The 144,179-nt window shown below is 45.8% G+C and overlaps 1 protein-coding gene across 1 annotated transcript; it reads right to left on the reverse strand.

The window, feature by feature from the left end:
• Positions 1-18,794: 18,794 nt before the first annotated feature.
• On the reverse strand, positions 18,795-86,765 carry LOC147663429 (matrix metalloproteinase-17-like; the record flags this gene model as incomplete). The annotated part of the gene is made up of 6 exons (XM_086950459.1): positions 86,705-86,765; positions 81,215-82,930; positions 29,358-29,490; positions 27,643-27,799; positions 26,518-26,801; positions 18,795-18,971 (listed from the first exon to the last, which is right to left on the reverse strand). Coding segments are annotated over exons 2-6 (907 nt in total), but the record flags the coding sequence as incomplete, so codon positions are not given.
• Between the last annotated feature and the right edge of the window lie 57,414 nt (positions 86,766-144,179).

Genomic DNA, 144,179 nt, shown 5'->3' on the forward strand with positions numbered 1-144,179 from the left:
CTTTTAAAAAATACAGCTAACATTTGGACCTATACATTTTATTTTGTATAAATTAATTAAATGTGTGTAAAATTTAACAATGCCCAGGGAATTCTAGTAAAGGGAGCACCCATTGGCGAATCACTAGCATGTGTGATTGCTGCATTATTTATTACTAACTTTGACGTTGTGCTTTAACTTTGGATAAAATTTATTGTGACTTCTAGCACCAAGAAGCCAATATTGGTGAATATGTGTGCTACAAATAATCCCTAACACACTGTGCATACAGTATATTTAATCTGGTGCTTTAATCATAGGCTGTTTTAAAGTATTCTGATAAAAATCGAATTGGGCTGAAGACAGCCGTTTTCCCTACAGCTGTTGTTTGTTGGCCTGTAACAGGGGTCAGTAACATGTCCTGGATTCCTGGTATTTAATGGAGTCTATTCTAGTTCTGCGCCCCAGTGTTTCTTGTGCCCCACCTGGCACACATCATGAGGATGGTGATGACGTTAACATTTTGCCCCCCCCTGGCAAAATTTCTGCGGACGCCCATGGGCTAAAAAGGTTTATTGGTTTGGATAGGAGCATAATCGAAAATTGGTATTTTTGTGTTAAAGAGGAACAGATAATTGACGTTTAACCCAATGTATAACAGAACTTTCTATTGCTGTGACGTCACCTTTTGTGAAAAACATATGCGCTTCCTTTCACAGTGCACCGGAGGGATACTGTGTCTGGGTTTTGAGGCACACACTCTGCTGGCAGAACATCCAGTTACAGCACCTTGTAATTCCATGTTCCAAGCTGGATCAGAGTGGTTCTGGCAGCGCCTGATATTTAGATGCTTTCATAACTCATTAGCTCTCTCTCTCTCATGCACACACTATCGCCCTCTCGGTCTCTCTTTCTCTCTCTCTCTCTCTCTCTCTCTCTCTCTCTCTCTCTCACTCTCTCTCTCTCATGCCCATACACTTCACCTCTTTCTCTCTCTTTATCATGTCTCTCATGTAAACACTCTTTATCTCCCTCTCAGTATCTATCTCTCGCCCTCTCTCGGGGCCCGATTCACAGAAGTAACTTAAGACAAAATTCTACACTTACTACTTTTGGTATTCACAGAAGTTAGGATTTTGTCTTAAGTTTGTCTTAAGTTTGGCTTAAGACAGACTTAAGACAGACTTAAGACAGAATCCTAACTTAAGTCTGTCTTAAGTCTGTCTTAAGACAAAATCCTAACTTCTGTGAATTCCGAAAGTAGTAAGTTTAGGATTTTGTCTTAAGTTAGTTCTGTGAATCGGGCCCTCTGTTTCTCTCTCTCTCTCTCTCTCTCTCTCTCTCTCTCTCTCTCTCTCTCTCTCTCTCTCTCTCTCTCTCTCTCTCTCTCTCTCTCTCTCCCTCATGCACACACTCTCTATCTCCCTCTCAGTCCTTCTCTCCCTCTCTCTCCCTCTCAGTCTCTCTCTCTCTCTCTCTCTCTCTCTCTCTCTCTCTCTCTCTCTGTCTCTCTCTCTCGCTCTGTCTCTCTTTCTCTCTCTCTCTCACTGTCTCTCTCTCTCCCGCTCTGTCTCTCTTTCTCTTTGTCTCTCTCTCCCTCTCTCTCCCTCTCTCTGTCTCTCTCTCTCAGTCTCTCTATCTCTCGCTCTGTTCCTCTCTCTCTCTCTCTCTCTCTCTCTCTGTCTCTCTCTCTCACTCTCTCACTATGTCTCTCTTTCTCTCTCTCTCTGTCTCTCCCTCTCTCTCTGTATCTCTCTGTCTCTCTCTCGCTCTCTCTTTCTCTCTTGCTCTGTCTCTCTTTCTCTCTCTCTCTCTTTCATCTTCTCTCATGCACACTCTCCAGCTCCCTCTCAGTGTTTCTCTCTCTCTACCTCTCTCTCTCTCAGTATCTCTCTGTCTCTCTCTCTCCCTCTCCCTCGCTCTGTCTCTTTTTCTCTCTCTCTCTCAGTCACTCTTTTGTCTTCTCTCATGCACACTTTCTTTCTCCCTCTCGGTCTCTCTCCCTCACACACACACTCTAACTCTCTTTCTTTCTTTTTCTCTCTCTGTCGGACTTGCTCTCTCATAACCGGCTTTTAACGTGGAGCTCTCTGAAATCTTGCTGTTAGGTTATTTTATTACTGAACATACTCTGTATTCCCTTATGTTCCAATTGGCCATAGCCTGTATCATAGGATTACCAAAATGGCGGCAAAAATGCAGGTTTGAGACCTATACTTCCTTAAATTCAATCAATGAGCAAAAGGCAAAATCTGTGAATTCTCCTCAGTATGAAAAGGCACAACAGAACTTTGCCCAGTGGAAAACAGTTCCTCCTCCTTTCAGTTCTTTCAAATCATGAAGCTAACAATGTTGGAAATTTGCACATCTGTTCTGTAAAATTAAGGGTCAGCGCCTCCAAAAACCAAGCTGTGAAATGGCTGCCGCTTGGGAGAGCAGAGCAGAAGACGCTGTTCCACATGCGTGAACGTACCGGTGTGAGCATGAGTGATGGTCCCTGGTGAAGTTGCTGCAACCTTCTCCAGCCTCGTTGGGCTTCAAGCCCAGAACTCTGTGCCGTGTTACTGGATTAGGTATTTGGGCACCCGGCCATGCAGTTGTTCAACGCAGAAGAGACGCGGCTATATGTCAACAAAGTGAAAGGCGAATAGTGCTAGCGTTACCTTGAGCGCCCTGTGTGGGTCCTCCTGGAGTTGAGAGGGAGGACCAGTGGAAGGGGCTTCCATGGATTGATGTGCATAGCAGAGAAGGAACCAGAGGGTCAGATCTTTATAACAGCTTACTGCAGAAGTGTGGCCCCACATTCAATGTCAGGGACCTGGAGGCAGTCTGCACTCAACACATTTTGTTTCTTAGCCAGAATTCAACATCAGCAAGAATGTGAGTAACGTTTCGTAGTGTGCTGTGCGACCGCAGGCTAGTTTTCGGATCCTGTCAGGTGTTCACATGTTCACTATGAAAACAAGTCAGCTGGGTGCTGCAGCTGGATTGAAATTTGTCATCTGAAAGGAGTCTGCTCTCTGCAAGACTTGAGACAAACACCTGGGTGTAAAACACGTCCATTTATTCCCACATGTCTTTGTTTCCTGGACCTTTATGAATTGCTCAAACACACTTTTGTACTATTGCACCTCTGATGGATATTTCTGAACAAGCATTTTTCAAAGTCGATAGTTCTAGTTTGGCTGCCAACATTTTGGCTTTGTCATTGCTTGTTTTGTTTTGTCAAGGGTTTATAAGCATTATTGTTTGGGTGCTGCTGAAACCAAAAAAAATATTATTATGCCTAAAAGCATGCATTGCCACTGAAATCCATGGCATTGAAGGGAACTACTTTGAGTGCAGATGACTGATGGTGGTAGACCCATTGCACATGCTGTAAGCTGCAGAAGTTAGATGATAATGTGAACGACACAACAATAGACAATTCTGCAGTTTTGGCCTGTAAGATGGCTGTTTTACATTTGCCCTCTAGAGAAAGAGATATGAAGTTGATTTGTTTGCCTGCACTCTCTTGTCCTTTTTAGGTTGAGCCCGGCCGTGCATGCGCTGCTCTGCGGCATGCTGTATTGGAGTATGGAATAGAACACCCCCCACTTTCCGCCCACATTTGTCATTGGTTTGTGTCATTGTCCTTCGTAAATGCTGGATTCTGATTCGTTAAGAGGCTTGTTGGTCCCTCCTTAGGACCGCTTTGTCTTCATTTGCAACCTCCCATGAGGACTAGCCCTTTTACTTTGGTTATAACTCTGTACGTCTTTTTTAGTCTGTAAGCACTATTTTCTTTAATGAGTTTTTCCTACTGCAGGCACGACATGCTTTCCTGCAACATTCAGCGGCCCGTGCGTGCTTTCACGTGCCGAGAAGCCAGGACAATGGCGGCTGCTTCTTTGACTATGTCTCACATTTACAAGAGTTTCAGCTATTGACATTGTAAATGACAATTCCTTAAATGTATGCGTTAATTAGCAAAACAGATAAATAAAAGGCATTGTCATTTACAATGCCAATAGCTTAAATTTTCACAAATGTAAGGCGTATTGCACTGCAAATGCTTGTTATAATAATGTCTCTGGTCTGTAACTCAAAATGTAGCACCTAGAAGTGAACTTCTTTGTCTTTCCTGCCTTTATTGTATTGCATATATATGTCAAATCTTTTTGTACTCCGTTCCAAAATGTAGATAAGGCTCCGTGGGCCCGATTCACAGAATGAACTTAAGACTCAATCCTAAACTTACTACTTTTGCTATTCACAGAATGAACTTACTACTTTTGGTATTCACAGAAGTTAGGATTTTGTCTTAAGTCTGTCTTAAGTCTGTCTTAAGACAAACTTAAGACAAAATCCTTACTTCTGTGAATACCAAAAGTAGTAAGTGCATTCTGTGAATACCAAAATAGTAGTAAGTTTAGGATTGAGTCTTAAATTCATTCTGTGAATCGGGCCATATGTGAGGATTTCACCAGCTACTTTGCCATTAACTGACTTTTGGCTGTGAGTTTTGACGCTGCAGCTATTGACAGGCCTTTTGTTAACAATATATATAGAATGGGCTTTGGGCCGCTCATTTCAGCCACTGGCTGTCGCCAATCAGCCTCTTTCAGCTATTGGCTGTAGACTTCAATTGCGCCTTAACTCAACCCAGTGCAGTATTCTTCTCTTACCTAATGCTATTTGCTGTTTGGATGTATCTCTTTACACCGGTGTTTACGCTAGTGTTTGCATTGAACTGCATTAGGAAGTGCTTTACAACTTCAGCCCTCTCTGCCCTCTTTTGCTGACACTTTCCCAAGTGTTTCTCTAAAATTACTTATTGGATTTAACAATGCTTGTACCTTCTATCCGTCTAGAGAATGCTAAATTGGACCTGAAAAAGGGCACTTTACCTCAGGAAATAAGAACCACCATCTCTAGTTCTCAGGGTACATTGATACCTAAACACTCTGCTAACCAGTAGTTGCTCCTCCGATAAGCAGGGCTTAATTTGAGCCGGGGCTCTCCGGTGCTGAGCACCAGCACTTAATTAGTTTCCGGTGCTCGGCACCTGCACCAGTTGTTTAGGAAAACATTATACATTAAAAAACTGCTAATACCTGCCTCCTAAGCCATTCCTTTAGCTTTGGGGACCTGGAATAATCTGAACTGTCGCATTTACATGCACAAGAGATGGTTAGTAGTTGTTTTGGCAGCGATGACAGGGGCGATGGGTGGTGCAAGCTGCAGTGGCCTCCTGGTCAGAGCCCTGGCACTTAATATTTTACAAAGTAAGCACTGCCGCTAAGGCGGAGGAGCGTCACCACACTGCTGTTAAGCACTGTAAATAAAGGAAACATAAATTTTTCATAACAAAGTTATTATCATTTCATAACAAATTTAGTATCATTTTATGTTTCTGTGCTGCTTTGCGGGTGGGGTGCTTTGCTCTCAGGGCAGGGGAGGAGTTGTTTGCTCACTCCAAGTGCGCAATGACTGCCCTCTGGTGCCGGCCAAAACAGTCATGCGCACTTCGCACATTCTCCTTACAGTCTGCATTATAGCCAGCCTACATGGAGAACATGCCCAGGCCCCCATTCCCTGGTTGAGTAACGATCCGTGGAGCTCAGGCCAATCACAACGCTGCATTGCAGCATGGTGATTGGTCAGGGAAGCCTGTCGTCTTCCTGGTTCCTGTTGGGCTCCATCAGAGTCCTGATGTATAAGAGAGACACTGCGATGATACAGTAAGTTGCTGTTATTTTTTTTTCTTTATAATACCTGCCCTACCCTCCCCTGCAACCTCCACCTCTGATCGGTGCCGGCTGCCATTGCTGCTAACTTCTTAGCAGTGCCCACCCAAATCTGCATCACTTCCCAAGGTACATAACTTGTCCATCCTTTGTTTATTTATAGTTAGGAGCATATCAGTGACGTAACATTAGCCTCAGAGCTTCCTCTGGGCAGGTAACTGGTTGGCTTGCACTATGCATGGGAGGCGGGCCCCTGTCCTGAAAGCTCCTGACTGCTTCCCGGGTACCTTCCATGTGCTTTTCCAGGTGGGCATCCCCTCAAGTTTACCACTGGAGCATATGTTTATTTGTTTGTTATATTTCATTGGTGCAAATTACATTTATATTCGTATTGGGTTTAGCTGTCCATTCAATGCATTTCCCACCTGGCCCTCCTGAGACGCTAAAGACTCAAATCTTCAGGAAATAGTTTGTTTCTGTGCCATCGTCTTTAGATCTTTGTGTGCGTCACTGCGCAGATCGAAAGACAGGGAGGAGCTAAGACTAGCCCAGCAGGTGCATTGGAGCCCTGGCCCAGGGGCCTGAGGGGCCCAATGCACCCCAACTACCTGTTTTTTTTAACAAAAAAAACTGCTGATGGGACAATTTTCCTTGCTTGCATTAGAACCCACTAACATTAACGCAGTCAGCACGTGTTTCACCCACTCAGCTTGCTAAGGGCTTATTTAAGAAAAAGGGATGATTTTATCTAAGATATTCACACATTTGTAAATAGGCCCAAAATGATAAACTCCCTATTAGTAAAAGTGCAATCAATGCACCTCTCTGGCTGCACTGATTATCATGAATGTTCCCATTTTAGATGTTAAGGGGCCAATTCACAAAGGCATTTGAGAGGATGTGAAGTAATGCACTAATTCAAGTGCTCGCCCATGCTTCTGTGATTCGGCCCCTTTGTCTTTATTAAGCTCTGAGCAATAGAAAATTCACAAAGTCTTTTATAATCTGGCCCCAAAATGAATTAATCCTCAGGTAAAGAGCTGCATTTGGCGATAAGAACAGCTTTTTGAGATTTTTTTTTAAAAGGGTCGATTTATTGTTTCTTTTGAAGTCAATTCAATTCAGCTTCTGCTGTGCAAACATGCACTCAGGAAACAAGCCTTGGTCTGGAGGATGTCTGTGAGGAAAGGTAATGCGTAAGAGTGATCATGGACTGGAGTTTGTCAAACTAATTGTGCCTCATTTAATGGGATTTTCTGTGTTGTAGGCTAAATGAGCCTTGGTGGTTAAGAAAACAACCAACTATGTCTTGGAAAGACTGCATTTGTTTAAAGGAGAAAAAAAAGTATAATTTCTGGCTAACACTGCATTCCTCTTAGTGTCGTGAAAATGGTTTCAGTAAAACAACTGTTCCTTGGAAAAGGTGCCAAAACTTTCCATTTATTATACTGAACTTAACATACAATTGCAGAAGGAGACTTAACAAGACAATATACAAACCTAAAACTCCTAAAAACTGTTTGGTCCTGAAAGTTTGAGGGGAAGGTGCTTGTAGGAAGAAATGAATTAACTATTTTGTATTGAATATTAACTCCCTTTATCGAATGTTGGGAGCAGGCCAGCCAATCGGAATGCTCCTTTCGTTGCCATAGTAACAAATAGAGTATTGCCTCTTGGCCAGCTCCTTGCCCCCTTGTGTGCTCTGCTTCACTGCCTTTCCCCCGTCCCCTGTGGTGAATTCACTATCCTCTGGCCGAGGGGATACACGGGAAACAACCTTTACAACACAGTTATTACATCACACTACCTTTACAACGCAGTCATTACATTGCAACATCCTTTGCTTCGCATGTCACTACAACGCAGCCATTACATCGCATGTCACTACAACGCATGTCATTACAACACATGTCACTATAATGCAGGCAGTACATCGCAAGTCGTTACAACGCATACCATTACAACGCATAGTACCCTTAGACTATCTGACACTTACCCTACTGTGGCACTCACTGTGGTTAGAATAGTAATTTTTACCCATACACTATCAACGCTCACCCTACTGTTGCACTAACTGGAGTTAGAATAGTCATTTTTACCCCTACACTATCCAAAACGTACCCTACTGTTGCACTCGCTGGAGTTAGAATAGTAATTATTACCCCTACACTATCCAATACTTACCTTAAATGTGATGTAATGGTATGAGTTGTAAAAGAATGCGTTGTAAAAGATGTTGTGATGTAAAAACTGCGTTGTAAAGGCATGTGTTGTAAATGTATGCGTTGTAACGTCATACATTCGGTATACACAGCTCCGGCGCAGCTCTGTCTCTTCTGTCGCAAGCTGTACTCTATGGTGCGCTGTGCCAGCCCCTTACCTTCCTTCGCTTAATGGCCAGTACTGTTTGTACTGTATTTTCTGCTGCACTTACATTACTCTTAAGTGGTGGAAGGGAAAGAGCGGACGATACAAGCTCTGGAGCTGTGCAGGAGGGGTTTACCCCCTTGCCCACAGCAAGCTGAATCCACTGCTGGGTAGGGGCAACTAGGTGCCAGAAGCGTCACTGCTCTTACCTGCAGGCCAGGAATGGCTCTTATCGTCCCCTCATTCTATGTAAATGTAAATGTAAAGGCATTTATATAGCGCACTACTTACCCGTAGGGTCCCAAGGCGCTTCGACCGCTGCGAAACCCTTCCTGGCTTCCCTGAGAGATGGTCCCTTAATGGGTATCTCCAGGGTGAGACCAGGCATCCCCGGCGGTCTGGTGGGGCCGTTAGTGAAGATGAGGCAAGCTAATGCCCAGAGTTGCCGAGTGTGATCGCTGATCAGAGTGGGCACCGAGGCGAGAGAATTATCGAGTCCGCTGACCCTGGTCCAGAAACCTGCCGCGCCGGGAATCGAACCCTGGTCCCGGGCCGTCCTCTGCTCTCGGGTCTGCCGCCTCTAACCAGTGAGCCACACTACTTCACTATGGGAGGGAATATCAGCCATATTGACCATAGGTGAGGGCAATAATGCTTAATTATGAACAGATCACGAGGAGTTTATAAGAATTTCAGCTGAAGACCCTTTAAGATTTGAGAAAGAGAAGGACTTAGAGGACTGGGTCAGCAAGATCCTTGTAGAGGTACAACCCAGATTCGATTAAGGTCGGTCTGATTAATACTAGATCCCTCTCTATCTCGCGAAGCATGCGATTGACATTTGGGCCTTTTAAATGACGATAAATGGAGTGTGGTATTCTTTACTGAGACACGTTCGGTGCATCTTTGGGTCTGGACATTACCCTCGTCAAACCGGATGGGTATGCTATTCTCCACTTAGATTGGGAGAATAGAGAGGGGGGACGAGTGGCAGTGATTTGCCAATCATGCTTTACCTGCACAATGAAGATTTTAGAGGTGTTGGGTGAGTCAGACGGGCTAATTCTCTATCAAAATTATCATTGTAATTTTTCTTTTTCAGTAACCCTTATTTATTGGCTGCCAACATATGGGGCAAATTTTGGTGCGGCATTGGCTAATGTTGGCTCATCCTTTCTGTTGCAGTTTCCTAATTTCCTGTTATTGGGCGATCTAAATGTCCATATAGATGATCCTGCCTGCAACGAGTGCTTTCTTGAAGGCAATGACAGATCTAAATCTTCAACAAAAGGTAAGTGGTCCCACGCATAAGTTAGGCCATTCACTTGAACAGTTTTCCTCCAATCGCCTCTTCCTAACAGTGGACAAGCTGCAACCTCTGGTAGGATCTGATCACTTCTTGGTGCTGTTTTCGATGTTTTTTACAGAAGCTCAGTTGAGAGAGATTTTTTAGATTGTTCCACCCTTTCTATCCACAGCAGCCAATCTTTGTGGGAGAATCTCTCTCAGGATTTCCACAAGAAGGAGGCGTCCATTTACTACCATTTTGAGAGAAGAAGGTTTGCATTTCTGACTATGACCCTAATGGTCGGTCCTTGAGGGATGGCCTGTTACTGAACACCTTTGAGCCTATTTCTTTGAGTGATTCCAAATCAGCTATTTCTAATGAGGGTTCTTGGGCGTGTGTCCCTCCTGTGTTCTTAAATTGGTGGTTTCAATTGTCACTGCAGTAATTAATAAGCTGTTTAATCGATCAATGGAATCAGGATCTGTTCCTTGTGATTGGAAAGCAGTGCAGGTCCCACCTCGCTTGAAGAAGTCAAATGCTGATCTTCCATCTGGAGCAATTTTAGACCAATTTTTCTGCTCCCAGCTTTGAGGGCAAAGCTGTGAACACTGCTGAACAAACAGCCTCCCAGTTTATCGAGTAAAGCAACATATTGCATACTACACAATCGACTTTTTGCCCCGGGTTCAGCAGTGAGCTAGCCCTTCTGGAGGTCTCAGAATTTATCAAATCAAATCTCTATCTGGGGAAGAAAGGCGTTGTAATTCTTTTAGATTTATCAGCATCTTTTGAAACCATTTCCCACGGTAATCTGTTTTAATGTTTGGAGCTAGCAGGTGAGGTCGGCAGAGACAAACAAGGGCTTCAATCCTTTTTTGGTGGATAGGGTGCAGGTCGTCCATCTCCAGGGGTTCCACAAGGCTCGGCACTCAGTCCCACCTTATTTAATATTTACGTGGCACCTTTGGCCAAGGTGGTAAAACACTGACATTTCAATATAGTGTCCTATGCAGGCGACATTCAGTCAATGCTGTCTTTTCAGCAGATCGACGATTCTTTGGTGGAAATTGTTCCAGGGATGTCTTTCTAATGAGGCAAATTGGATGAAATGGAGCTGCCTAAAGCTGAACTCTAGAAAATCTGCGCTACTTTTTTGGGCGACTATTGGCCATCCAACCTATACCACGGGTGGTCCCATCTACAGTGGTAAGAAACGTAGGAGTAAAGTTCGCTCCAATTCTCTCATTTAAGCCACAGATTCGAGCAACCACAGCGACCTGTTTAGGCACATTGACATTTCTAAAAACAAGCATTTGCAATGCAATAGGTCTCGCATTAGGAAAGTTTGAGCTATTGGTATTGTAAATGACAAATGTTTTATTTATGTGTTGGTTTTGAAAATTGCGAAATTAATAGCTTTGTCATTTGCAATGCCAATAGTTTTAACTTTCGCAAACGTGACACCTATAGCATTTGTAATGCATTATGTATTGTATTTACATGACTTAGATGTATTAATATTACAAATAACAATGACTTTTATTTTTTTTAAATAATTAATACTTAAATAAAAGTTATTGAAATTTATAATGGCAATAGCTTAAACTTTTGTAAATAACTTTTGGGAAGATTATGTTCAGTGTATTTTATTGTGATGAAAATCCAAGAACAGCAGTGAAATATTAACAATTTTTTGTGACATTTGTAAGAAAGCTTTGAAACATTGACAGAAAACATATTAGCACCAGTTGTTGTTGAATGGTTGCACAGAGTGATGCTGTGGCGTTCAGTGGTGCTGTGTGATGCTGTGGTGTTCAAAGGTGCTGAGTGATGCTGTGGTCTTCAGTGGTGCTGAGTGATGCTGTGGCCTTCAGTGGTGCTGAGTGACGCTGTGGCGTTCAGTGGTGCTGATTGATACTGTGGCAATCAGTGGTGCTGAGGGATGCCGTGGCATTCAGTGGTGCTGAGTGATGCTGTGGCATTCAGTAGTGCTGTGGCATTGAGTGGTGCTGAGTGATGCTATGGCATTGAGTGATGCTGTCGCGTTGAGTGATGCTGTGGCATTGAGTGATGCTGTGATGTTGAGTGATGCTGTGATGTTGAGTGATGCTGTTGCATTGAGAGATGCTGTGGCGTTGAGTGGTGCTGTGGCGTTGAGTGGTGCTGTGGCGTTGAGTGGTGCTGTGGCGTTGAGTGGTGCTGTGGCATTGAGTGGTGCTGTGGCATTGAATGGTGCTGTGGTGTTGAGGGGTGATGTGGCCTTCAGTGGTGCTGAGTGATGCTGTGGCGCTGAGTGATGCTGTGGCGTTGAGTGATGCTGTGGCGTTGAGTGATGCTGTGGCGTTGAGTGATGCTGTGGCGTTGAGTGGTGCTGTGGCATTGAGTGGTGCTGTGGCATTGAGGGGTGCTGTGGAGTTGTGCTGTAGTGTTTGGTGGTGCTGTGGTGTTGAGTGGTGCTGTGGTGTTGAGTGGTACTGTGGTGTTGAGTGGTGCTGTGGTATTGAGTGGTGCTGTGGTGTCGAGTGGTGCTGTGGTGTCGAATGGTACTGTGGTATCGAGTGGTGCTGTGGTGTCAAGTGGTGCTGTGGTGTCGAGTGGTGCTGTGGCATTGAGGGGTGCTGTGGAGTGGTGCCTTGGTGTTGAGTGATGCTGTGGTGTTAAGTGGTGCTGTAGTGTTGAGTGGTGCTGTGGTGTTGAGTGGTGCTGTGGTGTTGAGTGGTGCTGTGGCGTTGAGTGGTGCTGAGTGATGCTGTGGCATTGAGTGATGCTGTGACGTTGAGTGATGCTGTGGCGTTGAGTAATGCTGTGGCATTTAGTAATGCTGTGGCGTTGAGTGATGCTGTGGTGTTGAGGGATGCTGTGGCGTTGAAGTGGTGCTGTGGCATTGAGTGATGCTGTGATGGTGAGGGATGCTGTAGCGTTGAGCAATGCTGTGGCCTTGAGTAATGCTGTGGTTGAGAAATTCTGTAGCATAGAGTGGTGCTGTGGCATAGAGTGGTGCTATGACGTTGAGGGGTGCTGTGGCATTTAGTGGTGCTGAGTGATGCTGTGGCATTGAGTGATGCTGTGGCGTTGAGTGATGCTGTGGTGTTCAGTGATGCTGTGGCGTTCAGTGATGCTTTGGCATTCAGTAATGCAGTGGCGTTAAGTGATGCTGTGGCGTTGAGTGATGCAGGTAGGCATCGTGGGCAGACGTCTGGGTTTGTGGTGCACACGCAATAAGCCTGGCGAGGATACAACCTGACATTAAAACTGCTCGTTTTATGCACAGGGTGGAATTATAACCCGGGAGGCAGCCTGCCTTGGAAGAAGGCACAGCTGCTACCTCCGGATTATGCAAACAAACACATGTAACATGACATTCTGAGGCCAGAGACAAACCGCTGCCTGTGAAGGAAGCACATGTACTTAACGAATTCCACCCCAAGTGTGTTTGTTTTCCAACATGCCTGTGAGCTCGTGACACAAAGCTGCTGAAACCCGGGCATCCCAACCACTTGGCCAAACTCTCGCACCTCTTCATTATTTTTCCGTCGGCGTAGCCTTTTGGTAACACAAATGCAGAGGGTTTCAAAATGCGCTTATGTATCCAAGGGGTAAGAAAACAATCTAGGGTGTGAGAAATCATACATCACAGGAGCTGCAATCAATACGAGTGACTGGCAGTTTTTGTCGGCCATCCATCAGGAGAGTCACACGCAGTCTCTATAACATGCAAACTCATCTTGAAACAAACTTACACTGCTAGGCTAAACAGGGACTTACAGGACAACTTTCACATAATGCAATCGCAGGTCCAAATGCAATTCTGACTCAGTAGCGTCAAGAAGGAAACGCTGGAAAAAAATCTGATAGTTTCGCTGACAATTACTGCAGGCAGAAAGAGTGCAAGATATGACACGCAACAGTTGATTCCGCACTGTCAGGATGGGGCGGGTCTGATGCGCTGATGATGGGGAATAAAAAAACATGTATCAACCGGGCTTGTTCTTTTACAAAATATTATTTCTCAAGAAATATAGTTTGATAACTAGTTTTAAATGCGTGCATGCTGTTTGCGAGGAATGCAGCTAGAGAAAGCAAATTTAAAATACAAAACACGTGTGCAATGTTATCAAGTGGATTCTTGACGTAAAAACAGTGTTCAGTAAGTGTCAAATACTGACCAAAGACAAATACTGCAGCTTTCACATAGGACATGCAAAAGAATTTTCAATGGCAACGGGCGCCGGCTAGCAGGAAACGCAGCAGGAGGTGGTGCGGGACAGCACGCAGCGTCCAAAAAAAAAGTCTTCAGAGTGAGTTTTCCATCGGCGGAGCCTTTTGGTAACACAAATGCAGAGGGTTTCAAAATGCGCATATGTATCCAAGGGGTGAGAAAACAATCTAGGGTGTGAGAAATCACACATCACAAGAGCTGCAATCAATACGAGTGATGCCAGTTTTTGTCGGCCATCCATCAGGAGAGTCACACGCAGTCTCTATAACATGGAAACTCATCTTGAAACAAATGTACACTGCTAGGCTAAACAGGGACTTACAGGACAACTTTCACATAACGTAATCGCAGGTCCAAATGCAATTCTGACTCAGTAGCGTCAAGAAGGCAACGCTGGAACAAAATCCAATAGTTTCACTGACAATTACTGCAGGCAGAAAGAGTGCAAGATAAGACATGCAACAGTTGATTCCGCACTGTCAGGATGGGGCGGGTGAGTGACACAAATGTGAGTGTTCCTGTGATCGTCTGGCAGAAACAACTTTCAATGAGTATGGCAGAAAATCTTGGCAGTTGCTGAAGAGTCAGATATACATTAAACTGTAGGTGAGTTTAATGAACTAGGCTATTGTTAATATGAGCAATTTAACATACTGTATGTTTCTACTGAAATACCTTCGGGACGTGTTTGCGCTGTAAAAAAATGCAAATCAACCCAGCAAATAATGCAGCTGCTTCAGCCGCTCCATTTCGCCTTTTTATTCTTTTGCCCGTGCTGCACAGCTGATGTCATGGAGTCAACATGATTGCTTTTTTAGTCAGCCCCACTGTGTCCCCAAATAAATTATCACCGCCGACGGGCCCGGGATTCCAGAGGAAACGCTGTGCCCGCCTCCCTGCTCGGTGCCGCGCTGCCATTGGCAGACCCCTGAGGCAGGAAGCCAGGCAACGGGAGAGAAGACGTAGGCCGGGCCACAAGAAAGAAGGAAGTCCCGCCTGCTGCTGGGCTATGATTGGCTGCCCGCCGGAATTGAGCAAAGAAGCCGAGTCCTGTGTATGCGTGTGGCTGTGATGTGCGCATGCGTGAGTGTGGGTGCGCGTGCACGCAGCTGAATCCAGCCGGGGAGAAGCGCGTGGCAGTTTCTTGTCCGTCATTCCCCCGCGTCAGCTAGCTATAGTTCTGCACCTGGACCGCATCCTTCGGATGCGTGTTCCCAGGCTCAACCAAAAAAGATTCAAAAGGTTTTACCAGCACAGACTCAGAAGTAGATTGTGCTATCTCTAGAGTAACTTCTCGATTAGATCATATCCCCTCACCTTACCTTGAAGCCTCAGTATATTTGATAAATAAATTACAGCTGGTTTAAAATGCGGCTGCACAGCTGATTTTCAACTGTCCGCAGACTGTCCAAAGAAGCAATCCGTTTGTGCTGGTTTGAAACAACTACATTGACTTCAGCTAAAGGAACAATTTAAATTCAAGACCCTTTTGATTACCCTTTTGATTACCTTTCTGATGGTTCAGAAAAATTGACCCTTTTATCTTAGAATAGTATTTTATTTATTTCCAATTATTTTATTACATTTTATACATACAGTTATCATTGTTTTACCATTAAAGGGTAACAGCCCAAACTGGTTGTCCTTGTCAAGGATACAGGTAAGTGGTATATATGTTTGACTGTCCCCTTTTCCACTGTCTTGCTAGAAGAATAAGAATGGATGAAAAGGGGAAAGATAGAGAATAAAAGAAAGAAAGGAGTAGATAGTATACAAGAAGATTAGCTCAGTCGTGGGTCTGTTCTGGCCTGTGGGGATATGCTTGTGGGCAAGCGCCCTTCTCCAGCTGAGTTCACGGGGGTTCATATCGACTTTCGCTCATCTAATCAGGGACTACTTCACGTACCTAGAGTCTTTAAGTCCTTAAGGTGCAGCCTCTCCTTCAGGCTTCTAGCAGCTAAGCTGTGGCATGGACTCCCAGTTGATTTAAGAATGGTAAAATCGGAAGCGCTTTTCAAAAACAGGCTACAAATCACCTGCTGGTCAGCCCGGGCACTTCCTCCGAAGCAGCTGTTGTGCTATAAAAAAGGCTATTCAATTCAAATAAATTTAATTTAGTTATTAACAGCCGGGTCACAGTCCAGCAGTGGAAATGTACTTCCTCGCCTGAGAATTTTGAGATTGAACCTTGTCTTGTCTCTTCAGGCACTCTGTCAGCAGTCTGTGAGTGACAACCACAGGAAAGGGGAGGTGAGGCACAAAGTAGCTGCATTATGTGAAAAAGGAAAGCCTCCTCTGCTCACCATTTCTCTACCACAATGATGGTGTGATTTACAACCACTGTCTTATGATGACACATTGAAATAAATGCCACCTTAATGTGAACTGTCCTATTGAAGCTGGTTTATATTTTAATTGAAGTGTGCCTCTCCTTCCTGCCAGCATTACTTACAGCTTTATAATGATGATGTGCAAACGGAAATGATTTAGGCAAGACAAGCAGTGGTGATAAAGAAATGAAAGAAGCCAATGTTAAAAAAAAGTCCTTCTTGACTTCCAGAACTGCTTTACACTCCAGAGGCGCGATGACCTCAGACTGGAGGCAGCGCCGGTTTCCAGGAACAGCCGTCAAGATGATCTGCTATTCCAATGTCACATGGAAAATATGAAGCAAAGCGACAAGCCACCTTAATTCGTAGCTGCGGAATCTTCCTGATCTCAGGGACAGACATCCACACTCACAGCCAGCATCTTCTGTCCATACTCAATCCCCTACTTCTCTTTCTCTCTCATCCATTGATTGTTTTTCCTTGCCTTTCCTCAATGCTTCCTTTTCCCAAAACAGATGTAGGCTGGCATTATATGCAGACGATCTACTGGTTTATACCAGCAATCCAGTAGAGGTTTTTCCCAGAGTCGAGGAGATAATGGCAGACTATGGTCGATACTCCGCTTATTTAATCAATAATACAAAAACAGAAATAATGTGCTGGGGTGTAGACCAGAGGGAGGAAGCAACAAGCAGCCAGTTCAGGTATTTAGGCATATTAATTGCATTTGATCTTAATAATATAGTCAAAATAAATCTGAAACAGGTGACTAAAGATATTGACCATCTATTTTCGAGTTGGCAAAACCTTCCATTAACAATATATGGCCGCGTTAATTTGGTCAAAATGGTCATCTTGCCCAAAATAACCTATCTATTTAACGCGATCCTCTTAACATTCCAGGATAAAATCTTAAGGAAGATCCAGGGGAAGATAGGCAGTTTTATCTGGGCAAGTAAGAACGCCCAGATGTCCTGGGAAAAACTGAAAAGAAGACTGATAAAGAGGGGGTTGGCACTCCCGGACATTGCGTGGTATGCTTTTGCTTTCCAGCTAAAAAACGTCCGCACACTTTTAAGTAGTCCAGACAACTCTCATTGGGGTCAGAGTTTGAACACAATGTTAGATCAGGAAGGGGGTGGCCCTGGTTTTTTATATAAGTTTGGTGCGCCAAGATTTTATAAGAAGGTTCGCCTAAAGGTACTGAAATTGGCCTTGATTCTTTGGAACATAGTTAAGGGGTATAAAATATTACTCAGATCTTGCCCCTATATGGGACTCCCCGGGTACTCCGCAATGTCTTCAGGATAGCCTCTCTCTACCAGTCAGGAGAGCGGGAATAACAATCTGGTCAGACCTAATTTCATCAGAGGGAGTACATCCTTGGGAGGTGTTGCGGTCTAGGATTGGGGACTCCTTTTCAAAATTTAAATATATTCAACTCTGTTCGTGGTATTCCTCTGAGAAAAATAACACTGGTGGAAACTGGGACATTGAGTTTGCACTCTCGGCCCCAACTCAGAGGAAGAAAGAAGTGGGTTTTTTGTATAGGAAACTGATTGAGGCAGAGGAAAATCGAGCTCCACCATTAGATCAAGTATGGAGACTTTCTGTCTTGGAGGTACCCTCAGCTGATCTATATAATTTCTCCCTTCAATATTTATATCGATTTGTTAAATCCGCTCCCCTTAAAAAGACCCACCCCCTGTATGCCACAGATGTGACACGCCAGAGGCCGATGATATCCATGTTTTTTATGAGTGTCCTAGGGTTGGCTCTTTTTGGGCCAATATTGAGAAGACATTGGAGAGTGTCTTCAGGATGAAACTTAGTTTTAATGTTGCAAGGGTCTTCTTTGGTCTGGACATTGATCTCTTAAATGGGCTAAGGGAGACACAGGTGGCTTTATTTTTCACGCTTATTCTAATTGCACGTAGGGAAATCTGTAAAGTCTGGAAGGATGTCACCCCCCCCCCCTTCACATGAAAAATGGCTTCAATCTGTACTAAGAATAGCATGCTTAGAAACCAGCACAGCACACAATAGGAATAGCGCAGTATGGCAACCTTTGATGGAATGGGTCAAGGAAATGAGGCTGGTAAGAAATGCGGAAATTGTCCAATGATTACACCTGGCCCCGGGATCAAGGGGTAGCCGGGTCGGCTCTGGGTACAGCAAGAACTTCAACCCGGGGTGCCCAGGATGGATAGCGGGTTGCGATTGTTCATTTGTACGTGCCAAGGTGAGATGAGGACAAAACAAACATAAAAAACAAAAAAACAAAAAAAAAACATTATAACAATTTTGAGGGACGAAATATTGAAAAGGTAGGTTTCTAAACATTTCCTATACCTAACTCCACATATACGTACTCTGGAGTATATATACATCAAGTTATATAGATTTGGAGTTAAGGATAGTCAATTCTTTACTCCCTCTGTGCACTTGTCAATATTTTGTTCCTCAATATTGTTGTAACAATATTGTGTCCCGTCGATATTTAAGATCCGAAATTCCCTGCTACAAGCCCCCAAACAGCTTCTTTGCCTACTGCCACCTCTTAAAAGTATAACATAACATGTGTATTTGATAAAGCGCACGTTCATCCAGAAGTATCTTGGCGCTGAATAACAGATGCGTATTGTTATCCAACTCAATGGTACTCTTTTTATCGACCTCAGATGTATCAAACGCTGAGTGGACCCGCCGGGATTTGAACCTGTGACAATAAGGTAGAACGCAGGCAGCTGCAATGGACACATTAGTCCACTGAGCCACCAGACCCAGCGTAATACCAATTCCCGTATTTAAATCATTGCGTCCCTGGATAAATGTAACCTCAATGAACGCTTGCAGTTCTACACATGTCAGGTTCTACTCACCGTAGAGCTTCTGGATCTCAGTCCTGTCATCGGAGCTCAGTTGGAACTGCAGAGGGTCTCCCACCGGACCCTGGTAGTAGGGGCGCATGATGGAGCGCTTCAGAGAGGAGTGCGCCAAGCCGAGGGAGTGCCCAAACTCATGGACCGCCACCGCAAACAGGTCTGTCCCTAGGTCATCTGCAAGAGAAAAGTGAAACAGAGACCAATGGGAGACAGAAACATGTCACGCGAATCTGAAATTTGCTGCTGAAGCCAGCAAATCCTAGGGAGAGAAGCTATTATTAGCTGCAAAAAGTAGAGGATTAGAAGGACAGACTGAAGCAAGGTGAAGAAAAGTTTATTGTGGTAAGTGCCAGCATAGCAGCCCAGGCAGCAGCAATTGGCTAAAATTGATTATTACTATATCTTCAACAGCGATAGATCATGGATCATGGAATGTCATGCAGTTCCAACACAAATCTGACATATCTCCCCCTTAAAAGATTATCAACCATACCACAAAGAAGCAAACCCATAACACAAGACAGGAACGATGATACCCACTGTGAACAATTGAAACAATAGGTATAAAATCTAAAGGAAGTACACAAGTACAATCAAACTATGTGCAACATGATAGCCAAAAGGAATGACAACTCAAAGAGAGTTACAAACATTGGAACAGTAACAAGAAGCTCAGGATAAAGCAAACTCCTTGTGGCACTCGGGAACCCGCCTAACTTTGGATTTCCGCTAGACAACATCTCCATCTCCAATGTTTTCTGACATTCTTTCCAACACGTGCCAGACATTTTACCAGGCAAACTGAAATACGATTCTTGTTCCATATGTTCCCATCATGCAACAGTAACTCACTATCTTTCACTTCCTGGGGGAAAAGAACCAAGATAAACCCTTCTTCATCCAAATGGGTTCTTTGAGCCTCACCCAATCTCCACATATCAATTTAAACATAGTGCAGCATCTATTCCTGCACATCATCTCTCACATAAACAACTCCACTCAACTACTCAATGCCAACTTGCTTCTATCCATTCCCTGTTCAACCTGCAACTCTTCCCCTAAGTAATAAGAATGGAGACATTCCAGTGCTTAAAAGGTGTGTAGTTCTCATTGACTATAGCATGTTCCTTAAAACCAATTTCCAACGTATCCTATTCTTTATAACCAATTACAACTGGTCTTACGCAACTCGATTAACACTTGCGCCCAAACCATCAATCCTCGGGTGATAAATTGACATCCACACATGTCTGAGTCTAGCCGAATAGCCTCATTTCAATCGAGATAGCTGTGTCCCATTTGTCAGTCACAGGTACACTGGGGTAACTTTCACTCATAATAACCTCCTGCATGAAATCAGTTATGGTTTCAGTACACACATCTCTACAAACTTGGGCTCACCTTTACTGAGGACTTGTGTTGAGCTTTCATCACGCACTCAATGCAACTCCTTAAGTAATATTTAGTAAGCAATGTAAATGGCAATTTACACCACCTTACGTGCCTTTGTAATGAAATGCAATGCAGTCTCAGCTCGTGCAGGTAAGCGCAATGAGGCGGGGGTGGGAGGGGTGGAAGTGACAAACGACGGAATAGGGAAAGTAATATAAATAAATAAATAAAACCACTTACGTTGCGCCTGCCGCATTACTTTATCTATTCCGTTGTTTGTCACTTCCACCCCTCCCACCCCCTTACCCCACCCAACCGCGCTTACCTGCACAAGCCACAATTGATGCTGTGCTGCTTTACATTTCGTAATGGTAAGCATTCCACGGAAGGAGCATGGACATTCCTGAGCATCCACCCATGGAATGAGATGCATTCCAAGATTTAGTAAACCTTGGATTGTGCCATAATAGTGTGCCTATCCGAGGCTGGCGTAACAAGGAGAAATATTTTTATTTCTCCTCTTTACCTCCTCTTTCTATGTGTGATGCATTCTACATCACAAGGTATCCCTTCTTGTTCAAAAACGATCCTGCCTCTAACATACTTGCCAGCGCAAGGACGGAGCAGAGCTGTGCCATATATTAGTAGATTTGCATCATTGCTGCTCGCTCCATTTCAAGTGGTACAAAAGGGGGTGGCGATGGACTGAGCATCTGAATCAATCAAACACTCCCACCCAGTCAAAAGATCTGGGTTTAATCCATCACCGTTCTTTAGCCCACTCTGCCACCCCAGTTCAGACATGGCTATATGCAAATCAGTCTGACCCTGTGCCTCATGGGAACAGTCCAGCCCGAACTGCCAAGCCATGTCTTCCCTGGACCGGAAACAAGCTTCCGAGGACCGGTTTCTGGCATTCCAGCCTTCTTCAGCCCGGCTTGCTTGAATCTAGTCTTAAGTTTGTCTTAAGTCAAACTTAAGACAAAATCATAACTTTACTACTACTAAGTGCCTTCTGTGAATACCAAAAGTAGTAAGTTTAGGATTTTGTCTTAAGTTAGTTCTGTAAATCGGTCCCATAATTCATATAAAGTTAATCAATCTCTCATACGAGACACAGTGGAATTATTTTAGGGAGTATGCCAAAGGTGTAATTAAATCTCTGCATCACACTTTTTTTTAATAATATGCCCTCTGCCCGAGAGGGACATTTGGAGTTTTCCAATGCGAAAGAAATGACCTAGTGTTAACACACAAGAAGTGAGGGAAAATGTATGAAAAGCACACAACTAAAGTAATTAAAAAGTAGGATTACATTTATTGTAAATATAAACTCATTCATATTAAAAACATTGAATAAAAATGATTCATAATACACCAACAATTCTATGAGTAACTTGTTAACACAATAATCCTATACATATATCACAGTTACAAAAGGCAATTTATAAGTTAAAAAACAGACAAAATTAAACAGTGAATCACAATTATTGGGAGAATTTCATGAAAAAATATGGTGGCAGACAATGTGAGTCGACGCGCATTTCGGCGTTGTAGAAAACGCCTTCATCAGGAGCCACAGAAAAAGCTGAAAAACATATTTAAAGACAAAATTTAAAACCAAATGGTTACATTCATAAGTTAAAATTTAACAGTAGGAGAAGTGTCATCAAACTGCTTTCAATTGTGCTTTCATAACAATAAACCCTACTCGTGTAGCTAAAACATACACCTACACAAGGTACAAACTAATGGTTTAATATTTGAGCAGTGGTTAAAGGGCGAAGTGCCCTAGGGGCGCAACAGGGCTTGCAACAGGATGAGAATTGAGGTTCATACAATCACCTCCAAAAGATGGTTCAGTCATATATATAGAGAGAACTCAACTCTAATCAGTCACCCGTAGGAATTGGGGCGTCTGAGAACGGCCTCCATGGTTAGCCAGAGTACTATTTGTGGGTCTCACTGTGAAAATCAATATCCATCTAAATAAGTGGTTAAAGGGATGAAAAAAATTCCTGAAAGATGCAGTTCTACATACCATATATATTTTCAAATCATTAGTATATGATTATAGTACATTGTATTTTAATAATCCATTGAATAATGGGAATTACAGGTCTGCATTGTAGTCTAGATTTAAGTTAGATTGTTGAGATTAGTTCGATTTTGATAAAGGGATAATATCCGTGAGAGCACTAGCTAAAGCCCTTCACTTTATTGGCCTTACTTAAATGCAGGGTTTAACAAAGGTCCCACATCTCCAAATTAATTCATAATAACCGGTAGATGGATATTGATTTTCACAGTGAGACCCACAAATAGTACTCTGGCTAACCATGGAGGCCGTTCTCAGATGCCCCAATTCCTACGGGTGACTGATTAGAGTTGAGTTCTCTCTATATATATGACTGAACCATCTTTTGGAGGTGATTGTATGAACCTCAATTCTCATCCTGTTGCAAGCCCTGTTGCGCCCCTAGGGCACTTCGCCCTTTAACCACTGCTCAAATATTAAACCATTAGTTTGTACTTTGTGTAGGTGTATGTTTTAGCTACACGAGTAGGGTTTATTGTTATGAAAGCACAATTGAAAGCAGTTTGATGATACTTCTCCTACTGTTAAATTTAAACTTATGAATGTAACCATTTGGTTTTAAATTTTGTCTTTAAATATGTCTTTCAGCTTTTTCTGTGGCTCCTGATGAAGGCGTTTTCTACAACGCCGAAACGCGCGTCGACTCACATTGTCTGCCACCATATTTTTTCATGAAATTCTCCCAATAATTGTGATTCACTGTTTAATTTTGTCTGTTTTTTAACTTATAAATTGCCTTTTGTAACTGTGATATATGTATAGGATTATTGTGTTAACAAGTTACTCATAGAATTGTTGGTGTATTATGAATCATTTTTATTCAATGTTTTTAATATGAATGAGTTTATATTTACAATAAATGTAATCCTACTTTTTAATTACTTTAGTTGTGTGCTTTTCATACATTTTCCCTCACTCCTTGTGTGTTAACACTAGGTCATTTCTTTCGCATTGGTTATTTCCCTGTATTACAGATTATTTTTCTAAACAGGGGGTCCTTGATTGTTACATTAACATTTGGAGTTTTCACCTTGTCAATGATGGAAATCAGCTTTTCCCACACTATCCTGGTTAAGTCACCATTCAGGTACATACCAAGGTTTTATAGTCTGGTGAGCTACCAAGTGAATGGTGAGGCCCCTAGAGATGCTTTTGTGGTTGTCGGTGTCACCGGCATAGCCTCATACTTTGACCAATTTTTTCTGCACACCCAAAAGCTGGAGAAAGTCTCAGACACATTTATTTTGGCCTGTATTGACTGAGATGGGTTGGAGAGGGCCACCAATATGTCATCTGCATAATAGACCGCTTTTCGATCGCCCACCACCATTGGGATCCCATGGATATTCAATGTACTGAAGATAAGGGCCACCAGTGGTTCCAGTCCCATCAAAAAATAATAGGGGGGAGAGCGGTCAACCAGGTCTTGTTCCCCGTCCAGTAGCAAAGAAGTGTATGGAAAAGCCTCAGCACAACGCCAAAGTCGCGGGACAGCTGTAATGCCAGCAGACTTTGTCAATTAATGTGTTCCCTAGATCCATTGCCTCCATCATTCTAAACAAATATGACCACTCCACATGGTCCAACGCCTTCTCAGCGTTGAGTGAAATAAGAATCTTTTCATATTTGTCCTGTCTTGCCTGCCTGAGGAGGTGGGAAAACATTCTCAAGTGGTTCGCTGAAGAGCGACCCCGCACAAACCCCACCTGTTAAGGGTGGAGTTAAAGGGAATGTAAGTCTTCAACCTAGTGGCCAAGGCCTTCGCTAGGATCTTCATAGCTGTATTTTTAAGGGATATCGGTAATTGGCACAGTTGAGAAAGACCCTGCCTGGTTTTGGTTTAAGAGAGATCACTGCCCTATGAAATTCCGTTTCTTGTATGAGATTTCTTGGAACACTCTACCCAGTGACGTTATCATCAAAGGTTTGGTTATTTTGTAAAATTCTATTGGGATACCATCATCTTCCAGCGCTTTCACCATTGAAATGCAGTCTATTGCCTGTGCTATTTCTTCATGACTTATATTGTTCCAAGTATAGTTGCTTGGTCTTGTGTAAGTGTTGCTAAAGGGAGTCTGCACGCAAACTCCTATTCCCCTTGTGCGCATTCCAAGTTCTCGAGGAATATAGGCGTTCATAGAAAGCATTGAATTCTCAGAGAATGTCATCTGGGTCAGTGAGTAGTATTCTATGAGCAGTTCTAATAACTGCTATCATGGAGCAAGAGTGTGCCTGCTCCAATTGCACCCCCAGCAGCCATTCAGCCTTTTCACCCCTCTCACAGTGCCTCTCTTTCAGTCTAAAGAGTCCCAATTCTGCTTGCGCTGTGCAATGTAACAGTATGGCTGCCATCAGCAAGGATAATCATGAAATCCTCTTTCTTTGGTTAGTGGTTGCCAGCAGTAATTGTTGCTAAGGAGTCCTGATGCCCACATTCAAAATGGCCGGTGTTGGCTCCTGGATTATAGTCCTATATTTTTTTGTTTAAGGGGCTAGAGCGTCGGTCTCAGTGTACCTGGTACTAGGATGTGGGAGATGGGAATAGGTATAGCTCAGGATGCCCACTTCATGCCATGCACCCATGCATGTTGTTATCGTCCCAGTGAAGGGGAGGCCCCCCGGGTCCCGGCCCTCAAGTACCAATTCTCAGCAGAGGTGAAGCATACATGCCAAAAGGGAAAGCGGGAGAGTTTAAAAAAAGATTTGGGAGAATGTTTTCCCCGCCCCATTGACTTCTATTGAAGCAGGAGCAATTCCAGATAGGTGATAGCCAAAATAAAGTAATTTTTAGCTTCAGAAATCAGGAGTCTCCCTCCTGAATCGGGTCTCTGTGCATGTAGGCTGCTCAGGGGTGACTGCTGAAAGCTCCACCGTCCATCGCGGGGGCACCGGCAGGCCGAGGCAACAGGGTGGTGCTCCCATCAGGTATGTGCGAGGTGCTCAGCACTGCTCCTTGCTGGTTTTCGCTTCTCAACATCCAGGTCCCCCATAGGTGGCTCCCCACCTTCGTCCAGGTGGTCTCCGGCTACACACCCAGACTACATGGGTATGGGACAAATATAGCATAATCTATCCTCATTAAGTTCCATAACCTAAAATTTGGTATTTTGTTCTGCCTTTAGGAATTATTATTATTTTTTTAATTGTAAGTAAAAATGACTTCATTGACCTACAAATGGAAATCGAGCCTCGTTCCTACCTGCCATTGGAGGTGACAGTAGAAATCCTAATACTTTACAACTTTTTCTTATCTAGATGTAAAGCAGGATGCCGAGCAGCCAGTGGATATTTGTTAGAGTAAGTAGGGTGGGACACTGGAAATGATGAAGGGAAAATATAAACGGATTCAAAGTTAGTAGTAAGCATGCAACCAGTAGGAAGCTTTGATTTATTGGCTCATAATTCTGAATATTCGAGTTTCTGTGCTTACCAGTGTCCATTTTGGGATTAACTGAAGCCCTGATAGTAAAAATGTCTGAGATACTGACATATATCATCTCCTCATAACGTGTACACCTTTTACCCTTTGCTCTTTCCTTTCCTCTTCCACAGCATTTTTATAGTGCGATGATGTATTTACCCCCAATTTTATTTATTTTCCAACACCATAAAATGCTATAAATAAATGAAATTCATATACATAAGTAAGTTATGGAGAGATGTATGATAGGAGTAACAGAGAGGAAAAAAATGGAAATATCATGAGTACGCAAATAAATGGACATGGAGGGAGGCAGAATGTGTTAAAATGAGAAAGATGGAGTGCTAAAGAGAGAGACAGAGTGACAGAGAGTGTGAGGGCGAGAATATTACATTAGAAACAAGAGTATCACTGAAAGGTGTGGACATACGAGTCCTTTAACCCCTTGGCCGCGGCGGTAATTCCGCCTCAGCGCTAGGGGGAGGGGGGGCCGTGCGGCGCCGCCATGCTCATGATGGAACCACTCCGTCACGAGACACGGGCGCGCTGTGCTTGTGATGGAGTGGTTCCGCCACGGCCCCGCCCGGTCAATAGAACGCTCAGCGCAGGCGCGAAATCGCTGCCGCGCAGGCGTGGCGGGCGGGCCATGACGGAACCACTCATTAGAACAGCGCGTCCGTGGCTGGTGACGGAGTGGTTCCGTCCCCAGCATACCAGAGGTTAAAGAGGCAAAGAGCTAAGCCGAGACAGTGAAAGCAAGAGAAAGAGAAAGAGAAATAGAGAGGTAGACAGAAAGCAAGAACTCTAACCTGGAGATCTGAAAGTCCAGTTTTCCTCGCTGTCAAAGTGGACATTTCCTGCCCTCTGGGGATCCCCCGGGAAAAAGGCATGAGCCACCATGCCCCCAGCCCCATCAAAGGGGTATCCATCCTGGTGATCTGATTTGATGAACTCCACGGAGATATCTGGGCTGCGAGCCCCAACCTCATGGAAGGTCAAGGGGACCACCTCGCTCCACACCTTCAGTGCATAATACATCAGCACTCGCATTGTTTCGCGGCTCAGCTGGGCGTGGCGGGGGTATGTCTTTACCCTATGAGGAGGTCAAGAAAGGTATAATGACAAACAAAAAGTACCCTATTAAACATGGAGGTGTAATTCTGGGCAAGGAAACTGATCATATTAAAAAACATTAAACAATAAAGAATAACTTGTGCCTATAGTGAGTTCAGGAAGAAGGCAGGGTTGAAAAGCAGAGGAAACCAGCACTTACAAATTGGTGCAAGGACAGACACACTGAGGGGGAATGGAGGGCATATATGACGTTACAATGCAAACAATTACAACGCATGCCTTTGCAACGTGGTTTTTACATCGCAATTACCATTACAACGCATGATTTTACAACACATGCCATTATAACGCATTTTTAGAAACTACCATTACAACGCATATCATTACAACGCATACCATTACAATGCATAATACTTTTGGGGCAACAGTGGGATAAGTGATGGCTAGTGTAGGTGTAAAAATTACTATTCCCACTCCAGAGAGTGCAATAGTAGGGTAAGTGTTGGATAGTGTAGTGGTAAAAATACTATACCCATTTGCCCCAAAACCCATACCCACCCTAAACCTAAGAAAATCCCCATTACTTACCTTATAATGCGTTGTAATGGCATGTGTTGGAATGGTATGCATTGTAATGGCATGCGTTGTAGTGATATGCATTGTAATGGCATGCGTTGTAATGACATGTGATGTAAAGGTAGTTGCGTTGTAACAGCTCTGTTGTAAAGGTAGTACATTGTGATGACTGAGTTGTAATGGTTGTTTCCCGAAGAGAGGTGCTAGCAGGGGAAATGCACAAATCAGAGATGATGAAAAGGGTTAGAAAAGGGGCTGACAGCCTCCTGGGATGAGTCACCTACTTCCATGATAAGTTCTTCTTGGTCCATGCGGATCCAACACTTCTTCCTGCTCTCGCAACACCTGAGCGCCTTATGCGGACCTTCTCCTCTGAGACCGCATCGTGCAGGTCTGGCAGCGAGCAGCGAGGCATCCGTATCAGTGCTAGCGTGGCATCATCTGTGTTGGAGAGGTAAGCAATGAGGATCTTACTCAAGATTCTGCTGTGTGGACCACTCCTCCCAAGTATATCTGAGTTGATGAATTAAACCTCTCATTTGTGCTACTGTCGACTACGCCACAATATTTGGCTGAACCCCAGATCCACTGCACCAGTACAATGTAGACTGGAACACAGCTGTTTTTCTATGTAATTTACAGTCCAAAGCTCTAAAGCCCTCTCTCAGAATTGTCTAATCTCCCCTTGAACCTCCAGTTCCATCAACCCCTCTCCCAGCTTGCTTCACCTGCCTTCAGCCGGTGCGTCACTTTTTTGATGCTCCAGTGGCGCAATGTGCCAGAATATATTTACAAGGCTTAATTTACACGCCTTGTAAATATGTGCACCTTTCACGCAGAGCAATGTGTGAAAGGCGCATTACATGGGTGTTGCTGTGGGTGTTCCCGAGCAAAACCCATGGAATCTGAAGCATTCCCAGATTTACAAATAATCGTAAACCTGAGAATGCATCAGATTCGAACACCACCCCAGGGGTGGCTTTAGAGAGGCTCAACGACAAGAAATGTTTTCGTTTATCTTCGTATTTTCTTCTTTCTGTGTGTTCTGCATTCTGCAGCATACATGGAAAGAAGAAATCGCCTCAATTGATTGATTTTTTGCAGAAAGGTGTACCTTCCTACCCTTTTCTTTTGACGTAGCGCAGCCCTTCGCCAAAATCTCATAAATGAGGCCCACAGTTTACAACTATTCTTACTGTTTGGTGGTTTGTCTAAAGTACTTTAAATTCATAATCAAACCATGATAGTTTAAGACTGTCTCCCAACTAAGCTAAAGTGTCAATATAGCTTGCATCTGGTCCAAATGTCTGCATACACCTAACTTGTGCCATAATGTCAAGTATATTTGAGTTGATTAATTAAACCACCCACCAATTGTGCTAGGTGTCAGCACAATTCTTATCCGAACCATAGTGCCAGCATACTTTGCAACTGTTCCAGAATGTTACGATACCTCCCAGCTGTGCTAAAGTGTCATTATATAGCCTACCTCAACCACAGTATCAGCAAACTTTCCAACTGTGCCAGAGTGGCAGCATGCCTCATAACGGTGCCCCAGAATTAGAACCAAAGCATTCTTTTCAGCTGTGATAGAGGCCCGATTCACAGAACTAACTTAAGACAAAATCCTAAACTTACTACTTTTGGTATTCACAGAAGTTACGATTTTGTCTTAAGAGTGTCTTAAGACAAACTTAAGACAGACTTAAGACAAAATCCTAACTTAAGTCTGTCTTAAGACAAACTTAAGACAAAATCCTAACTACTGTCAATACCAAAAGTAGTAAGTTTAGGATTCTGTCTTAAGTTAGTTCTGTAAATCGGGCCCAGAGTGTCTGAAGCTCTAATACAGCAAGAGTTATAAGTCTTGCTGTATCAGAGCTGCACAGTCTAGCTGGATGGAGGGAGTGATTGCCCATCCAGTGTTCTTCAGTGATTGTTCTCTTGGCGTCAGGGCCTAAATTGAATTTTATTCCTTGATTGCATACAGTTTGCTTACCCGCTATTCCAGTCTCATTGATTCCAGCAAAGAGTTGCATGCTGCGGATAGCTCCTGCGACTGCTTCCCAGGTCTGCAGTTTGCCAGTTGCTGGATCTGGTGGGGGCAAGTAACCGTAGCGTGTCAGCCAATCCTGGGTAGAAGAGGAGAAAGAGAACAGGATGATGAGACCCATAACGAATATTCTTTTACTCAACCACCAAAATGTCTTACAAACTGAGGTGAATCTGCAGTAGGTATTGCCCTAGACTGTGGCACGTGATTTCTACACAACTGCAAATTAAAAAAAAAAAATACACAATGTTTTTTAATTCAGTGCTCTGCCGAGTTAGGAATCCCACTAAGCAGTGCCACCCCTGATCCCTTTCCTCTCCGCAACCCATTCTCTACTCTGGAACATATTATCGGCCGACAACATCATTATCCTGGAACTTGCTCCCCTGAGATGACATGTCTACCTTGATACAAAACCCCATCTTACACCTTTGAATACTCGAATAACCATTGTCCGGCACCCATGCTCCTAAACAGCTGAAATGTTTGTCCGCTGCAGACACCTCCTTTCTTTGCCTTTCCACTCCCCTTCCTTCCTTCTTCAGCTTGAGCTGCAGATACTCCATGAATGTCTTAATTCAGAACCTCAAGCACTACCATCTCCACAACAGAAGACCCTAAAGCCCACCAAGGCTTACATCTGACACTTGATCTCCTGTCCTGACTCTAAGCTTTGTCTAGTCTAAACTGTGGTCTTCTCAGCTTTAAATCTGCAGCTTCTAACTGTGCCACAATATCTGCTCTCAGCCTTGATCTCAGCCTTGATATCTTCCTTTCAACTGAGTACATGACTGAGGGAAGCGAGTTTTGTAGAGTGTGATTCTAGGCAGGAACTGAGCATCCTGGCACTAACACTTAGACAATACAACTGAGACGTGACTAACCCACACCTCTCAACCCATTACAGACATTCATGTCCTCCTCAACTAATATATCATCAAGTAGGGCTATTTGGGAAAATGGGGTGAGGTTGCAATAATCCATAACAGTAATCTATCCTGCTCACTCATTTCTGTTCCTATTTTTTCCTTCTCTGAACTCATTCTTGCTGGTCTCTTCCAGACATACACAAACAGAATAAGTCTCATCTCTATCTACTATCTTCCTGAGAACAACTCCAATTTCCTAAAGAACTCATTGACCTCATAAACTCCTTCTCCTCTATGACACACCTACCTATCAGCAGGCATGGTTTCTATGAGCTAATGACCTACTTCAACTTTGCAGTAAACCTACTCATGGGAAAGGTTCAATCCTCAACATCATCATGCAAGATCGTGTCTAAATCCTGGACTCGTCTGAACATTTCCTGATACTCTTCTTCACACCTGTTATATGCATACTAGCGCGTAAACCAAAGGAGAGTGTATGTGGGGTCGTGGGGAGCTTCAGGTGCAGATAATCGGACTACGCATAAATACCTGCCTCCTACAACGCGAATGATGATTTCATCCCTCTCTCCAGAAAAACACTGAAAAAGCAAAGGTTTCTAAGTGGGTCTCCTCCTGATTCAGCCTTAAAAAAAACTCTAGTAGAAAAGCTGAAACATTGGGGAGAGTCGTTCAGATTCTGTCACTTACACAACTCAAAAGTAAAAGAAAACCAGACACATTTTGTATTTTACCCGTACAAGCAGAATGGCTGAATCCTCAAATACACCTTTATTAGAAGAGACTAAAGAAACTATTTAAAAGTATCAAAGTTTGGTTACCACCTCTCCTCACAGGGTGGCATCTTATTTACAACAATGTGGTGCAGCCCTGCGTTTCCCCCTGTGCTGGCTTTAAATTTAGCTGCCTAGTGCCAATGCAGGTACCCTTGCACCATAGTGCAAGGGTGTCGGAGTGCAGGGGTGTCCTTTCCTACACAGAAACAATCTTTAAGTGGCGTTTTGTAACTTCTATGTGTGCTGCTTATTGCAACAAACATAGAAGTTGCAAAAAGTATTTTTTTTTAACAATTGTTTATATGTCGGAAGGGTCACCTTCCTGCTCATAAACAATCAATGGCCTTTTGCTGTTTTCATGTGTGCTGCACAACGCAGCACACATGGTAACAGCAAAAACAGGGAGAAATTGACTATTCTCCTCATTTTGCTTTGTTAAGACCAGGTTTTCCTGGTCTTAATTTTAGCGCTGTCTCCTATTTACGCCACTCTCGTAAATAGGAGGCAGTGTCAAAATTAATGGGTGTTGTGGTGGAACGCATACCGCTATACCCATTGCCCTCCCCTTTCATGCTAAGTATAGCATGAAAGGGCGTCTTCTTTACAAGGCAGCATTAAGCCACATTAAGTGGCTTAATGTTGCCTCGTAAAGAAGGTGAGGCCCCTATCGCCACTACAATGTCAATGTTTATTGACATTGTGGTTGCAATAGGGGCTTGTAAATATGCCCTTAATTCCGTAAGTGCATTCTGTGAATACCAAAATAGTAGTAAGTTTAGGATTGAGTCTTAAGTTCATTCTGTGAATCGGGCCCTATGTATGCTTACTCCAGGCAGGTATAAGGTTTGAGAAAAGTTTTCTTTTCTGAAAATGTTTCAAACTTTGCATGTATGCTGTACTCTACATCACACATACAAAGTGGAAAATGCAATAAAGTAGGTAAAAACATGGTGTTTGTACTGGAAGGGTGCCCGTCCATTACAAAACCTCCTTGTGACATACAGCACACACCCTTGCCCTATTGTGCAGTATGTGCATCGACACAAGGTAGCGATAAGTGCACCAATGCATTTATAGTAGCGATGGTGGAACTTTGATGCACCTTTGATTGCTGGACTGCGTTGGATCAAATCTTATCAAACTCCGTCAAAGCAAAGCATTTTTAGGTCTCGCGACCTATCGATGCGCGCAAGCGCATCGAGCGGAGCGAGAATTCAAGTGGCGAAAATCATCGTCAAAACAAGGGCTTTCAGCCCCGCGGTCTTCATGTAGTTCACGTGAATCACGTGATTAAACATGCACGCGCATCGGCAGCATTTCTCCTGCAGGCTCGCAAAAGGCTCTCCTCCCTCCCCACATCAAAGTCATCAATCACCCTTTCCCAGTCCTGAGGTGGAAGCCGGGAGCTGGCGGTACTTGTTTACTTACGCAAAGCATTTTAAAACTGTATTTCACTGTGTGGTGTCACTTACTGTGTTTTTAAACGCAGAGGGCATCTCGCCTGATATTCTGTTCGTAGCGCACAGCTGATCACTATCTGGCGCGCTTTCTCCTTTATTCCAAAGCGGCCGCCATCAGAGCCGGCGTGCGCGCTGACCACGCCCCTTAGAGGCCACGCCCCCTCCTCTGACTATTTAACCGCCGATCCTAGCAGCTGTCAGACAAATCCTTTCCCAGTCCTGAGGCGGAAGCCGGGAGCTGGCGGTACTTGTTTACTTACGCAAAGCATTTTAAAACTGTATTTCACTGTGTGGTGTCATTTACTGTGTTTTTAAACGCAGAGGGCATCTCGCCTGATATTCTGTTCGTAGCGCACAGCTGATCACTAGCTGGCGCGCTTTCTCCTTTATTCCAAAGCGGCCGCCATCAGAGCCGGCGTGCGCGCTGACCACGCCCCCTAGAGGCCACGCCCCCTCCTCTGACTATTTAACCGCCGATCCTACTAGCTGTCAGACAAATCCTTTCCCAGTCCTGAGGCGGAAGCCGGGAGCTGGCGGTACTTGTTTACTTACGCAAAGCATTTTAAAACTGTATTTCACTGTGTGGTGTCACTTACTGTGTTTTTAAAACGCAGAGGGCATCTCGCCTGATATTCTGTTCGTAGCGCACAGCTGATCACTAGCTGGCGCGCTTTCTCCTTTATTCCAAAGCGGCCGCCATCAGAGCCGGCGTGCGCGCTGACCACGCCCCCTAGAGGCCACGCCCCCTCCTCTGACTATTTAACCGCCGATCCTAGCAGCTGTCAGACAAATCCTTTCCCAGTCCTGAGGCGGAAGCCGGGAGCTGGCGGTACTTGTTTACTTACGCAAAGCATTTTAAAACTGTATTTCACTGTGTGGTGTCACTTACTGTGTTTTTAAACGCAGAGGGCATCTCGCCTGATATTCTGTTCGTAGCGCACAGCTGATCACTAGCTGGCGCGCTTTCTCCTTTATTCCAAAGCGGCCGCCATCAGAGCCGGCGTGCGCGCTGACCACGCCCCCTAGAGGCCACACCCCCTTTCTTTCCGGGATAAATGTGCATCTGGAGGAAGCGCAGCGGACGAGCGCAGCGGGAGCGCCGTTTGCGCGCCGAAGGCGCGCCTAAGGCAAGCCCGTCTGCGCCCGTCATCGCCAGGACATCGCCTCTCGCCAGACCCCCTGCACCAAATTCACAGCTTAGAGTCTGCTATGACAGAGAACATCTTCTCGCACTAAATACCAGCACCAGATGCGACAAGCAGGGAGGATGTCTCGGGCAAACAGCACTTCTCTGTGAGTCCTGTAAATTTACCACTCCTAAGCCGTGCCTAGCTAGCTGTATAGCGACTACACCTAAGCTTTCTCCCCTTCGGATTCTTCAACTGAATGTTAGATCTCTCGCAAAGCATCATGCGGAAGTCCACACTCTCATTACGGATGAAAACCCCGACATTCTGTTCATATGCGAAACCTGGCTTCATGACGACCAGACTAGCATTTTGAACCTTACGCTGCCCAATGGTTTCTCCGTAAAACTATTTAACAGAGACTCTAGGGGCGGGGGAATAGCCGTTATATACCGAACCACGTATAACTGCTCCTTCACGAAAGAAGACATCTGGGGTTGCGAATGTGCTCGATTCAAGATCTCCATTGGCCCTCAATTCACCCTCTCTGGTCTTTACATCTATCGGCCACCAGGCCCCTCTGCCAGATTTATTGATGAACTCCTAGAACTATCCCACACTCTGGCAGTCTCCTCTCCCAACTTCACCATACTGGGTGATCTTAATCTCCACTTGGACTCCGTCAATGAACCCACCATTAAAAACTTGCTGGCCGACCTTACGGCCCTGCAGCTGAACTCCCTGGTCCACTCCCCTACTCATATTGCCGGGCACATATTAGACCCTATTTTTACCAACATTTTGGAAGCCAGTGCTGAGTCCCCTGAACCCATGGGTTGGACCGACCACTTCCTCGTCAAACTTACTATTACGGCAAAAAAAACGCACGCTAAAGCTGCGGCTAACCCCTAGCACAAACGACCATGGCACAAACTGTCCTCAGAAAATCTCATTCAAAACCTAGGAGAATTCCATCTCCCCGACAATAACAGAGATATTAACACAGCCTACGCTGCTTTTCATGACTGGATTGTGACAGGGCTTGACGCCGTTATTCCTGCAAAATGGACTAAAACCCGCAGTTCCCCCTCCAACCCATGGTACAACGATACGCTTAAAACCTTACGGAAGGACTGCAAGAAAACGGAACGAGAATGGAGGAAAAACTACCTAGATAGCGACAAAGCCCTCTACCTGTCAAAATTGCGTATATATCACAAGACGATACGTACCACCCGAGCCTCCTTTTACGCAAAGGAAATTAAACAAAGCACCAACCCCACCAAAACGATCTTTAAATTGGTGCAAAGCCTCCAAAAAGTCTCCAACACTGGCTCCTATATCACTTCCTCGAAACAGTGCGAAGACCTTGCCACTTTTTTCATTGAGAAAGTGAGGAAAATGTATACTTCTTTTCCTCAAAATGAGCCAGTGCCCATTAACACTTCCAACTTTGCAGTGGACACGTCGAAACTGTCAAGAATACCTGACATATCCCCCGACGACCTTGCAAAACTGTGCAGACAGGTTAAGTCTGGCTCCCCCACAGACCCCATGAGACCATCCAAATTCCTGGACTCATTGGAATTTTTTCTTCCCTCGCTTTCTAGCTTACTCAATCTCTCTTTTTCCTCAGCTGTGGTTCCCACCCGCTGGAAATCCGCTTGGGTCTCTCCTATTATTAAAAAGCCCACATTAGACCCCACAAAACCTGAAAACTACAGACCCATCTCGCTGCTCCCCTGGACGTCTAAACTGGCCGAAGCTCATGTCAATAAAGTGCTATCCCATCATATGCTGTCAAACCACGTCCTTGATCCTTCCCAAAATGGCTTCAGGCCAGGACATAGCACCGAGTCGGCCCTGCTGACCACCACGGAACACATTCGGGACGCCCTGGACGCGCTGATCCTGTTGGATCTTAGCGCGGCCTTTGACACGGTCTCACACAGCATATTGCTGACTCGACTTGAGGCCATAGGGATCAACGAACTCGCCCTTGAGTGGTTCCGGTCCTTCCTCAAAGACAGGTCCTTTCAAGTTTCAGCCCCACCTTACATCTCCCAACCCCATTCCATCGAACAGGGAGTCCCCCAAGGATCGGCGCTCAGCCCATCACTTTTCAACCTATACGTCCAGCCTCTTGCAGCAGTGGCAAAAGAGTGGGACCTTACGCTTGTATCGTATGCCGACGACACACAGCTGGTCATCACACTCTCTGAAGGCCCTTCTACCTCGGCCACTAAATTCAAGGATGGGCTAGCGGCAGTTGCACAGTGGATGACACACAACTGTTTGCAGCTGAACGCCGGGAAAACGGAGGTGCTTCTCCTTGGCAAAAACCCTAGCCATTGGAGTGACCATTGGTGGCCCTCTTTACTTGGTCCCACCCCGTGCCGAAAGATGTGGTGAAGAACCTAGGTGTTTGGCTCGACTCCTCTCTTAACTTCCAGTCCCACACAAAGAAAGTGGCAGCTACGTGTGTGGGCCTAATGAGGAGTCTTAGCCCGATACTCGGTTTCTTCGACTCTAGAACCCGCCAACTCATCATCCAGTCCATGATTCTCGCCCGGCTGGACTATGCCAATGTGCTATTCTTGGGGGCAAATAGAGCAGAATTAGCACGGATGCAGCGTATTCAGAACTCGGCCGCCAGAGCAGTGGTTGGCCTCCCACGCAGGTGCTCGGCCAGAGCTACCATCCGCAATCTGCACTGGCTGCCAATTGAATCCCGCATCCATTTTAAAACCCTCACCACTGCATTCAAAATTCTTAACTCGGACTGCCCTGAACTCCTACGCCCGCTCCTTGTTCCCTACACCCCTCAGCGTACTTTACGCTCTTTAGGACAACACCTTGTGACAGTCCCCCGTTCCAGGCTGTGTAGAATGGGTGGACGTTCCTTCAAGGTCTTGGGGGCAAGACTGTGGAACTCCCTGCCTCTACACATCCGCACCCTAACCAACTTAACTGCCTTTCGGAAAGAATTAAAAACGCATCTCTTTTCCCTTATCTAGTCCTCTGTTGGTCATCCTCCTTCACCCCTCAGGTACTGGTTGGGTTGGCGCCGGGACGCCCCGTTGCTGGGGCAGCTGTTTGCGCTTTAACAACTGGATAACATAACATAACATAACAGGCTTCCCCAGCGCTGCCCCGCCCCCTGCTTCACGGCCAGGCTATCTGTTCCCTGCCAGACCTCTCACACCTCCGTCACAGCATGCCTGTGTACTACAAAGGCTTTCAGTTTCGTCTCCTTTTAAAACTTGTTTAACTAGTTCCCTGCTTGCCTCTCCCCCGCCCCCCCTCCCCCACCACAGCAATGCCGAGGGCTGGTTTCCCTTTCAGCACGGAAGACTTGCCTGCTTTGCCAATGCTTGTTATATATTTTTTTTGTTTACCTTTTCCAGATTGATGTTCACCATCGTTGAACAGTTTTATTATTATTATTTTTTAAATAGCTGTCCCTATGTCATGAGGCATAGCTGCCCATGTGGGAGGATGAATGTGCGTGTATACACAATAACGTCGGGGCCGCTACAGCATCATGACGCATGTATGTAGATATGTTGTTACTCATGCTTTCATTTACATCATTGAGTTGGGGCCGTCTTCGTTATTTGTCTGTGTGGCACAGCACCAGCAAAAGGCATTAACAAAGTCAGAAGACCGGCTAACACCTTTTAAAGGCGATATTTATTGGCTTTGCCGTGCTTGCTAATCAGAGGTCTGCAGTTTTAGATGTGTGATGGTTTAGCTTTCACATTTTGGTGGAGGATGTTTTTCATGGTTTACATTCCTTACACACCTCTATTTACCCCGTTCTTCAGGGCAATGCTCAGGAAGGACGCCTCCAGTCGGTGCTTGTGAGGCCTGGGCAAGTTCTAACTTGCTCTGTTAGTAAGAGTTGACGACCAAACGGAACAATGAACAACGCTGCGAAGCGATGCGACCCCTCCGAGTCTTATCTTCAGTCGGTCCTAATGAGTACCGGTCTTGTCAGATCGTACAGTTATAATATTGTGCCTACAAAATTATGAACTGACGACTTTAGTTTGCAAGTCCCTCCACGATTTTACAAAAGGACTGTGCAGTCGACGTTTTACATTCAGAGTTGGTAGAAGGTGTGGTGTAAAGGTTGCATAGTTTCCTGAGGAACCAGCAGGCCTTCAAAAAGACATTTTCGCCTCTCCCACACGACCAAGTTCTCCTTGACACAGTAGTCGAAGTGGGGGAAAAATAGTAGGGGAACTGTGGGCAGAGAATCGGAGGGTGGGAATAACCAGAGTGTTTGGTCAGTAGGTGGAGTCAGGGTTGTGGCTAAAATGCACAAAACATCCCAGTTCCCACGCAACGCCACTCATCCACGCAACGCCACTCATCCACGCAACGCCGCTCACACACGCAACGCCGCTCACACACGCAACGCCGCTCACACACGCGACGCCGCTCACACATGCAACGCCGCTCACACATGCAACGCCGCTCACACATGCAGCGCCGCTCACACATGCAACGCCGGTCACACACGCAACGCCACTCACCCACGCAACGCCACTCACCCACGCAACGCCACTCACCCACGCAACGCCACTCACCCACGCAACGCCACTCACCCACGCAAATCCACTCACACACGCAACGCCACTTTTACCCACACAGCACCACTTTTACCCACACAGCACCACTTTTACCCACACAGCACCACTTTTACCCACACAGCACCACTTTTACCCACACAGCACCACTTTCAGACACACAACGCCACTCACACCCACGCAAGCCCACTCTCACACATGCAACGCCACTCTCACCCATGCAATGCCACTCACACATGCAACGCCACTCACACATGCAACGCCACTCACACACGCAACGCCACTCACACCCACGCAATGCCACTTTTACCCACACAGCACCACTTTCAGACACACAATGCCACTCACACCCACGCAAGCCCACTCTCACACACGCAACGCCACTCTCACCCACGCAACGCCACTCACCCACGCAACGCCACTCACCCACGCAACGCCACTCACCCACGCAACGCCACTCACACATGCAATGCCACTCACCCACGCAACGCAACTCACTCAAAGCCACTCACACACACGCAGTGCCACTTTCACCCACACTGTGCAGTGCACAATAGGTCTCGCAGTAGGAAAGTTGGAGCTATTGGTTTTGTAAATGACAAAGCCCTTTATGTTTTTAAAATGAAAACAAAAATAAAAGGCATTGTTATTTGCAATTGTAATAGCTCCAACTTTCCTACTGCGAGACCTATTGGCAACGCCAGTGCTTGTTTAGATGTGTTTGCTCCATCTGTTTGTGAATGCCATGTAATGATACAATTATATTGGAAATGAATTCAGCAGCGTCCCATTTGAGGTAAACAGGTGTTGTTTGATTACTGATGAAATAAGAGTCCACCATCTTTAAGAAGTTCCCCTGAAGGTTCGACAATGACAGTGAGTAGGGGAGGTGCTTATATGAAATCCTGAAAATAGTGAGGGATAGGAAAACATTATTTCCAGTTTTAAACAGTTGAGAACACTATCAGAGATGAGAGTGAAATCATTTCAAGATGGCTGCCTCCAGACCCATTTGATGGTGTGCGTTATGTAATGCCACAGATAAATCCAGTAGGATGAATCATTAAAGACAGCAAATGTCACATCTAAATTGGCTAACCCTGCTCAAGCCTTGGGTTGCTTTTCTGACTGAAAAGGGTACATCCAAGCTATTACTGTTATCCAGATTCTATCTTCTTGGACTTAAGATTTTAAAAGATGTCTTCTCCAAGATTTTAAACTAGCAGTTAAGCCTATAGTAATCTCTTAACTTGTTTATAGCTATGTCCACCTCGCCTCACCAGCCTCTTAAGTAACATAGTGGCCCCATCAACAGCTGTTCTTCATCCTGCTGTAGGATTTCTCAGAACCACTACGAAATGGTACCACATCAACTTAACAATTGCCTATGTTAAATAACCCCTGATTGAGACTTGCCGCTCCTTGAGAACTGCCTCTCTAAAAGCAAATGCTTTGAACCTCCAAACTCTCAAATATCTCTCCTACAAGCTATCCATGTATGTTTGAATGAAGAGTTCGGGTTTGAATTGAGAGGACAGGAAGAAGTGGCGCTCAAGGCTGTGTGATCATTGAGCATGTTTGAAAGTGTCAAAATTCGCGGTGCAAGACAGGTCAGGGGAAAAACAAACCCAGACGGCAAACAACCCTTGTACTGGTGTAGGAAGGCTATACCAAACAGAAAAGAAACAAGTCCTGTGCACACGCTAATGGAATAAGTGGTCCTGGAGTCAGGACTCGACAGGAAGTAGCAAAACTCTCTTGATGTAGAAATGAGGTCAAACACAAAGTTTATGAATGTGAAGAAGATTTATAGATTCATAGATTTATAGGTCAGTACAAATAATAATATCCAGCCGACACGTGTTTCGTCACACCGTGAAGGAGATGTGACTCCTGAGATGCTTGTCAAAAAGTCAGAGTTCGGGGTGGCGGAAAACTCTATCGCCAGCCACCTAAGTCCCCGGCTACTAACACGATCACTGAATCTGGACAGGTGCGTCTCAGATTCAAAACCAGGGACCTGAACGGGAGCACACTGGTCGGTGCGCGCGGGAAACGTTGTACATCCGGGTAGTGGAGCCAACGTGTGTGTCCATGTATGGAGGATTTTGCAACCTACGCTGCAAAGGAGAAGATCTCTTGCTACTCTAAGTAGAAATCTGCACTTTGTCGATCTTTCCCCAGTATGTTTGAAGAATATGCAACACCCTCATTCCTCATATCAAGAGTATTCCTTCTTTTCAACATTTTAGATTCCTTAAGAACATGCTTCTTGGGAAACATCTGTATCTGGCTGACTCTAGTCCTGGGTTAGTTTAGTCTCTGGTCACTCTCCTCTCCCTCTCTTAGTGTACTTCCTCCCTCTCTTAGTGTACTTCCTCCCTCTAGATATATCAGTTTGTCTTCAAAGGTGTACTGTGTATTACCTAATATGTTAAGACTCTTTCCTTTGTGTATTTTACCTTTAACCCTACTAGACTCTCCCTACTTGTATTTAACTCGATAATACGTCTCTGTGTGGATAATTCCCAGATGTGTTTCTTTTTGCTGCTGATTGCCTGCATGGCAGACTTGCCACTTTTTACCCTCACTGTGCAAAGTACTTGTAACGTTCCTGCACTTATCCGATTGTAACCACAATGTGATTTTCGATGCTGCTTTTCAAATTGTTGTCAATGTATTTCCATGTATCTTGTACTGTATAATTCTTTCACACTGTGCTTTCTCTCATTGTCAAATAAATTCTCCTTTAGTTACCCTATATACCTTCGTGTTACTACATCCTATTGTCTATCCAGCTCTGCATCCTGCTGACTTTTTATTTTTGTCTGAACAGCGCACTGAAATTAGGTTGGATGGAATCCATGATATATAAGACAATGAACAATACACACATGATTATGTCTCCTGCACTCAGGACTGTACCTCGACAGGGCATTTGAGGGCCGGGCCAGCTCATATTAATCTTTGCCCCCCACCTCCCAAAACTAACTTAGGACAAAATCCTAAACTTACTACTTTTGGTATTCATAGAAGTTAGGATTTTGTCTTATGACAGACTTAAGACAGACTTAAGACAGAGTCCTAACTTAAGTCTGTCTTAAGACAAAATCCTAACTTCTGTGAATACCAAATGTAGTAAGTTTAGGTTTTTGTCTTAAGTTAGTTCTGTGAATGGGGCCCAGAGAATTTTGTAAAGTGAACTATTTGGCAATCTCACTAGCGTACAGGGAGCGTGAAAAGAAAGTCTGTAGGCTGTAATTCTTTTCCAATCACAACTAAATGTAAATAATTTTACATGAACTGTACAAATACATCAGCAGTTATGAAAGCACAAATTTAGTGCATTTTGTTATGTCATTCTAAAGCGAAATGGAAAAAAGAATTTAATAGGATCAAAACAAATCGTGGTGATGCACAAATGATAAATATTGTATTGCAGCATTTTGGGCACTGGAGTGCTTACCTACAAGGACAGCAAGCTTTGCAATATAGGGTGTGTAGTTGGAAGGGTGTTGTTTTTGCTTTCTGACCATAAGAGGAAAGTGTTTCCATGTCATGTGTGACATGTTTGGTATCTGAGTTATGGGACCAAGTGCACAGCAGTCCGGTGGACAATGCGGTATGAGAGATACAGATGCACAGTTTATGGTTTTGAAGCATGCTGGCAGCTTTGTACAGCTCTGCAGTTCCCTCTATGGAATTTCCTACCCCTAGCTGGTTACGGCACTTTGATGTCCAATCAGAAATGTTACGTATAGAAGTGGGCCTGATCTGACATGAATGGGGGAGTGAGAAGTGGAGAGATCCGCTGGGGTGAGCATTGTTTCTATCATCCCTTATTTGTGCGCTTTAAAGATGTAGCCATAGTGTATGGATATTTTGGACCTACAGTGGTGGCCTAGATTAAAGTCTCTTGGCTGCCAACCACTGAGTGTTATGTCATTAGTATTAGTGGGACCAGAAATGTTATATATGAAATTGCATACTTATATAATATCCCGCTGAACCATAGGTCATCTCTCCTTATCTTATCTTCCTATAAAAAGTAGTTTGCTGTTTGTGTTGTTTTCAATTTGTGGATTGTAAAGTGAAGATTGAGCTTGAGGGTGCCACTGTCTTTCCAGGATCTGTTGCAGGGATGTGTGGTGTCGTAGTTGTCTAGGAAATAGTCATGTTTTCAACTGTCTTCTGAAGTATATATGCTGATGGATGCTCCAAATGCTGGCTAGTAGTAAATTCCAAAACTTGTTGGCTTGTACTGAAAAAGCTGTGCCTCCTTCTTATGGTAATGTGGAGTGATAAGGGGTGCAAGCCTGCAGCGAAGTGTTCTGTTTTGTATGTATTGCTTGTATTTAACTTGTAAGTAAAGCCGTCCTTTTCCTTGAGAGGCTCTGTGGACAATGCAAAGTACCATAAACATTGCCCTTCCGGCTAAAGGTAGCCAGTTACTGCAAGACTCAAGCCATATGTTCTCTTGGGTGAAAGCAGAGAAGGAGTCTTGCAGCAGCAATTTGGACGAGCTGTATTTAGCATATGATGAATAAGGGTGGATCAAGATAGAGGCTGTTAGCATAGTCAAGTTTGGAGTGTGTGGATGTCGTTCAGCTTCTTTCATTGTTCAAGGTATGGGAAGATGCAATGCTATGTCTTCGTTGGGCATATGAGGCTGAAAGCATTAGTATTATAGTTGACCTCTCTAGACAAATAACTGCTGCTATGCATTACACTTGGTGAACATTTAGGGTACTGTTTTATTGGGAGAAGTATTGGAATGCTAGGTGGTACGAATGTTATGGATTCTCACAGATTCCAGAATTTTCTTTCACAGAAATATGAGGAATATCTGTGATTTGGCCAACGTTTGGAGTCGGAGGGGAATTCTGGGTATGAATAGGTATTTGGATCCACACAAGCCACAATACCCAGACTACCTTAGGTATATTGTTTTTAGAAATGTCTGGGCCTGGCAGGTTTTGCAGAGTGTGGACCATGCCCTAGCCTTAATTTGCAAGGCAAAATCTTGATGTTTCCTTCTTGCGTTTTGGGTTCTTTCCTTCCACAGGTGACAGCCCAGCCACACAAGTGGGGTAATATTGTCTTGAGGAGAAGTACAGGAATGCTGTGTCATAGGATATATGTGGATCCCCATAGATTATGTTAGTGCAGTGTGCTTTCCATTTTGTTTTGCTGTGACATAAGTGCTCAAAGCATGCTACGTAATAAAGAAAAACAAAAATAAATCACACTGGGAACTCATGGAAAGCATATCATGTCCCTTCATTGATATTGGAAAAGAAAATGTTTCTGGTGTTTGAACCGGAAACTTCTTTTTTCCAGAACTGTGAATGGCCTGTTAAGGTCCACCACACTGTAAAAGTAGTGCATTTGACATCACCAGGTCGTTCTCTGTTCTAAAGCAGTTAAACCCCACCAAATCCATGCAGCCAGATGTCCTGTCCAACAAGAATGGCCAACAAGCTCCATGGATATGATGGCCTCATTGCACTAATGTCTTTGTTCCACAATCGCAGGGGACTGCTTCAGTTCTAGAAGGCCCCCAAGATGGTAGGCTTCTTGGACTGAGGAACAGCGAAAAACACGATGGCCAAAGAAAGGTGGCAGTGGCTGCTCATGGCCATCACAGCCAAAAGAAAGTTTCAGTTGCCATCAATGGTCCATGGAGAAGGCTAGGGAAAGAATAAAAACTTATTGAGAAGTACCGAGAAGATAGATAGAAGAGGTTCTAGAAAAGGCTAGTAGAAGATGAGAAAGAAAGGGGAGTAAATAGAAAAAGCAAGTGAGAGCAGGAGAGACAGGAAGGGGAATGTAGACAGTAGCAGCAGCAAAAAGAAAGATGTGGTGGGGAAGATGGTGTGAGAGGTAGGTGGACAGAGATAGGGAGATGAGGAGAGAAAAGAGAAAGTAGACTAGAGCCTCCATATGAGACCTGGATACACATGGAGAAAAATGATTGGAGATGTGAAGTGGAATTAAAAGCTTATTGCGTTTTGGCCAACACACCTGTCCCAATGTGATTCAAACGTATCTTGTGCACTTTTCTAAAAGGAATATTAGTGTCAGATCAAAATATCGATTTTTTATAGTGATCTTTGAAGTCCTATTATGGTCTAACCATTGTTACTTGATGCACATTGCTTTTTATAAATTTCTAAGACACGGCACCCCCTGGGATGAATGTTACTACAACCTCTTGGTGAGACGTGCTGACCTCTTCCCTTTGAATGCATTTTATGTTATTTATTTATTTATTTTGAAGGTTTTATATAGTGCGAACATGACCCTTGCGGGTATCAGAGCACTTTACAAGGGAAGAAAGATGAACAAAAGAACACTGTATGCCACAATTATGTCTTGCTATACAAACATCCGTTATGATGGTTAGATACATTGTTCATGTGAGTTTACTCATGAGTAGAGACTTTGATTCTTTCTTGAAAGAAGCAGTAGAGGGATTCAGTCTGTTTTCTGGGGGCAGTGCATTCCATATCCTAGGAGCGATTCCAAGAAGACCCCGGTATGTTTTCTTTTTGGCAAATCGTTGCGGTTTCAGAAGAAGATTGCTGGAACTTCTATAGGATCTGTTACCACATGAAAGCACAGTGTTTCTGGGCTAGATAACTCGAGGTATTGTGATGCAGGGCTTTGTGAGTCATGCAAACGATTTTAGTTGAATTCTTGCTTCGAGTGGTAGCCAGTTAAGAGCTCTAAGGTCAGGGGAAATGTGGCAGTTTCTTTTGGAACCCATGATGAGATTGGCCACTGCATTGAGTGAGGCTCTTAGAGGGGCTGTTGTAGATCTGGGAAATCCACAAAGATTTGTACTCCTATAGTCTAGTCTGGGGATTACTAGTGCTTGTACTGCCAATTTGAAGTAATTTGCTGGAAGGAAGGGTTATAATTTTCTCATAATATTCATCTGTATGTTTGCTCCTTTTGTTGCGGCACTGAAATGTTTCTGCATGTTTAGATTCCTGTCAAGTGTTAATCCCAGCAATTTCCCTGAGTCGATAATTAGAGGTTGGCAGTTGAGCGCTGTTAATTGTTTAAGCCATTCTTGTATGATGGTTGTTTGGTTGGGTGGCGCGATTAGGAGGAATTCTGTCTTGATGGTGTTTAGTTTCAGGTGGTTTTCATCCGCTGAGCCTCTGAGTTTTTGTAGAGCTGAATTGAGAGATTGGATGTCCTCCAGAGAAGTGACCTTTAACCCCTTCCATGCTAATGACAAGGTCAGCTCGTCATGGGTGTTACCTGCGCTGTGCTTATGACGAGCTGATCTTGTCATGAACAATGGGAAATTAGTATCTGCAGCACAGAGGAGGAAAACCCCCTAGCAGCCAAGGTGTTAAGTATAGTTGTGTATCGTCTGCGTACATGTGATGGGAAACATCCTTTATAACGCAACTTTTACCACGCAGTGCCTTTACAACACAACTTTTACAACGCAAACCATTACAACGCATTGCGCTGGGGGGCGCTCTAGGATAGGGAATAGGTTTAATTTACAATCCAACACCTTCCCTACTATCCACGGGGACTGGAGTTGGAATAGTAAATTCAACTATTCACTATCCAGCGCCCCAAAGCACTATGCGTTGTAAAGGCATGCGTTGTAAAAACCGCGTTGTAAAGGCATGCGTGGTAAAAGCATGCGTTGTAATGTCATACATCCCATGTGATAGTGGATGTTTGAGGAGCGGCGAATATTGGTGAGTGGTTCCATTAATAGGTTGGAAAGTGTAGGTGAGAGGAATCAGCCCTGCTGGACTCCTAATGTGACTGGAACGGCCATTAATAATGATTGATTGGTCTTGAATCTTTGGGATCTATTTTGAAGGTAAGAGGTGAACCAATTTAGTACAGATCCAGATAAGCCCATTTTATATTTCAGGAGGTCCAGAAGATAGTCATGTTTGACGCTGTCTTATGCTGAAGATAGGTCGAGCAGTATTAGCAGACAGGCTTCGTTTTGGTCTATGATTTTTAGTGCATCATCCACTATGTGGATCATAGCACACTCAGTACTGTGCCCTCCACGAAAGCTGGAGTAATTTGCGAGAAGAGAATCTATGAAGTGGTTAGAGGGGTTCAATGGCGTGAGCGCTTTTAAGATTGCGTCTTCACTGGATATTTTGAGTTAGGACAAAACCGCCTTATTTTTTAGGGCAAACTTTGGTGTGCATATGTTAAGGGTTGCTAGACAGGAATATGTGGTGTCTTTGTGGGTGTCAGTGTGATTTACTAAGGCCTTATGTAGGTCCATCTTCATGTTTTCTGTCTTCTCAATGAAGAAAGAGGCAAGTTCTTTGCAGCTGTGTAGTGTGCTCGGTCCAACTTGAGGGGTGTATGGTAGGCCATTTGATTGGCCATTTGATTGTGCTTTGACTAATTCAAATAGTTTTTTGGGTCGATTTTTGCTTTGGTCTAACTGGTTCCTTTGAAGATTTGCTTTTGACCTTCTGATATTTTTATAGTAGGAGTTTCTGGTAGCTCTTAACAGCTTAAGGTGGTCAGCTGACGGTAATGATCTCCCTCGACGTTATATTAATCTTAAGGGACGTCTGTCCTCATTGAGTCTGTCGTCGTACCATGGCTTGGAATCTTTTGTGGAGAGCCTCTTCAGTTGTAGCGAAGCAACTATTTCTATTACCGTGGTCATAGAATTAAAGTAGTGGTTAGTCAGAGCTTGAACATCAGATATGCCTTCAGGGGGGAAGCGAGAGGTTGAAATAAGAGAATGTGAGTAAATCTGCGGTGGCCTTATTTAGGTTCCTTTTCCACATTTTAGGTTGTAGGATTGGGCTGAATATAATTTTACTGCTTCATTAATGAAGACTATGATGGAATGTGGTCAGACCAATCACTGGAGAGGATCGTTTCGAGTTGAGTCAGCATTGGAAATGACCAAGTCTAGGATTGAACCCTTGTCATGTGTGGGGCTGTTGCCGATTTGGGTACGGTCGATGTCCGTGAGGAATGCTTTGAGGCTATTAACCGCAGAGTCGTTAGGGCAGTTCCGATGAAGATTGAGATCTCTGAAGAATATTTGTGTACTTTGCTGTCCTGTATTTGTAGTCACGATATCCATGAATTGTTCAATGAAAGGAGGTTGTCAACTGGAGGATGGTAGAATGTGTGCACTGAACAAACTGGCTTGTTGCTGCTTGTGATATCAATTCAAAGGTATTCACATGAGGATGATACCAGTGAATGAGATCAGTTCACTGAGAGACTGCTTCCATGTATGCAGGTAATGCTTCCCCCTGGTCTGTCAGTTCTGTCTAATTTGGTGATGTCATGGTTTGGGGGGACCAGAATATTGAGGATAGGCGTAGATGATTCATTTAACCAGGTTTCTGTAAAAATTAAGAGGTCAGGTTCATGAGTGAGTATAAGATCAGCTATATCAGCAGCATGTCTTGAGGCTCATCTACAGTTTAGTAGTATACATTTGGAGATGGAACTTGATGGGAGCTAGAGGTTCTTGTGTGAGGGGGACTCGCGTAAGATTGTCATTCGTTATTCCTCTAATGTTGGGCTTTGGAGCTCTGTGTGGATTAGAAGGTTTGGTTTATATTAGGGAATATTTATTTGTGTTGTCTGAGCACTCTGTGTTATGGGTGGGATGTGGGAGATCACAGGAGCAGACTAGGGAGTGAATATCTTTGGTCGATAGAGGATCCTTCCTTCAGACTGGTCGGGTTGTGGCATTGGGGTAAGGTACTGTTCTCCATCTTGTGGGCAAATGCTTCGGGATGGTGATTGTATCTTGTGGGGGTATGGAAAGAGGTTAATTTTAATCCTTATCATGCCATCTAATCTTAGGTGGATGTAAAATCAGGTCCCATAGAATTTGGAGGTCATCTTTAACTTTTTGCAATGAAAGCAAAATGTCATCAAGTCTGGGATCTAGTGATGGTTGTGTGCTTATTGTTTGGTCTGGGGGTAGGCGAGGGATGGGTGGGTCAGGGATGGGGGTTTACAATAGCCGACATAGTGAGACTAGCAGGGAGGGAGGGGGGAATAGAGGGAGGCGGAGAGGCATGTACCGAGTGGATGTGAGGAGCGGCTAGGACTGTGGTGTTGTTCAAGGTTATTGGGGTCAGATTGGATAAAATGCTACTTATTCGGGGATTAGGTATAAGCTGTGTACTGTTGGAGTTAGGGGGGTGGTCTTATGTATACTTATTTATATACAACAACTGTCACATACACTGTATTTTATTTTTCTAGCTTGTTGGACATGTACCATTGAGAGATACATTTGCTCATCACCACACCCATAAAGATAGTCACTCACCCAAACAACTGTTTTAACATGTAATCTTAACGTCATATACCTATTAAATATACTATTAACACATCTTTGGGCAGTCACACACCCCCACTGAACCACACACACATTCACTCTCCCATACAAATACTCAGTTAACTAACCAATAACTAATATAGATTTTCACGTAGCTAGTAGCCAACTGGTGCAGCAGTTTACACAACAACTGACAAAGTTATACAGATATTCACACAGTTTAGTCACTATCCAATATATTTAGTGAGACACTATAAATTAGTCACGTAAACAGTCAATCACACTGGGCCCGATTCACAGAATGAACTTAAGACTCAATCCTAAACTTACTACTATTTTGGTATTCACAGAATGCACTTACTACTTTTGGTATTCACAAAAGTTAGGATTTTGTCTTAAGTCTGTCTTAAGTCTGTCTTAAGACAGACTTAAGACAAAATCCTAACTTCTGTGAATACCAAAAGTAGTAAGTGCATTCTGTGAATACCAAAATAGTAGTAAGTTTAGGATTTTGTCTTAAGTTAGTTCTGTGAATCGGTCCCACTGCTACTAAATCCTCCAACCAGATATTTATGTATCCACTCATTCTTCAATGCAGATTGCTATATATATAATACATATTTACATAACGAACCAAACCACATTCACTGGATGATGTCATCAGTGATGTCATTTGAGATGTCATCAGTGATGTCCTCAGTGATGTCACTGACCATGTCATGAATGATGTAATATGTGACATCATCATCAGTGGATTGCGGGCGCACGAGTTATAGTTAGTAGAACTAACTATAACAGTGGAGTTTCAATGGTTTTGTACGAGTGAAATCTCCAGCTAACTATAACACCCCTGAAACCTATGGTTTTTTCAGTGAATTTCTAAGGTTTTTTAAATGCTAATTCCTAACTATAACATGTATGAAACCTATGGTTATTTCAGTGAATTTCAAAGGTTTTTGTAAATGCTAATTCCTAACTATAACATGTTTGAAACCTATGTTTCTTTCAGTGCATTTCAAAGGCTTTGTAAATGACATTTTTTACATGTATTAATTGTTATATTTATTTTATTGATACTGATTTACTACATTTTGTTAACTATTTATTTTTAGATATTTTATTTTTTAAATTACATTATAATTGCATTATACATAACATTACAAAATATACTTTCTCAGAATAAATTACTTTAGTTTAAATACTTTGCAAATAGGCAATAGACTTTTAAGTACAGTAGTTACAATGGGCAACACAATTTCAACCACAATGCAACATTGAACTCAATGTGAATTTCTGGTTAAATGCAATTAGTTACTTTATGGATTACTTTTCTAACCACAGGACTGGATCCTAGATTCAGTCTTGTGACATCTCCTGTAAACAGTTGAGTAAAAGTGTTTTGGTTACAGTAGTGATTTATAAGGAATATTATTGTATTTTAAAAGTTGACACTTAGAAAGAAATGTTTTCACATAGAATCACCATTGTTATCCTATGGGAGGAAATTCACTTAGCAGGTATGTAGTGTTATCGTTACTTTTTCTTACTCAGTGGTGCATCTCCTGTAAACAGTTGAAAGAATGCGTTAAATCATACAGGCGATTCTTAAGGAATATTTTTAGTTTGGGAAAATAGACACTTAGAAGCTTCTCTAGTGAAAACCAGACAATGAATTCCTATGGAAGATAATGCAAGTTACTGGTAAATACGGTTAGAAATACTTTTCAGGGTCAGTGCTGAGCTAAAAGATGCAGCACTGGGTTCTCTCCTGAACAGGTGAGTACATCGGAATTCGTTGTTAGGATGATTTTAGGTCAACATTATAAAGTCTAAAAACTCCACACTTAGAAGAATTTCCAAGTGAAACCAGTCAATGCTAGCCTATGGAATGAGATTCAAGTTACTGGTAATTATGGTAAGAATTACTTTTCAGGATCAGTACCGGGCTCAAAGATGCAGCACTGAGGTCTCTCCTGATAACAGGTGAGTAAATGGGAATTCGTAGTTCGGCTGATTTTAGAGGAATATTTGTAAGTTTCAAAAATCAACTCAGAAACTTTTTCAGCAAAAAGCAGGCAATGATATCCTATGGAAGTAAATTCAAGTTACTGGTAAGTACGGTTAGAATTACTTTTCAGGATCAGTACTGGGCTCAAAGATGCAGCACTGAGGTCTCTCCTGATAGCAGGTGAGTAAATCGGAATTCGTAGTTCGGCTGATTTTATAGGAATATTTTAAAGTTCCAAAACTCCACGCACAAAAGAATTTCCAAGTGAAACCAGTCAATGTTAGCCTACGGAAGGAAATTCACTTAGCAGGTAAGTAGTGTTATCATTACTTTTTCTTACTCAGTGGTAGATCCTGGACCCAGCACTGGTGCATCTCCTGTAAACAGCTGAAAGAATGCGTTAAATCATACAGGCGATTCTTAAGGAATATTTTTAGTTTGGGAAAATAGACACTTAGAAGCTTCTCTAGTGAAAACCAGACAATGAATTCCTATGGAAGATAATGCAAGTTACTGGTAAATACGGTTAGAAATACTTTTCAGGGTCAGTGCTGAGCTAAAAGATGCAGCACTGGGTTCTCTCCTGAACAGGTGAGTACATCGGAATTCGTTGTTAGGATGATTTTAGGTCAACATTATAAAGTCTAAAAACTCCACACTTAGAAGAATTTCCAAGTGAAACCAGTCAATGCTAGCCTATGGAATGAGATTCAAGTTACTGGTAATTATGGTAAGAATTACTTTTCAGGATCAGTACCGGGCTCAAAGATGCAGCACTGAGGTCTCTCCTGATAACAGGTGAGTAAATGGGAATTCGTAGTTCGGCTGATTTTAGAGGAATATTTGTAAGTTTCAAAAATCGACTCAGAAACTTTTTCAGCAAAAAGCAGGCAATGATATCCTATGGAAGTAAATTCAAGTTACTGGTAAGTACGGTTAGAATTACTTTTCAGGATCAGTACTGGGCTCAAAGATGCAGCACTGAGGTCTCTCCTGATAACAGGTGAGTAAATCGGAATTCGTAGTTCGGCTGATTTTATAGGAATATTTTAAAGTTCCAAAACTCCACGCACAAAAGAATTTCCAAGTGAAACCAGTCAATGTTAGCCTACGGAAGGAAATTCACTTAGCAGGTAAGTAGTGTTATCATTACTTTTTCTTACTCAGTGGTAGATCCTGGACCCAGCACTGGTGCATCTCCTGTAAACAGCTGAAAGAATGCGTTCAAGTCATACAGGTGATTTTTAAGGAATATTTGTAGTTTGTGAAAATAGGCACTTAGAAACTTTTCTGGTGAAAACCAGACAATGGATTCCTATGGAAGGAAATTCAAGTTACTGTTAAGTACGGTTAGAATTACTTTTCAGGGTCAGTGCTGGGCTAAAAGATGCAGCACCTAAGTCTCTCCTGATAACAGGTGAGTAAACGGGAATTCGTAGTTCGGCTGTTTTTAGGTGAATATTTTTAACTTTCTTACATCAACACTTAGAAACTTTTTCAGAAAAAAAGCAGGCAATGATATCCTATGTAAAGAAATTCAAGTTACTGGTAAGTACGGTTAAAATTACTTTTCAGGATCAGTACTGGGCTCAAAAATGCAGCACTGAAGTATCTCCTGATAACAGGTGAGTAAATCGGAATTCGTAATTCGGCTGATTTCACTTCAGTCCAGTATATATAGAGCTACTTTCGTACACCATTACCTCCCTTTACCACTGTGCAAATACGCCTTCTATCACGTTTTAATTTGGGCAAATAATTCCCCTTCAATCTTGAGGGGCCCTAGAGTCCAACTAGCCCACTATGTACATCCAGTAAGCGTCACAGAGCTGCGCAGCAGAGAGATGTAAAAAGGGGCACGGCCTGCACCACCTCTCTGCAATACAGCGCAGTGACGCTTCCTGGAAGCACCTGGTGGGCTACTTGGCCCCCATGGTCCCTCAGGATTGAAGGGGAATTTTTTTCCCAACTTAAAACGCGCCACAGGGCGTGTTGCACACATCACCTCAGACACCGTCCCCTCCCTTCACCACTGTGTAAAAGCGCCCTGTGGCCCTTCTAAGTTGAGAGATTAAGTCCCCTTTAATCCTAAGTGTCCCTAAGGTCAAACTAGCCCACTAAGTACCTCCAATAAGTGCCACAGAGCTGCGTTGCAGAGAGGTGTAAAAAGGGGCGTGGCCTCTGAACATCTGTCTGCAACGCAGCTCCCTGGCGCATACTGGAGGTACCTGTTCGGCTATTTGGCCCTCAGGAACCCTCAGTATGTAAAGAGAATTAATTCCTCAACTTAAAATGCGGCACGGGCGCGTTTGCACAGTGGTGAAGGAAGGGGGCGTGGCCTGAAGTGACATGTTAGCTAACACGCCCTGTGGCGCGTTGTAAGTTAGAGAATTAATTTCTCCTCAATCCTGTGGGTCCCTAGGGGCCAACTAGCCCACCAGGTCCTTCCAGCATGTGCCAGGAGACTGCGTTGCAGAGAGGTGTTCAGAGGCCATGCCCCTTTTTGCAACACTCTGCAACGCAGCTCTGTGGTGCTTACTGGAGGTACCTGGTGGGGTAGTTGGCCCCCAGGGACCCTCAGGATTGACAAGGAATTAATTCCCCAACTTAAACCGTGCCACAGGGGGTGTTTGCACACATGTGAGCTCAGGCCCCGCCCCCTCCCTTCACCACTGTGCAAACGCGTCCCATGGTGCGTTTTAAGTTGGGGGATTAACTCCGCTTGAATACTGAGGGTCCCTGGGGTGCAACTAGCCCACCAGCTACCTACACTAAGCCCCACAGAGTTGCGTTTTAGAGAGGTGTAAAAAGGGGCGTGGCCTCAGAACACCTCTCTGCAACGCAGCCCCCTGGTGCATACTGGAGGATCTTGGTGGGCTAGTTGGCCCCCAGGGACCCCCATTATTCAAGGGGAATTCGTTCCCCATATGCAATTACGCCAGGGGGCGTGTTTGCAGAGTGCAGCAGGGAGGGGGCGTGGCCTCTGGCGCGATACCGGTATTTCTTGTACTGTTTTTTTAAGAAGGGGGCTGCATAGTCCCCCTTCTTTTTCTCATTTTTGGGCCCCGGGGACCCCATTCCCCGGGTCCGGCCTTTGTTTTTTTTGTTGTTTTTTTATGATTTGAGGGGGGGGGGCGCGTGGCCCGCCCTCCCCGGCCACTAATAGCCCCGGGGACCCATCCCCTGGGGGGTCCCCAATCTTCCCACGGTCCCGCCAGCTCCCCGCCTCCTGCGGGAGCCGGCATTGCTTTTCCACACAGGGTGCAGCTAACATGCTGCTCCCCATGTGGAAAAGCAATCTGTTTTGCTATTTGGAAGAGAGATCAGGTTTCCCTGCTCTCTCTTCCAAATAGCAAAGCAGTTTGCTATGGCAGGGTGGGAACTACGAGGCTCCCACCCTGCCATAGCAAACTACAGTGTCCCGGGGGTGGGCACCCCGGGACACTGCAGGAACCGGCCCTGGCGGGTGGCGGTCCCCAGGGCCCTTGAGGGCTCCAGGAGGGGGGCCGCGTGGCCTCCCTCCCACCTTCTTCAATGCCCCAGGGGGTGGTCGTCCCCCGGGGCTGGGGGTATGACATGGACCCCCCAATTTACATAATTAGAGCCCCAGGGAGGTGGCAGTCCCCAGGGCGTGTGGGGGGGGGGGGGTTTCAAGCCCCCCGCCCCCACAAAGCAAAGGTCCCCGCTGCTGCGGGAGGGGCAGTGTGACCCCTGCAATGGCAATTACATTGAGCCCTGGGGGGTGGCTGTGTGCCCCCACATATATTATGTTAAAGCCCCGGGAGTGGCGTTCCCCGGAAAGTGGGGGGGGGGGTTTGGCCCCCCCACACTATTTTTCATCATCCCCCCCCAGGATTTGGCCCCCCCGGGGCTAATTAGCCTTGAAGCGCGCGCTTCTTTTTTTTTTTTTGATTGTCAGGATCCGTGCATCCTGCGCGGATTTTGCAGATTTATAAAAAAATTTCTTTACAACATTTTGACCTTGGGGGTCCTTGTGGGACCCCCTGAACAGGCCTAGGGGTTCAGGGTGTTTCTACCCTGCCCCCTTTTCGCGTTTTGCGTGTTTTTTTATTGGTTTCTTGTGCCTCGGTTCTACCTGGCTGTCAACACTTCCTGATTTGGAGTGTTGACAGCCAATTAGAATACAGCTCGTGCACGACAGGGTGCGCTTTGGGTGCGCTGATCCTGCGCGGCCATAGATATATATGTACTTTTAAATGTCATTTTCTCAGGAACTTCTTAACAGATTTATACCATTTAAGTAAAAGGCACAAGTCTGAACCAAGGACTACCTTTTTGCCAAATTTGGTGTCATTCCGTTCAGCAGTTCGGGCTGTAGCCGCGATGAACAGTTCCTATGGAAAACTGCATGGGGAAAACATGTTTTGGGACCCCCTTTTTTCTCAGCCCCTGCTTGATGAATCACCCCGAGACTTTCAGGATAGGAGCGGACAGGAATTGGCCATTAGTTGTGAGAATTTTGCGAAGATTCATCAACCGGCGCCAAAGTTTTTCCAAATAGAATGTTGCGGATTTCCTATGGAAAATAGGTCCTAACTATAACTATCTACTGGTGACCGCCAGTAGATTATACATATTACATATATTTCTATTCATGGTGCGTAAATGTGGAGTTAGGAATAGTAAATCCAAACTTCCCTATATGCATTAACCTTTCTAAATTCTATCCTCGATATTCTTTTACCACAATATTCTGGGAGTTGACATTTAGTAGTACCACTAATCATAGCAATAATACAAAAAAAATCAATAAGCAGTGTGTGATTCAAAATGATGCATGCTGTACCTTTTTCCCTCCATTTGAGAGAGAATGCAGATAGAGTGCACAGCTTTAATGTTTGATGATAGCTAAGGGCCATGCCATCCTAACAATATACCTCTGGCTACGGCTCTGCCTGCATGGTTTAACAACCATTGGTAATGCATCGCTTTCGCCTATGTAATGAATAGCTGTTTTCATCAATCGTCGTCCGGGAGAAGGAAAGAGCTTTCTGGAGCAGTGGCCAGTGCTGCTGATTCAAGAGCTGGGGATCCAGGTTTGATTCTTGGCAGCGCCGTGCAGCATCCTGTGATTCTATGTAAATCACTTAGGGCCAGATGTACAACGCTTGCATTTTGCGACTCGCAATTTGCGACTCGCAAAATGCAATGTAAAACAGTGTCTCAGGTGCTTTTTGTGATTCCTCATTGGGTCCCAAATTGCATGCCTCATTAATATTAATGAGGCAGGCACAAATTGCAACCCCATTATAAATGGCTAGCACTCACAGGGATGGTGGCCTGCTGGGGTCAACAGACTACTTTGTCTGTGACTGCTTTTGAATAAAGCAGTTTTTTTAATGCATCCCGTTTTCCTTAAAGAAAAATGGGATGCATTGAAAAAAAAGAAAAATGAAACTTCAGTTTCATATTATAAGGGCAGGCAGTGGTCCCTGGGACCACTGCCTTCCCTTAGAAAATATTTTTTGACCCATTCACAAAGGGGAGGGGGTCCCCTGGGGACCTCTTCCTGTTTGCAAATGGTTTACCACCTACTCGAAATAGGTGGTAAATTGTGAGTGTTTTGTGACCGCAATTGCAAAACATTCATACATACAAATGCGAGTCGCTATTAGGAAGGGACGCCCTTGGCACGCCCCTTCCTAATAGCGAGTCGCAACCATCATTTTGCGAATCGGTAAAATTTACTGATTCGCAAAATGAGGTTTGTACATGGCCATGCCCATAAATTGCGGTTTGCAAACAGGTCGATTTGCAACTGCAATTTAGGGTCGTACATGTGGCCCTAAATTTTTTCAGGTGATAAATTGTTATATAAATATGCTGCAATAGAAAAGTCAAAGCTTTATGAAAATATAGTTCCACTAAAGTTGATGTTAACAGTATTGCGGCGGCAGGAAACTGTTAAAGAGAAACAGATGAGGAACAAGAAGGAAAATATGCTACAGCCAATAGAAATGAAGGAAAGGCAAGTGGCACACACAGGAACCAATGAAAAGCCAGTAAAGAGCGGAGGCAGGATGTAAGTCCCTTTTAAGTTTACATTAAAAACAATAGATTTCTCAAGCACAGCACAAGTGCTGTGCAGGCAAAACCTAAAAACCACCCTCAGAATGACTAACTTTCTTTCACTTCTGGATCTCACTTGTATGCAGCCCTTGGACCATCAATATCACCAGGATGGAAGGTGGTCTAATTGAAGCCACAGGGGCAGTAATGGCAGCTATAAATATAAGCTAAAGCAGCACAGCTGGCATTAATGGAGGTACCATTTCATGTAATGGAAGCTTAGCTCAGCTTCATGCTGGGTTGAGCAGTAGGCTACTGCAGGATGAATCTGTGCAGGGAAGCCGCCTACTCTGAGTCACTTGGTCGCCCATTTGAGGTTCTCTGCGGGAGAGCTTCCAGATCAATTTGCCATTCATTTAATTAAATGCAGTGAAGATCCATGAAGCAGGAAAGTATGTGTATGTAGGACCTCTAGTATCACTAAACTCAGGATGTGTGTAAGGGGGAAATGTGAGTGAGGTCCAAAGCCTGGTATCAGTGCTCACGGAGGATGAGGAGAGATGTGTGAGTGGGAGGCGGACATGGCCTTAGGATACATGGACGACAAAATTATACATAGGAATAAGGCCCGGAGTCTGTTAACAGGTCCCTTGGAGACTGAGGAGACAGTTTTGTGAGTAAGATACACATTCTAGTATCAGGTCACAATGAGGCTGAAAGTAATTGTACAAAACACATCATACTAACATAAAGCCATCCTGGAGCCCTTCAGGCTATGACCCCCAAGTGCTTGTCTGATTGTATTGTATTGGCCACCCCCCAGTTCCATATGTGGCCTTTGTAGACAAAGTGTTCCTTATGTGCTACCTTTTGCTGCAGGTACTGGAACCTCCTCTCAGCCCTAATGGGAAGGTTGTTGTAGAGTAATACATTTATGGTTATTATCCCATCCTATATTGACTGCATCTCGTACCCAGTGACAAAGCAATGGCTTGTCTTATAGGAGAAGGCGCCAAGAAACAATGAATACCTGGGTAAAGCACCAGCATGAAGCGCATGTATTGTATACATCACCGTAAAGCCATGTGTCCAATCCAAGAACCAGTGACCACCCCAGTGGATGTATTTTAATAAACAGATAAACCTTCATGCTTCCCCTTATGTGTGACACAGACATGGCATGCACAGTGAGAGAGCGCAATTTGAATAAAAAGTATATCCGAACCATAATCATAAGCATATCGCATAAACGTAGAAGTTGTAACGTGAAGTAGCACTTGTAGAGTAAAATTAGCCGATGTAACCAATGTAATAGGAAATGTATTTTTATTCACTTTAGATTAGAAGGCCCGTATACGTAGTGGGCTAATATAGAAATGTATAGAAATGCTTACGAACAGCAGAACGTGCAAAACAGAATTCATGTACGTGTATAATTATAAAGAGGAGAAACGTTACGAAATGTAAAGTGAAGAAATGTGCAGGGAGCATATATAACGATGTAATGAATGAGAATACAACATTTTATTCTATGTAAGATGTATTCTATGTAAGATGCATTCGCTTATAATCAAGGGATTTGCTAAATTCGATTATATATAAATGTGTGTTAAAGGTTATACTGTGTAGAAGAGTTTGTAGGAATGTTAGAAGAGTTTAGTCATGTGTGATTTTAACCTGACTGACCAAGGGTTCGCAGGAGTGTAGTCCGCTGTATGTAATTTAGTGGGCTCACAGGAATCGTGGATAGCTTTGATCTGTACGTGCGAGCCAAGAGTCAAAGGTCTTGTTAAATTTAAGGTGACAATGCTAGACGAAGTTTATGGCCTAAGTGAGATAAGAGACGTTTGGAATTTGGGTCTTGTTTAGAAATGACTATTCACAGGACCAAGTGAGGTTAAGAACATAGTCGTAAAGAATGAAGTTCTGATGAGGTGATAGACTTTGCTCTGAAAGTGTCAACTGGAATGTCAATGAAGTCACCAGCACGAAGACGAAGATGGCGCCTAAGAAGAAAGGTCAACTTAACGGACGACGCGAAGAGACGAAGCTATGGAAAGACCTAGAGAATGACATCATATGTATGTGCATGTGGTGGGCGTCAAAGGGGCGTTCCATCTATACGGTGATTGTGTATTTAGGGACAGCACCCAGGGGAGAAGAGTAGCACAAGAGCTCAGCGCAGATGGCTTAAGGAGTCATAGAGAAAGAACAGAGCGCAAGAGAGCAGTAGGCCGAGGACCCTTAGAGAGCGGATGGGTAGGCAGAAAGGGTACTGCTTCTCGACATAAGTTACCATTAGAGGCTAAGAGAGTTTGAACTTCTTAGGAAGTCAAACTGCTGACACCTTTTTTTAGGGTAATAGAAACTTGCTAGTAGGGATGTCACCTAGCATAGAGTAGGGACAGATTTAACTTGTATTCTTTTCTTTTATAGATGACGCAACGGAACCACTTAGTATCTATGCTTTTTAATCTGTTGATTCTGGAATTGACTTTAATTGTATTCTTTTGTAGACTTAGGTTCTTTAGGGAATTTATGTTCCTTCTAGTTCCTGTGTATTTGTTGAATCTTATCCTGAGAGGATTGTATATGCACTTAATTCTGATTTTATATTAAACTTTTAAAATTTTATCAGTTGTAAGTGGTTCTTCAGAGTTGCGTCAGTCTATGGGGTTGATTTAACCTATGTGGGGTTTGCCTTTTACTCAATGACAGAAAATAATCGATCCAAATAGATGAATGAGATAGGTATCTAAGTAATCAGAAAAGATATTAAAATCTCATTCCCCGCAGTTGGTAGCAGAGAAAGATGGTTTTCTTCTTGAGGAAGGCAACCTAGGTCAGGTCTAGATTACCCCAAGGTCCCTGGTCATCGGCGACCAGAAGAAGAATCCCTGCCGAAGAAGGTGCTGACGGTGCGTCGAGAGAAAAGCAGCAGAGTCGGTCGAGAGTGAGTATAAGGGTCATGCGTTGCCAGATTGCGGTGTTTTGTGTTGTACCTGTGTTGTAATGTCAAGCGGAGTTGAATGCCTGTAGTGTGATTGAGGGAAGGTTGTGAGCGCGCGCAACCGGATAAAATCTTAAGATCCAGAGAGGGCTTAAGTGGTTCGGGTGTATCGAACACCCAGAGTAATTGCCTACCATTTTAAAGGGGGTCATGAGGTACCATTGATCGCCCGCAGACCGATGATAGGGGGAGTGTTTGAGTGAGTGTATGAGTAATGGACGCTGGTCGTACGTTTACTGTGTGTAAGTAACCTATCAGCTAAGGCGAGCGTCTGAAGTGAGAGGAAGACGTTTTGTCAGTTGAGGTGACAATTACAGTTAGACTGTGGCCGTACAGTCAGAGAAAAGTGATCGCTTGGACGGAAGTAGTCATTTTTCGGCGTATGAATGAGACGTATGCAAGACCGCGAGGCAAGCTGAGAAAGGAGGGGAACTGCTGCAGAGGGGACGAGTGACGTCAGCGTAGAGCCGCGCTGAGATTGGCCGGTTGGTGTAGAACCGCGCTGGGATAGGCTGGTTAGTGAGAGCCGCACAGGGATTGGTGGTTGACATCGGGAAGTAAACAAGGAAGAGAATTAATAAGGAAAATCGTAGATTACTGAAAATGAAGTGTTTTAAGCGTTTAAGGGCGATCTTTAAGAGAGATAGAGGAAACTAGTATGCAGGAGAAGAAGCTCCACCAGAAGGCACACCAGCTTATCATATGGCTGTGAATGTAGGCTTACACTTGATACTATGGATCTCCGAGTGGAATAAGCTAACAGAAGGGAATAAGGAACTAACGTTTCCGAGATACGGGACGTTTAAGCTAGAAGTATTGAACCAATTGAAAGCAGTAATGCTCGCAACGAGACCTCTACCGAGGCCAACACAGTTCGAAGCCCTTAGTGCATGGTTTAGAGCAGCACACGAAAAAAGCGTGAGTAGACGCCAAGAAAGAGTGAGACGATCGGTAAAGGCAGTGCAGGATGCAAAATGGGACGGTGAAGCTAAAAAGTGGAGAGTGCAAAAGATAGAAGCAGATAAACTGTTCACAATGTTAGAGACTACGGGAGAAAAGAAACCTCTAGAAGAAGATGAGGATAGCGAGCCAGATGAGGATCTGATAGAGAGACTATTAACAGATAGACCACCTCCGTACAACAGAGAAGCCGAAAGTCCCGAACTACAGCAAGGGGACTGAGCTAGATGGGGGGAATATAAACCGCTCCCAGTAACAGAGTGGGATACCAGGAAAGGTGAGGAAGTACCTCAATCTAGTCCCGAACAGAGAGTAGTGGGAAGATTTGTGGTCCAGAAGGTGCCAGAAACGGAGCATGCAAGGTCGTATCAATTGCCGGATGCTCTGCAAGTACCTGTTACCATAGGTCCTATAGTGTCAATCTACAACCCAGAGGGAGCCCAGCAGGAGGAACAGGCACGATGGGACAGGGAAAGGGCAGAGATGGAAAGCAGGAATAATACGATCAATTCCCAAAGGCAGTTGCTAGCACCAAAGAGTCGGAGTACCCCATTGGATTCAGCAACAGGTCCCTGGATAGAACAGGGGGGTCAAAGAGGACAGATGGATTTGAGGGGACCGAAACCGAAATCCTATAAGGAATTAAGGGAGTATTTGAAAGAATGGGATGCTGCCGAAGAGGCTCAGAATAAAAGATTAGAAACAGGAGCAGAATGGAGAGACCAGGATAACAGGATCCTCTCTCACTGCGGAGCTGGCGAAAGCAGCCCGGAGTGGGAAAGAGGAAGTCAAGGAAGCAAAGGAGATACTTGCCATACCACCAGTGGCAGCAGACAAATGTGCGATGACAGGAGCGCAGGGTGTGGGGGAGTGCCTCGCCCCATCCTTAGTGAGGGGGAACGAAGGACGCAGGAATACCGAGATAGTTTCAGGTGCACTCACCATGCCCCGGGCGAAAATGTGCGACATTGGAATCACGAGAATATAGGGAGTCGCGAAGGGTCTCGCCATGCATCCGGCGATCACGGACGAGATCGCGGGAACATGGAGGACCGTGAGGGATCTTATCGTTTATTGAGCGACACCAGACAGCAAGGGAGTTGCAGTGCTTTAGAACAGAACGGGGGATCCTATCTCGCAACTAAAGAGTCCGATCCGAAAAGACAGGATGCAGTGATGGGGAATAGATCCTTGTTCCACCATACCCCAAGGGAGGATGGAAAAGCTTGGGATCTAGAGAGGTGGGAACAAAGAGAAGCAAGAAGAACTCCTCATAACTCACCTGTGCTCAGACGTAGGACTCGTAGTGGGGGTGAGAGGGATGTAAAAGAACCACCTAGGAGTGAGCTACTGAGAGCTGAGATAAAAGCAAAACGGCTTGATGTAATGAGTTTATAATCAGACTTGGATGAAATCATAGACGGCACATTGCCGATGGAAAGGATAGAGCTGTATGATCATGATGAAATACTGTTTATGTCTAAGGACGTTACTCGGAAAGCAAGGTCAGCTCATGAAAAATTATCTGAATTGGCAGACAGGTATATGATAGACATGTCACGGACTAAAGCTTTGCAGGGTAACCATAGGCTAACTTGCACGGATCAGGATCTAGATGAGCGTAGAACGATCGCGCTGAAAGTACACATAAAGGAACTGATCCTGAGTATCAGAGTATGGAGGGATTTGGATAAATGGGAGGAAAGATGGTCTAAGAGGGGATCCGTCAGAAGGAGTACACTTACGAGGTCCCCGGATGGAGAGCTAATGCGAATGGAAGCTTTCCCTTTGCGAGAAATCGCGAACGGAAACTACGTCCATGTGCCCTGGAGTAGGGGGGATTTAGCGGCATTTACCAATTCCTTTCCAAAGCTAAGAGAGAACCCTGTCGAGTGGTATAAACAGGTAGAGAGGTTCGTGAAGATCTCTAAGGTACTGTGGATCGATTTGAACACTCTGTTTGATATCGTAGTACCCGGAGATTTGTGGACGGCATGTAAACTTAGTATCGAATGGCCCGCTTGTGAGCCTCCGAGGGATGCCCGGACAAACGGTCCATCAGAAAGAGTCATGGAAAAATACGAGAGAGTAATAGCATGGCTAAAAGAGAAAGTGCCGGTGCAGGACATAGACTGGGTTAAGATAGATCGAACAACTCAGGAACCTAAAGAGACAGTTCACGAGTTCTATGAAAGATTGCTGAAAGCATTCAAACAGTACAGTGGGTTGGATGTGATGGACCCCAAAGACATAGGACAGTTTGTGTCGAAGTTCGTCCTAGGATTGAGACCAGACATAAGCCTGATGATTCAACAGCATTTGATCTGTTGGCAAAACAAACCTTTAGATGAGATTCTGAGGTATGCGAGGTACTGTAGCGATGAAATAGATTCGAAGGCAAAGAAACTTAAGGAGAAGCTGATGCTAGTGCAGATGCAATCAGCTGGAAAGGGTGGACAGCGACAACAGGGAACAGGAACCCTAGGAAAGAAACAGAATAATCAAAGCAGAGATGAGGAAGAAAGACCGAGACCGAGAATAGATATCGCGACACTGAAAAAGACAACGAGGTGTCATCAGTGTAACGAGGTGGGACATTGGAGACGCGAGTGTCCTTATAATGTCGAGACGGGCGAATTAGAACAGGAGGAGGATGAGATTCAGAACAACGTGGTTAAGGGAGCTGTAGTCCCGAAGGGAAAGTTTGTCAAAGGGGGGACTCAGACTCCTCGAGCCCCGTTTCCTCAACCGCCTCGTATCGCAAACGGAGGAAAAACCTATAGACAAATGCCACTGTTCGTAGGAGGAGAAGAATGCTACTACGTTGATCCTCTTACTGGACAACGAGTGAATAGGGATGAAGACTTTACTCTAGGAGCAGCCCTGGAGGTAGATCAGAGAGGACCATACGTAGAAGCTGAAGTAGCTGGATGTCCTACGACCTTTTTGGTGGATACGGGGGCCACTCGATCCACTTTGAGATCAGCGGTAGTCCCAGGTCTGCCAATGTCGGGAGAGACGATTCAGGTGGTAGGAGTCGAAAATAGGAGAATGACAAATCCTCTGACCGAACCAGTGTCAGTGAAGATAGGGAACTCTAGTGATGAACATCAGTTTGTGATTTGTGATTCTAGTCCTGTGTGTTTGCTAGGAAGAGATTTGTTGTGTAAACTAAATTGCACAATATATTGCACACCTGAAGGAGTAGAAGTGCAGACTAACGATGATGATGCAGATTTTAAGGTTGTAAACTCGCAGGAATGCGTGGAACTATATCCTACCTTAACGGTGGAGGAGCTTCCACAGGATTTGAAGGAGACTGTGTCAGCTGAGGTGTGGGATTTTACTGGAGAAGAAATAGGACTGATCAAAGGAGTAGAACCGGTAAAGATCATGGTAAAGCCCAATGCCGAGTATCCAAGAACACCACAATATAAGTTGACACCGGAGACGATTGCAGGAATAAAGCCTGTGATCGAGTCCATGATTAAACAGGGAATACTGAAGGAAATCGTGGGAAGTCCATGTAACTCCCCGATTATGGGTTTGCAGAAGCCTAGTGGAAAATACAGAATAGTGCAGGACCTTCGAAAGATTAATAATATCGTTGTTTCATGTTGTCCAGTGGTACCGAATCCATCAGTGATATTGTTTCAGATACCGTTCCAAGCTGAATGGTTCACAGTGATAGACTTGTGCCAGGCTTTCTTTTCGATTCCTTTAGATGAGGAGAGCCAATATCTGTTCGCTTTTAAGCTGGAAAATCGCGTTTTAACATGGTGTCGTATTCCCCAGGGGTATACAGAAAGCCCCTCGATTTTTAACCAGCTGCTGAAGAAAAATCTTGAAAGTCTAGTGCTGCCCAAGAACTCAGTTCTGGTCCAGTACATAGACGACCTCCTAGTTGCGTCAGAAACTGAGGAAGCTTGCAAAACAGACACCATCACCTTATTAAATCACTTGGCCGAGAACGGACACAAGGTGTCTCCAAGTAAATTGCAGTATTGTCTGACCGAAGTGCAATACTTGGGCCATAGGATTGAAAAGGGAAAACGGAAGGTGTCTCCAGACAGAATAGAGGCGATCATGAAAATGAATGCGCCTAAAACACAAAGAGAAGTCAGGATGTTTCTAGGCATGGTTGGTTATTGTCGGCAGTGGATAGCTAACTTTTCACTGAAGGCAAAACCGTTACTACAACTGACGCACAAAGGAGTGAGTGATCCGGTACCATGGGACAAAGATTGTTTGATGGCATTTTTGCAGCTGAGGGAGGACTTGTGTCGTGCCCCGGCTTTGGGAATGCCTGACTATGAGAAGCCATTCTTGCTTTACTGCTGCGAGAGAGAAGGTTGCGCTTTAGCAGTTTTGGCCCAGATACACGGCAATGCTCGTAGGCCAGTTGCTTACTTTTCGGCTACATTAGATCCAGTAGCCGCAGCGTTGCCCGGATGTCTCAAATCCGTAGCTGCAACGGGTGTCAGCATTGAAAGATGTGAAAATGTGGTAATGGGACATCAGTTAGTGGTGTACGTACCACATTCTGTGGAATTGTTAATGACCAGGACTAAAACTCAGCATCTGACGAATAACAGGCTCACACGCTACGAGCAAGTCATATTGGCTGCTGAGAATGTGACCCTGAAGAGATGCTCTGTTTTGAATCCTGCTACTTTGATGCCACTTCCAAGTGAGATTGATGATGAAATTTGTACAGATCATGACTGCCTTGATGTGACTGAACTATGCACCAAACCGAGACCGGATATCGTAGATGAACCATTGACTGACCCCGATGAAATATTCTTTGTTGATGGTTCATGCGTAAGAGACGATATTGGTCAGCTGAGAGCAGCATATGCAGTTTGTACAATTACCAGAGTTGTGGAAGCCGCCTGCCTGGAAGGAGTACATTCCGCTCAGGTAGCTGAAATCATTGCTTTGACGCGTGCCTGTTTAGCAGGTAACAAAATTCGAGTCACCATATACACCGATAGCCAGTATGGTTTCGGGGTAGTTCACGATTACGGGCAGTTATGGTCTCAAAGAGGTTACATGACCTCCTCGGGTTCTCCTATTAGGAATGGAGAATTCGTGAGATTATTGTTAGAAGCCTTACAAGGACCAACAGCTATCGCGGTTGTCAAATGTGCCGCGCACACAAAGAATGTAGACTTTGTGTCGCAGGGCAACCGATACGCAGATGAAGTTGCACGTTATTGTGCAGAACAGGGATATTCTCACACCAATGTAAAAGTGGGGGGAATACAGGAAAGAACTGATTTGACTATGTTGTTAGACACTGTAGATACGTGGGATGAACTGAAATGTGTTCAGGAAAATGCACCAGATGATGAGAAAAAGGGCTGGGAAACAGCTGGATGTACTAAAAGTGAAATGAATTTTTGGATTTCTGCAGATGGGAGAGCAGTTTTACCAAACGAACTTGTTAGTCCAATGGCAAGGAAATTGCATGGATCGGCACACATAGGTAGAGATGCCATGGTGAGAGTATTCAGACAAACGTGGTTTAATCCGAAGTTTAGAGTAGCGGCAGAAGCAGTATGTCAGCGTTGTGCGATCTGTCAGCAACTAAACGTAGGAAAGAGAACACCAGTCACATTGAGTCACATAGGGAGGTCTGGGGGGCCTTTCAATAGAATGCAGCTGGATTTCATTGAAATGCCCAAATGTAATCGACTCAGATACGTTTTAGTGATTGTCTGTATATTTTCTAGATGGGTTGAGGCTTATCCTACACGTAGATGCGATACACTTACAGTAGCAAAATTGTTGCTTAGAGAGTTAATACCGAGGTTTGGGGTGCCATCCTCTTTGGAATCGGACAGAGGAACTCATTTCAACAGCGAAATAGTGAAGATGCTATGTTCAGCTTTGAGTATCGATCAGAAGCTCCATTGCAGTTATCGACCAGAAGCTTCAGGGATTGTAGAACAAATCAACAGTACAATCAAATCCAGACTTGCCAAAGTTTGTTCATCGACATCCCTGAGTTGGCCAGATGCACTTCCATTGGTTCTTATGAGCATACGTAGCACACCAGATAGAAGGACAGGTCTCTCTCCACACGAGTTGCTAATGGGGAGAGCTATGAGACTGCCATCGGTTCCGACTGCAGCGTTGTTGAACATCACAGACGATTTGAACTTGGACTACTGCAAGGCACTATCTGATGCCATTCATTCTGTGTCCCTCCAGGTCCAGGCTGCAGAGGTTCCGTCAGCTCAAGACCTGTGCCATGACCTGTGTCCAGGGGACTGGGTCCTGGTGAAGAAGCATGTCAGGAAGAACTGTCTAGACGTGCGCTGGCGAGGACCATTTCAAGTCATACTAGTTACGAACACTGCAGTAAAGTGTGGAGGCTTGCCCAACTGGATACACGCCTCACACACCCGAAGAGTGCCAACACCTCTAGAAGAAACAGCTCCTCTCTCGGATGAAAATCCAGTAGAAAGCGGAGAAGCCACAGAGGGGGAAAGCCAAGCTGTAGAGGTGATTGAAGAGGCTGAACCTGTGTCGGAGCAGGCTGATGATGGTCAAGACACCAGTGAGACCGAAGCTGTCTCAGAAGAGGAAAGTAGCTGGGAGTTCGACTCAGACATCGAACAAGCCGTAAGTGATCAAGAGACGAGCCCAGGAACAAGGAGCAGGAGGACAAGGAATGGAGAAGCTAGTTGGACAGAAAGAAGGAGAGGGTCAACCTTGAGAGCAAATCCACAGAGCACCCTTGTCCCGATCGCTGAAGATTCAGATCAAGAAGAAGAAACTACGGATTCAGGCTCTGAGAGTCCGCGAAGATCAAGAAGGGTACGTGTGCCCTGCAGAAGGTACGCCACCCCAGAGTGGACTTATCTAGCAGATGTCTTGGGGACAGAAATCTGGGAGAGTGAGAGACGTGAAGGTGATCAATCTCGATCCATTTGTGGCAGTGGAGATATGGATGTTGACGCCTGGAATCGAGACTGAGGGGCTACTGACTTTCACACTTCCCATTCCCCTTTACCTAAGTCGGATCAAAGATCTAGTGCTAAATCGATTAGAGTTTCCGACTTTTGGTCATCAAATACCAGCACAAGAAGAAAAAGTTATTCGTTTGGAACTATTGGAACATGTTATTAAAGCTGCAGGTACGAGAATTATTGTAGATGCATAAAGACTTTTGTGTTTAAGCTATAAAGAAGAAGATAACCTAGCGCCGAGTGGAAAGAAGAATAAAATTAGGGATTACATTTAGAGAACGGAGAAGGGTTAGGGTTGTCTGTTGCTAAAGATAAAAAGACATTGTTGTGAAAAAGAGACTTTTGTTGATTAAGAGCGCTTCACAGACTGAGAAATCAAACAAAGAAAATAAAGACTTGAAAAAGAAAACTTTTCTTCGAGAAAGAAAGAGCTACGCTGTTTGATGACATGGAGAACGGCAACCCAAACCGAAAATCCAAATGCATAATAGGTACACTAATAGCAGTAGTAATTTTTCTTATTATTACAGTAGTGACCATATCATACATAGTAGGACATGCAAGTGTAAAGGAAACAGAAGATGTAAGGCCTGTAACAACTTTGAAACCAGCTCTTGTTGGGAAGAAGGAGGAGAGCAATGTTATTCGTGAAAAGGCGTTACTGGCAAATGAAGCTCGTAGGTTACACGTAGACGAGTCACAGGGAAATTTCAGGTCAAACGCATATGCTAAACTATTGTACGAGTATATCGATGCCATGGAAGCCAAAGATTGCTATGTTTGTATGCAATTGCCGGCTTCTGTAGATGAAGGCATCAGATATCATCATCTCCCACTGACATATGGGATAACATGTAGTTTACTGCTCAGTATATTCTACGGTAGAGAAGGGTTTGAGTACTACTTTTCAAATTATGATTCGGTACTGCCTGAAGTCCCGAATTATAAACAAATGAATAAGTGGGACTATTATAAAAAGGAGGATAGACTAGCAAAGTTCTTTCTTCCTTGGGATACGCTAGATACTTCATATGCACGCAGAAATAATCTGACTTGCAAGGTGTCAGAGGTAGAGAAGAAATGCATTGGACAAGTAGATGACAGATACAGGAGGCAGAAGATTCTAAAAATGTCAGGACAGTGGAAAACTGATTGGACCGAAGAAGAAAAAGCACACAAAAAGAAAGGGAGCAATGGTCCAATTGCTTTGGATGGAACGCAGAAAGGAAAGTTATGTTTAACTCGAAGCAAGACATATTATGAGAATGTATTTGTAGGTGAAGTAAATTGCGAACATGCTTTTAGGTTAGAGTACTATACGAAAGATTTTATGAAAGAGATGCAAGCTATTCCTAATGTATATTTTGTATGTGGAAGAAATGCGTATGTAAGACTGCCTGACAATTGGTATGGTTCGTGTTACTTGGCAATTGTCTTCCCCAAAATATATCATGCAAAGGATTTAGCGATTATAGAAGGAAAGGCTTCGATAAGAACGAAAAGAGAAGTAAGAGATGCTGAAGTAGTTGGAGACATATTTGGAGCAATGTTTCCTATGTTAGGTTTAATACTTAACGATGTTAAGATCAGGAGACTAGCTACAGTTGTAGATAGATTATCTGCAAGTACTGCAAGGTCTTTGATGCTAGTAGAAGGAGAGATGCAGTCGATTAATGCAATGGTTCTTCAGAACCGTCTTGCTTTAGATGTTCTGCTAGCAAAAGAGGGCGGAGTCTGCAAGGCTCTGAAGGTCCAAGAATGTTGTACTTACATTCCAGATAATTCAAAACCACTTGAGAAAGTCATACATAACATTACAGAGATACATCAAGAAATCGAAGATTTAACAAAAATAAATGTTTGGGAAAAAGTAGGTCATGGAGTAGGAAAGGTTGGAAGTTGGTTTGCCAACCTTGGTAAAAGCATTGTATGGTATATATTAAAACCTGTTTTAATAATATTGATTTGTATAATTACATTGTTGGGGTTAGTGAAATTGTATAAATGGTATAGGACGAACCGGTTACAAAGATCCATGAGAGAGCAAGAAAGGAGATTAGCTGCTTTACAAGATCAACAGTATAAAAGTTTAAGAGCTCTCGAAACGATAAAAAGAGGGAATCTTGTAACTAGTTCTGTGTAAAGGTGTTATTCAAATTGCATTTAGTGATGACCACTAGAGGTCATCAAAGGGGGGAACTGAGAGAGCGCAATTTGAATAAAAAGTATATCCGAACCATAATCATAAGCATATCGCATAAACGTAGAAGTTGTAACGTGAAGTAGCACTTGTAGAGTAAAATTAGCCGATGTAACCAATGTAATAGGAAATGTATTTGTATTCACTTTAGATTAGAAGGCCCGTATACGTAGTGGGCTAATATAGAAATGTATAGAAATGCTTACGAACAGCAGAACGTGCAAAACAGAATTCATGTACGTGTATAATTATAAAGAGGAGAAACGTTACGAAATGTAAAGTGAAGAAATGTGCAGGGAGCATATATAACGATGTAATGAATGAGAATACAACATTTTATTCTATGTAAGATGTATTCTATGTAAGATGCATTCGCTTATAATCAAGGGATTTGCTAAATTCGATTATATATAAATGTGTGTTAAAGGTTATACTGTGTAGAAGAGTTTGTAGGAATGTTAGAAGAGTTTAGTCATGTGTGATTTTAACCTGACTGACCAAGGGTTCGCAGGAGTGTAGTCCGCTGTATGTAATTTAGTGGGCTCACAGGAATCGTGGATAGCTTTGATCTGTACGTGCGAGCCAAGAGTCAAAGGTCTTGTTAAATTTAAGGTGACAATGCTAGACGAAGTTTATGGCCTAAGTGAGATAAGAGACGTTTGGAATTTGGGTCTTGTTTAGAAATGACTATTCACAGGACCAAGTGAGGTTAAGAACATAGTCGTAAAGAATGAAGTTCTGATGAGGTGATAGACTTTGCTCTGAAAGTGTCAACTGGAATGTCAATGAAGTCACCAGCACGAAGACGAAGATGGCGCCTAAGAAGAAAGGTCAACTTAACGGACGACGCGAAGAGACGAAGCTATGGAAAGACCTAGAGAATGACATCATATGTATGTGCATGTGGTGGGCGTCAAAGGGGCGTTCCATCTATACGGTGATTGTGTATTTAGGGACAGCACCCAGGGGAGAAGAGTAGCACAAGAGCTCAGCGCAGATGGCTTAAGGAGTCATAGAGAAAGAACAGAGCGCAAGAGAGCAGTAGGCCGAGGACCCTTAGAGAGCGGATGGGTAGGCAGAAAGGGTACTGCTTCTCGACATAAGTTACCATTAGAGGCTAAGAGAGTTTGAACTTCTTAGGAAGTCAAACTGCTGACACCTTTTTTTAGGGTAATAGAAACTTGCTAGTAGGGATGTCACCTAGCATAGAGTAGGGACAGATTTAACTTGTATTCTTTTCTTTTATAGATGACGCAACGGAACCACTTAGTATCTATGTTTTTTAATCTGTTGATTCTGGAATTGACTTTAATTGTATTCTTTTGTAGACTTAGGTTCTTTAGGGAATTTATGTTCCTTCTAGTTCCTGTGTATTTGTTGAATCTTATCCTGAGAGGATTGTATATGCACTTAATTCTGATTTTATATTAAACTTTTAAAATTTTATCAGTTGTAAGTGGTTCTTCAGAGTTGCGTCAGTCTATGGGGTTGATTTAACCTATGTGGGGTTTGCCTTTTACTCAATGACAGAAAATAATCGATCCAAATAGATGAATGAGATAGGTATCTAAGTAATCAGAAAAGATATTAAAATCTCATTCCCCGCAACAGCACCAGGTCTGAGGCAGAAACACTGGAGCACCTGTGGATCTCCCACACATAACACCCCAAGGCTTCCAACATTGGTCACACTAAAGTCATTCTTCATGCCAACCATGCACAAGATCATGACTTGCTACAAAATGGGCAAGGGCAGCACAGGGCTCTGGTGCCACTTCAGAAGATCGTTAAAAAACACAATAGTTAATGAGTGAAGTATCCCAATCAAAAGAGTCCCAATCACTGCCAATCCTTCGGGCGGCTTTTTAGCCTGTCGACCTGCCAAAACTGGTCTGGGGTTGCATGGGTTTCCATCTAAATGAGATCTAGACTGGTAGTAGAAGCTAGACTATTCCTTTTGGAGCAGAACCAAGTCCAATTTACCTATGATTGGTCACTGTCTGCAGTGGCACAGTGGGAGGAAAAATAATGGATTGGAATGAAACAGAGTAATAATGCGTTGTTGACCTTACTTGAAGAATTCCATCCATCAGACTTTCAGGGATGTGCTTTAGAAAGGCAAAATACAGAACCTCCGGTGAAAGGCCACTACTTCATGGACAGTCGTGAGATAAGGATGAGTGAAACCTGAACCAAGCCAAAGAGATGTTGAAGGGTTGATGCCAATCAGTGGTCGAAGTGGAGGGCGGGAGGGTCTCAGTGGCACGATGTGCCCATAATTTTTTAATTTTAGAAAAACTTCCTCTACATTTTAGATCGATCCTGGCCAGAGCATGCGCTGGTGTGCGAGGCATGCTGTATTTGAGCATAGACTTGAAGCGTCGTCCACTCTCTGCCCATATTTGTCATTGGCTTGTATTAATGTCCTTCGAAAACGCTGGCTTCTAATTCGTTAATAGGAATGTTAGTCCCTCCTTAGTACCACTTTGTCTTCATTTGTTACCTCCCATGAAGACTGGCCCTTTTACTTCGGTAGTCTGTAAGCACTATTTTCTGTAATGTGTTTCTCTTACTGCAGGCAAGACATGCTTTCCTGCAACATTAAGTGCACCATGCACGCTTTCAGTGTCCAAGCAGATCGGGACAATGGCAGCCGCTTTTTTTAATGAAATAGGTCTCAGATTTATAGGGGTTTGAATTATTGGCTTTGTAAATGACAATACCTTTTATTTATGTGTTAATTATCAAAACAGATAAATAAAATGCATTGTCATTTACAATGCCAATAGCTTAAACTCTCGCAAATGCAAAACCTATTGCATTGTAAGTGCTTGTTGTGAGAAGACAACCGTCCCAAGATGGTTAATTCCGAGAGATGAAAAGCTTCAGTTAAAGTGTCATTCAGGGATTATCCTGTGCTAGGAAACCAAGGGAGCGGCAGACAGCTAAACAAGCCTTCTTGCCAGGGTGTCTGATTCCCTGAAAGAAATATAAATGGGTGCAACTCGTCAATCTGCAAACGTAAAGGAAGGTTAGAAAAATCACCTGAGGCTTCCTGGTGATGCAGAGTTATTCTTTTTGATTGGTATTGTAAAGCAGTTACCAGCTGAGCTGTAAAGTGTGCGCTTTTAAAGGACGGTTATAAAAAATAAGTACACTACGTACAGTCTGAGTATTACTAAAATCTAACTTTTTATATCTTAAACATTTGTGCAAATTTTTTAGCAACCTGTCGTATACTGGGTGATTTGCAAGTTTAAAATATTGACTTTAAAAGTTCACAGTGCTTTCTGTAACTTGCATTTAGTTTTCATTTAATCTATGCATTGTTTTTATATGTAGTTACCTGAAGATGAAAGGCCGAAAATGTACAGAATATTTTTGGGCCACACCTTTGACCATGCCCCCACACTGACTCACTCCGCCCCTTTGCTTGCAGCATCACAGGTCCCATACTTTTGTTAATGCACATCGACCACTAATGCCAATTACGTCGTGGAAATGGTTTTATGTGAAATCTTTCAATGCCAATTTTCCAGACACAGTTGTAATTCCATTAAGTGCACTGGCCCTATTTACGAGATGGCCGTTAAACACTGACGCGCGTGCCAACTCCTTTTCCTGCATAAATCGGAATTAGGAGCAGTGTGATAAATGTTTCAATCGTCCTCTCTTTCCTTGTTTGGTCATTTTAAACTTGATAACACCCTCTGGGCATTGGTTGCACCTCATTAGAACCAGTTTAATACCCAAATATAGCAATAAGCAATAGAAAGGTGACCAGTACGGCTTTGCAAATGGCTGAGCTTTCAAGCATCTATTCCTGAAGCTACCCTGATCACCTCCCGATTAGTATTAATATGGTTCTCGGGTGCTTTTACCAGAATATAATTTCCATTTTGAATTGTAATTTTCAGTATCTTGAGTAATCTCGGTGTGATAATACTCAAGGTAGCTAGATGCACAGCTACGCCTTTCACAGGGATTTAAAAGTGTGCATTCTATGGGCCCGATTCACAGAATGAACTTAAGACTCAATCCTAAACTTACTACTATTTCGGTATTCACAGAATGCACTTACTACTTTTGGCATTCACAGAATGAACTTACTACTTTTGGTATTCACAGAAGTTGGGATTTTCTCTTAAATCTGTCTTAAGTCTGTCTAAGGTTGTCTTAAGACAAAATCCTAACTTCTGTGAATATCAAAAGTAGTAAGTTCATTCTGTGAATGCCAAATGTAGTAAGTGCATTCTGTGAATACCAAAATAGTAGTAAATTTAGGATTGAGTCTTAAGTTCATTCTGTGACTCGGGCCCTATGTCTCTGGAATCTGTGGGATGTACAAATGTCTTTCATTTTCCCACTGATAAGGATTAAACTCTTTACGGTTTCTCTGTGATGTGCTATTGTCTTCAGCTGTGTCTCTTCCTCTGAATCTTAGAATCTGCATGACACTCTTTGGGGCATATTTACAACAGAATGGAGAGTGGCGTTAAGCAAACATTGATAACGACACGCTTCTCCATTATGACAACGAAGGGATGCGCCGTATTCACAAAAATGTGGCGAACCCCTGAGTTTCCCTTAGCGCTGGCACTGAGTTTAGCTGCCTAGAGCCAACACAGGCATCCTTACACCATAGTGCAAGGGTGCCTGCATTGGGGGGAATTATTGTTTATGTGCAGGAAGGTGTGCCTTCCTGCACATAAACAATCATTTATGGTGTTTTTAAACTTCTATGTGTGCAATGCAGCACACATGGAAGTTGCAAAACTTCATATTTTTGTATTGTTTATGTGCAGGAAGGGGCACCTTCCTGCACATACACAATCAATGGCAATTTTCTGTTTCTATATGTGCCGCCTTGTGCGAGCACACATAGCAAAAACGAAGAGAAATAAAGTGTTTCTCCTCGTTTCACAGGTTTTCCCTGCTCACCGCAACACCCATTGCCCTCCCCTTTCACGCTGAATACAGCATGAATGGGTGCCTTATATACAAGGCAGCGTTAAGCCAAAGGCGAAGCACCTATCGCCACCACAAGGGCCTCGTAAATATGCCCCTTTGTGTCTCCTTCAGTTCCCCCCTCACAAGAGTCTACGAAGGTGTACCACAACCCTTATTTTGCCTAAACAATGTACAAATTGCTCCAATATGCTGTGAGAAGAAGCCACACTTTTCAAAAAGCTAAACAAATAAACATACACTGTGGGGTACAGATGATAATATTTCAAATCTCCCCACTAAATGGCCTAAGACAGCAAAGGGGAGAGTGGAGAGGTGCGCCCAGCAGAAAAAAAGAGATGTCTTCAGTGCAGCTGACACAAGACAGGAGGGAGGGAGGGAGTGGTAAGACTACAGGAAGGAAACATGCATGTGAGGACAAGATGGCGTGCACAGGTGGGCATCCATAGAAAGGTCAAAGACTGAAAGGGGGGCCCTGAGGCAGGAAACATCTCCGAAGAGAGTTTGTATATGCAGAGAAAGACATTGGAGGAAAGAGACAACAGGAAGATATAATAAACATTCACCCAAAGACTCCAGACTGCTCTCAAACTGGCTAGACAGCAAGCCACCGAATGATGGGCATGCAAGAGTTTGAAGGTAGGAGGAGGAAGAGCTGATCATTCCTTCAGAGGCCCCTCCGCTGGGACAATCCACTGGCTCACATGCACCTGAATACCCTCAACCCACCACTATCACCCTTCATAAGGAGAACTCACTAGTGACATATCTAAATGTTTCCATACGGTCACAGCTAGAAGACCTTCCTTCCCCCCTCTGCAGAGCCCCCGCCTTTGACAACCCCAAAATACCGCAAACAAACCATTACCCTGTGAGTCCCAACAGGACCGGAAGGCCAAGAAACTGGTGGTTGGCGATCTATTCAAAATCCGTATAAGTGGGGTTGTGACTTATATAGCGCCAACATAGCTACAAAGCAACCTGGCGCTGTGCACGAACAAGGGTTTGCAACAGTGGATTGGACAGCCCAGATTAAGGGCACAGAATTAAAGGGAGAGAAGGGAAGCGGGGTACATAACAGGGGGGGGTAGGAGACAATCTAACTGGATCCACCCTCTAAGAGTAGAGGGTAGGTAAGAAGCGGGTGTGTGCTTGGTCACAGGGGGTGGATTAATTGCTCTGGAGGGCCCGCAATGGGTCCTGAGATGCTTGTTTCCAGTCTAGGAAGGACCTGGCTTGGCAGTTCGGGCTGGACTGCTCCCATGGGGTGAAGGGTCAAGACTGATTTGCATATGGCTGTGTTCAAACTGGAATGGCATGGTGAGCAAAAAAAACGATGGATTTAGGCCCAGATCTCTGTACTGGGGTGAATGTATGACATTGTTCTGCATTCTGTCCATCAACTGTGGTTTTTGCATTTGTCACCGCGAGTGGGACGGGTATGCTCAGACGTGAGTCCCGTGCTCTCCATGCCACTTGAATCAAGCTATCCTGGATGATGAGGGGTGAAAACCCCAAACAGGTCCTAGGATGCTCGTTTCCAGTCCCGCTAGGACTTAGCCTGGCACACCGCAAGGACTCCTACTGACGTCCTACCACCCCTAGGACACACCTCAGGGCTCCTATTCACAGGGAGTACCTGGCATGGCAGTTCGGGCTGGACTGTTCCCATTTTGCACAGGGTAAAGACTGTTTTCCATATGGCTGGGTTCAAACTGGGTATGGTGAGCAAAAAAACGATGGATTTAGGCCCAGATCTCTGTAGTGGGGTGAATGTATGACATTGTTCTGCATTCTGTACATCAGTTGTTGTTTTTGCATTGGAGGGAGGCACAATGCTGCACTATAATGAGACGGTACTTGAAGAGAACTGTCTCAGATATTCAAATGCCAAACGTGGAATCAATGCAGCTAGAGGTGGGCATGTTTAACACACCAAGCCTCTCCCCCATCCCCCACCACCACCTCCAGCACTAGAAGCTCAGTCTGGCACCGGTCGTGGGATGAGTCCCTGGAGTAGCGCTTGAAACCCTGTCCGCAAGTACACAGCGCTGGATGCATGGAGGACCTGAGGCTGTGCAGACACAAATAGTGAATGAATCTAGTACGCAAGGGTTCAACTGGAGACCCCATGGGCTCTGGAGGTGATGAGACGGCAGACGTTATGAGGCCCAGGTCTGCGCCTAGTAAAGCGTCTCTTGTCACAGAGCTGGGGCTAAAGGCAGCAGCCTGTGTCCCTCCTGATCTCTACGCTATAAAGCTCTAGGGCTGGGACACGAGCCCAGAGACCCTGCCCAGGCTCCACAAGTGTCTCTCATTGGTTGATACATTACCTCAAGCTCCTTTGCTGCCAGACACGTGCTGGCCCACACTAGACCTGATCTTACAGAGAAGGAACCAGGGCCCACGCAACCCTACTGCCCCACAGGGGCTGACAACACCAGCCATCAGCTCAGAGGTCCAGAGCCACGGGGCTCCTCACTGGAATGCCCTCCCACCACCAGGCCATACCTCAGGACACCTACTCACGTCCTCCCACCCCTAGACACACCTCACGACACCTACTCACATCTTACCACCCCTAGGACACACCTCAGGACACCTACTCACGTCCTACCATCCCTAGGACACACCTCAGGACACCTACTCACGTCCGACCACCCCTAGCACACAGCGCACGGCTCCTACTCACATCTCCTACCACCCTTGGGACACACCGCAGGACTCCTACTCACATCTCCTACCACCCCTAGGACACACGGCAGGGCTCCTACTCACATCTCCTACCACCCCTAGGACACACCGCAGGGCTCCTACTCACGTCTTACCACCCTTAGGACACACCACAGGGCTCCTACTCACATCTCCTACCACCCCTAGGACACACCGCAGGGCTCCTACTCACGTCCTGCCAGCCCTAGGACACATCACAGGGCTCCTACTCACGTCCTACCACCCCTATGGCACACCGCAGGGCTCCATTTCACATCTCCTACCACCCCTAGGACACACCACAAGGACTCCTACTGACGTCCTACCACCCCTAGGACACACCTCAGGGCTCCTATTCACATCTCTTACCACCCCTAGGACACACCGCAGGGCTCCTACTCACGTCCTACCAGCCCTAGGACACACCGCAGGGCTCCTACTCACGTCCTACCACCCCTAGGACACACCACAGGGCTCCTACTCACGTCCTACCACCCCTAGGACACACCACAGGGCTCCTACTCACGTCCTACCAGCCCTAGGACACACCAAAGGGCTCTTACTCACGTTCTACCACCCCTAGGACACACCACAGGGCTCCTACTCACGTCCTACCAGCCCTAGGACACATCACAGGGCTCCTACTCACGTCCTACCACCCCTATGGCACACCGCAGGGCTCCAATTCACATCTCCTACCACCCCTAGGACACACCACAGGGCTCCTACTCACGTCCTACCAGCCCTAGGACACATCACAGGGCTCCTACTCACGTCCTACCACCCCTAGGACACACCTAAGGGCTCCTATTCACATCTCCTACCACCCCTAGGACACACTGCAGGGCTTCTTCTCACTTACTACCACAACACTACATGGCTCCTACTCACATCTCCTACCACCCCTTGGACACACCGCACGGCTCCTACTCACATCTCCTACCACCCCTAGGACACACCGCAGGGCTCCTACTCACATCTCCTACCACCCCTTGGACACACCACAGGGCTCCTACTCACGTCCTACCAGCCCTAGGACACACCACAGGGCTCCTACTCACGTCCTACCAGCCCTAGGACACACCGCAGGGCTCCTACTCACGTCCTACCACCCCTAGGACACACCACAGGGCTCCTACTCACGTCCTACCAGCCCTAGGACACATCACAGGGCTCCTACTCACGTCCTACCACCCCTATGGCACACCGCAGGGCTCCATTTCACATCTCCTACCACCCCTAGGACACACCGCAATGGCTCCTACTGACGTCCTACCACCCCTAGGACACACCTCAGGGCTCCTATTCACATCTCCTACCACCCCTAGGACACACTGCAGGGCTTCTTCTCACATCTCTTACCACCCCTAGGACACACCGCAGGGCTCCTACTCACGTCCTACCAGCCCTAGGACACACCGCAGGGCTCCTACTCACGTCCTACCACCCCTAGGACACACCGCAGGGCTCCAATTCACATCTCCTACCACCCCTAGGACACGCCGCAGGACTCCTACTCACATCTCCTACACCCCTAGGACACACCACAGGGCTCCTACTCACATCTCCTACCACCCCTAGGACACACCTCAGGGCTCCTATTCACATCTCCTACCACCCCTAGGACACACTGCAGGGCTTCTTCTCACTTACTACCACAACACTACATGGCTCCTACTCACATCTCCTACCACCCCTTGGACACACCGCACGGCTCCTACTCACATCTCCTACCACCCCTAGGACACACCGCAGGGCTCCTACTCACATCTCCTACCACCCCTTGGACACACCGCAGGGCTCCTACTCACATCTCCTACCACCCCTAGGACACACCGCAGGGCTCCTACTCACATCTCCTACCACCCCTTGGACACACCACAGGGCTCCTACTCACATCTCCTACCACCCCTTGGACACACCGCAGGGCTCCTACTCACATCTCCTACCACCCCTAGGACACACCGCAGGGCTCCTACTCACATCTCCTACCACCCCTTGGACACACCACAGGGCTCCTACTCACATCTCCTACCACCCTTAGGACACACCGCCGGGCTCCTACTCACATCTCCTACCACCCGTAGGACACACACCGCAGGGCTCATACTCACATCTCCTACCACCCCTAGGACACACCGCAGGGCTCCTACTCACATCTCCTACCACCCCTTGGACACACCGCAGGGCTCCTACTCACATCTCCTACCACCCCTTGGACACACCGCAGGGCTCCTACTCACATCTCCTACCCCCCCTGGGCCACACCTCTCAGAGCCGATGGCTCCTTACTGACATGTCCTACCACCACTAGGGTCACAGTTCCAGGATCTTTAGTACCAGACCTCATTTTCCACTAAGCCTCACCTCTTAGTGCTGCGGTCAGAGCTTAGGGCTTCTTACTGACATGTGGTTTCACTACTAGGCCTCACCTCTTCAAAGCCAGGTCTCCTTACTGACAAGTGCTGCCACTACTAGGTGTCACCTCCTAGAGCTGAGGTCAGAGGCACAAGCTCCTTACTGAGCTGTCCAGACACCATTAGACCTCTCCTCACAAAGCTGGGCTCACGACTAACGGCTCCTTACTAGCATGTCCTTCCACCACTAGGCCACAAAAAATAGACCCCTGGCCCCTTTATATAACGTCCTACCACCACTCGCCTTCAGCTACTTACTGCCATGTTATCCCGCTAATAGGCCACACCTCTCAAAGCCTGCGGTTCCTTACTAGCATGTCGCACCACCACTAGGCCACACCTGTAGCTCTCCTAGATCCTTACTGACATGTCCTGCCACCACTAGGTCTCATCTCCCAAAGCCCCTGGCTCCTTACTGACACGTCTCCCACCACTAGGTCCCATCTCCCAAAGCCCCCGGGTCCTTACTGGCATACCTTTCCGCCACTAGGCCACAGTTGCAGGGCAACTGGCTCCTTACTGACATTTCCTCCCACCACTAGGCCACACCTGTCAGATGCACTAGCTCCTGGCTGGAATGTCCTTCCACCACGAGGCCAGCCCTCTCAGAGGTAGGTTCAGGCCGAGGGCTCATTGTGGTCCGAAATATGACCTCAATAGAGCTCACTCTTCCAGGCTGGGTTTCCATTGCTGGAGCTCTGAGGTCTGTAGCCGTCAATCACACCCGCACGCGTTCTTATCACTACCCCTAAGAATGCCAAAAATGTAAGAGAAGGGTCATAAACAGGATAGAAAAGTCTGTGGTTTGATCTTATATCATTGTGTGTTTTTTGTTGTGTTTGTCTGGTTTTCTCCATCATCTTGTGTCTGTTTATAATAAACGCAGTAGTGTAACTTCTCTATGTTTAGGGCTTATTTGTGAATGCGCCAGTATTACCAATGTCGGTGGATTTACAAACAATTATTGGGCAATTAGGATTCTTTGGTTCTGGATGGGGAAAAGCATCCGGCACCCAGAATGATCCGTCATCCAGTTATTTTATTGTCACTGGTTAGCCGGTGGATATAATACGTGATTGGAGAAGCAGGTGCAGTTACCGTGTGCGGTATTACCGGGTGCACAATCTTATGTGGTACAAATTATGATAGTGCAGATTGGTATTTACACAGGAAATCTTCTAGAAACATGTTCTGCACAACTCGTACCGAGGTCACATAGTCAAGGAGCAGGTGGCACTAATTCTCTTAAGTTATTTGCGTTCTTTTTGAATCTCAATGTACGCAGGGAATTTATTTGAATGAAAACAGGTAACTGTAAGAGAGGTGCATGCAGCACTTACCACTACCTCCCCGCTCTCGTCCGGCGGTGTTGGCGTGGGTGTGGTGGATGCTGGCCACAGCAGCGTGCAGAGCACCAGCATTGGCCGCAGGATCGCAGTCTCGCCACTGCTCCGGTGCCCGCCCCAAGAAGGACCTGTACAACAGTGGCGACCCATCCTCCCCAAGGACAACCAGCTTTAGGACCAGGGGCTTGTTTTCACTTTCTGCTGGTGCTCAAGGTTATTGATGCTTTTATGTTTTCTTTTCCCAATCCATCATGTTATGTTGTTCAGTATTTTTCTGAAGAACACTTGGTTGTTTTCAGTCTTTTCCCAAAGGACAGGTGGTTATTATAAGTGTCGTTCAGAAGGCCAAGTGGTTGTAATCATTCTCTTTCTGAAGACCAGGTGGGTGTTTTCAGTTTCTTCCTAAAGGTGAAGTGGTTATCTGTACTTTATTCTTGCAGACCAAGTGACAGTTGTCAGTTTCTTTCTTAAGACCAGGTGATTGTATTTACCTTCATTATGCACACCAGGTGGTTGTTTTAAGTTTCTTTCTGAAGATCTTGTAAAGCCAAATTGTTACAGATAGTTTGCTTTTGAAGACGAAGTGGTCGTTTCAAGGTTTCTCATGAACAACCTGTTGTTGTTTTCAATGTATTTCCGCAAGCGCTTTAGTTGTGTGTGGTTGTGGAAGTTTCTTTCAAAAAGTCAGGGTGTGTTGGGTTTCTTTCTAAAGACCAGATTTGAGCAGTTCATTCCTGAAGACCACACAGTTAGTTTCAGTGCTGTCCGCTTCTTTCTAAAGTGCAGGAGTTTGTCTTCAGTGTATTTCTGAAGGTTGATTAGTGTGTAGTGGTTGATTTCAGATCCTTAATGTTTGCCATGTGGTTCCTTTCACCTTCTTTCTAAAGATCTTGTGGTGGTTCTCAGTCTCGTTCTGAAATGATGGAGGTTGCTTGCTGTTTCTTTCTGAAGACTCAGTGGGTACCTGGAGATTCTTAAAGAACACATGTGGTTGTTTACTACTTGCATTCCAGTGGTTGTTTCCAGCTTTCTTTTTACGAGCAGGCTGGTGCTTTTAATGTATTTCTGAAGAGCATGTGACTTTAAACAACTTCTTCCTGAAAACCACGCAGTCCTTTTCAGTTTCTTTCAATCTGTTGAGTGAAATTCAGAAGGACAGGAGGTTGTCTTCATTGTCTTGGTGAACAGTACAGAGCCCTTTGTTCAATTAAGCTCTGGTGGTTGTTCTCAGCTGTCGTTCTAAGACCATGAGATTGTATTCCGTTTCTTCCGAAGGATCAGGTGGCCCAGGGGTCGGATGTGAACATCTTCCAGGGCTGGGGTGCGGAGCTCCCCAGATGCTGCCCGTCCGTGGCTCTGCAGACGTGAAGTTGTGTTTGGCTGGTGCGGTGGTGGGAGCGTCCCGGGAGTTGGTGTTTTATTTTAGCACAAGGAAGGAGTGGTGCGCTGACCGCGCTCTCTGGGCGGCGGCGTGCTGCGGTGCGGACGGCTAAGTCACGGAGGGCTTCCCCGCCCTGATGTGGGGTAGCCCGGCTCCAGCTGTTGGAAAGCGGCGCTGTCCGCGGAGCTCAGCTGCTCGGCTGCCTCCGGTCCCCCTCTGAGGTGCTGGTGTTGTTGTTCTCCGCGCCAGGGCTTGGAGGGCTGGCTGCCCCCTCACACAGCTGGGAGCCTCCCATCCCACATCTGCAGGGGCTGATTCCAGAGCGCCTGCTAAGAGGGAGGAGTGGGAGGGAGGGGGCGAAGGAGGAAGACATGAATGAAGAAAACAATTACAAACCAAGGCAAAATGAAGAGCGATGCAGCAATACGAAAGAAAAACAGAAGAACAGAAGAAAGAAATACAAAAAGGCAAAAACAGGAAACAAAAAAGAAGAGAAATACCAAATAGCAACGTAAACATGAAATGCACTTAAAGACATGTCGGAGCCTGAGGCAGCACATCCAAGGGTCTCGTCTGCTGAAGTCTGGAACTAACCACAGTGCCACAAGGACATGATGACAGAACTGCACACCAGCTTGACAAACCGGCCTCAGTCCTAATCTTTCTTCATTATCCTACCCTGTACTAACTGCACTTCACTGCACCCAGCCTCAGTCCTACCTGCACTAACTGCACTTAACCTCACCCAGCCTCCATCCTACCTGCACTTTACCTCAGCCAGCCGCAGACCTACCTGCACTAACTGCACTTCACCTCACCCAGCCTCCATCCTACCTGCACTTTACCTCACCCAGCCACAGACCTACCTGCATTAACTGCACGTCACCTCGCTCAGCCTTTGTCCTACCTGCACTAACTGCACTTCACTACACCCAGCCTCAGTCCTACCTGCACTAACTGCACTTCACCTCAACTAGCCTTTGTCCTACCTGCATTAACTGCACTTCACGTCACCCAGCCTCAGCACTACCCTGCGCTAACTGTAAATGTAAATTGATACTTGTATAGCGCACTACTCACCCGCAAGGGTCTCAAGGCGCTTGTACGAATACCGCTGTGGAACCCGCCCTGGCTTTCCCTGTGAGGCGTCCACTCCTGGGCACCCCCAAGGTGAAGGCCAGGCATCCTTAGCGTTGTGGGGGCCATTGTGGAGATTAAGCAAGCTATTGCCCAGAGTTGCAGAGTGGGACTCCATGATTGGAATAGGCACCGAGGCGAGAATTATCAGGTCCGTGGAATTTTGAGCCCAAGACCCGCCAAGGCGGGGAATTGAACCCTGGTCCCGGGTTAGACCTCTGCATCAGGGTCTGCCGCTCTAACCATTGTGCCACACTTCTCTAACTGCACTTCACCTCACACAACCTCAATCCCACCCTGCACTAACTCTAACTGCACTTTATCTAACCCAGCCTCAGTTCTACCTGCATTAACTGCATTTCTCCCAGCCTAAGTCCTACCTGCATTAACTGCAATTCACTGCACCCAGCCTCAGTCCTACCTGCATTAACTGCACTTCACCTCACCCAGCCTTTGTCCCACCTGCACTAACTGCACCCAGCCTAAATCCTACCTGCATTAACTGCACTTTACTGCACCCAGCCTCAGTTCTACCCTACACTACCTGCACTTAACTCACTCAGCCTCAGCCCTACTTGCACCAAGTGCACTTCACCTCACCCGGCCTCAGTTCTACCTGCACTAACTGCACTTCACCTCACTCAGCTTCAGCCCTACTTGCACCAAGTGCACTTCACCTCACCCGGCCTCAGTTCTACCTGCACTAACTGCACTTCACCTCACCCAGCCTTTGTCCTATCTGCACTAACTGCACTTCAACTCACTAAGCCTCATTCCTACCCGCACTATGTGCACTTTACCTAACTTCACCTCAGACCTACCTGCACTAATTTCACTTCACCTCACCCAGCCTCAGTCCTATAGGCACTTAGTGGACTTCAACTCACTAGCCTCAGTCCTACCTGCACTAATTTCACTTCACATCACCCAGCCTCAGTCCTACCTGCACTAACTGGACTTAAACTCACCCAGCCTTAGTCTCACTGCACTAAGTGCATTTCACCTCGCCCAGCCTCAGTCCTACCTGCACTAACCACTTCAACTCACCCAGCCGCAGTCCTATCTGACCTACGTGCACTTCACCTCACGAGCCTCATTCCTACCTGCACTAACTCTACTTCAACTCATTGAGCCTCATTCCTATCTGCACTAAGTGCACTTTTTCTCACTTCACCTCAGACCTACCTGCACTAATTTCACTTCACCTCGCCCAGCCTCAGTCCTACCTGCACTAATTTAACTTCACCTCCCCAGCCTCGTTCCTACCTGAATTAAGTGCACTTCGTCTCACTGAACCTCAGTCCTATCTGCGCTAATTTCACTTCACCACACCCATCCTCAGTCCTACCTGCACTAAGTGCACTTGAACTCACCCAGCCTCCATCCTACAGGCATTAATTTCACTTCACCTCACCCAGCCTCAGTCCTACCTGCACTAAGTGCACCTCAACTCACCCAGCCTCATTCCTACCTGCACTAGCACGCTTCCCAGCAGCCACCCTCCGCTCGCCTCTGATGCCGTCTGTTTCTCTGCACCTCTCCCTCTCTTGAAGCCGCCACTTGTGCGGTGCCTCGCGCCCTCTAAAGCACTTCTCTTGAGATCGCTCTCTGACCCCCGAGTCAGCTCTCTCACACTCGCCCTTCTTTCCACAAATGTTTCCCTCTCCCCTTCCTCTTCGGTGACCCCTGCCCACTGCTCTCTACACTGTTTAGATTTGACCAGTGCTGTCCACCTGTCTGCCTACATGCATGTGGGCACCTGTCTGTCTTTGTTCCTGTCTGTCAGTCTGCCTATCTGTGTTTGCCGTCCTGCCTCCACGCCTGTCTCTCTGTCAATGTGTCAATAAGCCTGTCTGTCTGCCTGTGGCTGTCAGTCTGGCCACCCAGCCATCTCTTGTCATGCCTCTCTGCCGGTCTGTCAGCATATATGTGTTTGTTTCTGCCTGTCTGCCTGCCTGTATTTGCCCACCTGCCTACATGCTTATCTCTCGGTCTATGTGTCTGTCTATAAGCATGTCCATCTGCCTTTGGCCGTCAGTCTGCACATCCATCCATCTCTCTTCGTGCCTGTCTGAGTATCTGCTTTGTGCCTGTTTTCGTCTGTCTTCATGCTTTGACAGCGTGCCTGTATGGGGTCGCCTGTCTGTCTTTCGTTGTGTCTGTCGGTCTGTCTTTCTCCCTCCTCCCGGATGTCATCCTGGACCCCCCTTTGGGACGTGCTCGCACCGCTGTCCCTCCTCCCTCGGGCTCCTCCCGGCTGTCTCCTCTCTCGCACCGTGATCCCCTCACTCTCTTCCTCTCACTTTGCTTTCTTTCCTCGGTGTCTCGCATGCGCCCCTGTGTGCCCCAGGCCTCGGCACCCTCATACCTGTCCGTGTCGCGCGGTGTGTGTTTCGAAGTTTGTGGGTGTACGTGTACCGCCCCCTCTTGTGACGACCCCCCCCCCCCCCCCCCTGCCCCCCTTTTTGATTCCTCCACGCTTGGCTTGGCCGGCGTGTCTTTGTTTTCCTGATTTCCCGCTCTCAGGGGCTTATTTACAAGCCTCGTGCGCCGCCCGTACGTCACTTTTTCCCATAATAAAAGTGACGCACCGGCGGCGCGAGAGGCTTGTAAATAAGCCCCTCAGTGTCCGGGAGACCGGTGCAAGCATCCAGCCCTCTTCCAGTGCAGGCAAGGGCCCCCATCCTTCCACAGCCGACCGCTCGCCACAGAGCCCAGTCCGAGCAGCATGGCTGTCCCCTGAGTACAGTAATCCCCTCTCCCCTCTAGTGCAGGCATGGCTGCCCGTTCGGCACACAGCACGCCTCCTCCACACTTCCTCCCTTTCATCCATGGTCTGTCCCTCCCCAGCCCGAGCATCGCTCTCCCCTGAGTTCCAGCACCGCCTGTAGTGTAAGAATCCTTCCCTCCCAGCTCTCAGCGGGCACGCAATGCAGGGCCCCGCGGGGAGGGTCCCTGTCATGTACCTCTGTCTGTCCGACCTCGCTTTGCCCTGCTTTGAGGCGAGTCTTCCGCCTGCTGCGCCGCTGCCACTCCCTCTCACAGCTCCGTCCTTATCTTCACAGATGTTTTCAAGGCGCTATTTCATTCCGTCTCTTTCTCTAGATGTCTCCTGCCGTCTCCCCTTTCTTCTATTGCTTGTCCCCTCCCTCCCTCACTCGTGGTCTCCCCTCTCTTGTCCATTCGCTCCTCTTCTCAGCGCTTTGAGACAAGCTCAGTGCAGTATAAAAGCCCTATACGATGAATAAACATGATATATCATTGCATCAGAACGTAATATAAAGCGTATAATAAAATAGCATAGCGTACTGCTGAGCCTTTCTAGGCGTCGAGGTATAATTTTCTCCTCATGTATCATTACTGTTCCTATTGTGAAGCGCTCTGACACCTTCGGGTAAAGTCAGCGCTATATAAAATCGCAAAAATAAATAAATAAATAAATAAATAAATAAATAAATAAGCAGTCCAGGGGGCTTATTTTAATTTTATTTATTTTAAAAGTTGTATATAGCGCTAGCTTGACCCGTGGGTATCAGAGCGCTTTACACGCACATAAGCTAAAAAAAGAAAAGCATTACATAGCAGGACCTAAGGAAGCATAGAAGATATCAGTAAAACATAATAATTAGGCAAACAGTAAAGGGTAGGTAAAAAAAAAAAGAAACACATTCAAGAAACCACCTATCCTTAATGGTCAGGAGAGAGGAGAGTCCGCTAGGATATTGAAGTCTAGGTTAGTAGACGTTGGTCGGTAAAGTATTTGTTGAGGAGATGGAGTTTGTTACCAGAGTTGGATTGGCACTGAGTGGTTTTCTTTTTCATTTTCGGAGGGATAACAAGAAGTGAGTTGGAGCTTCTCAGAGTTCTGGATTTTCCTGCTTTAACCAGTTTGCTGTTTAGGTGGTTGGAGGAAGGTGAGTGAAATGTTTTGTGTGTGATGTAGGCCAGTTTGTAAATACATCTCTCTTCCATGGGAAGCCAGAATAGAGTGTTGAGGGTAGGTGTGATGTGTTCAAATTGTTTTACACCAGTTATGAGTCGAGCGGCCAAGTTAAGGACTGACCTTAGTGGGGCTAGGTGAGCTTTTGCTGTCCTGTTAGGATGGAGTTCCCATAGCCCACTTTAGAAAGGACTAGGGATTGTACCAGGTGGGCAACTATAGCAAATTTCGGGGGGGGGGGGGGCTGAAAAATATTTCGGGGGGGGGGCTAATTCTTTCAACCACAGACAGAGTGGCTGTAAGAATGGGTGAACACACAACAAAAGCCTCATTTACAATTATTGGTCTTTTAAAGACCTGTTAAGTACTCAGGTGCGACTGCACCTAAGATGCTCGCCAGCCCGCGAAGACGTGTCAGCCCGGGCTGACACACACGACGGGGGGGGGTTCACTGAAGCCCAGCGAGCCCAATGGGTGTTGCGCGCCCAGATTGTACTATTGTCTTGAGATCATCCTGGGGAATTTAATTTATTTATCTATTTGAGTTTTATATAGCGCTGGCTAGACCCAAAGGTATCAGAGGGCTTTACGTAAGGAACAGCGAGTTGCAAGTTACACATTTTACATAAGTTACACAGTGATTACATAGTAACAACAGGAGTTAAGGGCACATGATGAAGCCACAATAGCACAGAAGTATGCATTACTAGTGTGTGGTGGAACAGAGAGTGGGAAAGGAAAACAGGGGTGGGGAATGCTGATAGAGTCAAGGCAGATAGGAGGGGGAAAGTCCATCAGGGGGAACCAAGCAGTCAGTGAGAAAGACAGATAAACCAAGAAAAACCGTGAAAAACAATGTCGGATGTCCGGCTGGGTAGGTGATGGCCAAGGGGTCCAGACTCCTCTATAGCTGCTTAGGACAGCTCCACCGGGAAGCAGCCAAGGGTACTCAGTCTCCGAGGTAAGTACAAACAGTTTTGGTTTCCACCCAAGGGGCATCATCAGAGTTCCAACGACGGTAGCGCTGGCTAGACCGGAGGTATCAGAGCACTTTACCAGAGGATCGTAGAGATTAGAAGGGGGTGTCAGTCGCTGTGACTCCAAGCGGTCACCAGTAATGAATTGATAGATGCCGCGTAATACCCCACAAAGTATGAAGTCAGTGTGCCTGGGGAGCTCTCTACACGCTCCGAGTACTGAAACAGACCTCCAGGCGCAAGAGGGTGGGCACACAGCGGCTCCCAGGGCTCCCAAGATGGATCGGGCAGGTCAGAGGGGTCAAAGATTTTGGGGCCAAAATAGTATCGCAGCTGAGAGCCTATTGGGCTATGGTGGAAACGCAATGCCTGCTCCTCAGTCACTCACCGCTGCACAGCATGTAGTGGAGTTTCCTTCCAGCCGCTCCCGGTCATTGCAGCGCAGCGCACCAGCCTAGGATATGAAAGGTTTATTTTCTTGAGGTGTTTTAGTGAGTAATGCGCAACTTTTGCAGAGTTTTGATGTGGGTGTTCATTGATATGTTCTTGTCCAGGGTAATGCCTAGAGAATTAACTGAGTCGGATAGGACGAGGGGGAAGTTTAGGCATCAAGGGCCAGATGTAGGTAAAATAGATTTACCGATTTTTAATTACCAAATTTTACCGATTCGGTAATTAAAAATCGGTAAATCTAAGGGGTGGATATGTAGTTATTCCAGATGTGCTGGAATACCGATTCGGAAGAATTCAGTATTTACCGATTCGGTAAATACCGAATCTGTAATGCCCATTCATTCCTATGGGCTTTGAAGCCCATAGGAATGAATGGGCATTACCGATTCGGTATTTACCGAATCGGTAAATACCGATTTTCACAAGGGTCCAGGGGGTGTCACTTTGACACCCTCTGGCACCCCAAAAACAGGCTCGGGTGCCATGTGGCAGGCATACCTGCCCTAAGGGCAGGTATGCCTGTCACATGGCATAGGTGTGCATGCACACATGTGCATGCACACCGGAATCGGTATTTTACCATCAAATTGGATTTGATGGTAAAATACTGATTCAGTAAGGCCTCTGGGACTCCGAAGAGTGCCTCAGAATCGGTAAAATTACAAAAATTTTATTTTACCGAATCGGAAAAATTACCGAATCAGTAATTTCACTGATTCGGTAAAATAATGCCCCCTACATACCTGTCACCCATTTACCGATCAGTAACGGCCAAAATCGGCCGTTACCGCTCGGTAAATGGCCTCAAACGGCCACCTACATCTGGCCCATGATTCTTGAGCCAGTCTTGAATTGGTCGATGGTTACTTTTCAGGGAGAACATTATTAATTCCTTTTTGTCCGGGTTCAGATTTAGGTGGTTTGCGTTGAACCAAGTTTGGATCTTGGTTAATGTGACATTGAGGTGTAGAATGTTGCTATGTGATTTGATTTTTTAATAGATTTGTGTGTCATCTGTGTATAGGTGGTAGTTAACTCCTGCTTTTTTCAGAATGATAGTAAGGGGTTCCATGAAGAGATTGAAGAGGGATGGTGAGAGGATCGAGCCTTGTGGGACCCCAGGTGTGACTTGTGTAGGTCTAGAGAGACAGGAGTTGATTTAAATGTGTTGCGAACGGTGCTGAAGGAAGGAAGTGAACCTTTTTAGTAACATGCCGTTAATGCCAGAGTGCCTCTTCAAGGTCTCAAGCAAAGCTGGATGATTTATAGTGACAAATGCCGCTGATAGGTCGATGAGGATGAGAAGACAAGCTTCACCTTCATCTAAGGCTCTGTGGATATCACGGAAATGTTGAGCATGGCTGGTTCAGTGCTACACCCTTTCCTGAAACCCGATTGAAAGGTGTAGAGGAGGTTGAACTCATCAATGGGTTTGTTGAGTTGTTGGAGAATGCACTTCTCCAGTGTTTTGGCTAGGAATGGGAGGTTGGAGATAGGTCTGAGGTTGTTAAGATCTTTAGGGTTGGCCCCTGGTTTCTTGGGTATGGGTGTGATTTATCCTAGTTGCAGGTACACAACCTTATGTGAGAGAGGAGTTGGTCTAACGGCTAGGGCGGTCGACCTCGAATATGGGGAACTGGGTTTGAGTCTCGGCAATGACGCTGAACATCCTGTGATTCTGGGCACATCACGTAATCTCCCTTGCCCTAACAAAAATGAATGTGTGTCCTCATGCAACGTAACTGGTGCTATGTAAAGGGCTTTGATACCCGATTCGGGGCAAGTTCAAGCTATATACAACTCTGCAAAAAATAAATAAATGAAAATGCTTTTAGTCCAGACAGGGGCAATGATGTGGTTGAGTTGTTTTTACTATTGTGGATTGGAGGGCGTCCATAGTGTGGGAAGTAGGCTTTAGGCTTGCAATTATATTGAAGACCTCGCTTTCAGACATGAGTTCAAAGACTGACCAATGAGCATTATTTTTTAGTTGGAGGCAGACATGCTTGTCCTTGGTATGATCTCTCTCAGTTTGGGCAAGGGTGGTTGCAGGGGGGCAGGTTGGCTGCAGAAAAAAGAGGCTTTTTCTCTAAAAATATGTTTTTCATATGCCAAACAAGCAGATTCAAGTTGTGCTAGGTGCAATGTGGATGGGTTTAGTCTCCAAGTCCTTTCAGACTGTCTGAGTTGATGTCTTTCGTTATTAAGATCCACGTTGAACCAAGATTTAGATTAGATTTTTCTCAGCTGTTTGAGTTTGAGCAGCGCTACTTGATCTAACACCTCCGTCATTGTAGAGTTAAAGTGAGCTGTGAGGTCATCAGCCGTCAGAGAGGAGGGTTGGAGCCATAGATGGGTCTGAATCCTGGTTTCAAGTTCGGTTATAGGGACTTCTTTGATGTTCCTGGTCTAATGCTTAGGTTTGTCAGATCGTATTGGTTGGTGTCTGACAAGTGAGTCAATAGTAAATAGAATAAGGTGGTGGTCAGACCAGTCAGTGGGAGAAATCGCTTTCAGAGAGACCAGTTCTTTTTTTGTGATGATCGCATCCAGCGTTGCTCCTTCAATGTGTGTTTGTTCATTGCAGAGTTGTTTGACATTGGTTATTTCAAGCAGATTGGTGAGGTTCTGGACTATGGTGTCTTCTGGGTTGTTTCAGTGGATATTAAGGTCTCCCAGGAAAACATCTTTCATGTCTGTTAGGGAGAAATGTGTTATTAGGTCTGTTATTTCTTCAGCGAAAAGGGCACGCTTCCCAGGAGGATGGTAGATGGTGTGGAATTTGATGGGCGAGGTGCCTTTGACTGTCAGTTCAGCACCCAGGTAGTCAAGAGTCCAGAATTGTGCAGGTTTTAGTTTGATAAGCTGTATTCCTACTTTGTGAATGATGGCTAGTCTGCCACCCATTTTGATCAGTCTGTCGTTTCTGATGATGTTGTATCCTAGAGGGGTGAGTAAGTCTAGAATGGAGGTAGAGTGGTCAATTAGCCAGGATTCTGTGAGGAATGCAATGTCTATTTCTTCGGCAAGTAAAACTTCAGTGATGTCTGTGGCATGTTGTACTGCTGACCTACAGTTGATGAGCATGCAAGATAGACAACGGGGAGCCTCAATGTTGTGTGAGCTGAGTGGATAGAAGGGTATTGTGCAGGATGTCTGGGCAAGCAGATAGTATTAGGGACTCTGTTTGTGCCAACTATAACTGGAATAGTGAAAGGAACCGTATTTTGCCTCATTGCGAAGTAAGAGTCGTTGATCTCATCTGCTTCCAGTGCTGAACTGGGATGGGGATCTCGCCTAGGTCGGTGTGCCTGATTCCCCAAAGGCGCAGGACCGTGGGGAGCCAAATGGGGCCATGGGGGAGGCAGTGTGGGTGGAAAATGTGTAGTTGCCCAGAGTGTGTGAGCACAATGGCTTACTCCGGCTGCAAAGGCTTTTTGAAGGTGTAGGATATCGGTCGCTAGGGAGCCTATTTTCTGCTCCAATCGTGTCAGTTCCAGGGTAATTTTGCTAAAAGAGCACCTTGCTTTTGGTGGAAGCCGCATATGATATGGGTTTGTGGAAGGAGAGGGTACTGGGTTATGGGATTGGATGGTATCATTGGGATTGGGAGGAGCCGGGTCATTAATGCTTCTAGTCTTGGAGTTAGGAGGAGGTGCTGGTGGTCTAATGTCTAAGGGAGGATCGCGATCACTGGTAGGTTGGGAGTTACATTCCCGGGGATTGGCAGTGAGATTAGAAGTGTAGACAGTTTGTGCATGGGGACGTGAGTTAGAGGAAGGAGAGGGTATGGTGGTTTGAGGGAGGTAATTGTCCGCTGGGTTATCATTGACGTTGGACATGTCCAAGAGAGGAGACCAAGCGATAGTAGGGAGGAAGTCAGTGTCCAGGGGATTGGCATTGAGATTAGAAGTGGAGGTTTGCGCATTTGGTCGTGGGTTAGAGTGTGTAGTGGCTTCTTGCAGGTGAGAGTTGGGGTGCTAGAAACTCGGGTTCAGTTTGACGCAGCAACGCAACATTAATGTCCACTCAATAGACTTTAATAAACAGGTAGTTGAATATAACATCTAAAACTAACATCAGGGCTAGAACCTTCAAGAGCTGAGATTCAACGATAAATATTTTATAGCTCCTACACATAAAGCACTAGAGTTTCTGTAACTTTGACCTTATGCCCTACTCTTCTATTCAGGTATGCTCAGGTCCTCTTGGAGATCTTCAAACTACATTGTATCTCAGTGCCACTGGAATTATGCAATTGTGTAGATGTGGTATTTTCTACATAATCATAAATTTGCCACACACTCCAACTTATTTTGCATGATCTGCAGATAAAAAATATATATATATATATTTGTAGCTGAAACGGATCACAAGTTCCTAAAAACGCAGCAACACTTGTTTCTGTGCAATGGAAGGCCCTATGCAAAGTTTGGCCAGTCATCTCTCAGTTGCTTATTGTTGTATGTGGGTGTTAAGCTAGTACTAAAGAAGTAAAACCTTTGCCAAGAGTTGTATAAAAATGACAAAATAGTGAAGTAATACTATCACAAAATGCCGTATTATTTGGTCCAACCCTACTGCATCATTCTAGTGACTTGTCGTAGCTACTCTTTTTGAGAAGACTTTCTCTTACAATGAGTCAGGTTCTTGCAAGAGGTAGAGTTGACAGGATTCAAGACCCACATTTGGTACCAGTGTAACCTTGAGTACCACACCAGATGACTTAGACGTCTGAAACATCAAGTGATGTAAAATAAAATGTGTAACACAAACATATTTATGTGCTAAACGCCAGCCACACAAACAAGGAGCACACTCCCCATTTTCCCCAATGAAGTAAATGGCACTGCAGCAAATATCTAGCCTAGACGTCAATTGTGTTAAGTGGACCAGTCGCCCATGTCTATTTGGACTAGTCTAAATTCACTGGACAGTTTAGGATCCAACGGGTTGCTGTTATTTCAATGAAAAAAGCAGGGCCAGAGCCATGCCGCTGGCATGTTTATGTTGGTGCTTTTGGGACCCGGACAAGAGGTGCCCACACTACTGGCATGATTAAGACTTTCCACTAGCGCAGCTACCCATCTCAAAGGAGGTGCCCAATGGTGCCAGTACGTCCTGGGAACTGATATTTATGGATATGGCTCATGTTTGAGGTGGTATTTTCTGGTTGGCTGAGGTGGGGTCCTAGCCAGGCAGAACCTCCCACCCCCATCCTGGGTGGGTGATTACACTCACTGTATAACCTGCACTCAGCCTTGGGTAGCTTGGCACAAAGCAGTCAGGCTTATCACAGAGGTACTGTGTAAAGCTTTGGCATAGCACTCTCACACAATAAATACAGTGAGCATCACAAAAGAGACTTCACACGTGGTGTATGTAAATAATGATTGTATTCAACACATACATTAAAACAACATGAACATTATGTATTTCTGGGCATAAATCACACTTGGAAATATTTCTAGCAGTAATAGGCCCAGCCATGTAAAAATAACATCAGTAGTATGCACACATGGGAAAATTCCTATTTTACACCAGCACCTTAAGTGGTGCAATACATTGGCAGAACTGGGCCCACCCCGACAAATAACACAATTCAAATTTCCACATTTCTAGGGGGCCCCCAGGTCACAACAATATTAGGAATGTGCACACACATGAATCTATAATACTTTTCAGAAGCACCGTGGGCCAAGGCTGCACAGGTAAAACCAATGTCAAAGCATAGTATTTGTTAGGCAATGAAACAAACAAGTAAAACAACACCCCTGCGTGGTGCAACTACTAGCAGGCTGTTTTCATGCACCACCCTCCCACACTCACACAGCACTGTAACGCAGTGCAAAAGATATCGGCAAGTCCATATTAAGCACACTCGTACACACAGGCACTCGGCACCGTAACGCAGTGCAAATGATATCCAGCTGGTCAGTTGATAATATGAATGAGGACCCATGGCACGAATCCTCCCACACTTTCCAGTTACCCCTCACTACTCTGCCCATAGTTAAGAGTCAAAAACCCCACCCCTTACTATACCAGTTTAAGGCCGGAGTCATGCTTAGTCAGAGGACCAGGGAAGAAGGCTTGAGTAATTATCGGGATTATCGAGTAACAGTCAAAAAATGGAGGGTCGTCCACAACTCTGGAAGTCCACCCACTTTATACGGAGCAGAAACAGCTAGAGACTGTATTATTTTTTCAATCATGAGGTCTATCAGTTCGCCTTCCGGCACCAGCCCAGTTCTGTGATGCAGGGGCCACCCTCCTTAGATGTATGCATGGTTTGGGGCTCCTCACAAGGCAATCCAGTCTCTAGGCACAATACTTAGTTCCACGTTCACACTCTGCCCCAGTCAGGATCCATCAGACGAAGTTGGTGCCTATTTATTAATTTATTTATTTCTAAGGGGGCAACGCTCTCCAGGTGAAATACATAGATGGTGTAGGTCCCTTACGGGAGGTCTTTGATGTCCCAGAGACCTCCACAAAGAACAGGGGACATGCCAACAAGCCTTTGTGGAGCACACTTCAGGGTGCCACACAGCAGCAGGTATTCAGCCCAGGTCAGCCACTAGTAAGGCAGGGTGCACAGTGCCTTCCAGTGTCAGCCTTCTTCTTGTGCACAACAGGTTTGTCTGGCAGTGTGCACCACGCAAGCCAGAATGTCTGGTCCCACGCCCCACAAGTATATCTTTGCACTGATGAATTATAGTACCAGTAGTTGTACTGTGGTGGGGCGTTGAAGTTGGGGGTGGTTCAGAGGGTTCTACTTTGAACCACAGATGTCTCCGGTAAATTTCATTCCTGTCTGCCATGAGGACTTGGAATGCAGATCTTAATCTTTAGTGGGGCAGTGATATAGCTTCCCAGAGGCCAAGTGTCAAAACCTCTCCCCCAATCTATTCAGCCAAGTCCTCAAAGGGCAGAGGTCTGTCGTTCCAGTTGCATGGACAGGAATCAAACAAAAAAGCACACACAAGAGTTTAGTGCAGAGAAATGCCCACTTTCTAGAAGTCAAAAGACACACAAATGATCGACGGAATACAGAACAAATGAAACATTCACCCACAGTCAAGAGATCTGAGTTAAATCCATCATTCTTTGCTCACCATGCTACCCCAGTTTAGACCCAGCCATATGCAAATCAGTCTTGACCCTGCTCCTAATGGGAACAGTCCAGTCCGAACTATCAAACCAGATTCTCCCTGGACCAGAGCAAGCATCCTGGGACTGGTTTCAGGGTATCACCCCTCATCAGCCAGGCTAGAAGTGGCATGTCTATGCTATTAATGACACATCCACATTTTCCACAAGGGAGGATTTGTCATGGTGAATCCAATGATAGTGAACAACACGAGGCTGCTCCACTGTAAACCACCACTGCAGCTTAAACTAATCCCAGCCATTCCCCCATGTCAACCTATGGGGAGAGCAAACCTCATAGGTAGTGAACACACATGGGGATTCTTCACTACCTGGGCAGGAAACACACATGTGTACCTGTACTGCCTTTCCCCTACCACTGGCCCCACCCCTTGGGCTTACCGTAGGGGTGTCCTAGTGGTAGTGAACGGCCCATTCAGCGTTGACTAATGGTTTAGAAATACCATTCTGAGCATAAGTGCAACTGCGCACACAGAGGCCTCCAATAGCAGGCTTGAGACATGTATGTAAGGCTAGTCTTATGGGTGGCACAATCAGTGTTGCGGCCCATCAGTAGCCAGTGCAGTACTGCCCTGGGTATGTAGTACACCTCTTTACAGGGTACTCACAGGTACAGCACCTAAACCAATCAGGTAAGCACCACTTCCTAGCATGTTTAGGTAGGGCACACTCGCTTTCACACTGCATTTCATTAGGAAAGTGCCCAGAGCCCTAAGGCCACAATTAGAGAATCAGTACAAACCAGGAGGTAAAAAAGCCAAATTATTTTAGGGAACTCCCCTAAGGGCCATGTCCAACAGCTGGATATGGCTTAAACACAACTTTACAATCCAATGGAACAAGAAGGTCATGTCGTACTGCTTCCTGGTCCTGGAACTGGGTGGGTATACAGCTAATCTATATACACAGGCTTGGGTGGGGATTGTGCAGACTCATCCTCTCAAATAATGGCAGATGATGGTCCAGCTCCACGCACAGATGATACTTTTTCTGTTGTTTTTTCTTTGCCAGACCAGCTGAGATCTAGTGACCATAGTCCATTGAGATGTCCTTTCTGCAGATTCTCCAGTCAAGCAAGCTTTGTGCAAGTCCTCCTCTGTCATATCCACTTTTCCTGGTGGTCATAGTCCAGCTCTTCATGCAGGTCAACTCTCCATGTCTCCACAGCAGCAAGGCTTCAAAGAGGCTTCCCAAAGGGTCAGTGTAGGAGGAGTGTGGCGACTCACCAGATGTTTATCTCTGGTCAGATGTCATTTCATACAATGGTGTGCAGAACATTTTGGCAATCAAATGATCTATTGACTATTGGTAAAAAGAGCCAGTACTTTTCCTACTATGGTGACCTACTTAGGAAGCCAGAGCCAACCAGAGGGTCTGCTATATCTAAAGTGCAGACACTTCACGAGTCCTGGAGATCTGCAGCTTCTAGCTTAACGTCGTTTTACCAGGCTCTGAAGCTAAGTGTCCCAAGTCTGACCACTTTTGACTGGTCCAAGTGATAACTGTTCCCAATGTCTAGAGAACCAAAAACACAGAAAGAGGGGTGGTAGGTTGAAATCAAGACAGCAAAATAGAAGAGAACAGAATATGCCAAAAGATAAAATATCATTTTACATTACACATAACATATAATAAAACACATAAAATATCACAACATATAACTTAACATATTAAAGATACAACAGAACATATCACAACATATCACAACACATCATACCATGACTGTGGTATTCAGAGTTAGCGTTCTAGCTGTTTTTGGAATAATATGGTCTTGAAGTTCTTATAGTGATTATGTTAGAAACAGTAGTTGGTAGAACCAGTGTGAGACGTTGTCTGGTGGGATGAGAATGTGGATGGATCGTTTCTTATGTGTCAAATCAATCTCCTGGAACCTCAACCCTGCCTGTACAATTTGCATTATTGGCATATACCACAATTACCTACACCATAACTTATAACATTACCCATAACATAACATGACATAACCCATAACAGAACATAATATAACGTACTGTAACATGACAAAGCATAACATAGCATGGCATGATGTGACTCGACAAAATGCATGTACAGGTTTTTTTTTAACTCAGTGTCTTTTTGAAGCTTTTCCATGTCAATAAAGGCACATTTTGGGTCATATTTTTGTAATGGGAAGAGTCAGCAGGATTGAGACCAAATCCCCAGCAATCACCAACACTCACCTGAAAAATTATGGGGTGTATTTGTTCTGAGGGAGGCAGTAAACTTACCTCAAAAAAGTGAATGGCTATTACTCATCATACATTCCAATTCCTACCTTTTGTCAATCATCACTGTCCCTGTCTTCTGCATGTTGCTAAATGGATTTCTCAATCTACTGGGATTGCCCCCTCTTTTTAGTTAATACACAATGAGCATTCTTTTTGCCGGTGCTGTATCGTTTTTAATATGTTTAGGCCTTATTCTAATTATAATGTGCACATCTATCTCTCACATACCCTTTCCATCACAGGGCCAGGGTCTCATAACACCGTAACCACACCTCAGTGGTGATCACACAAGGCATGCAAACACTTTCTACATAGATTCAAAACAAAAGCAAAACATTTCCACCACACACCCAGCATGGTGTGGCTTGTTAAAACAATAGTTGGCTAGCTGTGGTTTAGCATCTGAACATCCTGGAACATATAGTTATGAGATCAGGTACCAAAACTAATCTATAGTACATAATGGTGCTCACGTGGTATCTACTCCCTGTTACCATAGGGCGATAGGGTGTATGTGGTCACAAACCAGTCGGTTTATGATTTCTGAATTATAAAAAATTATACCAAAGCACTCTTCGCAAAGTCCTATAAACAAAAGTCCACCAGCTGAAGAGTGCGGAAAAATTAAGTAGTATTCCTTCCAAACACGTTCCACAATTCAGACCAAACTTCCACAAGTAGCTTGATTGTGAACTTTATTACACATCAAATGGCAGCCGATACGTTTCGCCACAACAGCAACTTTTTCAAAGCTGCAACAGTATCGAGAAAATGATAATTAATTTACAAACTCATCTTAACAGAATATAAACTTATCATGCACGAAGTTATCCGGAAGAAAGAGAGAGACAGAAAAAGTTGCAACACCGTGTGTCTGCACCCAAAAATTACCTGTCAGAATTATGTCACAAAAAGACAGCAAAGAGCATTATTAACCGATGTGTGGTATAGGAGTACATATCTGCCCGCCAGTGCTTAATTTGTAAAAAAGAAGTGCAGGTGCTTAAAATGTTGCCAAGGAGGCCACAGCTCACTTCCTCCTCCGGTGAGCCCCACTTTCATCACTTTCACTGCCTCAGTCTCTATCTTCTAACCTTGATCTGTTGTCTGTCCCCTAAGTCTTTGCTCTAAGAGTCTATCCTCTCACCTCTGTAATTGTTTTCTATCATCTTTTTCACACCTGGTGTGTTACCTTATTCCCTGTATTTCTGATTTGCCCTCTATTCATTCTAGCCCTGCCCTTTTTCCTCTTCACTTTTATCCATGTTCTGCTCTCTCTCCCCTCAATCTTGGCTCTTTACTATCACTCATCTAGCAGTGATTAGCTGCGTCTCTATTTTATCATTTGTCTGCTTTGTTTCCTCTGTGTCCTGTCCTCTACATCCTTTCATTCTATCTTATCTCTTCTTAATGCTCTCTTCTTCACATCATGGCTGCTTTCTCTTTGTATCTGATTTGCTCTCTGTGGTACACAAACAAGGATGCGTAGTCCAGGTGTAGTGGAAGATCCCTCTTTATTGACAGGTAGTTAGGTGGCAGGTTACAGGATAGTAAGTAACAGGGAGAAACCCCACCAGGAGAGAGCTACCAGCTCCTCAGCCTCAGATGACCAACTGACAATCTTTACACAGAGAGGCACACCAACATTCCATGATGTCACAGGACATTCTCATAAAGTGGTAGAGAGGGAAAATACATAGAAGCATTTACCACACATCCTCTTCCGTTAACAAACAACAGCAAGAAAGAAGTTAAGACGGAGCAGAAGGATTCAGAGGAGACTGTAGACACAAAAGCTAATCAAAGGGACATATTGAAAAGCAGGAAACTCAAGCAAGAAAGCAGAAACAAAGGACAACAAAAAGAGGCATGTAGAAAGATAAACATAAGATGCACAGATAAACTAAATGCAAATTATATAACATGCCCATCCACCCTCCTTAATAAAACAAGGTAGCGATCCTGGCAAATCAAGCAGGGTGTAACAACATAATCACAAAATCAGTGCAGATGGAAATAAGCACAAAAAGATGAACATAGCAACCTACAGAAAAAGGAATGCCTTGCGAAAGAGACTAGTGCATGACGTGCACTAACAACCTCCCCATAAAGGGTACACATAGAAAGGCAACCTTAAAACCGTGGAACAAAACAACTCCCCAGGAAAGGGTACACCAGAGGAACATATCACCCCTGGAACAAAATAGACAGTAGCCACGCAAAAGTGGCACAACTACACCAAGAGGTAGCGCTGACAACGCACCCCGATAACCCACATAGAGTGATGCAACTCCTCCCCAAACAAAAGGGTACACCATTAAACAATGTAGGAATTGTTCAAGATAACATCACTAAATGGCGGCGCTGACAACGCACACCACCTTCCCCAAAAAAGGGTACACAAAGAAAACTAATCTTTGAAACCTTGGAGAAAAATAGCTACATGCAGACAACCTCCCCAAATAAAACGTAACTTCTCCAAAGAGTAACGACAAGACCCTAAGAAACCACATGTAGGCACTGACTGGCACCACAACCCCACAACCTCCCCTAAGTAAGGGTACACCATAAATACTAGACCACAACAACAAGATCCCCTATATACATATATAGGGTACACCATAAGACACAAGATGACCCTAGGAACCTGCATTGATTGAGACCACAACCTCCCCTAAATAAGGGTACACCTTAGGGTTAAGATGTTGCCTTAGGAAGCAAACACAGACACCACTACTGTGCAATGTAAAATAAAAACACACACAAATTTAAGAACAAATTGAACTCCAACCCATCAATGAAAATCATGAGCTCCACACTTTCCATGAGAGCAACACGAATTCGCCATATTAAAAAAACACACACCACATTCCAGAACAAGACTGTGTTAAATAACATGCAGTGATAAATTAACTGCTACGCAAATAAATAAATAAATGACATTAGCTCCGGTGAGCGACCTCTCACCCGGGTTCCTGTAGTCAGCTCCCTCAGAAAGTAGCATGCCTCGAAAACGCAGTGAAGGTTTCAGACAATCCAAGGTCAAAAGCTGTAGTCACAAAAGTGAAAAGTCACGACCTTACTCAAGTAAGATGAGATCATCATGTTCAGCTGTACTCCGAACTATTACTGGACTGGTGAAAGCTTGAGACGAGTCGAGTCACGAAAATGAGGAATGAAAACACCATGTTCCGCTTATCACTAAACCTCAAAAACGGAACTGGCAGAGCTGCGTTTAGACGAAAGGCAGAATGACTCGAACACACTGCGCAGACACTGCAAAACGAATGGCAGCACGCTGTCACGTCCGCATGACGCACACAGGATGGCTCCAGGCACGTTGCTGCACGAAGACTCCTGAGGGCAGCCAAAGAAGAACGTCATAGAAGCCGCTTTTGAGAAGGTAAGAAGTGCGCGGCTTGTGCGCATTTTGAAATTCAAACATGAAAGGCCACCAAAGTTGAACATGCGCCCCGTGTACATAATCAATCCAAAAGATGCCAGCATAAGAGTGAAGGAGGGGCGGCCACTCGCACCCTCAAAGCTGTACATGTGCTCCGTGTGGACTTCCACATTGAAGGATGCCGGCACCAAAGTGAAGGGGCGGTAACTCATTCCCACAAGTGCGAGAACGGGTAAAACCCAACGGCACACTAAAAACGTTAGAAGACACTCAGGTTACACAAAAACCAACTGAAAAAAACGAGACTTCACTGACGAAAGTTGCTGTGCATGAGAGTGTACTGCCAGCGCCAGGGCACATCAATAAGAGCAAAGACAAATAGCGCTCAAGATATGTGCCCACACTGGTTGACAAAAGTAAACTGTCAAAGCACACAAGAAGACCAGGAGAGACAACAGGGTGATCAGGCCCGCTGAGACAGTGGCTCTTGCAGCTGGAAACAGTCAGACTCCAGATGACAGAGGAATGGCAGTTAGAGCTCTCACAACACAGACGCCCAGGGTGGAGGCTGTCCAAGTTGAAAAGGACACTGGTGGGGTTTGCTGGGCGTTACTCTGATTTTCAAGAGGTAACTTACTTAAATGTAGAACAGTCCTTGGTTCCCTTTAACGTTGAGCTTGAATGTTCCTTCCTTGCAGCGTAGATTAGTCCAAAAACGTCGCCAAACTGTGGTACACAAACAAGGATGCGTAGTCCAGGTGTAGTGGAAGATCCCTCTTTATTGACAGGTAGTTAGGTGGCAGGTTACAGGATAGTAAGTAACAGGGAGAAACCCCACCAGGAGAGAGCTACCAGCTCCTCAGCCTCAGATGACCAACTGACAATCTTTACACAGAGAGGCACACCAACATTCCATGATGTCACAGGACATTCTCATAAAGTGGTAGAGAGGGAAAATACATAGAAGCATTTACCACACTCTCCTTTTCAACGTAGCTCCGTATTATCTTTCTCCTCTCCTGTTGTTTCTTTCTACTCTTTACTCCTGCTCGCTCTCTCATCTATAACACTGCTGCTGCCTGTGACCCCTGTCGACAACCTGTACATGTCCCGGCTATTTTGAACTCTGCGTTTTCCTGTTGTCATTCCTAAAGTGGAAGATGGCGTTTTTTACTTCCTTACCTACACTAAGTGCATAAACAAATTGTACACCAAATGAAAATGCTTTTTTCCATATATTAATCAGTGCAGTATGACTGGGTTTATTGCGGAACAGATGGCTGCTCGAGCACAGCAGGTGACATCACTGCTAGCGCTGCCTGTAATTAGTAGGTCCAGCGATGGAGACAGCATCGGCATCCACTGCTTAGCTTGCTGTAACCCTGCCTGCTACAGCACAGGCATTGTCCCCAGCCGTAATTCTGCCAATGTGGCTGTGGTGCCTACTGGACACATGCACCTCAGCAATTACCATGCTGTGGTTCAGCGCACAGATTCTACAGGTGACGCCATGGTGCACAAAAGTTGTGTTGGTCCACAGCAGCATCGAGCACGTTGAGAATAGCAGCTATGCAGTGCTGCAGGATATGCTACTCTGGCTACGCAGTAAGTGGAAAGTCCACACTTACTTTAGTTTATTCTTCCTCAAGAGCCCTCACACCCAAGTTCCAAATGCGCTCTTGCAGCTTCCTTGCCTTAACTACGTCATGAGCCAGCTCCCAGCTACAATTATCCAATGGGAGGGCTAGCCTTAGGCTGTGGCAGGGTGGAGCAGACTTGGAGAATAGAATGCACGCCATTGTTTGTTGATGACTTCTTGGATTTGTGATCGGCGTGATGACATCATAACTAACATGGTGATACACAATCATGCCTGCCTGGACAGGCGTGTGCTGGCCTGTCTATGAACATTTACCAGCCAGTCACCATGCAATGTATGTTATTCTTTTTATTTTGAATTTGAACAATTAGCATTGAGACCACCACCTGCAAGGTCAGAAATTGTAGCCCCAGCCCTGTGAAAGAAGTGCTGGTGCTGAGCAACTGAAAGCACCTGCTCAAATTAAGCACTGCTGCCCGTGTTCACCAGTAGGTCTCCGGGTGAAAAAAGCATGTATTATTATCTCTTAGTCCTTTATCACAAGATTGTGTTAAGAGGCAGGTGGTATCTAAGCCCCAGATCTGACCTGCTGAAACAAGAGAAGAGACCCAATGTGTCAATATCTATTTAATCATATACCATAAATAAAATAAAATACCAAAAAGAAAACTTCAAGGTTCAAAGTCTTCACGTCAATCGTTGCATATGTGAAAGAGCTAGTTTTGGAACTAAAGTTCCGACCAAGTACACAAGGATAAGTGTCACTGAGAAAAAGTCAAAGACCACAAATAAAACAAAAAAATATTTATTACCAGAAATGTTGTTCCAAACAAACAATAAGCCACCATACTGTAGGAAGATGAAAGTGTATTTAAAAAATGTAAGACTTACTTAAAGTCAATTTGTTGCAAAAAAATCACACCACCATACCTAGGTGATAATACGCAGCGACATCAAAGTGCTGTGCCCGTGTTTAATAAAACGTTTCAAATGTTATAGTTCTGATGATTAGACAGGTTGCTGTGATAAGCATCAAACTATAGTATGTAAGCATAGAGTCAATACCTTTAATCAAAAGTAAATCACTAAAAGCGAGGAACAGCGGTGAAATCTACTGACCTGTGTATATGTTGAGCGTCCGGGGCTGGGGGAGTAAACCAAAGTAAAATGGTGCCAAACACTAACAAGCATTTGCAATGCAATGGTCTCGGCATCATTAAAGGTAGAGCAATTGGCATTGCTCATGACATTTCTTTTTTTTTCTTTAAATCATAAATAAATGGCATTGTCATTTACATTGCCAATACACAGCACTCTGCACTCAACAGCACACACCACTCTGCACCTGCACTCACTGCTCTGCACACTCACTCTGCACTCACTACTCTGCACACTCACTCTGCACTCACTACTCTGCACTCACTACTCTGCACTCACTACTCTGCACTCACTACTCTGCACTCACTACTCTGCACTCACTACTCTTCATTCTGCACACTCACTCTGCACTCACTACTCTGCACTCACTACTCTGCACTCACTACTCTGCACTCACTACTCTGCACTCACTATTCTGCATTCTGCACACTCACTCTGCACTCACTACTCTGCACTCTGCACTCACTACTCTGCACTCTGCACTCACTACTCTGCACTCTGCACTCACTATTCTGCACTTTGCACACTCTGCACTCAATACTCTGCACTCACTACTCTGCACTCTGCACTCACTACTCTGCACTCTGCACTCACTACTCTGCACTCTGCACTCACTACTCTGCACTCACTACTCTGCACTCACTACTCTGCACTCACTACTCTGCACTCTGCACTCACTACTCTGCACTCACTGCTCTGCACTCTGCACTCACTACTCTGCACTCACTACTCACTACTCTGCACTCACTACTCACTACTCTGCACTCTGCACTCACTACTCTGCACTCTGCACTCACTACTCTGCACTCTGCACTCACTACTCTGCACTCACTACTCTGCACTCACTACTCTGCACTCACTACTCTGCACTCACTACTCACTACTCTGCACTCACTACTCAGCACTCACTACTCACTACTCTGCACTCTGCACTCACTACTCTGCACTCTGCACTCACAACTCTGCACTCACTACTCTGCATTCTGCACACTCACTCTGCACTCACTACTCTGCACTCACTACTCTGCACTCACTACTCTGCACTCACTATTCTGCATTCTGCACACTCACTCTGCACTCACTACTCTGCACTCACTACTCTGCACTCACTATTCTGCACTTTGCACACTCTGCACTCAATACTCTGCACTCACTACTCTGCACTCACTACTCTGCACTCACTACTCTGCACTCACTACTCTGCACTCTGCACTCACTACTCTGCACTCTGCACTCACTACTCTGCACTCACTACTCTGCACTCACTACTCTGCACTCACTACTCACACTCACTACTCTGCACTCACTACTCTGCACTCTGCACTCACTACTCTGCACTCACTACTCTGCACTCTGCACTCACTACTCTGCACTCACTACTCTGCACTCACTACTCTGCACTCTGCACTCACTACTCTGCACTCACTACTCTGCACTCACTACTCTGCACTCACTACTCACTACTCTGCACTCACTACTCACTACTCTGCACTCTGCACTCACTACTCTGCACTCTGCACTCACTACTCTGCACTCACTACTCACACTCACTACTCACACTCATTACTCTGCACTCACTACTCTGCACTCACTACTCTGCACTCTGCACTCACTACTCTGCACTCACTACTCTGCACTCACTACTCTGCACTCACTACTCACTACTCTGCACTCACTACTCACTACTCTGCACTCACTACTCTGCACTCACTACTCTGCACTCACTACTCTGCACTCACTACTCTGCACTCACTACTCACTACTCTGCACTCTGCACTCACTACTCTGCACTCTGCACTCACCACTCTGCACTCACTACTCTGCACTCTGCACTCACTACTCTGCACTCACTACTCACTACTCTGCACTCACTACTCACTACTCTGCACTCACTACTGTGCACTCACTACTCTGCACTCTGCACTCACTACTCTGCACTCACTACTCTGCACTCACTACTCACACTCACTACTCTGCACTCACTGCTCTGCACTCTGCACTCTCTACTCTGCACTCACTACTCTGCACTCACTACTCACACTCACTACTCTGCACTCACTACTCTGCACTCACTACTCTGCACTCACTACTCACTACTCTGCACTCACTACTCTGCACTCACTACTCACTACTCTGCACTCACTACTCTGCACTCACTACTCACTACTCTGCACTCACTACTCAGCACTCACTACTCTGCACTCTGCACTCACTACTCTCCACTCTGCACTCACTACTCTGCACTCACTACTCACTACTCTGCACTCACTACTCTGCACTCACTACTCTGCACTCACTACTCTGCACTCTGCACTCACTACTCTGCACTCACTACTCGGAATATGAGATAGAAACTGAAAACTGTTATTACCAATAAATGTAGGGTTGGGCCACCTGTTCCCAGCATGCCTTGAAGATGCAAGGCTTGTTATATGTATTCTACTCTGTTCTTGTCCCGTTCACCCTGTCTCTGTAGAGAGCCACCCATTGGCATCATAGGATGAATGAAGCGCTTTGTCTAGGGCCAATTACTGGTATTGATTTTTCAGCTCAATCTTACTTCAGGCAGCTGCTCCACTATCTATTAATATGACGTGCAATGTGCAATCCGAGATGTGCAGTGAGCGGGAAGGACACAGCACTGTGGAGTGGAAAACAGAATACGATGGCAACTCTATCCCACAGTCCTGCAGTCACAAGCAAACACAAAGGTGTGTCTCACTACAAAAGAGCTCACAGGATGTCACAGTGATTCACTGCAGGACTGTGGCTGCAACTCTACAGCAACTGCACCAACTCAATGCCAAAGGCTGTCGCAGGAGCAAAGAAGACTAATGTAGTGCAAAGCCATACACTGCAGCTACAAAGGGTGGCAGGACCATGTCAACACTGCCCCATTGTAGCCAAAGAGGAATAGATACAGACAAATAAAGAAAAGCACAAATTCCTCACAGTCAAAACAAGCGTATGACAGTATTTATACATAAAAGTAAGATTATAAAGACAGAGCATTACCTAACCAAGTACTGTAGTCATAGCAAACACGACCTTCCCTCACATAAATACATGGCCAAATGGATACAGCAAACCAGGAGTTTAAAGCACACGTGACCTTTCAAAGCAAACATGCTACAAAGAGACACCAAGCAACACGCTAAATCTCTCCACCAGCTCAACACTGAGAACACTTGAGAAAGAGATATCTAATTAATCCAACACAGCACGGAAATAAGACAGAATGGCTTATCCCATCTTTACATATTGCACTAGCAACTAGAACTCAACAGGCAAACAGAACAAAAGCCAGTGTCGTTGTTAGAGTGGCGTTATGAGTCTCGTCTACATGCAAATAAGATGGACACGCTTTCATTTAGCAGCCAAATATACAATAACTCTTACTGCCCCTGGAATTCCGCCGCGGCCGCACCGGAAGTCAGGCAAGGTCGCCTGTGACGGGGGCGGAGCCGCGTCCGGACCGGAAGAGGAGGCAGGCGGAGGAAATGCGTGGAGCGGCCCGGGGCTCCTGCGAGCGTGGAGAGCCCCGGGGCCGACAACAGGACGTTGCACACGTGTTGCGGGGCTCCCTTGACCAAGAGGGTGTCCCGGGAAAGGAGCCGCAGCGTCAACTCTCCCTGACGGTGCGGAGAGCGGAGTCCCCCAGATTGCCACAGTAAGTTAAAGGGGAGAGGGGGGGCCGGTGTGCGCGCGCGTGCATGCGTGCGTGTGTGTGTGTGTGTGTGTGTGTGTGTGTGTGTGTGTGTGTGTATGAGTGGGGGGGTTCTGTATGTATGTGCGTGCTTGAGCGCTTCTGTTTCTATGTATGCGCATGCGTGTGTTGTGTGGGAGCCTCGCGCAGCGCTCGTACTAATGCGCGTGCCAGTTTAGATTCGCCTGCGCGTGCCAGGAGTGTCTCCTGGGAAGCACACTCGCTGACAAAAGATCTCGGCGGAGACGCGCTTCCGCGCGTCTTTAGCCGAGACCTAAAAATGCATGCTGATAAAAAATAAAGGGACAAAACAACCAATGTTTCTGAAAAAGTGCAGCCATCTTATAAGGTGCAACATGTATATACAGGCAATGTGGTTCAAATACTACATTTTCCTGTACCCCAATCAATGGTCATTACAAAACACTCCAAACTGAAATATCCAAAAGCCGAAATCAATCTATCAATCTATCAACCTGCGCTAAATCCTCTGCAGAGTGTCCAACCCACTCTGGGCATGGCCTTTTGCCAGGTCCTGTGCCAACCCCGCCCCTTCCCCACCCACGGGGAGTGAACAACCCCCACTGTACACTGCCTTTGGTTATACGCAGCAGGGGCTAGCCAAAGCGTCTGGCCTGCAGACCAGTCCTGCATCTAACCCACTCAGAGCGGCCAACCTGCACTGCTCACAGCCAAAGGCCATGTGCTGCAGAGGTGGGCAGTGCCCAATCCCTGCGGAGAGTCCAACCCCTGCTGTGAATGGCCTTTGGCCAGGCCCTGCATCCAGCACCTAAAGACAGTGTGTAGAGAGGATTGGCCACAGGGCCTGCAAAGCCTTGCACCCAACCCAACATGAGTGTCCAATCCTCCACAGGCACCCAAACTATCACTGCACACAGCCTCAGCAGGGTTCAGCAGTGGGTTGGCCCTGTACCCAACCAACTACAGGCAGCGAACCCCCACTGCGCGCTGCCTACTACCTGCCCTATGACCAGACCTTTGTAATTAGTTTTAATAAATGTATGTACTGTACTGGCACCGCGTTACTGTGGGGGGAGGGGGGAGCAAGGGTTCTATGGTACCAGTTGCCCAAAATATATATGGGCAGATTTACAATAACTGGCACATCCCTGCATATCGGCAGGGATGCGCCAGTTATTGTGCGCCATGCCTTTGCCACCATGGATGCGCCGCATTTACAATGTGGCGCACCATGGGGCAAAAACGGCACGGATGCGTGACGCATCTCTGCTGTAAAAGCGGCGCATTGCTGGAGTTGTATCGCATGCGCGACGCAGCTCCTGCAATGCTCTGGGAGGCCCTATTGTTACAATGCTGCATCAATCCTTATGCCTGCTTCAAGCAGGCGCAGGGTTTTGACGCAGCATGGGCCCAAAAGTGACTGAGTGAAATCTTGTAGATTTCACTCAGCCACTTTTAGGAGGCGTTCCTGCGCCAGAACGCCCCCCCCCTGCGCAGGAACCCCTCCTTCTGACGCAGGGCTTTACAACATGACGCGTCTCCCAGATGCGTCACGTTGTAAGTACCCTGCACCATGGTGTCTTTTGCGCCGCCACTGCATCAAAAAAGTGACGCAACGGCGGCACAAAAGGGGCGCAAGGGGCTTGTAAATCTGCCCCATATTTTTTATTGGACTTAAGGGAGGTTTTTTTGGGAACTTTCACCTTAGATAGACTTGTAGGTCAAAGTGTGCCGCCCATCTCCTTTATGTGGCTGTTTATTTTTTTTTTCAAGACTCAGGAACCTGGTCCTCAAGTCTTGTAACAGTGACAGCAACATTTTCTTCTATGTTGTGGCCAGTCAGTCCAATTATTCTGTACTGTGGTACTGGCACCGAAACAGCAGTACTAAACGGAACGACAGGAGAAAAAGCTCTCTCGGCCAATCAGAATGGCCAATGTTTTTAATTGTTTGGTCCAGGAGACCCACAGGAACAACCATCCACATATACTTAGGGGCAGATTTACAAGCCCCATGCGCCGCTGGTGCATCACGTTCCATGATGCACCTGTGGCGCATCCTGCTAAGGGATATTTACAAGCACAGGTAAAGTCACCCTGCGTGACTTAACCTGTGCTTGTAAATATCGCCCCTGTTCATGCAACACTTTGCGTGTTAGGGGTGGGACATGGGTGTTGCTGTGGGTTTTCCCACGCAACAGCCATGTCCACTGATGCATTTCCAGATTTACGAGAAATTGTAAACCTGGAAATGCGACAGTTCGCTTCGCCACCCTAGGGGTGGCGTACCCAAGCGAAACGAGAAGAAATGTTTTCATTTCTCCTTGTTTTTTACTCTTTCATTGTGTGCTGCATTCTACAGCACGCATTGAAAGAGTAAAATGCCTGCAGTGATTGCTTTTGTGCAGGAAGGTGCCCCTTCCTTCACAAAAGCAATTTCCCCATGGCGCAGGCAGCCTTGCACCATGGTGCAAGCGTGCCTGTGCCACCTCATGGCTGCTGTTTCTGTGCCCGCACAGGGGATAGCACAGGAATGCAACATATCATTGTAGATATGTTGCATTCCTGTGCTCTGAAAGTGCCGCAGCGTGGCGCAGCCAAAGGGCTTGCAGTGCCGCGCTGCAGCACTTTTTTGTAGATCTGCCCCTTAATCTTTTTCGAAGGTTAACCCCTTCATGCCCAAACCACGTCCCTCTTTAAATGTTTATTTCTCTAAAATGGCTGAATGGGCTTACACTAAATCAAAAAAAGCACTCTTTCTGAGTTAAGTTCTATTTTCTTTCGACATTTTCCGTAAGTACTTCCAGTCATTTTTTCTGTATCAGTGTTTCCAACAGGAATTTACATAGAAATACCATTTGGAACTCCATCTTATTCTTACCTCTCGCTTGACGGATCAAATCAAAACTTTCTATCAAGGAGCCATGGTGAATGAACTTCTATTTTGGAAAGTGTCATGCAGGTTTGTCAGATGAAGCTAAAGTTATTAAAGAAACACAAATTATCTTCCTAGACAAACAATAACAGCACAGTGGCGGCCACCACTTTGTAACAAATACAGAGGGAAAGACTGACTTTTCTTTCACTGTGTCCCTTGCTTCCTACCCCTGCTCTCTTAGGGCCCGATTCACAGAATGAACTTAAGACTCAATCCTAACTCACTACTATTTTTGGTATTCACAGAATGCACTTACTACTTTTGGCATTCACAGAATGAACTTAAGACTCAATCTTAAACTTACTACTTTGGTATTCACAGAAGTTAGGATTTTGTCTTAAGTTTGTCTTAAGACAAACTTAAGACAGACTTAAGACAGACTTAAGTTAGGATTTTGTTTGAAGTCTGTCTTAAGTCTGTCTTAAGTCTGTCTTAAGTTTGTCTTAAGTCTGTCTTAAGTCTGTCTTAAGTTTGTCTTAAGACAAACTTAAGACAAAATCCTAACTTTTGTGAATACCAAAAGTAGTAAGTTCATTCTGTGAATGCCGAAAGTAGTAAGTGCATTCTGTGAATACCAAAATAGTAGTACGTTTAGGATTGAGTCTTAAGTTCATTCTGTGAAACGGGCCCAGACTCTCTGTGGCTACTCTGTCCTCCCCCCTCTGCTTCTCTAAATATGCCCTTTGCTTCCTTCTCCCATGCATCGTTGATTTTTTCTCCCTCCCCTGTCTCTGCCTCTTTCTGTGCTATTACCATTTGCACTTATTTGTCTCAAAGGCTTTTCTTCCACCCTTATGATTTATCCCCACTTTCTCTTTCTTCTGCTTCTTCTCAGATTTGACGTTTGAGGAAAGTACATCTGCTCGTTGCAGCTGACTACTATGAATCTGCATTTTCTCAATCAACTGCGAAGAGTGTTCTTTGACTTGAACGGTTGTGTTGTTTCCAACTAATAAGCTCTCTGCCTCACTCTTTGGCACAAACTCTCAGCTCTGCTAACCTCCTTTTCTCTCCTGTCATTTCTTTGCATTGCAGCCAAGTGGCCACGTGCCACGTGAAGCAATTCCAGCCCGCCCTGGCTTCTGCCCAACAGCATTCTTATAGCTGGGATTTTTTATTTACACTCTTGCAGACTTAAAGTAAGACAAATCAGCACTTAATTTGAGGTCCAGACACTCATTTATGGAGCCTGGGGCTAATTTTCATTTCAGGCTATAAGGCACATTAATCCAGAGACAGACAAGAAAAGGTGGGAAAGTAAGAAAACAGTGACAAAGAAAGAAAGCTGGCTTGAAAAAGAAGCTGCAAAGGTAATATACAAAAGCAGAGAGTGTAAGTTAGATAAAAGAAAGAGGCTTGAGGTGGAATCAAATAAAGGCAGCCTTCTTATTTGGCAATCCTTACATTCAGCAGCATCCTAGCGATGGGCTCATAAGGAAAACAAGCATTGGAAATGCAATAGGTCTCGTCTTTGATAAAGTTAAAGTCATTTGCTTTGCTAATGGTATTGTACAGCAAAGCAAATGGCTTTAACCTAATAAAAGGTGAGACCCATTGCATTTTTAATGCTTGTTCTATCTGCCTCGGGAAGGTGAAAGGCTGAGTTGGCCAGACAGCAATTCGAAGCGCAACCTGCTAATTTTACACAGATCTCCATAGCAGGGTTCCAATTCACCGAGCAGCCATGCTGTGGCCCTTACAAAACAAAATAAATTTAAAAAACGCACAACAGCGCCTACAGGATCGACCTCTGTAGGACTGGATGCAAACCTATCACATCCGGATTCAAATGTGTGACCTGCAGGACCCACACTCCCCTTCCCCATGTACCTCTTTGTGGCCCTCTGCCTCCCCTGTCACTCACCACAATTCAAAATAAGTACTCTTTCTATCTGCCTCGGGAAGATGAAAGGCTGAGTTGGCCAGACAGCGATTCGAAGCGCAACCTGCTAGTTTTACACAGATCTATAAAGCAGGCTTCCAACTCACCGAGCGGCCATGCTGTGTCACACTGGCATCTGGCCCTTACAAAACAAAATACATTTAAAAAAATGTACAACAGCACCTACAGGATCGACCTCTGTAGTACTGGATGCAGACCTGTCACAAACGGATTTAAATGTGTGAACTGCACGACCCCCCTCCCCATCCATCCTCCACGTACTTCTCCATGGCCCCTCTGACTCCCCTTCGCTCTCACTCACTCACCACAATTCTGCTCCAACCTGTCGTTAGGTATTATTGAGCACTATACGGCGTTGTGTTGGGTCTGAGGAGAGAACATTACACACAAACTTTCAGGCTGTGAGCCATTATTCTCAGAGATGTCGTCCCCTACGCGGGTGTCAGCTGTAAGCACACTCGGCTGTGAAGCGGCCTGTCTGCTTCCTCCAGAAGGGACCCCTGGCCATACGAAGTATGTTAAACATGGCCCTTCTGCCATAATGTTTTCCTCATTCTCGGTAAAATATACAAAAAAAAATAACACGGAATTGCAGTGGCCACTTTATGGCTCCTTTAATTCCTAAGTTCTCGCCAACTTAGAGGAACAATTAATGAAAAGAAAAACGTGCCGTCTATGTTTGAATCTGTCCTATTTTGGAGGAAAGAGATAGAGAAGAGAGCTAGAAAACAGAAGGCTCAAGATAGAAAACAGGAATGTATGTCAATGGCCAACCACGCCAGAGAAAATTTATAAAATCAAATGACAAAATCAGTAGAAATAGCCGATAGGGAGCATGGGGCACGGGTACAAAAATGTTATCCAGATCGTGAGGAGAAAGGAAAGGGCCATATGGAAGGGGGAGAAGAAGGTGATTCCTTGCTTGATGCCATGCTAGAAATCCCTCCTGCATATGCCCCAATGTACCCTGCCCTGACGCCTCACACCCCGCATGTCCCCCCGCCACCACCCACTCCTGCCCCCACTGCTCCTCCTACTGTTCTCCCTGTCACACCGACCCTCCCCACTTTTTCTATGACACCAACCACACCCGTTAACCCTGTCCTCGCTGTGGGAACGCTAACAAGTCTCCATCCGCCCAACCCCTGCGGCCTTACCCCTACCCACCCTTTTCCTGCTTCCCTGTGGTCTACAGTTAAACAGGATTTATATAAATTGTTGAATTCCCCCGACTGGCCTCCCTGCGATCTGCAGTCAGCTTTTTGTCCCTTCGAGAAAATGGCCTACAGAGGCAATAGTGTGAATGTTGGATAAATAACGGGAATATTTATACCTTTAAAGAAATATGGTCCACCTTTTCTCAATGGACGATTATGGAACAGACCACCTGGGCTGAATATATGTGTACTTTGGTCATGCAAAGATTTGAGAATGCGCTTAAACAGGTACCCACCGGATTAATGGCCCTTAGGTCGCAAATAAAAAGAGGTGATGTTCAGGGTGAGGGGATGTTTGGCACTATGTCTGCTTTAATGGCTTACCGTGATACGACCGCTTTTCCCAACACCCCTCTAGAAACAGCTATGCCAATGAGAGAGGCAGCCCCTGTCTTTATTAACGCACTTACCGATGCCCAAAATAATGGCCGAGGGGCTGTTGAAGCACACAGGCACAGACTTTGGGTTCATGGTCCTTGGAAAAGGTCAGAAGTAATGCAGTTAAAAGGACAGTTACCAGATCCCCGTAAGAATCCGGCTGCCTTTTACAGAGAATTAGGTCAGATTATATCTGCAGGTACTCTCATTCTTGAGGATACAGATTTACTTTTTGGGACGCTTGTCCCCCCTGAAATTTGGGACAAGATTTGACATATTGACCATGAAGTGGCATTGGGAGATAAATGGGCTGACTTAGAGGCCATGGAAGAAGCAAGGGTAGGAGGGACTAAACCAGAAGCTGCCATCCTGACTTTGCCCGGTAAAATAATGACGTTTATGAAAACACTTTTGCCAGAAACTGTCATTAACTGGGATAAAATAAACGCCTGTAGGCAGCGAAAAGATGAGAATGTGGCTGACTTCTTTACCCGTTTTGAGGCAGAATACAAGGGACACAGTGGTTTGGATCCCTGGACCCCAGGTTCTGGCCCAGTATTTGTCGATAAATTTGTCAGCAACTTGCTTCCTGAGATCTCCGCCAGGTTTAAGAAAGTTGAAAGTACGTGGTCTGCCCAAACTATGACTGGTATCTTGACTATGGCACAATATCACGAGAATAGGGAGAATGAAGATAGAGACAGGGAAAGTAGGAAGGTTAGGAATCTTAAGACTAAGGCACTTCTGCAGCAGGCTTACCCTCCCCAAGGTCCCGATGCCCACAGGAATTTTAGACCTCAACTCCAAACCCTTCCGAGGGCTCGCCAGTCTACCCCCTCCAGCCCTAAATGCAGGGGAGCCCTCCAAACAGATCAGTGTGCTTATTGTAAGGGGTACGGCCATTGGATAGATGAGTGTCCCGTGTTAGCTGAAAACATCCGAACAGGGAAGACTCGGCCTCGTGCTCCTAGGGAAGCGAGGCCGACTAGGGACCATGGCCCGCCCCATCCACAGGATAAAGAACGTAGGCCCAGGGATGACGCTCCCGTCCGGCCACGCCCGGCCAACAGGTTTGATGGGTAAGAAGCAACACGCACTTATTACAATGATGATTATGACGAAGTTGATGAGACAGGATCCTACCAAGCAAAGGACAGCCAGGAAAGGGGTATTACCAGAGTGCAAATTCCAGTGGATCAAAGGGGCCCGTATGTTCCAATGTCAGTTGTGGGGAACAATAAGAATTTTCTTTTGGATACTGTGGCCACCAGGTCTTCTATTGCACGTCTGTCAGTCCCGGAAGCACCCCTTTCTGGCAATATGAATGTCTCCGTGGGTTTTGCAGGAACACCTGTGACCAGCCCCGTCTCTGAACCCCTCCCTCTCGATATTGGCCCTGCACATGTTGACGCTCCCTTGGTCCTTACTACAGGTTGCAGTGAAAACTTGTTAGGCTTGGATTTACTGAAAGCTCTGTATTCGACCATACCATGTAGTCCCCAAGGTGTATCCCTAACAATTTTTGCCACCGCAGCTTCCTACATGTACTCCTACCAGAGTTGCAGTCTTTACCTTCCTCCCTCTGGGCATCATCAGACACCTATGTAGGGTGTTTCAATATTCCCCCTCATGTGGTACGCATCCAGCCAGGTGCACTTCTCCCCCGCCCCCGACAGTATCGACTACCCGCTGAAGGAGAAATGTCCCTTTTGACAATAATATCTGAATTAATGGACAAGGGCGTAGTGGAGGAGACATGTGGCAATATCTGTAACAGTCCCATTATTCCTGTTCTTAAATGCTCTCTCCCCTAAAATATACCGATTTTTGATTGACCTGAGAGCCCTGTACAAAATAACAATCTCCCAATATCCTGTTGTCCCTACCATTACAGCCCTATTAACGATGGCACCTTCTGACGCCACGTACATCTCTGTCATAGACCTGAAGAATGCTTTTTTCAGCATTCCTATACATCCTGACAACAGACAATTTTTGGGTTTCTCCCTTGGTGGGCGGAGCTTTAGATTCTCTCACGCCCCTCAAGGTTTCACCGAGAGCCCCAGTATCTATAGTCAAGCCCTAAAAAGTCAACTAGATTTTTTGGAACTCCCTGATAATTCCACACTATTACAATATGTAGATGACCTCCTCATTGCTGCAAATTCTGCCCAAGCATGTAAAGAAGCTACTCTCTGTGTGTTACGCCAACTTGCCCTCCATAATCAAAAAGTCTCTTTGAAAAAGCTTTAATTTTGTCAAGAGAAGGTGACCTATTTAGGTCATCTCCTCTCAAAGGAGGGAAGGCAGCTCACCGCTGATCGTGTAGCCATTATCAATGCTATTACGGCCCCACGAACACAAAAACAGGTGCGAGCCTTCATAGGCCTAACCTCATACTGTAGACAGTGGATTTCCAATTTTTCGGCCATGGTCAAACCTCTTCTTGCCCTCACCTCTAAGGACATATCAGACAGTTCCTTTCCATGGACTACAGAGCATGCGCAGGCCTTCCAAGATTTGAAGAGGGCCCTGTGTACTCCTCCAGTCCTCGGTACTCCTGACTATAGCAAACAATTTTTTCTTTTTGTACATGAGACAGGCGGCTGTGCATGCGCTGTCTTGACCCAGGTGTTTGGAGGTTACCAACGGCGATGTGCCTATTTTTCAGCCACCTTAGATCCTGTTGCAAGGGCTCTCCCAGGATGCCTACGGGCGACCGCTGCGGCCGCCCTCATGGTCCGTCAGAGTGTGGGAATCGTCATGAACTCCCCCCCTGACTCTGATGGTCCCCCATTCTGTAGATACCCTCCTTAATAACACCAAGACACAGTACCTCACTAGCGCACGTCTCACAGGATTTGAACTGACACTCTTTGCCAGCCACATCAACATCAAAAGATGCACTGTACTGAACCCCGCCACATTACTCCCACTGGATACTCAGGATGCCCGCTTAGACCCACATGACTGCATATTAAGGACAGAGGAGGAGACAAAGGGACGGGTTGACTTACAGGACACCCCGATAGCAGAACCAGAAGGTACACTGTATGTAGACGGATCATGTCTCAGAGGGCCAGATGGTAACACCTCAGCTGCCTACGCTCTCACGACAATAGGGCGAGTAGTAGAAACAGCTTAGATTCCGCAGTGCTCTGCTCAAGCAGCAGAATTAGTGGCCCTCACTAGAGCTTGTGAGTTACGCAAAGGGATGTTGGTAAATATTTATACTGACAGCCAATATTCCTTCGGGGTGGCCCACAACTTCAGGAGGTTGTGGAAAGAAAGGAATTTCCTTACTTCCCATGGGACCAAAATTCAACATGACCCCCTAATTCACCGACTGTTAGACTCCCTAACACTCCCCAGAAAGGTGGCCATTATGAAATGTAAAGCCCATAAGAAAGTGACAGATGATGTTGGGAAAGGCAATGCCCTGGCTGACCAGACGGCCAGACAAACAACTATTAGAAAAAGGGAAGGAATGTATTTAGGAGGTCCCGCTGGGTGGGTGGCAGACGAGGGCATGGTTGAAAACACAGTACAGAGTGTGATTGATATTCAATCCCATACTACTAATATGTCTTTACTGCATTGGGTATAAAAACTGATTATCTGTACAGTCTAACTAATACCTTTCGTACTCTTTACAGAAAAAGTCCAGACGTTTGCCCCGTTCAGCAATGCCAGACTGCATTCTACATCAACGGAAGCAGAGAGTGACAGCATACTGAAAGGAAGGGTTGAACCCTCCATTAACTCTGCTAAACAACAAGAACAATTGTTTTGCGCCACCGAGGGAAGGCTTGCCCTTGACTTCGCCAAGTACCTACAGGCTGTAGGGCTGTGATCTTTCTCGGCTGAGAGTAGTGCTGGTGTGTCAGACTAAGGTAAGCCATAAAGGCCCTTGGCACCTGCGCCCAGTGAAGCACCCACCAATCGCAGACAGCCACTAGAGGTCCCTGGCTTAGCACAATAGCCGCCCAAAACACCCGAATCCAGAAACAAGATGTCAGCCTCTGACACAGTAAATGCTTCATGGTCACCGTGGTGACACTGATTATCTCCCTCATCCTGTCTATCCTTGGTTGGCTATAACTAATCCACCATCCCGTTACCTCACCAACTCCTACCCCGACTCCTGCAGAACACCAGTATTACACGTTACCAGCCCACAAATTACCCCGCCGTGCAGAATTCTTCAACAACACCTTCATCCAAATGTTGCATCATCGTCAGCTGATCATGAACACTTGCAACTGCTGGGTTTGTTGTCTGATGCTGCATTCCATGATACACCCTGTTCCATTCTTTCCTTACCCCTTCTCGATCACTGGGTCTTGTCTTGCATGGTGGATGCTGATGCAGGAGGCCTACACTGTCAATGGTACTGCCAATTCTATCCTTGGGACATTTTGGGATGACTTCTGGCGGAACAGATCTGGCAATGCCAATGCTCCTTTTTGCCTGACCAGCTCGTCCACATTGCTACTACCACCAGATGAACTCAGTGAAATGGTAGTATTCAATTCAACCACTTGACAAACATTTTCCAGATTCCGCACAAGAAGGATACTGCCTGATGAACGAGACACTGTGAATGTCATAAATGTGCAAGGCTGTGTCTGCATCCATGGCATAGGGACTAAGAAAGTTGGTACCAGTACGTGTGATATCACAAAAGCTTTGAACTCTACATCCCCTCCGAAGCTGGTGGCATCCCCAACACCTATTTCATCTGTGGCACTGCCGCCTACACTTGGCTCCCTCGTAACTGGTCTGGTACCTGCTACCTGGCCTTCCTCCTTCCACCAACATACTCTACCCATGGAGGTTACCACCAGTTAATGAAGGGTGCCCTGCGCCGCTCACGTAGGGGCATCATGTCAGCGGAGGATACAACGGGACAGGAAGCTGGGGACTTCTTTAAAGGTTTCCTTCCATTCTGGGGCCCCATGTCAAACAGCCTGGCTGTACGAGGACTGACCAGGGTCCTTGGGGCCACCATCACAGTAACAGCTGGTGCCCTCTCCAATATCACTGCAGAGCTACAGGCGGACCGCCTTATAACGCTCCAAAACCGCATGGTCCTCGATGTCATCCTTGCTGATCGTGGTGGTGTATGTAAATTGATCGGCTCCAGCTGCTGCATGTACATCCCAGACAACGTACCTACAGTGTACGATGCCATCCGACGTCTGCATCGCCTTTCTTTCAAAATTCATTTGGATGAAGGCAGCTGGTCCCTCACCGGCTGGATCTGGGGCCTCCTTTCCCATTGGGGTTGGAGGGTCCTCATCTTCCTTGCCTTGGGAGTAGCTGTCCTGGTCTCCTGTTGTTTGTACTTTCAGTGCTTGCCAGTGCTCTGTACAATGTGTGTCCAGACCATCAAGCCTCCACCCTCTAACACTCACAACACCAATATGATGATGATGATGCTCCAACAAGAAACAGATGGTCTTATGAACACTGACATTTTTTAAAAGTATTTGCCACTCAATGGCAAAAGGAGAGTCTGAGGAAAAGTGTTATTCTGATCAGCATCATCTGTACCGGGACTCCATTGTTTTTTTCATTGCCATCTCGTGTCAAACACTTCCACACGACCCACCTGGTCATTTTTGCTGATGCCTGAGGAAAATCTAAACAGACACGACAAAAACCATCTTGCAGCCTGCATTTCTGCCCAGGAACTGTCACACACCCAACCCCCTGTTCTTTGCAGTTCAACAGAAAGCCATGAGACACCCATGCCCTGTGTAAACAAGCTTGTTTTCCATCTCCTGCTCCCAGCCTGGTAAACATCCTTGACAACGTGATCAGGTTATCTAGACAATGGTCTGACTGTTGGGCCCTGATCAGGGTGATTAAACAATGACTTGAAGGACCGGGCTTTGATCAAGGCAATTGAACAATGACCTGAAAAATTGAGCCTTGATCAAACCGAGTGAACAATGATCTGTGTACCAAGACTTGACCAGGTCACTAACTACAAACATCGGCTGGATCTGGTTATCAACTGTAAACACTGCCCTGATTAAACAATGGTCTGACAGCCAAAAGACTAGGATGAAAAATGTATAAATGGCTTTTAAGCTGCAGAGTGAAGTAGCAGCCTCCTGGGCTTTGTCTCTGACTAGCTTGGGTCTCTGTTCAATAGCCCGGGCTATTGAAATAAATCTGCGTTCCTCCTGCAGACGAAGGCTCCTGTGTCTCCTTTTACTAAGTATGGAAGGTATGGAAGATTTGGGTGGTTCCCTGCCGCTTAGACCCAGTAAGTGGGTTATCCTGGTTCTTCAGGGTCCTGCCTACAAGATGCATGGGGTGGGGGGCTCCCATCTCAGCACCCAGTCAGGAGCACTCAGGCCAGGGGCCCGCCAACGCCAGTGTACAGTGCCGGTAGGGGCCCCCTTGAGTTCGCCCCCCCAACTGCGTTGTGGGGGGTATTTCTACATCACGGGTCACATGCACCCCAATATTTGCACAGGCGCGCCCACACACAAACACAGGCACAGATCATACTAATGAAAACAGCGTAACGCATGCACACGTGCTCATACAGTCGGATATTCAAAGGCTCGTGAGCAGTCACCCACTCTCGCTCACACACAAAAATGCACTCACTCACTTCTCACACATGTAAAAGCACATGCATATGCACTAACTCACACATACAATTTACAGTCCCGCCCTGGTTTTTAGATATACTCTTTGCACCGCAAGTCCGTTTCCTTGTACTCAGTCAGACTGATTTCAGTACTGAACAGTCAGTAACAATAATTTTAGGCTGTCAAAAATCACATTAGTGGGCTGTTTTTATCTACCTTTAAAATACCTGCTGTAAAGTTCCTTGTTTACGTATGGCACATTATGATCCCATGAGCTGAGTGAAAAACTGTTGTTGGTGGAGCTCAGCTGTTCCAATACTCAAGCATTCTTTTTGTCACACTTCTTTACCCATTCCTCAGATCCATCTCTTTGTCACACTTCTTTACCCATTCCTCAGATCCATCTTTGTCACACTTCTTTACCCATTCCTCAGATCCATCTCTTTGTAACACTTCTTTACCCATTCCTAATATCCATCTCTATCGCCCTCACTCTATCGCCCTCACTCTATCTATCTATTGCCCTCACTCTATCTATCACCCTCTATCTATCGCCCTCACTCTATCTATCGCCCTCACTCGAGTTTGGGTGAATAATATGGACAAGTAAAATATTTCCACACTGCAAGTGACGCGACCTGAAGTGAAGCCAGGCAATAACAACGGACAAAACTTACTGGCTTGTGTGACAAGGCGTGACATGAAGTAACCCACTAACGGGGACCATACCTCCATTCAGGGCCTGGTGTGAAGGCAGACCCTACCAGGGACTCCCAACTCCACAGGCGGATGAGAATTCGGAGAAAACTAGTGCTAACTGGTCCAAAAGAATTCATGCTAGTAGAAGCAGTGCAAGATGCGTATTATAAATTGTAATGCTCCCTTTAGCGTGTTTGTGTAATGTGATTTTATCGTGCTACAATATTTTTACCATTTTACCTAATTTTACTTTTCAATAACCATTTTGCGGCCCTCTGCACTATGAGCGTTTTCATCAACTATTTCCGAGCATTCGAGTGAAAGAGATGGTCTTTGACGGGATACTTACTGCCTATTAAACTTGAGCTATAATTCAACACAACAACTTGCCTGAACTTTAATATTGAAACTATTTCAAATTACACTTTTAAAATTGTTGTTGTTTAGAAAGTATTTTATTTCCTGTAGAGAGCGGGTCGGTGCATCTTGCTTCGGGAAGAGCATCGGACTTGACAAAAGGTTATTGTACAGGTACAGCCCGAATCCTCAGCTGCGCATGGCGTTTGCACCGCCCCTTTTTGCAAGCAAGCCTTTTTGATTTTTAACTTTTGAGCCTCTTCTCGCCCTACATTGTATATTTGAGAAACAAACTTCATACCTTCCGTGATTAGTAAAATGAACAAACAAGGTCAGAAAACATAAGCTCCTGGCGCCGTGCAAGGCAAGAGCAGAAAGCCATATGTGTATGCATGTATTTTATTGCATATCTGCAGTGGATATAAAGAGGGGTAAACATAGACACCAAAATATATTAAAAATCTATTTGTCTTTCAAACTGCTTAACACTGTTTGGTTTTGTTGTAGACACACTCTTTTCTTTAGTCTCTAGATAAAACAAGCACTGGCGTTGCCAATAGGTCTCACAGTAGGAAAGTTGGAGCTATTGGTTTTGTAAATGACAAAGCCCTTTATGTTTTTAAAATTAAAACAAAAATAAAAGGCATTGTTATTTGCAATTGTAATAGCTCCAACTTTCCTACTGCGAGACCTATTGGCAACGCAAGTGCTTGTTTAAATTCATATTAAGCTGGGTGTAAGAAGAATTGCCCATGAACCTGTGATTACAGAGCTAAAAGGGGGCAGTTTTTACAGCCCAATCCCCCTCTGAAGGAAATTGCAGAACAGGCAAAATTGGATCTTGTCAATTTTGGTCATCACCTCTACCTAGATTACATGGTCATTGGGGTGATAGAAGGGCCTTCAATTCACATTTTGGCATAGCTATCAAAATGGCCCCTGGTCATAATTCACACCTTAATTCAGTTCTGGTTTTCAATCCAACAGCAATCTGCATGCTGAGAACTTCAAGACCATGCGATTAGGAAGAGTGAAGCAACATATTGCAGAATGTAAAATAATTTGGACTGAAGTTTAGCCTGCGTTGAAGTTGCGTACCTTGATGTGGCAGCACCAGGCAACAACAATCATATAAGGCATCAGCTGTGTGGAGCTTTCAACCAAGATCACACAGGGCATCAATGTAGGGAACATGGAGGAAGCAGGGTTGAGGTTTAAAAACTGGGTCTTCTGCACCCTAGGGAGGTGACTGTTGTGTAATCGCTTAGAAAACCACATATACTGGACCAGAGAACAGCATGACCAACTTATTTCCCTATTATATATCAAAGTCAAGATGTCATGGTCAGTAAAACTGGAGATCAAGCAGCATAGACCAGCGGTGCTGGTCCTCTGAGGGTGGAGAGTGTAAATACAGGAAATGAAAGACTGAGGAATGGATCGACAGATTGGGAAGGGCAAGAGAGAATTCACAGAGACCACCAAACGATGTAGGCATGGGAAGTAGAGGATGTATGGGTGGAAGACGGGCCAAGGCCGTGTGTGAGATTTAAAGTTACTGGGCAATATAAAGGAGGTACAGGAAATGGAGTAGTGGGTTTCGAAAAGGCTGTGAGGTAAAAAGGCTGAGTGGGTGATACGGAAGGGGTGGTTGGGCGTGGGGACTGCAGAGTGCTCCGCTGGACGGTAGAGATGGAACAATGGAGCCAGGCTGGAGTCAAGGATGAAGGGAAGAGTAGAAGGAGGACGAAGTCCATCATTAGTACTCCAAGTGGCCTGACAAGGGAGAGCGGACAGATTTAAATATTCTGGGCACTCGTGTACCCATCGGAAATACTAACATTCCATGCATCCTATGAATTTCATGTGGCAATGCTGGTCATGTCCACACGGTCTTGTGCAGCAAGACGGGAAGCAGGAATGGGGAGGAGGGTGGGGGTGGGGGATGCAGGGAGGGCACACTGCTCCTGAACACTGGGCTCTGCTTCCAGGATATGTGAGGAGAGGAGAAGAACACAATGTTCTTGCTGGGAGATTAGTATCAGAGCACAGACAGCATTGGGGAGGGGCGAATAGAGCAGGGGGGGATACCTGCAGCAACAGAGGAGGGGGCACCACTGGCCGCCCTGGGCCATTACATAGAGCAAAAGGCGGCGCACGGGGGGCTGTGCTTCGCCTGTAGCGGGTGGGGGGGGGGAAGCAGGGGCAGACGGAACTGGGAGCATGAATCGCAGCCATCGAGGTGGGAGGTAAAGGGACGGGGCTGTTCGGAGTCGCCGGCATCGGGTATTACTAGCAGAACAGAGGAGAGTGTAACCAGCGATCGCAAGAAAATAGGAAGGGCAGGGGTGGGGGGGGGGGGTAGAAAAGAAGGGAGGAGGTGAAACGAGCCAAGTAAGGAATGAATGGCAGAGCTCAGTAGGGTGAAAGAAAAGGAGGAGTAGAAAAGCAGTGAGGGGTACAAGGTAGTGAAGGCGGTAGGGGAAACAGGCGAATGAAAGTGTGAGGGACACTGCTAGAGCGATGGAGGAGGGGTTTAGAGAGCAGGCGAAGAAGGTGCGTAGTAAGGAATGAATGGCAGAGCTCAGTAGGGTGAAAGAAAAGGAGGAGTAGAAAAGCAGTGAGGGGTACAAGGTAGTGAAGGCGGTAGGGGAAATAGGCGAATGAAAGTGCGAGGGACACTGCTAGAGCGATGGAGGAGGGGTTTAGAGAGCAGGCGAAGAAGGTGCGTCGGGGATACGGGAGAGTGAATTGAGCTCGAGAAGAGGCGCACGGGGGGGTGGGCTGTGCATCGCCTGTAGCGGGTGGGGGGGCGTAGCAGGGGCAGACGGAACTGGGAGCATGAATCGCAGCCATCGAGGTGGGAGGTAAAGGGACGGGGGCTGGTCGGAGTCGCCGGCATCGGGTATTACTAGCAGCACAGAGGAGAGTGTAACCAGCGATCGCAAGAAAATAGGAAGGGCCGGGTGGGGGGGGTAGAAAAGAAGGGAGGAGGTGAAACGAGGCAAGTAAGGAATGAATGGCAAAGCTCAGTAGGGTGAAAGACAAGGAGGAGTAGAAAAGCAGTGAGGGTTACAAGGTAGTGAAGGCGGTATGGGAAACAGGCGAATGAAAGTGCGAGGGACACTGCTAGAGCGATGGAGGAGGGGTTTAGAGAGCAGGCGAAGAAGGTGCGTCGGGGATACGGGAGAGTGAAATGAGCTCAAGAAGAGATTAAAAAAAAAACAAGGGAGAGAACAACACGAGTGGTCGGTGAAAACCACGAGGGAGACGCACGCACGGAGACAAAGTGAAACAAAGTGAAAAAAACAACAACACGTACCTGATAAATGCAGAGCGGCCGGGAAACTGAAACGGCCATGAATAATTAGGGGAGGAGAAGCCCTTTGATGTGCTGTGCGGCGTGAATGCGCGTGCTTGTTTGGTCACGTGATTCACGTGAACTTCAAGAAAACCGCAGGAACGAAACCCTTGGTTTGATAAGCGTTTTGAGCACTTGAATTCTCGCTCCGCTCAATGCGCTTGCGCGCATTGATAGGTCGCGAGACCTAAAGAGTGGGACTGTGCTCCCTTTCAGTGCCTGGCTTGACGTCCGGACATGTCACAAGGCGAGTAATTGTAGTCCATCACTGATATTTCCTGATTTCTCATCAGTCCGCGGAGTTATAGTTCCTATTAGTATCTGACGTCATGTCAGGTTGAGTAGTTGCTCGCTGACGGTGCCTTACTTTACGCCATGTTGTGTTACAAGCTGTAATTGCTGTCCTAGGTAGGGCCTGAATCCTCGAGCAATATATGTGTGTTTCTCTGTCAGCGCGCTCAGACATAGTTATATCCATTTGCAGAGGTGGATCCTCCATGGGGGCGTTTGGGCGCCGCCCCACTGCTTTCTCGCCGTGCGAGAAGGCAGAAACAAATTGTAGAGAACTGCCTTCTCGGACAGCGAGAAAGATGAAGTTCCTCCTAGTTGCGAGAGTGGGAGGGGTTACTCGAGGGCAGGGGGGAGTGGCTTTCCTCATGTTGTAAATACTGTCTGTTTGGGCAGCCTCACAGAGGCTGTCCAAACAGACAGTATTAACTGTATTAAGAAAGCCGCTCCCCCCTGCCCTTGAGTAACCCCTCCCACTCTCCCTGCTCTCTGTATGCTGCAGCATACAGAGAAATCACGTGGTATTAGGGCAGCCGGCCGAACCAATCACAGCGCTGTGCTGTGGTGGAGGCAGGCTGCCTGCATCCTTCCTGCGTGACGACGAGGAATTCGAAAGTAAGAACTGGTGGGAATCTGGTGGAGTCTCGGAGTTGGTGAAGGCGGGAAGAAGGTAAGTTTTAAAGTGTATTTATTTTATCTATCCCGCTTCCCCACCACCCGTAATGCCGGCCGTGCCCTCATGTCTTGTGTAATGTTTTGGTGACGTTTGGGGGCTGCAGGGCAGTCTCCTCGAGGGAGTAAATAGATTGATATATTGATTCTCTAGTTATTTAAATGACATGCAATAAGCACATTTGCAGCTCTGTTGCCGAAAGATATGTAATCAGTCCGTTTTATCTTCTCGCCTTATCTATTTCTGCCTTTATGGTTGTGGAACTGATGCACTGTCTGCCTGATCATAACGGAGTATATATTCATTGTGAATCACCTGCTAAATATATCATTATAACCTGAATATGTAACCACTGTCATGATAACCGATGCTGCATTAAATAAAATGTTTTTTTTTTTTTTTTAAATCGGACCTTTTCAATGGTTTCCAGACAAGCGGCAAACTGGTGAAAGGTAAACGGCAGACCACGAAAGAACCGTGATTCCGACGGGATTAATATGAATAGAAAAGTGGACATCTGCTGATGGCAGCTGCTGTCTGAACGGTGTGGATGCCACTGGTGTGAGGAAGTTAAGTGTATGAGAACCTCCGTTTCTTGAGCGAGTGGAATGTAAACCGCACTCCACAGTTACAGAACCGTGTGCGCCAGGGCTTCTTCTAAAATACCAGAGTGAGAATTATTTAAAGATTAACATGGTGTTGTTACACAGATTGTTTTGCCACAGATTCTGGTTTTATTGCAGATTATTGTATTTTAAGGATGGGATGTTTAGCATTGGTAAGTGCTCAGCTGTGTGATGTCACTTATATTGAAATGTTCTGACAGCAGCTAGAATGGTATGGAGTCTCACACTCTAAATTAGCATTTAAATTGTTTCTTTCCTGCTTGGTAACTTCATTTATTTCATTCATAAACGTGTTTATTCCGTTTTTTGTTTATTCAGGCACACCTCTCTTCATATGCCATTTATTTTGCATGCATACTACTTTCTCAATGCATCCATGGTGGGTGGTATTCTTGGGTCACATAGCTTGTCTTTGGGCTTCTTCCCTGCATATCTCCCTTGTTTTCAGGCTGTAAATCGTCTCCATTTATTTTGTTGTTACCGACCTGGCTAATTACCTGCATGTGCATGCATTGTGTGCCTGTCCATTACGGTGTGTGCTTCGGTGGTTAGGGTACCATCTCTGTGCAGTGTTCGCCATTGTCACCTGGACTTTTTCCAGATATTACACAGCGGCTGCATCAGCATCTGAATCATGATAGACGGGGTTAGCTGAGTTCTGGGGGGTTGTCGCAGGGATTACAAAAATGATAAGTCCCTCTTATAACAGTCAGGCTCGTACCCTAGGCTCACTCTCCACCGGGCACTCATCTAAAAATTTTACGCCCTACCACTTTCAAATGTGACCAGCCGCCACTGTCCATTTGTATCTAATGGTGTAGATTGGTGTAAACAGACCTGCGTATTTCACCAGTACAACTTCTTTTTTAGTTTTCTGCCAGGAATTGAAACAGCGCCAGATATTGCACATAACAGCAGAAACATATTTGCAACTACTGAATTGGAATCTCCGAACTGGATCCCGCGTGTTTCATTTTGTTCCGTAAAACAGTAACAGAGCAAACAAATTCACTTGACGGCAAAGCAGTACATTAAAAAAGCAAGACAACTCGCTGCTATAAAACAAATTGTTACGAACATGTGCAGTGGTGCAACAAAAGCCCCTGCAGCCTGTAGTGAGTGTGAGGTTACCTCCACAGCTAAGCCCCACTACTCAGGTACACTCTTTATTTACGGACTGAGGGAGCAGAACCGAAATACTCACGAAGGCCAACGCCGCCCTCGGTAACTCTTTCACTTTGTCAAAAAAACAACCATGGCGTCTCTCCCCTGTGCCAACAGTGAGGCAGCAATCTTCAATTGTGACATCACCTGGATGTCACACGGGTACGTCCACAGCATCAAAGATATAGCCAATAGATTAAACTAATAAAGAAGCAGCCATAAGCCTGCGCTGCGCTGTTGCGAAAGTTAATTCTGTGTTATGGACTTTGCATATGCCAGTCTAACAAGGGAGTGGTTTGGTTCTTTTGAAGTTTCTACAAATGGGAAGCGCGCTGGACGTGTAGCATGAGTGGTGCTGAGGCAGGGAAACACGCGAAGAAGAAAAGTAGTCCCCGCAGGAAGACATATACATGTAAAGCATAATGATGTTGTACTTAGTCGGTGCTGCACGGAGAAAACCGGAAATGAGAAGGAGGGACAACAACAGAAGATTGCCCATTGGAAAGCAAGTATTTTTAAAGGACACTAAGGCAGACAAATAAAAAGCAGAGGCAAGAAATGGGTTGGGTTCAACTCCTAAAGCATAAACAATAGGTCGCTTAGCGACAGCGCAAGCACTGTACGCTCGACCTAAAAAGCATGTGCACAAGTAAGATAAACAGGTAGGTAGTGTAGGGAGGTGGAAGAGGCATGAGGCAGAATCAGCCTCCCTTAATATTCGGGCCTCCAGGCGCTCGTCGGTGACACCTCAAACCATAGGGCCCGGCTCTTTTTATCCACATTAAGCCCTGCTCGTGTCCCCCATATCACCCCGCAGCTGCTGCTCTCTGCTCTGCACATTCCTCGTGCCCCTAATGAACTGGAAGAGTGAAAGAGGCTTTCATCCAGACTGCCCCATCCCCTCACAAAACTGCCCACTCTTCTCTCCCTCATAAACACCCCACTCGGAGGCGGGCCTCGAGCTACATTAAGGAAGCTGTTCGTGTGAGGGTGTCAGTCGCCCCCTCTCTGTACCTCTGTCCAGCCCCCGCAGCCCCCTCGGCTCTCCTTCCCTGGAGGATGCTGCCCTCCTGTGGCCTCCACTCCTGCCTCTCTAGAGTGAGTCCCCTCCTCGCCTCAAACTCCCCCACGTCGCCCGCCCTACATTAAGGATGTTGTTACGTTACCTTCGCCTCTCTTTGTACCTCCACCCAATTGCGTGCCTCCTTCCTCCTAACCCTCCTTACCTGAAGGATGCTGCCCACCGACCCCCCCCCTCTCCATGTCATTGGCCCCCGTGACATGAATGGATCTGGTCCCCTCCGACCCTCAGGCTCTGCTCACTCCACCCCATCCTTATATTCGTGTCCCTCGTCATGCTAAGGATGCTGGCCCTCTCGGGCCCTCAGCCCCCACACACGCCCCACCACCCCACGCCTCTCCCCACATACTGGGCCCTCTTACATGAAGGATGCTGGTCCACTCAGGCCCTTAACCCCACTACATACCTCGCCCCATATCCTGAGTCCTCGTTACATTAAAGAAACTGGTCCTCTCTGGCCCTTATAAACCCCCACCACCACACGCCTCTCCCCACATCCTGGGACCTGATACGTTTAGGATGCTGCCTTCTCTCAGGCCTTCTTTTCCAACGACCCCCCTCTCCATCCCATTGGTCCTCGTGACATGAATGCATCTGGTCCCCTCAGGCCCTCAGGCTCGGCTCCCTCCTCCCCATCCTGACATTCGTGTCCCTCGTCATGCTAAGGATGCTGGTCCTCTCGGGCCCTCAGCCTCACCCCTTGTATCCCTCTCCTCAGATCCTGGGCCATGTTACATGAAGGATGCTGGTCCTCTCAGGCTCAGCCCCGCCCCCTTCATAACTCGCCCTACATCATGGAGCCTTGTTAGATTGAGGATGATGTTCCTCTTGGGACCTTAAGCCCACCATCCCTAGCCTCTCCCCACATCCTGGCCCTGTAACATTGATTTTGCTGGTTCTATAGGATGCTGGTCCTCTCTGGCCCTCAGCCCCACCCCGTGCCTCGCACCATATCCCGAAATCTCGTTAAATTAGGGATGCTGGTGCTCTCAGTCCCTTAAGCCTCCCCCATGCCTCTCCCCACATCCTGGCCCTGTTGCATGAAGGATGCTGGTTCTATAGTGATGCTGGTCCTCTCTGGCCCTCAGCCACACCACATGCCTCCCCCCACATCCTGGGCCCTCGTTACATTACGACTGCCAGTCGTCTCTGGCCCGCAGTCTCCATCCCTCCAGCCTCCCTCCCACCGCTCTCCTCATCACATTAAGGATGCTGTCCGCCTCTATGAGCCTCTTTCCCAGATGCCACAGGACCCTGCACTCTGCTAATCACATTACGGGGCCAAGAAGAGGGAAATACTAACAGCAGGTTTAATTCGATTAATTCCACGGGAATGTCAAAAATGAGGCCCGGCTGCATTTCATGGCTTTTATGAGCATTGAAGCCCGTTTCCCATAAAAAGCAAACAAATCAGAATTACTTAAAACAATACTAATTCGGTAACAGAGCACGTTTACCACCACAACCAGCCTTCACACACAGAGTTTGCCTCTCCTCCTTTCAAAGAAACACACACACACATACAAACACCACACACGCACACACCACACACACACATGTGCTGTCCTGCCTACACTCTCCATCAGAGAACACAGAGCAGGACCACCCTCTTACGATCTAACACACCCAGCTGTACCACTCTCCATCACACATATGTGCTCCCCCACACACCATCACAAACACGAAGGGCCTCTTCTCAATCAGACGTTTATTCTCCTTTTTGCTCACAGGTCCTCCTCACTACACATAATTTTGTGCTGTGTCGAATGTAAATTTCTGCCATTGTCTCTACACACTCCATCTCTCTCGCTCTATCTCTCTCTTTTCAGCCATTGAGTCTACACACTTCATATCTTTCTCTCTCTCAGTGCTTAATTTGAGCCAGTGGGTTCGGTGCTCGGCACCAGCACTTAATTGTAAACACCAGCACTTGTGAGAGTCTGTCACAAGGTGGCGTTGTCTGCCTGAATTAGAGATGACCACAATAGTTAATTATTAATTCACTATGCATTAAAAATAACTATTACCTGTTGCCAAAGTCATTTTTTATAGCTTTGTCACGCTTGGAGGAGTGTGAAGGGTAGTGGCTGTTTTGTTACTATCATTGGCAGCATAGCAAGGGCAATGTTTGGTGCAAGCTGCAGTGACCTCCTGACGAGAGCCCTGGCACTTATTCTTTTACAAATTAAGCACTGCTCTCTCTCTCTCTTCTCTGCCATCGTGTCTACGCCCTCCATATCGGTTTCTCTTGCTCTCTCTCTCTCTCTCACACACACACAAGTCCTCCTCTTCCCATTGCACAAACCCAGCATTTTCACCTTTTCCCATTACACAAACACCCCATCCCAAACTCTCACCTCATCACCTGCTTTTGAAGAACCGTGTTTTAAACCCAGCGGCGCCAGGGGCATGCCCAAAGTCTTCGGATTCACCTGTCTTGGTATACAGAGACACGGAATACTTGTAGGTGGCGTCAAAGACCACATTTATTAGCTTCAGCTAGTAACAGAAGTCCTAGAAATACAGCACGGTGTACAACTCAGGAGACTGTTCAATTTTGTAAGGCAAGACATACCTTTTTATGCCAAAATTGACATTACGAATGCACACCCACTGCGCAAAATTCTAGCCAATAAGGTACATTCTCAAACAAAGTATCACATAGCAAAATCCCTAGTTTACATTGCCCCAACCCACAAGTTAATTATTAGGAATGTTCCAAATCCAATCTCCACAAGCCGGACAAACCCATAATTGAAAGCACAATGCATGTAATGAAAGAGCATAGAAAAGAAACAATGACATATAGCGAGCAAGATAAAGCATGTGTAAAGAACCTAAAAGTTAACGATGTCCTGAACAGTTATTGGCAAACTCAGACAACGATCAACCACGGAAATTGGCTTAGCGAGGTCAGTTTCTTACAGTTCACCTTAGAGTCAAGAAAAGGCCTAGTTAATAAGTGCATGAAAAAGCGAAGCCCATGCAACTTCGTTCGTTCAGTTACCTCCACGGGCCCACGGGCCTACGTGATGGCAACACAAAATGGAGGCACGGACAAAATGGAACCCATATTCGAGACAAAGTCTCTGAATACATAATGAACTCGCTAGTTAACGCAACAAATTCACTCCATATTAGCCGCACTTACTAAATACGGTACAACATCACCAAAATCGTGACGGAACCATAACCTCACGAGACAAGACAGAATTTCACAGAACCTCACTTTTTCCTCTCACTACCCATCACACACACACACACACAGCAACACCTCGGCTATGCCATTGCAGAACCATGACTCCATTGCCCATTTTATACACTAGGTACCATTACCCCGAAATGACAAACAAACACGCACACTCATTACGCCACCTGACACTTATCATATGACTGCACACCTCAGCCCTGTGCAAAGTTGCGTCTTGTTGCCATGCCCATCACATATTTCTTATTTATTTATTTATGCATTTTTATATAGCCCAGACTTTACCCGAAGGTGTCAGAGCGCTTCACAATAGGAACAGAACTGATACATGAGGAGAACATTACATGTGAACAGATTACAAAAGCAGACATTAAGTTACATAAGGTAAAGTGACAATTGTGAGCAAACAAAATACATGAGGTAGCAAAAAGGGCACAGGAGGAAAAAGTGACAAGTGTGCAGGTTACAAGAGTAAACAAAGTACATTTAGAGGTATAATACTGCAATATGTGCTAGAGCCTCAGGCACAAGAACAAACGTTACGTAGGCAATGGTGGCACTTGTGCAAGTATCAAAGGCAAACAAAATGTGAGAGGTAGCAAACCGTGTGTTACAAGGGAAAAGTGGTGTGTGCATGTTACAAAAGAGTACCAAACACAAGTACAAGGATAATACTGCATTAAATGGCAAACACTCCAACCACAAGAACACACTGGGAAGGAACTTCCATAGTCATGGAGAGTAGAATTTTCAGTAATGGGAGGTCTTCCTTCAAATAATAGAGAGGACGTGAATTACTTTTGGAGGTGTCTTTGGAGGAGGAGAACTTTGAGGTCTCTTTTGAAGGCCTGGGAGGAGGCGGTGGTCCGGAGCTGAGGCGGAAAGGAGTTCCAGATTCTCACCGCGTTGCCTGAAAAGGATTGGGCCATCGTTCTTTCCTTCTTGAAAGTGGGAGGTTCAAGCAGTAGATTTTCCGCATTACGTGATGGTCTAGAGCCTCCAGAGAGTTTCAGTTTATTTGCTAGGTAGCGAGGAGAGGAGGAGTGCAAGGCTTCAATTCCCTGACACGCTCTGTATGACTGCACACCTCTGCCCTGTGAAGACGTTGCAGTGTTGATGCTACACCACAACCCATCTCCCAATGGACTTTGTCTCTTTGTATCACTGCAAGCATCTGCCCTGTGTAGAAGTTGCAGTGTTGTTGCCACACCTCACCCCACCCAATCCCCTGACAGTCCTTGTCTCTTTGTATCACTGCAAGTGTCCACCCTGTGCAAGAGTTGCAGTGCTGTTGCCACAACACATCCCATGATGACGGTCTTTGTCACTTTGTATCACTGCAAGCATGTGCCCTGTGCAGTAGTTGCAGTGTTGTTGCCACACCCACCCCACCTCTTCCCCTGTTGGTCTTTATCTCTTTTGTATCACTGCAAGTGTGCGTCCTGTGCAGAAGTTGCAGTCCTGCTGCCACGCCCACACGTCACGTCCGCTGTCAGTCTTTGTTTTCCTTCCTCTCTCTGCCCGGTGCAGAGCTCGCTGCATCGCGTTGCCACGCCCACACGTCACGTCCCCTGACGCTCCTACGGCGCTGCGCCTCCGCCGTCCAGCCTCAGTGTGATTGATGCTTCCTCCGACCCGCAGCCACTTACGCTAATTGAATGCTCTCTCCCCGGGGGACCATCGCTCAGAGCTGCGGGAGACACAGGGAATCTCCGCGGTCTCTCGGGCCTCCTAACTCTTTCCTGCTCTGTGACCCCCACAGCAGCCCCATACCTTCCCCTCCGAGTGCCTGCACTGTGGGCAGCATTCATCACCAGTTTACTGTCTCGCATACCTGGCCCAGTCAGTTGTCTGTCTCCTCACTTTCACTTTTTCTCTCTTCCCTTTCTGTGTTAATTCCTCATTTATCCTTTCGAATTTTGTCGACACTGACTTTTTTCCCCTCATAATCACTTCAGAGTGCCCCTCCCCCTTCTTGTCACTTTCATCCTCTTTTCTACTTTCAGCTTTCCATACATTTACTTTTGCCTCTCACGTTAACTGTTTTCTTTTCATAGCTTCATCCCTCTCTTTTCTCCATTCTCTGACGAACCACTTTCTTTGTCTCTGTTTCGCCGGTTCTCTCAGCTCCTTTCACAGATCACCCCAACATCCTCATTTTAGTGTTAACTTATACTTTCACTTCTTCACTCTCTCTTCTGTTCACTAACTCCCTTCAGCTTTTGGCTCTGTCTCCGTCCTCTCTTATCTTCTTTAACTGTCCGCTATTCTTTGTTCCCCTTTCGACATTTCTCCTCGCATCCTTTCAGTGTTGAGCTCTTTTCCTTGCTTTTGTTTGCCTTTTTCTCGACTCTTTGTTCTAATTATTGTGCATAGCAACATTTGTATAATTCAATAACTCCAGAAAAGCCATGTTCTCCTATAAGGTTGTTCAAACAACTACCATAGCAGAGGAATAGATGACAGCTAAGCAGAAACCACTTTCAGATCGTAAAACCGGTTACACAGCACCTACTCTACAATGAGCATAGTCATTTGTTGAGCTACTGCTACTTTACAGTTTGGTGTTTCCAGCTTTTCTTACATTCATTCACTAGCGTAGTTTCTTCTCCTAAACTGAATATGGCCCTGCACGAGCTACATAGTGCCGGAAGGAGGTTTTCGGCCGATTTTGTTGCAGGGTCGATTGTGCAGCTATGCTGCAAACACAGCCCTGTCACAAAATCGGCCCCCAGGGGCTCAAAACCGGCCCCCACCCTTGCGGCGCACGGGGGGATTGCCCGGTGCCCGCTATGGCCAGTCCGGGCCTGAATGTGCCATTTTCTCGGGAGTTAACTTTAACATTGTAAACATCTTAACTTTTAAACCCGATGGAAGATGGTGAATATTTTCTTCAAGGCCACTTGAATAGGAGCTCAGAAGTCTTGACTTTAAAAACTTCACAAATTGGTTCCCAATCATACCATTTGGAAGAATGGCAGGAGGGTTACGAGAGGCAAGCTTTGCACTTTGCACAGCTCTAGGCTTGACTTCTCAACCATGGCTGCTTTAGAAACTTTAAAAGCCAGGGCTGTCCTCTCAGACCATGGTCCCAACTCCCAGGTGGGGAAGAGATAGTGCCATCCGACCTTCGAGGCTGCACAGGACTCCCTTCAACCTCCTGGGCCTGGAACAAGCCTAATTCTTTTTTTTAGTGTTTCCCCTTCTCTTTGATTCATTACTTCTTTCTCCTTTCTTTGAATGTTCCTGCTTTTCCATCTCTTCAATTCTGTCTTTTTCGACTCTCTTCTCCCTTTCACTACTGTCCAGGGCTTTAAGTGGGATGAAAAAACTGAGGGGTCTCTCAAAGGGGCGTGGCCGATGTAAATAAGGGTGTGGCTTAAAAACAAGTACAATGAAAATCAGTTCTTAGCTTAGTGTGCTAAAACCACAGTTGATGGACAGAATGCAGAACAATGTCATACATTCACCTCAGTACAGAGATCTGGGCCTAAATCCATCGTTTTTTGCACTCCACACCACCCCAGGTCAGACATGGCCAAATGCAAATCAGCCTTGACCCTGTGCCTCATGGGAACAGTCCAGCCCGAACTGCCAAGCCATGTCTTCCCTGGATCGGAATCAAGCATCCTAGGTCCGGTTTCTGGCTATCAGTCTTCTTCAGCCTGGATAGCTTGACTCCAGTGGTGTGGAGAGCATGGGACTCAAGTCTGAGCATACCCATCCCACTCGGGGTGACAAATGCAAAAACAACAGTTGATGGACAGAATGCAGAACAATGTCTTACATTCACCCAAGTACAGAGATCTGGGCTTAAATCCATCGTTTTTTTGCAGTCCACACCACCCCAGTTCAGACATGGCCATATGCAAATCAGCCATGACCCTGTGCCTCATGGGAACAGTCCAGCCCGAACTGCCAAGCCATGTCTTTCCTGGACCGGAATCAAGCATCCTAGGACCGGTTTCTGGCTATCAGCTTAGTGTGCTGTCCAACTGGTATTTTGCTACTTCTGTCATTGCATCAAGATATACCACAACAAGCAACATTACACCTACAACAAGCCAGTACCAGGCGCGCAATGCCCATTGAGCTCAAAGGGCTTCCCCTGCCCACAGCCCCCTGTCGAGTGTGTTAGCCTGGGCTGGGCTGAGACAGATTCCTGGGCTGGCGACCGTCTTATTACAGCAGCACCTGAGTACTTCACAGGTCTTTAAAAGACCATTTACCTGTTAACGAGGTGTTGTTGTGTTTTCATCCCTTCTTAGAGCCCCAGCATCTCCACTCAGCCGATTGCTGAAAGAATTAGCCCTCCTCCCCACCCGAATGTATTATACCAACCCACCTCCTGAAATTTGACTCTAGTTGCCCCTCTGGCCAGTACTATTGGCTTTTCAATGCTTGTTAGCAGGGCCGGACTGCCCATAGCGGGCACCGGGCGTTTCCCGGGAAGCCGCTAGGGTGGGGGCCGATTTTGGGCTTCTGGGGGCCGTTTTTGTTACAGGGCAAAGCTGCAAAATCGGCCCTGTAACAACAAGCATTGGAAATGCAATAGGTCTCGCAGCATTAGAGTTAGTGCTTTTAGAATTGTTTATGGGTTTTTTTGTAAATCTTTAGCATTTTTGTTTCCTGTAGCCAATGCTAAAAAATTACAAATAAAAAAAGCCATAAACAATTCTAAAAGCTCTAACTCAAATGCTCCGAGACCTATTGCACTGTGTGAGGGTGAGGGGTTGAGGGTGAGTGAGGGTGAGGGTGAGTGAGGGTGAGTGAGGGGTTGAGGGTGAGTGAGGGGTTGAGGGTGAGTGAGGGGTTGAGGGTGAGTGAGAGTGAGGGTGAGTGAGGGTGAGGGTGAGTGAGGGTGAGTGTGAGTTAGGGTGAGGGGTTGAGGGTGGGTGAGGGTGAGGGTGAGGGGTTGAGGGTGAGTGAGGATGAGTGAGGGTGAGTGAGGGGTTGAGGGTGAGTGAGGGTGAGTGAGGGTGAGTGAGGGTGAGTGAGGGTGAGTGAGGGTGAGTGAGGGTGAGTGAGAGTGAGCGAGAGTGAGGGTGAGTGAGGGTGAGTGAGGGTGAGTGAGGGGTTGAGGGTGAGTGAGGGTGAGGGGTTGAGGGTGAGGGGTTGAGGGTGAGGGGTTGAGGGTGAGGGGTTGAGGGTGAGTGAGGGTGAGTGAGTGAGGGTGAGGGGTTGAGGGTGAGTGAGTGAGGGTGAGGGGTTGAGGGTGAGTGAGGGTGAGGGGTTGAGGGTGAGGGGTTGAGGGGGTGAGGGGTTGAGGGTGAGGGGTTGAGGGTGAGGGCGAGTGAGGGTGAGGGTGAGGGGGTGAGGGGTTGAGGGGGTGAGGGTGAGGGGTTGAGGGTGAGTGAGGGTGAGGGTGAGTGAGGGTGAGTGAGAGTGAGGGTGAGTGAGGGTGAAGGTGGGTGAGGGTGAGTGAGGGGTTGAGGGTGAGTGAGAGTGAGTGAGAGTGAGGGTGAGTGAGGGTGAGTGAGAGTGAGGGTGAGTGAGGGTGAGTGTGAGTTAGGGTGAGGGGTTGAGGGTGGGTGAGGGTGAGGGGTTGAGGGTGAGTGAGGGTGAGTGAGGGTGAGGGGTTGAGGGTGAGTGAGGGTGAGTGAGGGTGGGTGAGGGTGAGGGGTTGAGGGTGAGTGAGGGTGAGGGCGAGTGTAGCGCTTTTCTTTTTCTCTCACCTTGAGAAACGTATTTAAATGTGTTTATTTGATACATTTAGCAGATTAATAGACATCATGATTTTTTCTCAAGAGTTAATAGTTTGTGCTCGGGGAAATTACTTTTAACAGAGGCCTTAGCTTGATAACGGTTCCCGTGAAGTACTAAGGATGCACCTACGTGGAGAAAAATATAATACAGTTCCGTCACAATATATAATACCGTTCAGTCACAAGGATTTCTGAGAGTTAAATTATAAACTCAAAATCGACATGAAGTAAATGTATCCCAAAATATATAGTGACTCATCGATTAGCTCTCAATTAATAAGAATACAAAATGTTTTTCTTTACGCCTTAACACCTAATTTGAGATAACCGAACATTAAAGAATTCATAATACTTCCAAAATTCTTGACTAATTAAGTACTACATAAATTTACTATACGGTACATTTTGTACGAGCGGAGATGGTCAAAATGGCACCGTGAAACTTTTAAAGATGGCCGCGACATTTCTCTCTTAAAATAGCACCTCCCAACGCTTGCACCTAGTATGATGTCACGACGTTAAAATCCGGAAGCAAAGTTTCTTTCAGTTGGTAACCAATGAAACTAGGCTTGTGTTTAAATGCCAGGACTGACTTCTTGGAAGGGCGGAAGCTTCCTTGTATTCTGTCTGATTCATTGCACAATTGCAGAATGTTCTCCTGAAATATTTGTATTTTAATTGTCTGTCTTCTGAGCGTAGCAGCTGTATTTATGAAGTCCGACATGGGAACGGAAGAGAAAGGTGGGTAGTGCCAAGCATTTTTTTCCATTCATGTTAACCCATCTTTCTGATGGTGTACTAAATAAAATTGTCTAACATTACTCAGTTCTGTGCTTACTCGCATGTGTCTTCTTTATATGTTGCAGTGTCGTATGTTGAGATGCGCCTTGGACACATTTAGAAAATCGAGTAGTTTTGCATAGCAAGCTTTCTTTGTATTTGTAATACACCAGTCGATCAAGAAAGTGCAAATGTAGAACTAAAGGAAGGCATGATCAAATGTGGTAACGCATTAGTTTTAAAGTGTAATAACATTGTCATATGTTATGTATTTCGCTCTAGGAGTTTATCGCTCGGTCCGACCACAAGTAAACTTTCAGAAAACGAATTAACGATGAGTTAGCCCGGCAGTATTCGTGTTCTTAATTGCGATTTTTTTTAATGTTTGGGGACTGATAACAGTGTTATGTAAAGTGTATTTTTATTATAAAATTAACATGACGAGGGAAGTCGATGGAAGGTTCAAGAGGAACTGACGAACAAACACCCTGTTTGGAGAAATGCGACACGGCGGGAAGGGGAGGGGGGGAAGGGGAGGGGGCGGAGCGGGTAAACTAAACAAGACGGAGGGAAGAGGGGGTAGGAGAAATGCGACACGGTGGGAAGGGGAGGGGGCGGAGCGGGTAAAATAAACAAGACGGAGGGAAGAGAGGGGAGGGGGGAGGAGAAATGCGACACGGCGGGAAGGGGAGGGGGCGGAGCGGGTAAACAAAGACGGACGTGCACGCGCTTTTAAGCTCAATGCGCATGCGCATTGAGCTTAAAAGTCACGGGCACTGCAAGGAATCGCCACGATTCCTTGCAGTGTGGATAAAGAGCGGATAAGTCCCAATACTCTCGCCTTGCTCGATGCGCATGCGCATCGACAGGCGAGACCTAAAAACGGGCAAAACCGGCCCGGGCAAACAGCTCGGGTGCTCCCAGGGGGGGCCGGCCAAGCTCTTTGCCAGGGCCAGTTTTGGGTCCCAATCCGGCCCTGCTTGTTAGTTGCATAAGATAAATAAGCAACAGCTATGGCTTCGTTGTATAGAAATGCTTCAGTGCCGAAATGCTGAGACTGTGAATAAACTGTAACGAGTCACTTTGAACTTGTTGTGAAGGGTGATGCTGCTGCAGAGTTAAGATAAAAAATGTTCATCCTGTAGATGAGGGCAAAATAGAGAGCCTGATAGAGACCCGTCTCAGCCCGTGCTTTTTAGAACTACCAGTGCTAAGTACCGGCAAGACCCTGCCCACTTAAAGCCCTGCTCCTGTCATCTCCTTTCCTTGTTTCATGCTCCTTTCTCGTCTTTTCACTGAAGCTTATACCTTCTCAATTTCTCTGAGCCTCATATCTCCCCTTTTCACTATTCACTTCTCTCTCCTTTCACTTCCCTCTACTCATTTAAATTGCATTCAGCTTCTCTTCACTGTTCCCCATCTCTCCCTTTTATCATTGTTTCATCCCCATCTTTCTTTCTTTTACTGCAGTTTTTCTCTCGTAGCTTGTTCCCCAGTTCTCTTCCTTCCAACCTCTTCGTCCTTCCTCATTCATTCACTGCTGATCCTCTCTCGCCCTCTACGTTTGATACTTTCTTTTGTCCTTAATTTTTTTTCAGCCACACCTTTCTACCTTTCATTGTTTCTTCCTAGCCCCATCCTGTCTAGTGTTGTCCCTCTTCATTACTTTCCTGCTTCCCCATTGCTCACCTTTCTGCGGCCCCCTCATCTTTCCCCTCTCACTGTTTCTACCTCCTCCTTTCATTCCTACTCTCTTTTCCCTTTTACTATTGGCACACCTCTCCTCCTTTCACCGGTGTCATCCTCATCTCCTTTCACAGAATAAGCTCCTTTCACTCCATCTTTTCGTTGACTTAGTCACACTCTTCCTGCTCGCCACGCCTGTCTCTCATTTCACTTCTCTCTACTCACTTCATTGCTCTCTCACCTTCTTTTCACAGTTCCCCATCTCTCCCTTTATCATTGTTTCACCCCATCTTTCTTCCTTTTGCTGCTGCTTTTCTCTCTTAGCTTGTTCCCCAGTTTTCTTCCTTCCATCCTCTCCCTCCTTCCTCATTCATTCACTGCTGATCCTCTCTCGCCCTCTACACTTGATCCTCTCTCTTTTGTCTTGATTTTTTCTGTCACTCGTTTTCCACAATTCATTTTTTCTTCCTAGTCTGCCCCTTCTTCTATTGTTTCTCTCTCCTCACTATCCTGCTCCCCCCTCTTTTTCACCTTTCACCATCTATCCCACATTTTCCCCCATAGTCTGTCTTCCTTTCCCTTTTGACGCACCTCCTCCACCTTTCACTGTTTCATCCTCACTCCCTTTCTCTGCCTAACCTCCCTTCACTCCGGCTTTTTATTGACTTCGTGACTCTCTTCTCCCTCCCCACTCACCATGCCTGTCTCTCAGTTCACTCGAATCTGGCCCTCTCCAAACCGATGCCTTTCTGTCCATAAAGCCCCTCTCTATCACCCTACTACTCTGCTCTTTGCACACTCACTCCCCCCCCCCCCCCCATTCCTTCCCCATTAATATCCCAATCTTGATAACACGCGGGGTTTCCGACAACAAAAGGGAGACGTCGGTTGAGTGATACTTGAGTGAGTGAGACATGTCCAGGGCCACCAGGGACATATTCTTTGCTCCTTGGAGGAGCGGCGCCATCTTACAGCGCGAGGGCTGTGACGTGTGTTGCTTCTGTCTCGAGGGGGCTGTGCATGCAGAACGGATGTCTTTGCTTTACTGGCAGAACCTGTTAATCAAGCAAAGTGCACCACTTCATGGACATAAATCCCTGGTACCGAGTGCGCTGACTTTATATCGCCCCTCCCCCACCCACGAGCCTGCTGCGCAGCCCCAGGGGCGCCGGGAGGTCAGTCGTGGCCCTGTCTGCCCTGGAATCCCCGGGCTCATGTTCCAGGCTGATCACGTTACAAGTATTGATTGGAAGGAGGCAGCTATAAAAGAAAGAGACATGATAAAGAGAGACGAGTGCATCAATGTAAGAACAAGAAACAGGTCTGACTTTTGTTAGAGGAAGTGTTTGGTGATAGTTGGGCTGCTTTGTGTCTGTTGCCTCAAGCTGTCCTAGAAAGAAAATCCCCAAATGAGCAACAAATTGAGCAATATGGAAAATGGGAGTAGGACCTCTTATTTTTTTTTTTTAATCATGCACGATTAATTAAAAATCATTGTATAAAAATATATCAGGGAGAAAGAACAACAATTAAAGTACAGCATTTAGTTTTCTTGTAATACATTAAAATCAGGAGTCAATTCATATTTCTATACAGGAGCAGGGAACCCTGATCAATTCCTTAAAAACTATTAAAATATATTGTTTACAACACAATCCAGTCAAACATTTGGAATAACTGAAATTGGGTTGACGAGCAATAATAGAACCCTGAATGCCACCGTTCATATTAATCTTCAACGTGCTCTTTGAAGGTTAACAGTTCCTGACCCAAGCTTGAAGATGCATGTCAACCTTAGCTAGCTTACTTCCTTGGTGGCTGAGCTTTCTTCACTGCTATTTCGATAAATTTGACCAATCTTATGTTTAGTAGAATGTTGGCCGGGTTCATTGCTTCTATAACTTCTTGTCTGGACGTCTGAACCTTCACATTTTTTTTTTTATTTAATTTTATTTATTAAAATATAAAAAGAAGTGGAGTATACATTTGGCAATTCTTATATACAGTACAGAATGTGGTACGCTTCGCCTTCATCTTCCCCGAAGAGGAGAGGAGAAAAAGAAAAGAGAGAGAAGAAAGAGAAAGGGGGGGCCTTGGTTGTGTGTCTTTTGCTGGGCTCTCGTCAGCTGTGCATCCAGTAGCTCCCACATCTCTCTTTTCGAGTTGTGTTCCTTTGAGAGTTTCCCCGTTATATTGTCCGCCCCTCTGAGAAAGGTGACCCAGTTCATCCACGTTTTAAAGTTTGCTTTGGCCGTGTTTTTCCAGTTCGTCCGGATTATTTTTAGGGCCGCTGTGAGCAGTAGGTCTAGTAGGTCTCTTTTTTCTTTGCTGTTTAGGTCCGCTGTCATATGTTCTGTTATTCAGAAAAGGGGGTGGTGATGAACAGAGTGTCTGAATTAAGCAGACCACTCTTACCCAGTCCAAAGATCAGGGCTTGATCCATCACCATTTTTTAGCTCACTGCACCATCCCAGCTCAGAACTTGGCTATATGCAAATTAGTCTGACCCTGGCCCAGTGCATCATGGGAACAGGGCAGACCAAACTACCAAGCCGATTTTTATACTGGGAAGGAAACAAGCTACCGGGGACCGGTTTCTGGCATTTCAGCCGTCTTCGGCCCGGCTTGCTTGAATCCTGATGGTGCAATGAGCTAGGGACTCACATCTGAGTATACCCTTCCACGCTTATGGTGGACAAAAATTATTCAGAAAAGGGGGTGGTGATGAACAGAGTGTCTGAATTAAGCAGACCACTCTTACCCAGTCCAAAGATCAGGGCTTGATCCATCACCGTTTTTTAGCTCACTGCACCATCCCAGCTCAGAACTTGGCTATATGCAAATTAGTCTGACCCTGGCCCAGTGCATCATGGGAACAGGGCAGACCAAACTACCAAGCCAATTCTTATACTGGGAAGGAAACAAGCTACCGGGGACCGGTTTCGGGCATTTCAGCCGTCTTCGGCCCGGCTTGCTTGAATCCTGATGGTGCAATGAGCTAGGGACTCACATCTGAGTATACCCTTCCACGCTTATGGTGGACAAAAATTATTCAGAAAAGGGGGTGGTGATGAACAGAGTGTCTGAATTACGCAGACCACTCTTACCCAGTCCAAAGATCAGGGC

This window comes from Lissotriton vulgaris, unplaced genomic scaffold (genome assembly GCF_964263255.1).
Source record: "Lissotriton vulgaris unplaced genomic scaffold, aLisVul1.2 SCAFFOLD_336, whole genome shotgun sequence".
NCBI classification, from domain to species: domain Eukaryota; kingdom Metazoa; phylum Chordata; class Amphibia; order Caudata; family Salamandridae; genus Lissotriton; species Lissotriton vulgaris.